A 121896-nucleotide genomic window follows, 5' to 3' on the forward strand; every position below is an offset into this window, starting at 1 on the left:
TGTGGCCAATGGCACATGCCATTGCATGGAAATGTCTGATATGCCAAAAGGTTAACAAGGCAAGGGCGAAGAAGACCGAGAGGGGTGGGCGGCCCCTGGCGGTGTGGCCTTTCCAGAGAGTCCAGGTAGACTTTACCGAGCTGCCCGAAAGGGGAGGGCAGAAGTATTTATTGGTGTTCAAAGATCACCTAACTGGATGGGTTGAAGCCTTCCCTAGCCGCAGAGCCACGGCTCAGGTGGTCAGCAAAGCTATTTTAGAGCATATCCTTCCCCGCTATGGAGTAGTGGAAGCAATGGATTCAGATAGGGGAACTCATTTCACCCAAATGGCAATGCAGGAGGTAATGAAGTCTGTAGGGATCACCTGGAATTTCCACACCCCCTGGCACCCAGAGAGCAGTGGGAAAGTGGAGCGAGCAAATGGAGAAATAAAAAAACACCTAACCAAATTGTATCTGGAGAATGGGTTGCCCTGGACAAAGAACCTTCCACTGGCATTGCTAAGAATGAGGGTGGCACCTCGGAAGGATACTGGTTTGTCCCTGTTTGAAATGATGATGGGTCACCCCTATTTGGCTGCCTTGGGGAACCCTCAAATTGAACTCAGGGATCAGTTTACCAGGAAATATTTGCAGTCACTGTCCCAGTCTCTGTTATCTTTCCACAGACAAGGCATACTAGCACAGCGGCCCCCACTCTTGGAGCAACAGCACAGTTTCCAACCTGGTGATCTGGTCCTGATAAAGGCTTGGCGAACGGAGAAGCTCAGCCCGAGCTGGGAAGGTCCGTACCAGGTCCTGCTCACAACCGAATCAGCAGTCCGGACCAGAGAACATGGATGGACCCATTACCACCGGGTAAAAAAAGTTCCGTCCGAGAATTGGACGGCGACGGCCAGCCCTGACAACCCGCTGAAGGTGACACTCACTAAATCAGGGACCAGGACCCAGAAGGATACCCCAGGACTGTAACCTAAATGTGCTTATTTTGTACCTGTGAATGCTTTTTCGAATGTTGTTGCTGTGCTCATTGTGAGGGGTGCGTGCAATGTGTGCATTGTTCAGAGGAATGTAATATTATTTTCATAGAAGACATAATCCTTCAACACTGTAGAATAGCGTTGGGAGGGGCGGTCCAATGCGAATTAGTTGAAAGTCCTACCGTCATAGAAGCACTAAAATACCTATCACCCCTCGGAGTTGTAACTCCCCCACAACAACCTGTTTAAGCCCAGGTTTAGTACCATCGCATTCCCCACGCTCACAATGGATAGGTGGGAGGAGCCATGGAACCATTGGTATTGGTGGGCAGGGGTCACGTGTGCAGGAGTGTGTCTGTGGATGATTATATATTTTTGTTGGCATGAAAGAGACCGGATATGTGGGAGGCGACGTGGTACCACAATACCATTGGTGGTGCTTGCCCTTTGCTTCACAGCAGAATGCGCTGGGAACATAGGGTCAGGGGGCAAGATTTCCCTCTATAACATCACGGAACGAATGCACGAGTGGGGGGCCAGGAACCCCCATAACAAATGGCTACAAATGGCTGAAATGATGGCACATGCGGTTAACAAAACTATGTGCCTGGTATGTACCCTTGGCCCAACAGACGCGCAAGAAGGAATGCCATTCCTCCCACTACCATTTAATCAGTCGTCCATCCACAACTTTTCCAGGCTCCCAGATTCCGAGCTTTGGCCAACGTGGCAGCACCCGTCCCCCTTGAGGGTTCTTGAGGTCCGAGGGCATCTGTGTGTCCGCCGGAGATGCAAGTCAACCACCACCCAGTCCACCTTTGTGGGCCAATCTCATTGTAATTGTTCCTGTAACCCAGACAATGTGACGGCCGTGAATAGTAGGGTCATTTATAGTGGGTGTGATGGAAAGTGCCAACCTTTGGTCGAACTTTTAAACCGACTAGTGCTGAGCTTCGCAGGTGGGGGTGTCACGCAAGCAAAGGTGGGCCTTTATTGGGTATGTGGGAGAACCGCGTATACGGTCCTACCCAGTCAGTGGTGTGGGTCCTGTTTCCCTGCGTTTCTGTTACCACCCATGTGGGTCCTGCCCGGTAGCCCTACCAGACGCAGCCGAAGAAGCACCAGCGTGGACACTAGTAAATTCAGTGTGGCAAGTGGTAGCACACAGAATTGGGGTTCAGCATGGCCCCCTGAAAGAATATTAGCCCATTACGACCCGGCCTCATGGGATCAGAATGAGCTAATAGCGGGAGCAAGGGAACCCATCTACAATTTGAATCGTATAATTCGACTACAGGCTGTGGTAGAAATAGTAGCGAATGCCACCGCCAAGGCACTTCGGCTGGTCGCTACCCAGCTTGACGAGACAAGAACAGCGGTAATGCAATTGAAATTAGGGATGGATTTTGTTCTGGCAAGGCAGGGAGGCTTCTGTAAAGCCCTTAATTTGACCGGAGAGGCGTGTTGTTTTAACATCTCCAACCACGGACAAGCCATAAGAGATCTAGCGGATGAAATCCAAAAAACGGCACATGTCCCAGTACAGACATGGGAAGGGTGGGACATGTCCTGGTGGGAGAAGTTTCTACCCGGTGGATGGTTGCGAGGAATCCTTCTTGCATTAGCGGGACCCCTTGTGATTTTAATCCTTTTCTGCTTTTGTATGCCCTGCTTGCTACAATGCTTACAGTCAATGATGGAAAGAATGATGGATAGGGCAGTCCCCCCCCCCCGCATAATGATGCTAATGCAGGCTTATAAGCCCCTCCCAATAGGTGTGCCAGAAGGAAGTCTAGAAAAAGAGGAGGAAGGAGATTACCAGGACCTATTATGTGAGTTCAAGTCAAGATACAAAAAGAGGGGGGATTGTGAGAGTGAGTGATGATACAGGATGTGCCTCGAACTCAGTGGAAAGTTCCAGGGTGCCACGTCAGCTAAGTTAGAGTAGAGATAAGGAAGTATAGCCCATGCTTCCTAATAAGGTTAACTTTAGAATAGAGAGTGTAGATTGGTTAATGTATTAGAAATGTGTCTTTCTCTGATAGATAGATTGTAAGCCAAGCCTCTAAGGAGGGGCGGCAGCAATAGGGTTATAAGCTTCAGCTTGTGTGTGGGTCGGGGCTCTTCGCACCACTCCGGTCGAGGAGCCCGCCTTTGCAAACGCGTTATAATAAAGGGAGTTTCAGAGCTTACTTCGGTGTCTCCTTGTCTGGTTAATAGCCACGCTCCGTGACTTCTCACAACTGCAAGGAGATCAAACCTATACATTAGGTTTGTGTCTGACTCTTCGTGACCCCATGGACCAGAGCACGCCAGGCACTCCTGTCTTGCACTGCTTCCCGCAGTTTGGTCAGACTCATGTTTGTAGCTTCGAGAACACTGTCCAACCATCTCGTCCTCTGCCGTCCCCTTCTCCTTGTGCCCTCCATCTTTCCCAACATCAGGGTCTTTTCCAGGGAGTCTTCTCTTCTCATGAGGTAGCCAAAGTATTGGAGCCTCAGCTTCAGGATCTGTCCTTCCAGTGAGCACTCAGGGCTGATTTCCTTCAGAATGGAGAGGTTTGATCTTCTTGCAGTCCATGGGACTCTCAAGAGTCTCTTCCAGCACCATAATTCAAAAGCATCAATTCTTTGGCGATCAGCCTTCTTTATGGTCCAGCTCTCACTCTCTTGAAGAGTTAGACATGACTAAACGACTAAACAAATATGCTACATGGTAATTTATGGACCTAATAGGTATCTAAGGTCATTTGCACATGACAAATAGGAGACTACACAACACAAAACAGTGTTGCTGTATGTAGGTTTTATTTTATTTGTTTTTTATCTTATATTTTGGAAATGTACATCCAGGGGATTTTTTCCTTCAATTTTTTGGGGGGGCCTCCAAGAGAGTGGGGCCCTAAATTTTGCTTGTTTAGCTTATACATAAATCTGGCACTGGCCACACACATACAGAACTTGGGTCCCCCCCCCCATGGGATAGAAATGATATTTTGTTTAATATTTTTATTTATTACTAGCTGACCTGGCCACGCGTTGCTGTGGGAGGTTTTTTCCGGGGGGAGTATTGATGTCATTTGTGTTTTGAATGGTAATGGTTGCATAACTTGTTTTTGGTTAGTGTTTTGATGTAATATGCTTTTCCAGATGTATGAACTTGTCCTTGGATTTGTTGTTTTAATTATTTTTGTTTTCTTATGATTGTTTGCTGTGCCTGACTCAGGGTCCTTGTTTCCCAGGAAATGGGGAGGATGTGTCCGTTCCCACCGGACTATGTGTATTTTCCTCCCCCTCCCCTCCCCCCGTTGTGTCTCATCCCTGTGATTACTCCCATCCTGTAGCGACCCATGAGGTATCCCGTCCCCCCCCCAGCCTGTGGCACCCCCCCACACCCTATGTAAGCCCATGACCTATTCGGGCCCCTCCTCCCCAACCCCCCACCCAGGGCTCCACTCGGGATAGTATTTAGAGTAGATGCCTAGTTTGTAGGTTGTAGAGCTGAGGCCTAGTCTGTAGGCTGTAAAGTAGAGCCGAGGCCTAGTCTGTCAGCCTTGGCTTGGGCTAGTATTTAAATGCAAGCCAAGGCCTCCGCCCTGTATCTCCATTCCTTGGCCCCGACCTGACTCTGTGGGTTGTCTGGTAATGGCGCCTTGGTGGTTTCAGTTGCTCGGTTGATGATGTCATTATTTGGAGCCGCCCTTCAGAGCACGCGATCTGCCTTTCTATTGGATGCTGCTGGAGTCTTCAGACCTTCTGCTGGTGATGTCTAATTTGGGCGCCACTTTTTGTGTTTAATCATTATTTTAGGTATGAAAGGTGTGCTTTTTTAGGAAAAAAATTATGCCAGATCCCTCCCTGATGGGCAAGGTACACTTTCCATAGCTGCCAAGTTATCCCTTTTTTTAAGGGATTTTCCCTTATGCTGAATAGGCTTCCTCGCGAGAAAAGGGAAAACTTGGCAGCTATGACACTTTGCCCTAATTTGATGCAATTCGGTTCAGCGGTTACGGTGCAAGGGTGTTACCTCCACGCACGCAGCGTCTACATTTTTTTATATATAGATGATGATATCTGGGTGTCATAACCTGGGACCCAGGAGAATGTCATGGCCTAGGGCAGATGTCAAACCCTCAGGTCAGCACAGTACCTATGCTCACTTATCATTATTATTATTATTATTATTATTTATACACCGCACATCTGGCTGGGTTTCCCCAGCCACTCTGGGCAGCTTGCAGCATATATAAAAACATAGTAAATCATCAATCATTAAAAACTTCTTGATACAGGGCTGCTTTCAGATGTCTTCTAAAAGTTGTGTATACAGGTAGGTAGCCGTGTTGGTCTGGGTCGAAGTAAAATAAAAAAATTCCTTCAGTAGCACCTTAAAGACCAACTAAGTTTTTATTTTGGTATAAGCTTTCGTGTGCATGCACACTTCTTCAGATACGCTGAAATAGGAGTCCCCAGGCGCTTATGTAGAGAAGGGGTGGGGAGGGGGTGGGGAGGGGAGGGGGTAAGTTCTTTATCTCCTTGATATCTGAAGGGAAGGTGTTCCACACGGAGGGCGCCACTAAGTAGGAAGGCCTCCGCCTGGTTCCCTGTAACTTCACTTATTGCAGTACATGTTTCTGATACATAAATGACCTCAGCCTGCTGAGTCTGCCTAAACACGTTCTCATTGCATTTTGGAAATGTATTAGATATATAGCCACCTCTCTCTTGCTTAAGAGCTTCCTTTGCATTACACTGTTACGCACTAGAGTTACAATTATTATTTTATTTATTTGATTTACATACTGCCCTTTATCCAAAGATCCCATCCATTGTGCAAAAGTCAGCTGTTGAAAATACATAATGTACCTTTTTGGGATGTTTTTTGAGGCAGGCCCCTCACCTACTCAACAAATCATAGTTAATGCTTTAGTAATCCCTGTACTTTACCAATGCAATAATAGTGTCGTAGAAGAAAACATGGCAGAATCTTTAAAACTTTCTCCTAATTAGTTGTTCTCTGCTGTTCTGCTGGGGCCTAAACACAATGATGTAGCATTTAGGGACAAAGATGCAGCCCAGTAACCCAGCACTGGAGGCCAAGATGGAGAAAATCTCCACAGCCACCATGTATTTCCCTCTTGTGCTCAGGTAGGTTGGAACAAAGGACAACCACACGCTGCAAAAGACCAACATGCTGAAGGTAATGAACTTGGCTTCATTAAAACTATCAGGTAACTTGCGGGCTAGGAATGCCACAGTGAAGCTGGAAAAGGCCAAGAAGCCCGTGTAACCCAAGACACAGTAAAACATGGCGACTGACCCTTCGTTACATTGCACAATGATTTCTCCTGTTACTGAATGCATGTCTAAATCAGGGAAAGGGGGAGAGGTTGCCAACCACAAGGTACAAATACTTGCTTGAATAAGTGAGGAGGAAAGGACAACAGAATGTCCCTGTCTTTTCCCCATCCACTTCCTCATGCTGGATCCTGGCTTTGTGGCCATGAAAGCTATCACTACAGTGATGGTTTTGGCCAATACACAAGAAACAGCCAGTGAGAAGATGATGCCAAACACTGTTTGTCGGAGAAGGCAGGTCACTTTTCCAGGTTTTCCAAGGAAAAACAACGAAGAGAGGAAGCAGAGCAGGAGGGAGATGAGGAGGGTATAGGTGAGGCCTCGGTTGTTGGCTTTGACAATGGGGGTATCCCTGTGCTTAATGAAAATTGTTAACACCAAGACTGCATGAATGGAAAGAAAAACAGCAGCGAAGGCTAAAGTGATTCCTAAAGGTTCTTTATAAGAAAGAAAGGTTATAGCTTTAGGCACACATTCATCTTTGTCCTTGCTTGGAAATTGCTCTTCTGGGCACTGGAAACAGTCAGCCATATCTAAAAAAGAGAAAATTTATCATTTCAGACTGTTCTCCACTCTACCTCTCATACATCAGTTAAGAATGTAGAGATCTGTCTCTACCATTGATGAATCTTTCCATATGATTGCCCCCGATAGACTGGAAGAAGATTGGAGCAAGATTATTCCCCAACTTTCAGAGTTCTCCTATTTTCAGGGCCGGTGCGTCCATTTAGGCGATCTAGGCAGTTGCCTAGAGCGCGTAAATGGACGGGCGCAAAAACCCCGCGCCGCCGCCGCCGCCCTCCCACAGCGTGCGCTCACGCTCCTCCCGCCTATGGAGGAGCAACGAGCGAGCGGTGGCGGTGGCGGCGGCAGCGCCCGTAGCTGAAGCCTTCAGCTATGAGCACTGTTGCTGCCCACGCCGACGCTCGCTCGCTGCCGCGGCCACTGAAGACCTCACAGCGTCCCCTCCATAGGCGGGAGGCGTGCGAGCCAAAATGAGAGCTCAGCGCCCTCCCGCCTATGGATGGGACGCAGGGGCGTCAGTGGCGTTGTGCACGCGTCATGTCGCATGTGCCGGGGGGGGGGCGCCAGAAGGTGATTTTTGCCTAGGGCGCAAAAAGCCGTAGCACCGGCGCTGCCTATTTTTTAAATACAGTTCTTGTCTCAAAAAGCGAATCGGCATATATGAAACACTCATGACTTAGGGATAAAAATTAAGATACATTTACATTTAAAGGCAAACTTATATAATTGCACTTTTCAAAACAATGTACAAGCTGTACTCCTTTTCCTCTTTGCCAGGAACTAAAAACAATCCAGTCATCTGTGCAAGAGTACAGGAAAAACTGGTCACCTGTTTAGGGACTGAGTAGGAATATTTGGGGTGTTTCGCTGAGGGATCACCTATTTTAGACTACTCCAGGCACCTCTTGTTTGCTAGGCTTTTGTTTCTTTGGCTTCATTTTGGCTGTGGGAGTGGGTGCAAGGTAGACTATGCCACCGTTATGAGCACCCGAAGTACCAGCTTGGTAAAAGGGTCCTTCCAGATTCACATTCCAGATTCATCATTGACTGGCATCAAGGTGGTTATGGGAGAGCTCCTTAGGCTTCACCCTTTAAAACACGGGGTAGCAGAGGAGGGGTGCTGTAATCGACTGAGCACACCTCCGAACGAGCCTGCAAGGTAAAGCCCGGATAGATTCATATTCTGCTGTGATGCCTGGAACCAGGATGGTGTCACCCTTAGAAGATATTTGGATATCTCTTCTGCAAATGCTATGCTCGCATTGATTTAGCTAATCACATAGGATGGTATGCACATTGGAGTAAGTTTACACTTGTAAATAGCCATCTGGCACAACTCTTTCAAATTACTCTGTGTGGATCAAAACATTGGGGTACTACATGACCTACCGTTCTTGTTGGAAATCTTCCCTTCTGGACATGGAGTACAATCATAGCAGCAGAATTTCTTCCCTTCTTTCCTTTTCTTCTCATTGCCAGGGTGGCAGTAGTCATTACACAAAGAAACAGGCATCGCCTATCCAGACATTAAAGGAGTTACAAAAGGGAAATGGAGATAGATAGAAAGATAGACAGACAGATATTTCTGATGTTGAACTTGGCATTGAAGAGAGTGAGTCACCATTAGTTAAGATTCCACATCTACAAACACAGAGAGAGAATCTTCAGAGAAGATGGCAAAGATGATGGGTCAGTGAAAAGTCTGGACTGGTAATCAGTAATGGGGATCTATCTCTTGTCAAGAGAGGGACTAGGGGAATGATCGTGCTGAATGGCCATTAAGACACCTGGCGTTATTGTCAGAAATAAAAGGAGACAGCTATCTAGCCAGATAATACTTTTCAGGTTCCTCAATTAAAATGAAGCAGTGAGACTGAGCTCAGGCTGAATAGGCAGTCAAAATATAGGAGTACAATCCAGTTTATCTTGGCTCATAATTAAGTTCCTTTGGTTTCAATGCAGCTTAATCCCAATTAAACGGTTAAAAGATTGCATCCAAAGCATCAACTCCTCAATGTTGCTACATTATTATGGTAGATAGGTTTATGGAATAATTTTAAGAATGTTTACACACTCAGAAATAAGTGTGTCTGTATGTATGTCAAGAACCAGAAAGTATGTTAACACTTCTCATAGTTGCTGCATTCGATTTGAATCTATATATACTACTACCAATCACAGCTATACTAAAATTCTAGCTTTCGTTCCCCGCTCTCCAACCTCTTGATACTAATCATTAAGGGAAACCAAAAGAAACATAAACAAAGAAGAATTCAAAATAAACCAAGGAATCCCTTATCTAAGTAATGGATGTGTTATCTCTAAAGTTATCTCTGGGAGATGAAGGGAACGCTGTGGATGTAGCATATCTTGAATTCAGCAAGGCCTTCTTTGACAAGGTGCCCCATGATATTCTTGTAAAGAAGCTGGTAAAATGTGGGCTAGACAATGCTACCATTCAGTGGATTTGTAACTAGCTGACTGACCGTACCCAAAGGGTGCTCATCAATGGCTCCTCTTCATCCTGGAGAGAAGTGACTAGTGGGGTGCTACAGGGAGATCTGTCTTGGGCCCAGTCTTATTCAACATCTTTATCAATTACTTGGATTTAGTAATACTAAAGGGAGGGAGTTCATGATGGTTGGGAGTTTGTTAAAAGGGAGATATTAAAAGCACAGCTTCAGGCAATACCAATGAGACGGAAACATGGAAGGTGCCTAAAGAAGCCAGGGTGGCTATCTAAAGAACTTTAGGCTTGAGGGCATCCTGATCAAGTTTGCAGATGACACCAAATTGGGACGGCTAATACCCCAGAGTACAGGATCACACTTCAAAATGACCTTAACACAGGCATCCCCAAACTGCGGCCCTCCAGATGTTTTGGCCTACAACTCCCATGATCCCGAGCTAAGAGGACCAGTGGTCAGGCATGATGGGAATTGTAGTCCAAAACATCTGGAGGGCCGAAGTTTGGGGATGCCTGCCTTAACAGATTAGACAACTGGGCCAAAGCAAACAAGATGAATTTTAACAGGGAGAAATGTAAAGTACTACACTTGGGCAAAAAAAAAATTAAAGGCACAAATACAGGATGGGGGGCACCTGGCTTGAGAGCAGTACATGCGAAAAGGATCTAGGAGTCTTGGTAGACCACAGACTTGACATGAGTCAGCAGTGTGATACAGCAGCTAAAAAAGCCAATGCAATTCTGGGCTGCATCAATAGGAGTATAGCATCTAGACCAAGGGAAGTAATAATACCACTGTATTCTGCTCTGGTCAGACCTCACCTGGAGTACTGTGTCCAGTTCTGGGCACCACAGTTCAAGAAGGATACTGACAAGCTGGAATGTGTCCAGAGAAGGGCAACCAAAATGGTCAAAGGCCTGGAAACGATGCCTTATGAGGAACGGCTTAGGGAACTGGGCATGTTTAGCCTGGAGAAGAGAAGGTTAAGGGGGGATATGATAGCCATGTTCAAATATATAAAAGGATGCCATATAGAGGAGGGAGAAAGGTTGTTTTCTGTGCTCCAGAGAAGCAGACAGGGAGCAATGGATGCAAACTACAAGAAAGAAGATTCCACCTAAACATTAGGAAGAACTTCCTGACAGTAAGAGCTGTTCGGCAGTGGAATGTGCTGCCAAGGAGTGTGGTGGAGTCTCCTTCTTTGAAGTTCTTTAAGCAGAGGCTTGACAGCCATATGTCAGGAATGCTTTGATGGTGTTTCCTGCTTGGCAGGGGGTTGGACTGGATGGCCCTTGTGGTCTCTTCCAACTCTATGATTCTATGACTGCATCTCCTTCAGCCCATGTCTTCATCCAGCCACGCCAGAATCCATACCTGGTTGAAACCACTGTGCCAAACAATGACATCTTCATGAATTATGAGCTCTTCTCCTTTGGGAACATCAAGGCCAATCCTACCAACTTTCAGTCTCTGGAAAGAGTTATTTGGAAATATGATCGTGTTCATTATGTCAAAACCGCCTCGCATTTCCCATTTGTCATTGAAGGAAATGGTTTCCCCAGCTGAGTTGTTAAAGGAAGTCCCATGAAGAAAGTGATGGAGCTAAGGTATAATAAAGAGGGATATCAATAAATCATTGAATTCATCTTTCCTGACTACTACCATTTACGTCAGGTAGTGATTTCCACTGTTGTTGGATTACAGTTACCAAGCACTCAACATGGCTAATGGGGATTATGGGGATTCTCCCTGCATCGGATATTCCGACTCTAGTTGGAGGACCCAGGAGAGACTCTCTGGGAAGCAGGAAATGGAAAGGCAACCAACAGGAAGACCTTCTGCCACCCCAGGCTGAAGAGTCTGCTGGCTTCTCTCTTTTATGGCTGGTTTTGTGTGTGGAGTTTTAGCACTGCTGGGTGATGAGCTTGAGAGGAGCCCAGAAAGCTGAAATGGGACCACTGTGCAGGAGCAGAAGGATGCCCCATCATAGCACAGTCCAACAAGGAGATGGTGCACTTCAACACCATGCAATCAGACTACTGGTGGATGTTCAAGAGTTTTATATATCTGTTCTACTTTGACAAATCCTAAGTACTAGTTACAGGTAGGTAGCCGTGTTGGTCTGACGTAGTCGAAACAAAATAAAAAAAAATCCTTCCAGCAGCACCTTAGAGTTTGTCATTGGTATGAGCTTTCGTGTGCATGCACACTTCTTCAGATACACATCTGAAGTATTTTATCCTAAGTAGTTTATAGTGCAATAGGAAAATCCAGGAAGATAGGGGAAAACTGCCAGCGGCAAATGATTATTTTAATTTAAAACGCGCAAAGATGGTAGCATTGAGAACAGTAGCGGGATGGGAAATGATGCAGGAGACAATTCCCTGGAGGAATGTGACACAATAAAGTGGGGCAGTCATGACCTTTCTGATAGAGCTGTTCAACAGTGAAACAGACTCACACAGAAGGTGGTGGACTCTCCTTCCTTGGAAGTTTTTTAGCAGAAGTTGGATGGCCTCTTTCATGGATGATTTAGTTGAGATTTCTGCATTTCGGGGGGTTGGACCAGATGACCCTCGGGGTTCCTTCCAACTCTATGAGCCTATGAAATAGATAAACCTATAAAATGCTCTTTACCAATAAGATGGCCAACTCCATTTCCTCAGTGATTCCCGCAGGAGAAAACTGAATATAGTCTCAACCAGTGCTATTTTTCTAGAAAATCACCAGGAATGCCTCCCTCATTCTCTTAGAATGGTGATGGTGTGGGAAGGTTTACTTTAGCTGAGTTAAACAATCCCCTTTTTAAGTTTATGCAGCGATCAGCTTGTTGCTGACTCATCTGAGTTCTACTACCGTAATAAAGATGCCTTCCTGGTTAAAAATCCCTTTGAATCCCTCTTAAAGAATACCCACACAAATCTGATTCATGTTAATATAGAACTATTTTACTCTCAGATTCATTCGGGTTTACAGAACTGTACCTGAAGGCAGTTCGAAAGCACGTCAAAGTGCAAGTAGATAAATAGGTACTTCTCTGGGAAGGTAAATGGTGTTTCCGTGTGCTGCTCTGGTTCGCCAGAAGCGGCTTAGTCATGCTGGACACATGACCTGGAAGCTGCACCGCAACCCCAGAGTCGGTCACGACTGGACCGAATAGTCAGGGGTCCCTTTACCTTTACCTGAAGGCAGGCTTAGGTTACATAACAAGCAAATAAACTATACCACAGGGAAGTTGGTCCTGAGCTGACTGCAACTGAGCAGTTATCTTTCAAAAATACCAGCAACCGCGAACTGGTTGTCACAGCAACCGGTTAGAACATAGCGACCGTTAGTCCTCTGTCGGAATGTTGCACTTAACTGCAGCTTTACATCCCACAAACGGTGCCCACCTGAGAGGTGCCAGAACTGAGTTCCAGTGAGTTGCGGCTGGAAAAAAAGCCCTGGTCTCAACATACTACTTTGTTTACTGAAATAAAAAAACAGGGACATTACCTGCCAAGGCTGGACATCTTGAAGTTCAGCACTGAAACCCTTCTCATTCGCTCTCGGCTTGGATCGAGAAGAGCCCATAACATGCAAAGCATGAGCCACAGCGTAAACACCGTTATAGACACTATAGCTGTGGCCAGTCATGAGCACTTCAAACTGCGGTGCAGGAAGACTCTCTAGTCTCTCCTCTCCAGTACATGTTTGCTCAACATCCATTGCTACGTTGGGGTTAGGAAGTATACAGTCAAAGGCTTGCTCCCAAAAGTCCTTCAGAAAACTGTCCTTCTGGGCCCCATGAAGCTTTATGGTCCCAATAAATTCCCTAAACCCCGAAATCTCTTTGGAGTGAACTGTAAAGGAAATTGCACCTTGGAACATCTCAAGACCCCAGCTCCTTTGCATGCCCGTTAAGATAAAATCTACCTGGGTTGTCGTAATCCACACCTTTCTCAGTGATGTAGTCTCGTTGTTTCCAGCGTCTCGTATAACTATAACAGTTCTCAGCCATGTAATAGTCAAAGGTTCTCCATATATAATGAATGTAATCACGGTATCATCTTTGTAATGCGCAAAAAAGTTTCCAGCAAAATCAAAGTTTTCCTCCATGTTATCCCAATGGGTTATGCGTGGGATTCTTTGGGTGAATGCTGAACAGATCCCATACTGAGAAAACAATGGCTCCAGCGTCTGCAAGAAATGTTCTCCACTGCTATCATCATCTGTAAGAATTCCAACCCATGTCCATTTGAAATACTGGAGTAACAGGACGATCCCCATATACTGCTGGGTTTCATTTGGGACCAGACAATAAAAAGATGGCCCTTGAGTGATATGATTCTCTTCTGGGGCAAATGAGCCATATGTGAGCTGGGAAAAATAATAATGTGCAGGGCAACGTTAGGCATGCCTTTATGTTCTGAATTATACAACAATTTTACATGTAAACAGTTGTTAGGAGCCTAGAGTTAAATTAAATGCATCTGATTGAATACCCCAAGTATATAAAGCATACAATTTCATTATCATAGAATTGTAGTGTTAGAAGAGACCCCCCCCCCAAAAAAGGGGAATCACAACTAAAGCATCCATAGGATTTATACCAAATGTTCATTAGCAGAATATCAGGTGGGGGGAAGCAGGAGAGAAGAGGATTGATTGATTGATTGCATCTCTATCTCCAATGATATATTATTTTATTCTGCAAGCAGCTCAAGGTGGCGTATCTGCTTCTCCCCACATTTAATCCCCACAACAACTCTGTGAGGTAGGTTAGGCTGAGAGGCAGTGAGTGGACAGTGAGCTTTGAACCTGGGATTCCTGTAAGTCTGACACTCCAAACACTAAACGACACAGTCTCTCACCATCCCGGGTAAAATTTGGATTGTTCCACTGGGGCGACACTCTGTTTGAAATTCTGATAGCCCCATTACCCTTGCCCTCACCACACTCTGAGCCCCCTCCTGTTCCAAGCTCCCCAACACTGCCCTCGTCTTATCATTATCATTATATCAGTCGCTTCGTTACCAACGTAACTCAGATGACTTGCATTATATGAACAAAAAACAGCACAAAAGTAAACAAAAAAATTCTAAAAGACAACCCTATTTTTAAAAGGGAGGCTTAAACACCCCACCCACTCAAAGAGGCCACAGTTAATTAAGAATCAAAAAAATAAATATTACGTAATATAGGAAGAATAAATAAAATATGATGGATGGGGGGTATCAATCCCTGCTTTTGTCAGTTTTCTCCTTTTGAACTACAAAATTAAGTTCCGCATAAGAAAGAAGAGCCTAAATCACTCTCTCACATATATTTAAATATACAGAGAGAATTCCTACCTGTGGAACCTTATAGGAACCTATAATATCTGCCATAAAGTTGGAGGTATCAGAGCCAAGTCCGCCAATGATAGCCATGAGGTTTTTGTGTCTGTCACACTGGTAATTGGGAACAAATTTATCTGATTTGAAGAGCACATCCAAAGTGGTACGGTAAGTCATCCTTGCATCGTAGTAGCTATCATAGATATGGAATCCAAGTGTGACATTGGGTAGGAACTTAGGGTTCTCGTTGATCTCGTTCACAGCAAAAGCCAAGGCAAGGATGTGCTGGTAGAATTTTGTCACCATTCTGCATATAGAGGTAGAATTTAGTCATCCCTTTGTATATTGTGGATTGATTACTGCTGTCATATCACAATATTGGTGCTTTCTAATAGATTCTATGGGGGGATTGGCCAAACCCACCCACCCACCCACCCACCCACACACACACACTTAACATTCTGCCATTTATAGAAAAAAATATTTGTGATATGCGCAGCTACAAAAGATGCAGAGCAAACGAAGCGATTTCTTACTCTGGAACATCTAACAGGTCCTGAGAAGGATGTTCACGGAAGGAAACGTCATGAGAATGGTAAACTAACTGAGAAGCAATTCCACCAATGAAGAGAGCTCCTGGCTGGAACCACTCATGTGGAACAGGCTGGGGATCATTTCTGGGACACTCCAGAGAATCTATTTTGTACCCCATAGGAAGCAGCAAAGGTACAGCTATCAGAAGCCACAGCATCTAATCAGCAAAGGGTCCCTCTAGAAGATTGAGAATCTCCTCTGTACAGAAACAGAATCTACCAGACGTAACAGGCTACATAGGTTGGTGGCTAATTCTGCTAACTCATCTCTTAGGAGAAATACACCAGCTATGTTTTTCACTGAGACACCAAGGCATGCCTTAAGTACTAGCAGGGCTTGTTTGTTTTTCAAATTTTAGGTCTGGCTGATGTAAGGTGAAATAAAGGGGGAAAGGTATGAAAGGAAAGTGACAGAGCCCGGCCCGCCTTTTCACCTACACAATGCTCAGGGGGGTATTTATATCAATTTTCAGATTTACTGACTATCCTCTGGGAAGTCTTTGGAGCTTTGGGCAGGTGGAACAAATTATAGAGGCTTCCATGATCCTAGGAGGCCAGAAATTAGCCCTTTACCATTTGAGTGGTGTTCCTCAACCCCACCCCAAAAGCAAATCTGTTAATTCCTTTTTCAAGATCTGATAATGATTCTCTGCTGTTCCTTGTAGCATAATAATAATAAATAGCAGGTGGCTAAAAGATCCCCATAGGAACTGAACCCCAGGAAGGAACAGAAATCAACATGTTCAATGGCGGCATTTTGCAACTACCCTTTTAATATTATACATGAATGGCATAAGCTTTCTATCATAAAAGGTAAAGGGACCCCTGACCATTAGGTCCAGTCGTGACCGACTCTGGGGTTGCGCGCTCATCTCGCATTATTGGCCGAGGGAGCCGGCGTATAGCTTCCAGGTCATGTGACCAGCATGACAAAGCCGCTTCTGGCAAACCAGAGCAGCACATGAAAACGCCGTTTATCTTCCCGCTTTAGCGGTTCCTATTTATCTACTTGCATTTTTTGACGTGCTTTCGAACTGCTAGGTTGGCAGGAGCTGGGACCAAGCAACGGGAGCTCACCCCTTCACAGGGATTCGAACCGCCGACCTTCTGATCAGCAAGCCCTAGGCTCAGTGGTTTAACCACAGCGCCACCTGGGTCCCATACTGTGGCAGAATAAGAACAATACAGGACATTCCTTTTTTATTGCAAAGTAAATACATCAATACCAAACCATACATAAAGAATAATATAAAGGGGGGGGGGGGGAGAAAGAAGAAAAAATTGCAAAGAAAAGTAGACAGTAAAAGAATAAAGTATAATATTTCAATACAATAAACACTATTTTACAAAAGAATAGTAATAATAGACTATTCCATCACTCTTACAACACTCCCTTTCACATTTCATATTTTATCTGTATTTCAGTATTATTTTCATCTCTCTCTGTGTGTGTGTGTGTGTGTGTGTGTGTGTGTGTGTTTCCCCTTTTCCATTCACGAGGTCATTCTAGAGACAGCCAAATTTTTACATTAGAACCTTGTCTTTCTAAATAATCATTCAAGCACATCCATTCCTTCTTGACTGTATTCACTGGCTTTAGTCTTATTATATCTGTCAATTTGGCCAGTTCCAAATATTCACATAATTTACATAACCATTCCTCTTTGGTCGGTTACCCTTCCAGTACTTAGCCACCAGGATTCTCGCCACTGATGTCACGTCCAGAAAGAATTTAGTATTTTCTCTAGAAATATCACTATTCAATATTCCCAAATATTTGTCCCATCAAATATCTCTGCCTGATGAAACTTTGGATCATTATTAGGCCTCCTACCACTCAAGTCTGGCCCCAACCCCAGAACTTGGTGGCCATTAACCACCTTGCTGCTGTCCTTCAATACTCGGGTGTTCACATGCTGGCCCTCAATGAGGGAACCAGACAGAGAGCATTCTCAGTAGTGGCGCCTGCCCTGTGGAATGCCCTCCCATCAGAGTCAAGGAAATAAAGAACTATCTGACTTTTAGAAGACATTTGAAGGCAGCCCTGTTTAGGGAGGTTTTTAATGTTCGATGTTTTATTGTGCTTTTAATTCTGTTGGGAGCCACCGGAATGGCTGGGGAAGCCCAGCCAGATGGGCAGGGTATTAATAATAAATTTTATTATTATTATTTTTATTATTATTTTATTATTTTTATTATTAATAATAATAATCCACTGAAGAGAAACTTCGCTTGTATTGAGCCCTATGACCAAGCTGGCGAGCATTGTCTGCACTTGCTGAAGGCTGGTTTCTTCGCAGTGCGATAGAAATTTGCATGGAGACCATTTGCCTTGTCTTTTTAAGTTTCCAGTGGGGGGTTAGTATGAGACAAAAGGAGAGGCAACAGTTATTAGATTTAGACATACCTGATGGAGAGGCAGCATTTAGGAAATGGTGGTCTTGTAGGAAGGACATGAAGGAGCATCTAGAAAGGGCTATGATGACATTCTCATGAACACAGGAATTCTTGACAGGGCTATTCTGAAGGGTTTGCCTACCTTCTCTATTTTTCGTACATGCTTCACAGCAGCAGCACATTGTCTTTTTGCACCCCTTAAGTGTGTTGTTTTAAAATATAAAGCAGCTTAGAAATGATTTTAAAATCAATGAATGAATAAATGCCTTGGATTAAAACCTTTGCTTTCCATCTCAATTCTTGCTTTTGTCTGCCATCCGTTCGTCCCCACACCCCTGTGATCTTCCTTCTCTCTGACCCTCTTTCCCATGCATATTTTCTTTTCATTGAATCATGGAATTGTTGAATTGGAAGGGTCCCAAGGGTCATCTAGTCCAACCCCGCAAAGCAGGCATCTCAGCTAGGCACATAGCTCCTTAATGTGTGGACTGAGCCACCAGGGCAAGGATATAAAAATCTGCTCCCAGTAGAACTGCTCCACCTATTATTCTAGGGTACCCGATACTGGGTAAACATTATCAACAGGCAGAAGACACTGGTCAGCAAAATGAATTGTTGGCACTTCACTCACCTTTCTTTTTATAGGAAATGCTCTGCTGGGGGGGGCAGGGGGGGGAGAGAGACACAAAAATGGAGGTCGAGGAGAGTCAAAACCCTGGTGAGGAAGGTTAAGCTAAGAGGCAGTGAATAGCCAAAAGCCCCCCATTGAACTTCATGGTTATGTGCTAAATGCACATTGCTTCTACAATCATCAAACTTCAACACTATTTTGCGGAGAGATTAATCCATTCCCCGCTTCTTTCCAGAAGCCACCCACTGCCACAACCAAGTGATCACATCATGAGAAATCTGTGAGTTTGCTCACTTTTATTCAGCCTTAGGCCAAACATGGATACATGGGAAATATTGAATCTGAGATAGGCTGAGGAGGGAAAACTGGGATAGGCTGAGAAAGGGGTGTGCATCACTTTTCAACCTGGGATTTCTCCTCAGGCCTCTGGGAGAGCTTCATGGTTCCTGCTGTAAAGGTGAACATACAGGAGTATGAAGTGCCATTGCTCCAGTCAGAGTAGGGGACTATCACCTGGCTGAAGGCCAAGAGGGAATCCTTGCTGCTGCTCTTCAAGACTTGGGTGTTCACATGTTGACCTTCAACGAGAGCATTCTTCATCCACTGGAGAGAAACTTCACTTGCATTGAGCCCTATGACCATGCCGGTGAGGATTGTCTGTGCTCGCTGAAGGCTACTTTCTTTATGGTTGGCGCGATAGAGGTTCTCATGGAGACCATTCCTTTTGTCTTTTTAAGTTTTGGGGTGGGGGAAGTGTGAGAGAAAAGGAGAGGCAACAACTATTAAGTTTAGACATAATAGATGGACAACTTTTATGACACCATTTAGTTCTGATTATTTTCTGCTTGATTCTCTGGCAAATATTATTAATCTGTAGACGGGGGGGGCGTAAATCCTTCATGAAAGCTTTAAGGAGTAAAGGGGATTAAACTGAAATCCTTGTGTGTGTGGACCTGAGTAGCAAGATCTGTGGCACATACATGGGGCTTCCTTGAGCTGGATGAGGACACAGAGGGATAGAGGAGATTCCAGGAATGTTTACACAGCTCTGTTTCCCAACATATGGAGGCGCCCAGAATACACAGAATCCCAGCCCTTCCAGAGAAAGTATTGGTGTGTTCAACTTGCTGCATAGGTTAGGTTTGAAAACCCAGAATAGCTAAAAAAAAAAACCTCCCATATCCATGAAACAATCTCTGCACAGTTGCTCCTGAAGCGGCTACCTAGGTATGCAGCTCTTTAAACGTGTGGACTTGGCCACCAGGGTGTAGGGGTGACTTTCTAGTGATCTATGGAAGGGAATCAGGTATTCATAATTATGTGCGCTTGTGGAGGATGTCTGAGCTTCGTGGCTCCCTTGATATACCTCTGCTGCCTGAATTATGAAATTCCTGGTCTTGGACATAGGTTTCTGGGATGGTTACTGACTCCATTGCTTTCTACCTGGCAAGCACGTTTCAGTCTGGGTTTCAAGAAACAGGCATTTGTTGCCATTTGTTCTTGCCTGGCTGTGAAACATTTGGTTCAATAGATCTGGGTAAAAGGACATCTGTTAATCTTCTTTCTTTCCCTGCTTGTCTTTGAAAAGCTGATAAACCTGTTTTCTGCCAGGGATTCCTGGGGCTCTTTCCTGTCTTTAGATGTAGTCTCTTTGATGTCCAGGAAGTCTTTTTAGCAGCTAGGTGTTAGTTCCAGATCTTCCCAACAGTATCAGATTTAAGGTGGGAGGAAACCTGGGAGGGGTTTTAGGAAATAGGTTGAATTCTATTGGGTGATTTGAATTTTCGTAACCTTTTGATATTGTAATAAAAAGATCTGGCGAAGGGAAAGAGACACGCACTTTCCCTCCCAGAGATTTGCTGGTTGAATCTCTGTGTCCTTTGTCTTTGTTTCAATGTGGTATTGCCACATTTTGGTGCCCTCTCTGAGGCCATTGGAATGCCAATGCAGCTTCTCTGAGGCATCCATGAAAAGAGGATCAGGTAAATGATCGCTCTTCTGATTTTGGGCTTAACAAAGCTCCCTAGGTGCCATTAGACTCTGTCTGCAAACAGAGGGCTTTTGGACTGAAGATTCTTATCGCCCGGAACCTTGGGCAGAAACTGTGCGCACAGAAAATAGGTAAGAATGGGGGGAGATCTAAGTATTTTGCAGAAAAAACATAAAAGAGATTTGCTCTTTTTGTTAAGTCCTCATGGTCACAATCAGGTGATGTCCCCACTGATTGACCAGTTATTGCATGAGATTTCTCATGTTGCGTCCTTCTTCCCTGAGGAAGGTACCTTAGATTTAGAAAAATGGGATAAAGTGGGTTTGGTTTTGAGTAAATCTGACCGACCTTCTGTTCAAATCCTACATACGTGGAAGCTTTGTAGATCCGCTGTAGCTAGGGTGGCAAATCCACTGCTTCAGCTTCAAGATGCTTCCTCAGCATCTCCAAGAATTTTGCCCCCTTCGCAGCCTCCAGGTGTGGGGGGAGATTTTGTTTTAAAGGCAGCTTCAGCTCCTACAGCGTCCCTGCCTTTTGCCGGCTCCTTGTTGCCTGGGTCTAATTTAGAAATAATGCCTCCTTCCTTTTCTGTGGGCTTTTGCCCAGAGGCAGTACCTCAGACCGCAGTGCAACCGATGGTGAGTCAGGCTTTAAAGGAAGGTGATAGTGAGGTAACTTTGGATGTTCTGCCTTTAATGGCTAACCTTCCAAATGAGCAAATAGTCATGGTAAAATCTCAAGAGTTGCCTGTTATTCCATTGATTTTGACTGAAAGAGAGCAGCAAGTTGCTGCTGATGATAGTTTTTTGAATGCAACTGAGAGCAGACCTCCACTAAGAAAGCTCTCTAGTCTTATTTTCACTGAGTTGCCAATCTCTGTTAATGTAAGCAAGGCCAATGATTTTTTTCCTGTCTTGAATGAGCAAACATGCATTGTTAAAGATGGTGAACACTTTTTCTCTGTGTTAAATGAGCAGCAAAACTTGTCATGCATTGCAAAAAAGTTTCTGCAGGAAATTTTTGATGTTAGTACTTTTCAAAGCAGTTTAGGGAAAATCTTTTTTCCAGAGCAGCTCTGCCTTGCCTCAGTGAGTAGGAAATCTGATGAAATTGCTGCATATGAACCAGATTGAAGGGAAGATTTAAATTTGCATTTCTTTTCTTGAGGCAATTTTTTTGTTTGGCTACCAGAAAAGTTTTGCTAGTAGATGGTTTTTGTTTCTCAGTTAACCAGAACTCTCTTTGTTAGAGAAGCTTGTTAAAGTTTTAATTCTTTAGTTTTCAGTTGGTTTTAAAATATCTGCTTACCAACAACCAGACTGGAAAAAAATTGAAATTTGATGCTTTTGCTGCATTGAAGTAAATTCTGCACAACATACATGCAGTGAATTGGTTTTGAGTTTTAATGCTTATCTCTTGATAGCAGTATTCTTTTTAGCTTCGTGTATTTCTATTTTTTCATTTGCGGATGTGAGCATGAGAGTAAATTTATAGGCTCAATTCTGCTCTATGTATTTAGTTTAAATCTTTTTTCTATCTATATGTGGGTAAGAGATAAATTGAGGGTTGTTTTTTACAGATTTTTCCTTTTCAGAATGCCTAAATGTTCTCTGACTTGAATTTAATTTCTGAAGGAATTCCAGCATCTCAAATTAATGGTTAATGTTTTTTTCTCAAAGACTTAATTTTTTCTCCTAGCACTGAGTGAGATGTTATCAGACTGGGACATGCATTTAAGTTCCTCTTCTTTGTGTGTGAGATGTTGATTCTTTGTTCCCCTTTCATAGATTTACTCTCTGCACATGCTCAAGCACCCTCTGGTTGTGCTTTCTTCTTTAAATGAATCTCCAGTGACAAAGTTATGGGTTAATGATGTTTTTTTACCCACAGTAACTATTTACTCTAGGGTGATCTTCAGAATTTTGTTCTTAATATTTTATTTCCTGATGAATGTTTGGTAATTTCTTCTATTGATATGATGTATGATATTTTAGGATGCTGTAACTGGTGTTTAAAAGCAGGTCCCGATGCCTCAGACTTCCAGGAAATTACATGAAGGGAATTTATTTTAATGCTAAATAACATGTTTTTCTTCTAGGTAACATTTCAGAAGTGCTGAATATGATTGTTGGCTGTAATTTTCCTATTTCGTCTTTGGTGGTATAAAATTTGGTTAACATGTCTAATATTTTTTTTAAATCTAGCTTCTTTCATGGTTTTCTTGCTGTAATTTTCTCCCATATTAGATTACTCTGAAGGTGGATACAGAGCAATTGCATGATTTCTTTGTTCCTTCTCTGTTGTTTTGGTTCAAGTCAAGTTGCCAGTCCTCAATGAGGAGAGCTAACAAAAGTTTTATTTTCTAGCCAGTGAACTTGCTTCAACGTATTTTTTTTTCTTATTGTATGTTTTTGGGTTATAACATGTTTTCTTTCCCTGAAACTATTCTCTAACTAGCTTTTGGGAATGGGTTACATAAATACTTTGTAAAGATTTCTTTCCTTGCAAGTTTTTTTTTTTCCAATTTATCTACATTCCTAGGTCCTTTGTTCTCAATTCCTCCTCCCTTTGGGGAGAGGGGGGGAAAGGGCTAATCAAGTTTTTTTTAGGTTTGCTTTTACCTCTGGCTGGAGAAAACCTTACTCAAGAGTAAATTTACCCACCAGGTTTTTTTTCCTTCACATTTTTTTGTTTTTATGAACTGTTTCTGCATACTAATGGAATTTTATCCTCAGTTCTTATAGGATACTACATTTTATCTTCCTGGTTTTTACTTTTATACTTATTAGTTGCGTTACTGTATTTTATATTCCTGATTTTGTGAATTTCTTCTTTCTACAACATCTACACAAAAAATAAAAATAAAAAAGAAAGGTGAAATATAGGATTGTACCTGTATGTTAGTCGATGATAGTATTATTTACTCTTTCACTTATCTCAGTTAAAACTTTTATTATTCAGCTTTAATTAAAACAAAACAAAATAAAATAAAAATAAAAAAATAAAAACTTTTTTCTATTTTAAGTTTTTATAATATGTGTTTTAATTGCCATTGTTTTATTTTAATATACTTTTTAGGATTATTTTAGGTTCTTCTCCAGTTGCTGGAACATCTGCTGATTCAGATGGAGAGGAACAGATTTTTGCTAATATTGCTCAAGCTCATAATTTTTGGGCAAGGGCAATTCTGCTTACTCCAACAGGTTTCTGTGGAAAATCTAAGCTGATGTGGTGATGTGGATCAAGCACCAGATTCGTCCACAGAGGTCACCCTATATTTCCAGATCCCTATTAAGCTTTAATCTTCATGCTGAACCAAATCAAGACAACTTAGCTGATGAAGCTGAAGGTTCTGAATTCCAGATATCAAATGTCAATTACAGAATGCAGAAGTTCCAGGAAGATTCAGAGACTTTCCAGAGACTTTTAGCTAAAGACTTTCTTGAAGTTATCAAATTATCAGAACATACCATCCATCTGTCAATTGATTGCTGTGATTTATATCATGCCTGTTCATTTATTGCTTATGATCTTCTGTAATCATTGTAGTTGTATTTTATGATTTTGTTTCATATTGATATTGTTGTATGCTTATGTCTATTCAATATTTTCCTGATATAATGTAATCTAGTTCAATCTTGCTATTATGGGGTAATTGCTTATTTTAGGATTGCTAGGGTTTATAAGTTTGCTTAGGTAGAATTTATGATCACATATGAGTTTTTAATCTCAGTTAGTATTTGATGTTTTCATATAATATTCCCTCTGTCTTCATGCTCCTTTTGTTTTTCTCAATCTACCTCAGGAATCTCTCGGATCTCTCTGTTATTCAGACGTCATCTGCAGGAATGTGATGAGGATGCAATGCCCTTACTATCCTAATTGCAAGAGAATTCTCTCTGGCACACAAAACAAAATTAAAAAAGGAAAGATGGCATGTAGGGGTGACTTTCTAGTGATCTATGGAAGGGAATCAGGTATTCATAATTATGTGCGCTTGTGGAGGATGTCTGAGCTTCGTGGCTCCCTTGATATACCTCTGCTGCCTGAATTATGAAATTCCTGGTCTTGGACATAGGTTTCTGGGATGGTTACTGACTCCATTGCTTTCTACCTGGCAAGCACGTTTCAGTCTGGGTTTCAAGAAACAGGCATTTGTTGCCATTTGTTCTTGCCTGGCTGTGAAACATTTGGTTCAATAGATCTGGGTAAAAGGACATCTGTTAATCTTCTTTCTTTCCCTGCTTGTCTTTGAAAAGCTGATAAACCTGTTTTCTGCCAGGGATTCCTGGGGCTCTTTCCTGTCTTTAGATGTAGTCTCTTTGATGTCCAGGAAGTCTTTTTAGCAGCTAGGTGTTAGTTCCAGATCTTCCCAACAGTATCAGATTTAAGGTGGGAGGAAACCTGGGAGGGGTTTTAGGAAATAGGTTGAATTCTATTGGATGATTTGAATTTTCGTAACCTTTTGATATTGTAATAAAAAGATCTGGCGAAGGGAAAGAGACACACACTTTCCCTCCCAGAGATTTGCTGGTTGAATCTCTGTGTCCTTTGTCTTTGTTTCAATGTGGTATTGCCACACCAGGGCAAGCATATAAAAATCTGCCTCCAGTAGAACTGCTCCACCTGTTATTCTAGGTCACCCTATGCTGGGTAAACAATATCAACAGGCGGCTGAAAGGTTAGAAGGATCATTGGATTGGCTGGAGGTGGGAATGGTTTTCATGGGGTGGAATATATTCTGGGAGACGCCTTGGCCCCTGCATGGGACACACTCTTTCCTTTCCTTCCTCCTGTTGTTACCTTCTAATAATTTGCATTTAATAATTTTCAAGCACTGTGAAAACCTGTGAGCAGAAATAAGAGGAGAATGACTGTTCAGACCTCCACTAAACTGATTGTAGTTTCTCTTAGAATTTTGAAGTGTCAGGCATAGCTCTAGTTGCTTTAGCCCAAACGTAGCAGAGTTTTCCTGCACAGTGCAGAAGCTAGTTGAGGTGGAAATGACTAAGTGGCTAGACGCAGAATAACTATTTACAGGATTTATTAAAAGAAAATAAAACCAGCAGAGTTTCTGCATACAAAGCAAAGCAAAATAAATCCTTACTCTCTCTCTCTCTCTCTCCAACCATACACAGCACTCCTACTGCTAACACCCACACGAAACAACTGTGCTAGTATTCCTAGATAACAGAGTTCAGTGCTGGTCATTAACCAATGAGAGAGTTGTTGCCAGGGCAGGCAGACCTTGGCTTTCTGCCAAGAGTAAATTGAGACTGCCTTGAGTTAATTATGTGAAGCAAGAATCTGTAAGTTTCCCATGAGAACCAATTATCAGAAACCGAACAGTTTCAACTTTTCTCTTTGGCCAATCCTAGCACCGATATGATGACAGATGTTGGGAAAGTCTGATCTCAACAGGCCATAATCAAAAGCGGAAATAAATTTTTGAATTAGGGAGGAAGCTGTCTTGAAATGGTCAGTCCCTGAGAGGATCTTAAACAATCTGGAAACAACCCTCCCCTTCCCAAACCATGCTTATCAAAGGAAAACGAAGTCCAAACTGCATCAAAAGGTTTTACCTTCAGAATCCTTGATTTTGATTCTCACATTTGTTTGGAGCGCTTTGTTGGACAATCGACAGAGGAAGATGTCCCCTTGGTCTTCTTGGGAAATGCTGCGTGCACTTATTACACCAGAGGTGCTTCCACTGTAATCCATCCTGGGCTGCTCATTAAATGGGGACAACACACGTGATTGGCCACCCTGCAGCCAGTCAACTATCACACTTGCAGGGTGAAAGTCATTGATAGTGCACACCAAAAAAAATGTATCTAAGGAGCAGAGAGAGAGAGAGAGAAACAGACGTAATTCCTGGTTTTGGAATGACTTTATATTACTGTCTTCATGGTTTTTCTGATATTGCTTTACCGTTTTTATGTTTTATTAGAATATATAAAGCAGCTTAGAAAGGATTTCTACTTCATGGATCACTGCCTTGTCGTGGCGAAGGGGCTTGAATAACTCAGAGAAGCTATGAGCTATGCCGTGCAGGGCCACCCAAGATGGACAGGTCATAGTGGAGAGTTTTGACTAAACGTGATCCACCTGGAGCAGGAACTGGCAAGCCACTCCAGTATCCCTGCCAAGAAAACTCCATGGACAAAGACAACGAGCATAAAAAAAGTTATGACGCTGGAAGATGAGCCCCTCAGGTCAGAAGGCGTCCAACATGCTACTGAGGAAGAGTGGAGGACAAGTAAAAGTAGATTCAGACCTGATGAAGCGGCTGGGCCAAAGCCGAAAGGCCGCTCAGTTGCAGATATGCCTGGAAGCGAAAGGAAAGTCCATGAACCTTGGTAAGTTGGGTGTGGTCAAAAATGAGATGGCAAGAATAAATATTGACATCCTGGGCATCAGTGACTAAAATGGATGAGAATGGGTGAATTCAGTTCGGATGACCATCATATCTACTACTGTGGGCAAGAATCCCGTAGAAGAAATGGAGTGGCCCTCATAGTCAATGAAAGAGTGGCGAAAGCTGTACTGGGATGCAATCTCAAAAATGATAGAATGATCTCGATACAAATCCAAGGCAGACCTTTTAACATCACAGTAATCCACGTTTGTGCACCAACTACCGGTGCTGAAGAAAGTGAAATTGACCAATTCTATGAAGACTTACAACACCTTCTAGAAATGACACCAAAGAAAGATGTTCTTCTCATTACAGGGGATTGGAATGCTAAAGTATGCAATCAAGAGATAGAAGGAATAACTGGCAAGTTTGGCCTTGGAGTTCAAAACGAAGCAGGGCAAAGGCTAATAGAGTTCTGTCAAGAGAACAAGCTGGTCATCACAAACACTCTTTTCCAACAACACAAGAGACGACTCTACACATGGACATCACCAGATGGGCAGCATCGAAATCAGATTGATTATATTCTCTGCAGCCAAAGATGGAGAAGATACTGAAGAGATACTGTCAGCAAAAACAAGACCTGGGGCTGACTGTGGCCCAGATCATCAGCTTCTTATAGCAAAATTCCAGCTTAAACTGAAGAAAGTAGGAAAAACCACTGGGCCAGTAAGACACGATCTAAATCAAATCCCTTATGAATACACAGTGGAAGTGAGGAACAGGTTTAAGGATTTAGATTTGGTGGACAGAGTGCCTGAAGAACTATGGATGGAGGCTCGTAACATTATACAGGAGGCAGCAACGAAAACCATCCCAATGAAAAGGAAATGCAAGAAAGCAAAGTGGCTGTCCAATGAGGCCTTACAAATAGTGGGGGAGAGAAAGCAGGCAAAATGTGAGGCAGATAGTGAAAGATACAGGAAATTGAATGCAGATTTCCAAAAAATAGCAAGGAGAGACAAGAGGGCCTTCTTAAATGAGCAATGCAAAGAAATAGAGGAAAACAACAGAATGGGAAAAACCAGAGATCTGTTCAAGAAAATTGGAGATATGAAAGGAACATTTCATACAAAGATTACCATAATAAAGGACAAAAGTGGAAAGGACCTAACAGAAGCAGAAGACATCAAGAAGAGGTGGCAGGAATACACAGAGGAATTATACCAGAAAGATATGGAGGTCTCGTACACCCCAGGTAGTGTGGTTGCTGACCTTGAGCCAGACATCTTGGAGAGTGAAGTCAAATGGGCCTTAGAAAGCACTGCTAATAACAAGGCCAGTGGAAGTGATGATATTCCAGCTGAAATGTTTAAAATTTTAAAAGATGATGTTGTTAAGGTGCTACACTCAATATGCCAACAAGTTTGGAAAACTCAGCAGTGGCCAGAGGATTGGAGAAGATATGGGGCATCGCAATAGGGGGCGGGGTGCCCCGGGCTCCACACTGTGGGGGGGCAGCGCAGCACCCCCTTGCCACCTCCACCGACAGCCGCCGCATGCGCCCTCCCCTCACCTCGTCGGAGTAGACATGGCGGATTGCTCGGCTCGCGCTTTGATTCTTTCTGCTTGGGCGAGGTGAGGGGCGGGCTGCTGACGCCTTCTCTGACCCTCGCCCAAGCAGAAAGAATCAAAGCGTGAGCCGAGCAAGCTGCAGCACAGAGGGAGTTTTACAGGGCGGCCCTGTAAAACTCACTCCGGCCCGTGGCTTGCTCGCAGTTTGACAGTGGTGGAGCTCCAAAACCGCTGCCGCCAGCACCAAACCCGCTCCGTAGCGCTCAGCGTCACTCCGTAGTGACATAGGGATGTGGCCCTGTAAAACTTGCTCTGCGCCGCAGCTTGCTCGCGGTTTGACGGCGGCAGAGCTCCAGCACCGCTACCGCTAGCACCAAACCTGCTCCGTAGCGTGCACACACACAGCGTCCCTCCATAGTGGCGTACCAGGGGGGCTTGCGACGCCACTGGAGAAGTTCAGTCTACATCCCAATCCCAAAGAAGGGCAGTGCCAAAGAATGCTCCAACTACCGCACAATTGCGCTCATTTCACACGCTAGCAAGGTTATGCTTAAAATTCTACAAGACAGGCTTAAGCAGTATGTGGACCGAGAACTCCCAGAAGTGCAAGCTGGATTTCGAAGGGGCAGAGGAACCACAGACCAAATTGCAAACATGTGCTGGATTGTGGAGAAAGCTAGAGAGTTCCAGAAAAACATCTACTTCTGCTTCATTGACTACGCAAAAGCATTTGTCTGTGTCGACCACAGTTCTTAAAGAATTGGTCTTTAAGAAAAGTTCTTAAAGAAAAGTTCTTAAAGAAAAGTTCTTAAAGAAATGGGAGTGCCTGATCTTCTCATCTGTCGGCCAGTGTGATGTAGTGGTTAAGAGCAGTAGACTCGTAATCTGGGGAACTGGGTTCGCGTCTCCGCTCCTCCACATGCAGCTGCTGGGTGACCTTGGGCTACTCACACTTCTTTGAAGTCTCTCAGCCCTATATCACCTCACAGAGTGTTTGTTGTGGGGGAGGAGGGGAAAGGAGATTGTTAGCCGCTTTGAGACTCCTTCGGGTAGTGATAAAGCGGGATATCAAATCCAAACTCTTCTTCTTCTTCTTCCTGAGAAATCTCTATGAGGGACAAGAAGCTACAGTTAGAACTGGATATGGAACAACTGATTGGTTCAAAATTGGGAAAGGAGTACGACAAGGCTGTATATTGTCTCCCTGCTTATTTAACTTATATGCAGAATTCATCATGCGAAAGGCTGGACTGGATGAATCCCAAGCCGGAATAAAGATTGCCAGAAGAAATATCAACAACCTCAGATATGCTGATGACACAACCTTGATGGCAGAAAGTGAGGAGGAATTAAAGAACCTTTTAATGAGGGTGAAAGAGGAGAGCGCAAAATATGGTCTGAAGCTCAACATCAAAAAAAACTAAGATCATGGCCACTGGTCCCATCACCTCCTGGCAAATAGAAGGGGAAGAAATGAAGGCAATGAGAGATTTTACTTTCCTGGGTTCCATGATCACTGTAGATGGTGGCAGGAGTCACAAAATTAAAAGACGCCTGCTTCTTGGGAGAAAAGCAATGACAAACCTAGACAGCATCTTAAAAAGCAGAGACATCACCTTGCTGACAAAGGTCCGTATAGTTAAAGCTATGGTTTTCCCAGTAGTGATGTATGGAAGTGAGAGCTGGACCATAAAGAAGGCTGATCGCCGAAGAATTGATGCTTTTGAATTATGGTGCTGGAGGAGACTCTTGAGAGTCCCATGGACTGCAAGAAGATCAAACCTATCCATTCTTAAGGAAATCAGCCCTGAGTGCTCACTGGAAGGACAAATTGTTAAGCTGAGGCTCCAATACTTTGGCCACCTCATGAGAAGAGAAAACTCCCTGGAAAAGACCCTGATGCTGGGAAAGAATGAGGGCACAAGGAGAAGGGGATGACAGAGGACGAGATGGTTGGACAGTGTTCTCGAAGCTACGAACATGAGTTTGACCAAACTGTGGGAGGCAGTGCAAGACAGGAGTGCCTGGCGTGCTCTGGTCCATGGGGTCACGAAGAGTCAGACACGACTAAACGACTAAACAACAACAACAGAAATGATTTTAAAATCAACAAATCAATAAATGCCATAGTTTAAAACCTCTGCTTTTCATCTCAGTCCTTCCAGTCTTGCTTTTGTCTGCCATCTGGTCTTCTCTACTCCCATGTGATTTTCCTTTTCTCTGACCCTCTTTCCCATGCATATTCTCTTTTCATAGAATCATAGAATTCTAGAATTGGAAGGGACCCCAACACTCATCTAGTCCAACCCCCTGTAATGCTTATTTACTTACTTCACCAAACCTTTATTAGACATTACAAGTATAGGGCATCATAAAACACCCTTAAACATCCATATATAACAATTTAAAAAATATACAAATAAAAAGCCATGTAAAATATATAATGATGAGGATCTTCATTGGGATTCAGCATTCCAAGAGGTCCTTAGAAATTTGCCCTTGACAAAAGCTGAGAGAAAAACGTTCAGTCGGGCTAACATAAAAGTCATCTGTTGGACTGAAATTCTTAATTTTGAGATATAAGTGACCCTGTGATCCGTTGTATTTAAACTATAGAACCTGGGGGAACTAATTTTCTTTACACCTGGCTTGTTTGTTTTTCCAATGTCCCTTAATCTGGTTTGAATATTGCAATAAATTTATTGCTCACTTGAATTCCAAGTCAATAATAGATCTGATTTTACTACGTGAGAGTTGGAACCATCTGGATTTATAAGAGTCCTTAAGTAAGTCAGAGAACATACTTGAAGGTTGGCAAAGAAAATGGCAAGGCAACCAGTGCTTTATAGTGCTAGTCCACACCCAATATTCCATCATGTGTATACCTAGTTCTTCACACATCATCTCATACTGGATTGAACTTGGGAACCCCAGGAGATGTCTCAAGACAGATGTGAGGGTGATCTAGCTGCAACATCTGTGACCCCATTGATCACACTCAGTGGAAGAGGACGGCCATCCCAGATAGGAGTGTACTGTTCTTCGGTCAAGGATATATGATAGCTGCCCTCCCTGTATAGAGAGAACCTCCATGCTAGAACTTCCCCTCTGTAATGCAGAAATCTGAGCTTAATAATTTCAGCTACATACTTTGTGAGAGCCCTGCCTTCTTTGCCCCAATCAGAAGAATGTCTCTGCCGTCACCTAAACCTCCACACAGTAACAATGAGAAGCCTGCAAAGAGGGAGGACAGAGAAGCAAACTCACTTGTAGCAGGCTGGGAAGAAGTCAGTGGCAGGCTGGCCCCCCAAAGGAGTCCCACAAAAAGTATGAAGATCTTGGCCCACATGTTAAGACTGAGTGTGAATCTCACATGGGCTGCCAGGCCTGCTTATATAATACCCCTGAAGACTTTGGTGAGATCCTTTTCCATTCAATCCCTGTAGCTCCACCCGGACAATCCAAGAAGAGGATTTTACAAGCTTCTTTATTGGAGAAGATGTGCAATTAGCATAATTATTATTTTTATTATTTTATTATTTATACCCCGCCCATCTGGCTGGGTTTCCCCCATCTGGCTGGGTGGCTTCCAACAAATATAAAAATACATTAAAATATCACAGATTAAAAACTTCCCTAAACAGGGCTGCCTTTAGGTGTTTTCTAAATGTCAGGTAGTTGTTCTTCTCCCCGATCTCTGATGGAAGGGTGTTCCACAGGGCGGGCGCCACTACCGAGAAGGCCCTCTGCCTGGTTCCCTGTAGCTTTGCTTCTCGCAGTGAGGGAACCGCCAGAAGGCCCTCGGCGCTGGATCTCAGTGTCCGGGCTGAACAGTGGGGGTGGAGACGCTCCTTCAGGTATATAGGACCGAGGCCATTTAGGGCTTTAAATGGAGAAGGGACACTCTGGCGTTCAGCCTCTGTTGTGTTGTGGCCGGCAGGGAGTTCATTCCTGTTGGGCTGCCTCTGCTCCTCCCTGGTCTGCCAGCCCCAATAGGGGAAGTTATCATCATCATCATCATTTAAATTTGTATACTGCCCTTCATCTGGAGATCACAGGCAGTTCAGATCATAAAAGCACAACATAAAAGCATTGTCATGGAAGCAATTAAATACAAAAAACAAGGCATGCACATATAAGCTAAAGCAAAATAACAAAACGTGCATGAAAAGGCTGATGTGCAGATTCAGTTCATGTGAATAGCAGTGTAATTGGTATCAAATGCTAATGAACAATATAAATTGTATCCAAAATACTCCAAAGTATAAATTATAGCCATAATTTAAACACATGAATAATTGTTGCTCACCAATCTTATGATCATTTGAGTCTCACTGAAAAAAAATTTTCCTGGTGCCTTGATCTTAATATGAAATTCTAGTTATACCAAGTTTGTTGTTTACACCTGAAACACACCTGAAAGGTATGCTGTCCCAGAAGATTTGTGGCAGTTGAGGTGGATGTTATTCCTTGCTCACAAATGAGTCTAGCCACAAGGCATCTGTAATAACAGAGTGTTCCTTCTCTGGTTTACTAATTCGGCATCATGCCTTCTAAAGAAGATTAGGGAAGATGATTACCTATGTATTTTGTGTTTTCATGTTGTGCTTTTATGATCTGAACTGCCTGTGATCTCCAGATGAAGGGCAGTATAAAAATTTAAATGATGATGATGATGATAACTTCCCCTATTTGGGAAGTTTCCCTATTGGGGCTAGCAGACCAGGGAGGAGCAGAGGCAGCCCAACCGGAATGAACTTCCCACCGACAACAACACAACAGAGGCTGGACACCAGAGTCTTCCTTCTCCATTATGCTAATTGCACATCTTCTCCAATAAAGAAGATTGTAATCAAGGATTTTGTACTTTGTTTACCCAAGCTGCACTTTTATGTTGGGAACAGCCTGTGATCTCCAGATTAAGGGTGGTATAGAAATTAAATAATACTAATCATAATATAACTTCCCCACAACTATTAGACTTAAAAAAAAATCCCAATTAAACTCACGTTTCTGGAAGAGAACCTCACAGATGAGCCTCTTCTTGGATTGTCCAGGTGGAGCTACATCTCACCAAAGTCTTCAGGGGTACTATATAAGCAGGCCTGGCAGCCCATCTGCCATTCACACTTGGTCTTAACATGTGGGCCAAGATCTTCGTACTCTTTGTGGGACTCCTTTGGGGGGCCAGCCTGCCACTGACTTCTTCCCAGCCTGCTACAAGTGAGTTTGCTTCTCTGTCCTCCCTCTTTGCAGGCTTCTCATTGTTACTGTGTGGAGGTTTAGGTGACGGCAGAGACATTCTTCTGATTGGGGCAAAGAAGGCAGGGCTCTCACAAAGTATGTAGCTGAAATTATTAAGCTCAGATTTCTGCATTACAGAGGGGAAGTTCTAGCAGGGAGGTTCTCTCTATACAGGGAGGGCAGCTATCATATATCCTTGACCGAAGAACAGTACACTCCTATCTGGGATGGTCGTCCTCTTCCACTGAGTGCGCAGCTTTGGGTGGGATGCACATGGAGCAGGGAGCGAGGGAGAGGACACCCGCCTAGCCAGCCAGATCGGCCAAATCAGCACTGGCGATCAATGGGGTGACAGATGTTTTAGCCAGATTGCCCTCACATTCCTCTTGACACATCTCCTGCGGCTCCCAAGTTCATTCAAGTATGAGACGGGGTGTGCAGAACTAGCTATACACATGATAGAATATTAGGTGTGGGCTCGCACTATAAAATATGGTTGCCTTGCCAACCTTCGGGTTTGACTCACTTAAGGAATCTTATGAAGCCAGATGGTTCCAACCCTGATGTAGCAAATTCAGATATATTTGTATTGACTTGGAACCCTTGTATAATTGAACAATATATTTTTCGCAATATTCAAACCAAAATAAGGGACTTCGGGAAACAAAAACATCCAGTCAGCTGTAAATAAAATTTGCTCCCCTAAATTCTATGGCTAAAATACAACAGATAACAGGGTCACTTCTAATCTCAAAATCAATAACTCCAGCCCAACCCAGGACCTTTTAGCTTAGCCCGACTGAATGTTTTTCCCTCAGCTTTTGTCAAAGCCATAGGTTTCAGCATCCCCAGAAATAATAGATATTGCAGATGTTTTTGGAAGGGGCCGGACACTGTGGAACATATACTTTTCTACTGTCCATTATCCAACCAGCTACGCAAATGTATGCTATCCCCTTGGGTAGTCTAACATTATGGCACCATGAAAATATCCGATTCTATCTATCTGATATTAACCTGGAAGGTTGGGTGAGTTTTTGTCAATAGTATCTCTTAAAGTGGTGAATAACACTATTTAGCAGGAAGAAATCCCAATGAAAATCCTCATCATTATATACATGTTTATTTGTACAGTCATACCTCGGTTTAAGTATGCTTCGGTTTGAGTACTTTCAGTTTAAGTACTCCGCGGACCCGTCTGGAACGGATTAATCCACTTTCCATTACTTTCAATTGGAAAGTTGGCTTCAGGCTAAGTACGCTTCAGGTTAAGTACAGACATCCAGAACCAATTACACTCATACTTCGGGTTAAGGACGCTTCAGGTTGAGCACTCCGCGGACCCGTCTGGAACGGATTAATCCACTTTCCATTACTTTCAATGGGAAAGTTCGCTTCAGGTTAAGTACGCTTCAGGTTAAGTACAGACTTCCGGAACCAATTGTGTACTTAAACCGAGGTACCACTGTATATATTTTTTAATGTTATACATGGATCTTTTATTATGTTCTATGATGGCCTACTTGTAATGCCTAATAAAGTTTTGGCGAAGTAAGTAAGCCTTCCAGGGGGTTGGACTAGATGAGCATTGGGGTCCCTTCCAACTCTTTTTTTAAAAAAAAAACTTAAACAGTGTACTAAGCAACATAAAAACTGTAAAGCAGTACAGTATCAGAAAAACCATAAAAAGAGTAACATAGTCATTTAAAAACTAATAATTACATTTATCTGTCTATTTACCTGTCTGTCTATTTGAATATTTATGTTCCCTTAGATGCAATAGTGGTGTGCACTCTTTCTGACTATTACCCTGAAGGTACGACATTTGAGTGGCTGGCAGGTGGCCAATCAGGTGTGCTGTCTGGGTTAAATGAGCAGCTCACGACCTATGAGAGTGGAAACAATTCTTGGATGATAAGTGCACGCAGCTTTCTCCGAAGGGAGGAGGTTTTCGTCTGTCGAACGTCCCGCACAGCATCCCAAACAAAATTGAGAATCAAAATCAAGGAATCTGAAGGTAAAAACTCTTGACGCAGTTGGGACTTTGATTTCCTTTGATAAGCATGGTTTGGGAATGGAAGGATTGTTTAAGATCCTCTCAAGACAGCTTCTTCCCTAATATCAGGAATGTATTTCCGCTTTCAATTGTGGCCTGTTGAGAGAAGACTTATCCCACCTGTTGCCATGATATCAGTGCTAGTATTGGCTAAAAGCACAAGTTGAAACTGCAACCAATCCAATGGAGGTCTGAACAGTCGTTCTCCTCTTATTTCTGCTCACAGGTTTTCACAGTGCTTGAAAATTATTAAATGCGAATTATTAGAAGGTAACACCGGGAGGAAGGAAAGGAAAGAGTGTGTCCCGTGCAGGGGCCAAGGCGTCTCCCAGAATATTTTCCACCCTATGAAAACCATTCCCACCTCCAGCCAAGGATCCTTCTAATGTTTCAGCTGCCTGTTGATATTGTTTACCCAGCATGGGGTGACCTAGAATAACAGGTGGAGCAGTTCTACTGGAGGCAGATTTTTATATCCTTGCCCTGGTGGCCAAGTCCACACATTTTGTTGTCGTTTAGTCGTTTAGTCGTGTCCGACTCTTTGTGACCCCATGGACCATAGCACGCACACATTTAAAGAGCTACATACCTAGGTAGCTGCTTCAGGAGCAACTGTGCAGAGATTGTTTTGTGGCATATGGGAGATTTTTACCTATCCTTGATTTTCAAACCTAACTTATGCAGCAAGTTGAACACACCAATACCTTCTCTGGAAAGGCTGGGATTCTGTGTGCTCTGAGTGCCTCCTGTATATACCGGTATGTTGGGAAACAGAGCTGTGTAAACATTCCTGGAATCTCCTCTATCCCACTGTGTCCTCATCCAGCTCAAGGAAGCCCCATGTATGTGCCACAGATCTTGCTACTCAGGTCCACACACACAAGGATTTCAGTTAAATCCCCTTTACTCCTTAAGGTTGTCCTTGACGATTTACCCCCCCCCCCCTTTGTGTACTGTACACATTCAAAAGCCAGTGTGGTGTAGTGGTTAAGAGCGGTAGACTTGTAATCTGGGGAACCGGGTTTGCGTCTCTGCTCCTCCACATGCAGCTGCTGGGTGACCTTGGGCTAGTCACAATTCTCCGAAGTCTCTCAGCCTCACTCACCTCACAGAGTGTTTGTTGTGGGGGAGGAAGGGAAAAGGAGATTGTTAGCCGCTTTGAGACTCTTTCGGGTAGTGATAAAGCGGGATATCAAATACAAACTCTTCTTCTTGTTGTCAGAGAATCCAGCGGACAATAATCAGCACGAAATGGTGTCCAAAATGTTGTCCATCTTTTATGCCTAAACTTAATAACTGTTCCCTCTCCTTTTCTCTCACACACCCCACCCCCCGAAACTTAAAAAGGCAAAGTGAATGGTCCCAATGAGAACCTCTATCGCGCCAACCATAAAGAAACCAACCTTCTGCAAAAACAGGCAATCCTTACCGGCATGGTCATAGGGCTGAATACAAGTGAAGTTTCTGTCCAGTGGATGAAGAATGCTCTCGTTGAAGGTCACCATGTGAACACCCGAGTCTTGAAGGGCAGCAGCAAGGATTCCCTCTTGGCCTTCAGCCAGGTGATAGTCCCCTACTCTGGCTGGAAGAACGGCACTTCATACTCCTGTATGTTTACCAGTAAAGCTCACCCAGAGGCCTGAGGAGAAATCCCAGGTTGAAAAGTGATGCACACCCCTTTCTCAGCCTATCCCAGTTTTCCCTCCTCAGCCTTTCCCAGATTCAATATTTTCCATGTATCCATGTTTGACCTAAGGCTGAATAAAAGTGAGAAAACTCACAGATATCTCATGATGTGATCACTTGGTTGAGGCGGTGGTTGGGTTCTGGAAAGAAACGGGGAATGGATTAATCTCCCTACAAAATCGTTTTGAAATTTGATGATTATAGAAGCAATGTGTATTTAGCACATAACCATGAAGTTCAATTGGGGGGTGGTGTTTTGGCTAGTCACTGTCTCTTAGCCTAACCTTCCTCACAAGGTTGTGTGTTTGTTTTTACACTCATTGACCACATATTTTTTTCCCTTGAGAATTTTTTCAAAAATCAAGAATCCTTATGCTCTATGCACATTTGTCTTATGCATAAGAGAAACCTGGTGGACAAGCAGCAGCAAGAACAGGTCCACCTGCCACGTCCAACCAAGGAGAATACAAGGATGCCTGTGCTGAAAGTCTCTAGTACAGGCATCCCCAAACTTCAGCCCTCCAGATGTTTTGGACTACATTTCCCATCTTCCCCAACCACTGGTCCTGTTAGCTAGGGATCATGGGAGTTGTAGGCTAAAACATCTGGAGGGCCACAGTTTGGGGGTGCCTGCTCTAGGCCATAAAGTAGAACGGGGGAGCAACTAAGGGACACAGCTCCCCATGGCAGGGGAAAGGAGGGGGAGTTCCTGTACCTCTTTTTCCTAGAAAAAAACCACTAAATATCAGCAAATATTAATCAGTTTACACTTATCAATTACAATAAAGAATTACTAAACTGTTATATATATAAAAAAAATAACGGCAGGTCACAAAGCATAAAATACCACAAAACATACAGAACAAGGCAAAAGGATCAAATTGAGAAACAGGGACAGACAAGTTACAAAACTATTTTTTAACAAATATCCCTGAACTCACAGCCAAACATTAGCCAATCAGTGCTCGTTATGAGTTCCCTGAGACCAATGGAAGTGAGCGGGAAAAGGGAGTGAGACTAGTAAGGCAGGGAGTCCGGCTCATGGCTGACTGAAGGGAGCCTTGGTGCGACAGGGAGTAGGAAAGTGGCAGCAGGGCGTATTAAGGGGGAATTAAGGGAGCCTCCTGAGAAATCTCTATGTGGGACAAGAAGCTACAGTTAGAACTGGATATGGAATAACTGATTGGTTCAAAATTGGGAAAGGAGTACAACAAGGCTGTATATTGTCTCCCTGCTTATTTAACTTATATGCAGAATTCATCATGCGAAAGGCTGGACAGGATGAATCCCAAGCCGGAATTAAGATTGCCAGAAGAAATATCAACAACCTCAGATATGCTGATGACACAACCTTGATGGCAGAAAGTGAGGAGGAATTAAAGAACCTATTAATGAGGGTGAAAGAGGAGAGCGCAAAATATGGTCTGAAGCTCAACATCAAAAAAAACTAAGATCATGGCCACTGGTCCCATCACCTCCTGGCAAATAGAAGGGGTAGAAATAGAGGCAGAGAGAGATTTTACTTTCTTGGGTTCAATGATCACCGCAGATGGTGACAGCAGTCACGAAATTAAAAAACGCCTGCTTCTTGGGAGAAAAGCAATGACAAACCTAGACAGCATCTTAAAAAGCAGGGACATCACCTTGCTGATAAAGGTCCGTACAGTAATACCTCAGTTTAAGTATGCTTCGGTTTGAGTACTTTCAGTTTAAGTACTCCACGGACCCGTCTGGAATGGATTAATCCACTTTCCATTACTTTCAACGGGAAAGTTCACTTCAGGTTAAGTACGCTTCAGTTTAAGTACACACTTCCGGAACCAATTGTGTACTTAAACCGAGGTACCACTGTACAACCATTTTGGATTAAGAACCACGTCAAACCCGGAAGTGTGTGTTCCTTTTTTTAATTACAACACTTTTTTGGATTATAACCACCCCCTTTTGGGGGGGGGAGGCCCCATTGGTGAAAGCATGCCTTGGGTTACAACCTGTTTTGGTTTACAACCAGACCTGCGGAACGGATTATGGTTGGAAACCAAGGTAAAGGTCAAGGGACCGCTGACCATTACATAGGTCCAGTCATGACGGATTCTGGGGTTGCGGTGCTCATCTCACGTTATTGGCCGAGGGAGCTGGCGTACAGCTTCCAGGTCATTTGGCCAGCATGTACCACTGTATTAATAAAGAAATATTTGTTTTGGAACCAAGGGATCTTTCGAATGACTTTTGCGTTTACTACAGACTCCCTGGAAAAGACCCTGATGTTGGGAAAGATTGAGGGCACTAGGAGAAGGGGACGACAGAGGACGAGATGCTTGGACAGTGTTCTCGAAGCTACGAATATGAGTTTGACCAAACTGCGGGAGGCAGTGGAAGACAGGAGTGTCTGGCGTGCTATGGTCCATGGGGTCACGAAGAGTCGGACATGACTAAATGACTAAACAACAACACAGGCAAATAAGGAGGAAAGTTGGAGTAAGAGAATCAAAGAGTTGTTATTTCTCTGTGTCTAAGGGTGATTTGAGATGCCCAGATTTCAGGGCCATGCATGAGAAGGCTGCAAAGAGGAAAGACAGAGAAGCAAACTCACTTGTAGCAGCCTGGGAAGCCGTCAGTTGCAGGCTGTCCCCAAAGGAGTCCCACAATTACAGGATGTAACATTCCAGAAAACTTTGGTGAGATACTTTTCCATTCAACCCCTATAGCCCTACCCAGACAATCCACGAAGAGGCTCATCTGTGAGGTTCTCATGAAATCCTTCCATAAACTTGAGTTTAATTGGGATTTGTGGGAAACCCGAATAGCTATGGGGAAGTTCTCCTATTATTATTAAAAAAATTATACCACCCTTCATCTAGAGATCACAGGCAATTCCCTACATAAATTTACTACATGGGAACACAAAATACATACTGTAATCTTCTTCTGCAATCTTCCTTAGAGGACAAGATGCAGAATTAGCAAAACAGAGAAGGAACACTCTGACCTTACACCTCCGCTGCCGTGTGGCTAGACCCATTTGTGAGAAAGGAATAACATACACGTCAACTGTCCTGAATTTTCTGAGACTGCCTTGAAAGCAATTAAATACAAAAAAACATGCTGTGTTTATATAAGCTAAAGCAAAAAGACAACATGTACAGGGAAAGGCTGATTTCAAAATTTTATTTGTCATAATTAGATCGCTTGAAATGATAAATCATTGTTGCTCACCAATCTTATTATCAAACGAGCCTCACTGAAAAAATATTTCCTGGTGCCTAGATCTTAATATGAAATTCTATTGTATCTTAGTTATACCAGAACAACAAGTTTGTTGGTTATATCTGAAACTCACCTGAAAGGTATGCTGTTACCATTCATACTGAAAATGTTGCCAAATACTGCTTAGCTGAAATGTTACTATGCAAATGCCCCTAAAAGGAGTTAATCTGATTAAACAACCTTTAAATAGAAGAACTCAGGTCAAGATGTGAATTTAGACCTGAAGGAATCATTGTCTTTAAACGGTATACAGTATATAAAAAGGTTCCCTTTGCAGTAATCTACGTTCAATATTTACAATACAACTTTTATTGTACTGTCATACAGTGGTTCTGCTCCTTCCTCCTGGGCCGTGTTCAGAAAGTGGTGGTGGGGGATGAGTGTTCATGTAGCAGTGATTTTAGATTGATGCTGGCAAACCGCATCAGATAAAACTAGCTATCAAAACCCTCAGCTATCAAACACAACGTACAGTGCTGGCAAACCTTCCTGTACGTCAGTATGCACAAACACGCATCCACAAGTTGGGTCAGGGGGACATTAGAGGGCAGCAGGTCACTACTGGACTGGCCAGAGTTGGGAGGATCCTGATGGAACCGGTTAGAGCAGGTTAGAACAGGGGAGGCTAGTCCAAGCCTGAAGGGTCAGACCCAGGTGAGGAGGAAGACAATGGGAAAATGGCAGAGTGGTGGAAAAACCCCAAGAGTCACAAGATTGAGAGGAGGGGGATGTTTAAGGAGTAGGCATGCGACAGGGCGAGGTCTGAGGAGTATGTGAGGACCAGGCACTTCCTCTATGGCGGAGTTTTGGGGTGTTGGCAGGATGTGACCTATGCAAGAACACCACCTCTTTGGGGCTTGACCAATTGTCATTGGATGAAGGATGCACCTCTGGTTAAACATTGACCGTTCTTAAAATTTTCAATAAATGGGGGCCTGCTTTCATTCTGGGCGACCTTCCGGATCCACATTCTGTCTCCCGCTGTGTTCTTTATCACGTGCTCCCCACATCTGGTGACCCAGGCGATGTGATAACGATCTGGCAATCATCCCTTCTCATACGAGACTGGAATAGTCTTTGAGCTCTCAGCATTCGTGCTTCTCGTGAGTATGGGATTTTCGATGTCAACTCCAATTAAGCATGCAGAAGAGTTGAATCAGGTTTTGAAAATTTTTAGTCAGACAGAAACTGCAACTTTGCAGGAATTGGAACAATTAGTTCAGGAAATTTGGTTACAATGTCCGTGGTATAGTGAAAAAGGGTCTCTGGATTTACATGTCTGGGACAAAATAGGGAAGCAACTGCTTTCCCCGCCACGTGCACCCATTGCGTTAATCGCAATTTGGAAGAAGTGTCGAGATGCTATTGAAATGTTGGGGGTTCAAGGGAAGTATGACAAGGCGCCACCTCAATCTGAATTTCAGCTCTCGGGGGAGTTTCCTGACCTCCCGTCAGCTTCAAATACGATGGCTCAGTCATCGTCTTTGCAAGCTCAAAACCAGTCTGTCACCTCTTCCTTGCCCCGTGAAAAGGCTGGGAGGAAGGTTTTCAGAATGGGTTTCTTAAAGGGACAGCTGAAGGGAATGCTAGCTGGGGAGGAATTAGAGGCAGGGCTGCTTTTGCTGCTGCTTTGTTTTTGCTTCTTCCTCTTCCTCTTTTTGCTCTACCATTCTCTCTCCTGCTGCCACCATTTGCCACCCTCTGGATGGCTTGGTCACGGAGGGCAGTGTAGCGGGGATGGTGGACCTGGAAGGTTTTTTGATGGCTTTCTTTTCATCCTCCTTGTGTCCCTGATGGGTTTGTTTTTTGCTATTGCCACTGCTGTGGGCCTCGCACGGCTCCTGCTGCTTCTCCTGCTGCTGCTCCTTGTGCCTTTCACCATCTTGGCGGGAGCAGCAGAATCCCCCGCCACCTCAACAACTTGCAACTTGCAACTTGCAGGGGCAAGTGCTGGCCTCCCTCCTCCTCCTCCTGCGGTCGCTGCTCAGGTGGCATGCAAAGACGTAGAGAGGTGGTAGATGTGGACACACTGTCATGAGTGGCTTACATTTTTATGGACATGGGTTTCTTGCATCCTGTTCAACCACTGAGAAAGCAGATTTAATAATGTGTTTATACACTGTAGGTCAGTTTTCTGAGCCAGAGTTCAGTATATTTTTGGGAACTGTTCCTCATGGCTATAGAGATTCATCTTCCATTTGCATGACCATATGCTTGCTCTGGGGTTAACATGTTTATCAGTTTCATTTGGCTATGCCCTCACAGTAATTTTCAGAGTCCATTTAATGTGCTGGTTCTTGTGATTGAATGGTTTATGGTAACAGCCCTTTGATAAGTACCGTAGTACAGGGAATGGAGGCGCACAGTAAATCCAAGTAGCCTCCTTTCCTTGTCGAAGCTGTTGTGTGTCATCTTCCTTGCAGCTGCTGTAATGCTTCTGCGGGCGCAAGCACAGGAAACAGCTTTTTGCAGTCAGACACCTCATTTAGTTGTCTGTTTGATTCTTTCAACTCTCTGATTTGAAAGTGATGCAGACTTCCACAGGTTTTAGTTGTTGTTTTCATTATAAATTATTTTCCCTCATTTTCAAATGCATGATTGCCCTATACCTACTTAGATATTAATAGGTTTAGATTTGGTTAAAGAATGGGAATGCTGGAAAACTCACTGCTTACATTTGTTTTCAAGAGCCACCCAATTCATTGCCAGTAGCCCAACTCCAGAGGATTTCACTGCTTGCATTAAAATGAGTCTCCAATTGTAGAATTGGTAGCTGATTTTTGTTGTGTACTTTATTTCCCATTTATAGGTGTGAGCATGGGAGTCTTACCTCTTCTCTATGTAGTCTAGTTAAATCTGATTTCTATCTTAGTGTAAGAAATTTACTTCTGATTGCTCTTCATAGAATTTTTCCTTTTCAGATTCTGGCTAAAATTCCTTTTCAGAAGGAGTTCCAGTAATATTGTACTTGTTAGATTAAGTAATCTTTCTTTTAGCACTGGGTGAGCTTTTATCCTATCTGGAGAGGTGTTTAAATCCTACTTCTCTGTGTGTGAGAGTTGGCTCATTGTTTTCCTTTCACAGATTTGTCCTCTGCACATGCTCAAGCAAGCACCAATTAACTGTGATTTTTTTCTCTGAAGGAAGTTCCAGGAACAAGCTTGTTTGATTAATAATATTCCTTACTTACAGGAGTCATTGTCTCTTGATTTAAGTATTTTTATCTCATGAAGGCAGGATATTTCTGTTTCAGTTTCTCCTTTGGATAATTTCTGGAGATTCCTTTCCCAATAGTACAGCATTAGAGTTTTATTATTCATTAGAGTTTTTATTTATAATGTTACATTCTTGGACCTTTTTGTGATTTTTTGAACCTCCTTGTAAGATTAAATCAAAAATCCCTTGATAACCTCAAACAGAATGCAAAATGGTTATATTTGGCTAGATTTGGTTTACACATATGCTCACTTCCTTTTAAAATCCAGGAGTGAACCATCAAAATTAATTAAATTACCTCTTAATTGGCAGCTGATTTTTTAGGTTTGTGTCTCATTTCAGGTTTGAAGAGGCAAGCCTTGCTTTAAGTCAATCCACATTTGGTTACATATTTTCTCTCCATGCTAACTTTTATTGTTCTTTTTAAAGGGTTCAGTGCAAATCATTACCCTTTGTTTATTTTCTTCTTCAGAGATCTCCAGTGATGTGTTAATAATGTTTAGCTACCCATAGAGATTGATATCTCTTGATGTAAAGTTTTGATAGATCTAGATTTACTTAATATTATTACAATTATTGCAGTTCCACACATGTCAGCTTTCAAACAAAAATAAAAAAGGAGGAATACCTATAGGATTGTCTGGTGATGGTTAAAATATTATTAAATTAAATTAACTTAAATTAAAATCATTTAATTATTTAATTATTCTTAAATATTATTTCAAAATTATTTCAAAGTTATTTACGCCTGTAGATGACCATTTTGACCAAAGGACAAGTTATCCTTGGCCAATGGTCAGCTATAAGCTTTTGCCTAATCTGTCTTGGGTAGGACCCACCCACCCCCTTTTGACATGGGGGCGTGGCTACGCAAGTGTGCTTTCTCCAGCAGGAAATTGAATTTGGCTTCCAGTGTACGTCTGTGAAAAAATGGCCAAGGGTTGGAGACACCGAATCCACTGACTTCGCAGTGCTCCGGATCCGGGACTCACCACTGAGAGACCGCAATCGAGTTCTGCTTCAACATCACCAAGTGACCTGGGGAATGGTTAAATCACTGTCCGCATAAGCTGTCATTTCACTGAAAGCGCATAACATGGACCTTACACCAGAAAACCATTTACTTGCAGTATTTTCCTGCCTCGCTGCAAATTCTGTGAGGCCAATTGACCACAGTTATGCTTGTTTCCAGTAAGTGGACAAAAGACTCTGACCTAAAAGTTTTGAAGCAAGTACCTTCCCTTCGTTAAGGGATGTAGTTTATCCAGTTCAACATTTGGAAAGGACATTACGCTTTGGAGCCCTCATCTTGAGAGATTGAGCATTCTTTTTGTACTATTACTATAGTTGGAATTGTTACAATGCCTTATTTATATTTTGCTACAAAGTTTATATAAAGTTTGTATGTACAGTGGTGCCTCGCTAGACGAAATTAATTCGTTCCAGGACTCAATTCGTCCTACGAAAATTTCGTCTAGCGAGGCACCGTTTCCCATAAGAATGCATTAAAAGTAAATTAATGCGTTCCTATGGGCTCAGGGGGAACTGGTGGCAGCGGCGGCGCTTGTTCTCTTGGCTCGGGGAAGGCAGGCAGGCGCTTCCCCGAGCCAAGAGAGCAAGCGCCGCTGCTGCCAAAGACAGAGCCGGATCGGACGAAGCTTCAGAAGCTTCGTCGGATCCGGCTCTGTCGGGCGGGGTGGGGGAAAGGTGAAGGAACGATCCTGCGCCTTTCCCCCACCTCTGCCAAGCCCCATGCCGGCGAGAAGTGGCGACTGGGGAAGACGTTCCCCCGCCGCCGCGTCTTGCCGCGCACTGCCGGCATGGAGCGCGATTTCGGAGGTGTACGAAGCCGTGCTCCATGTCGGGGGAGGTTTTCCCCCGTTGCCGGGTCTTGCCGCGCACAGCCGGCATGAAGCAGCAGCGCTATTGACGGGGGGAAATTAGGAACCAAACGGCAGGCGCAAAAAGCGCGCGAAAACAGGGTGGGGAGGGATCCGCACTCCAAACACAAGCTTCGGAGGGGGTAAAGGAAGAAAAAGGGGAGGAAATTAGGGATAAATTAAGGATCAAAGGGAGGGGGGAGGAACAATCAAGTAGACAAGGAATACAAGCCCCCCACGCGCCGCTGCCACTGAAAAAGGCCAAATGTTCTAGCGCCCGTTTATTAAACGGGCTGAATGGCACTAGGAGGTTTAAAAGGTAAAGGTAAAGGGACCCCTGACCATTAGGTCCAGTCGTGACCGACTCTGGGGTTGCGCGCTCATCCTGCATTATTGGCCGAGGGAGCCAGCATATAGCTTCCAGGTCATGTGGCCAGCATGACAAAGCCGCTTCTGGCAAACCAGAGCAGCACATGGAAACGCCGTTTACCTTCCCGCTGTAGCGGTTCCTATTTATCTACTTGCATTTTGACGTGCTTTCGAACTGCTAGGTTGGCAGGAGCTGGGACCAAGCAACGGGAGCTCACCCCGTCACAGGGATTCGAACCGCCGACCTTCTGATCAGCAAGCCCTAGGCTCAGTGGTTTAACACACAGTGCCACCTGGGTCCCACTAGTAGGTTTATATTCCATTTATTTACAATAACACACAGAGAGCGGCATCGAGCCAACTTCTCTCAAGACATCAGCTGCTCATTCTGAATCTCCTCCCCTTCCACCAGTTCCCCCATCATTCTGCCCCTGTGTTTCCGTTGCTCCTGAACCCTTTCCTGCCTCCTTTGCTGCCTGCTAACTCTGCTAGGTTAGTATGGAAGTCTGTGCTGTATGTATGCTGTGAGTTGATGCTTTGTACTTGCCTTGTATTTTGCAAGGAAATCAATCCATTCCCCACTTCTTTACAGAACCCACCCACTGCCTCAACCAAGGGATCACATCATGAGATGTCTGTGAGTTTGCTCACTTTTATTTAGCCTTAGGCCAAACATGGATACATGGAAATGATTTAATCTGGTAGGCTGGGGAGGTTGCGATGCTGAGGAAGGGGCTTGCATCCTTTGTCGCCCTGGGATTTCTCCTCAGGCCTCTGGGTGAGTGAGCTTCATGGTTCCTGCTGTAAAGGTGAACCTACAGGAGTATGAAGTGCCATTCTTCCAGTCAGAGGAGGGGACTAGCAGCTGGCTGAAGGACAAATCTTTGCTGCTGCCCTTCAAGACTTGGGTTTTCACATGGTGACCTTCAACGAAGGAATTCTTCATCCACCGGACAGAAACTTCACTTGTATTCAGCCCTATGACCAGGCCGGTGAGGATTGTCTCTTCTTGCTGAAGTCTGGTTTCTTTATGGTTGGTGCAATAGAGGTTCCCATTTGGGAGAGGTTGAGAAAAAAGGAGAGGCAACAGTTATTATGTTTAGACATAATTGAAGGACACTATTTAGGAAACCATTTAGTGCTGATTATATTATGCTGGATTCTATGGCAAACATTTTCAATCTGTACAGCATAGCTGTCAACTTCCAGATTGGTAAATAAGGGATCAGCAGCCTCACCCAGTGGCGTGGAACCGGAAATCATTTCTGCGCATGTCCAGACATGCACAGAAGCAACTTCCAGTGCTGGGCTGCTTGTGTCCGCATGTCTGGGCACTGGAAATTGCTTCCGGCAGCACTCAGCAAGTGAGCGCGAGCGTCCAGCCGCCGAGCGAGGCATTTTACCGGGCGGCGGCTGGAAGCTCGCTCGGGGGGGGGGGGCGCCGAGTGGAACCTCGCTGGCCAGCAGGGAAGAAGAGGAGCTGCTTCCTTTCAAATCCGGGACATTTACAGGTATTTTACAATCCGGGGTTGCAGTGGGAAACGGATTTAAAGGGTTGACTGCTATGCTGTACAGTAGAGGGGGGGTGTAAATTCTCCTGGACAACCTTAAGGAGTCCTTGTGTGTGTGGACCTGAGTAGGAAGATCTGTGGCACATACATGGGGCTTCCTTGAGCTGGATGAGGACACAGTGGGATAGAGGAGATTCCAGGAATATTTACACATCTCCCTTTCCCAACATATGTACAGAAAGTGCCCAGCACACACAGAATCCCAGCCTTTCCTTAGAAGGTATTGCTATGTTCAATTTGCTGCATAGGTTGGGTTTGAAAACCAAGGATAGCTTTAAAAAACCTCCCATATCCCATGAAAGAATCTCTGCACACTTGCTCCTGAAGCAGCTACCTAGGTACGTAGCTCCTTAAATGTGTGGACTTGGCCACCAGGGCAGAGATATAAAAATCTGCCCCCAACAGAACTGCACCACCTTTTCATCTATACACCACCCTATGCTGGGTAAACATGATCAACAGGCAGATGAAGGTTAGAAGGCTCTTTGGCTGGAGGTGGGAATGGTTTTTAATGGGGGTGGAAATTATTGTTGGAGACACCTTGGCCCCTGCAGGGGGCACATTCTTTCCTTTCCTTCTCCCATTGTTACCGTCTGATAAAACCATGCATTTAATATTGTTCAAGCACTGTGAAAACCTTTATGCAGAGATAAGAGGAGAATGACTGTTCAGACCTCCACCAAACTGATTGTCGTTTCAACTTGTGCCTTTAGCCAATACCAGCACCGATATCATGGCAACTGGTGGGAAAAGTCTCATCTCAACAGGTCATAATGGAAAGCAGAAATAAATTTCTGAGTTAAGGAGGAAAGCAGTCTTGAAATGGTCAATCCCTGAGAGGATCTTCAACAATCTGGAAACATTCATCCCACTCTCCAACCATGCTTATCAAAGGAAAACAAAGTGTCGAGAGCTTTTACCTTCGGATTCCTTGACTTTTGTTTGAGACCCAGGGAGGGATACTTGACAGGTGAACGATGTATGCTGCGCAATGTCTGATGCCGAAAGGCTGAGGAATGATCCGGTACCAATGCGTGCACTTAAGATGCCAGAGGTGTTACCTGATTGGCCATCCGCCAGCCACACAATCATCATGCCTTCGGGGACAGAGCCAGTGATTGTGCACACCAATGTTGCATCTAAGGGAACAAAATAGACAGACAGACAGACAAACAGATGTAATTCCTGGGTTTTTAATGACTTTAATTATATGGCTTTACAGTCTTTTTGTTGTTGTTTTTTGGGGAAAATATAAAGCAGCTAAGAAATGATTTAAAAATCAGCGAATGAATGAATGAATGAATGCCATGAGGTTAAAACCTCTGCTTTTCATCACAGTCCTTCATGAGTTTCTTTTGTCTGCCATCCGTTCTTGTCTACACCCCAGTGATATTCCTTCTCTCTGACCCTCTTTCACATGCATATTCTCTTTTCATAGTGTGAGGGGCAAGGGATATCGCGAAGCCCCTCCCCTCCTGAGTTCCAGCCCAGCCCCGAGCGAGGCTGAAAAGAGGGAGAGCTCCAGCTCAAGTGGGGAAACAGGAAGTGGTGTACAAGGCTCTGGCAGGGTAGGAGAGCCATCGTCCCAGGTGGGACAGGAAGGGGGAAGGAAGGGGGGGAGACCAGTCCCCCCAACTCCGGAACTGCGCAGAAAGCGTCGAGGGAAGAGGATGGGTCTCCCCAAGTTGTTATGCTGGCGCAAGACGCGCCAAAAGCCACTTGGAGGTTCTGATTCAAGCTGAACAGATGTGTCTTTGTAAATAGCACTGCCATCAGCACTGTAAATACTCAGCACCAATAAAAGATAAAATGCAGAGCTGTGTAGAGTCGTTACTCTGAAGTAGCCCAATCCGGCCACCGTGACACATAGAATCATAGAATTCTAGAGTTGGAAGGGACCCCAATGCTCATCTAGTCCAACCCCTGTAATGCGTACTTATTTCACCAAACCTGGCAACACAACCAGTATTTTATACTGCCAGCCAACACCCCATATTCCATCGTGTGTGTTCCTAGTTCTGCACAGATCGTCTCATATTTGATTGAACTTGGGAGCTTCAGGAGACGCCTCAAGATGGATGTGAGGCTGATCCAGCTGAGACATCTGTCACCCCAATGATTGCCAGGGCTGATCTGACTGTCTAGGTGGGTGTCCCCTCCTTCCCTCCCTGCTCCATATGTGTCCCTCCCAAAGCTGCACACTCAGTGGAAGAGGACGACCATCCCAGACAGATAGAATATACCATTCTTCGGTCAAGGGTATATGATAGCTGCCCTCTCTGTATGAGAGAATTTCCCTGATAGAACCTTCCTCAGCAATGCAGGAATCTCATGAGTTTCAGCTACATAGTTTGTGAGAGCCCTGCCTTCCCTACCCCAATCAAAAGAATATCTCTGCTGTCACCTAAACCTACTAAGATCTCAGCACACAGGAACAGGTGCTTACAAATATTAATAAAGAGGTATTCGTTTTGGAAACAAGGGATCTGACCTTCTGGAATGACTATCAAATTTACTGCTGGCAAATAAGCAGGAAAGGGTTGTTATTTCTCTGTGTCCAAGGGTGATTCGAGATGCCCAGATTTCAAGCACAATGCACGAGAAGGCTGCAAAGAGGAAGGAAAGAGAATCAAACTCACCTGTAGCAGCCTGGGAAGAAGTCAGTGGCAGGCTGGCCCCCCAAAGGAGTCCCACAAAGAGAAAGGTGGCCCACATGTTAAGACCGAGTGTGAATCTCACATGGGCTGCAGGGCTGCTTATATAGTACCCCTGAAGACTTTGGCAAGAACTTTCCCAAGCAATCTTCTAGCTCCACCCTATCGAAAAGTTGACTCACCTGTAAGATTCCCAGACTGTCCTTCCAAGAACCTGAGTGTAATAGGAATTTGTTGCAATCCTGAGTGTCGTGATCACCCTGTCCTGCAGCATCCCTGGACGTTTAACTGTCTATTGATGACTGTGCCAATGACAAGTGGAATACCTGCTGCCACCAACCAGTATTCTAACTGGCACTTGTTAATCACTTCAGACCGGATTCTGAAACGGAATGAGAAGCCATGAACCGACAGCTCACTACACTGTAAATAACGTGCACCAATAAAGACTTTTGAAAGACAAATATGTGGAAGCTCGTTACTCAGGAGTAGTCTGAACAACCCTGACAGCAATCCGGCACTCTTTGAGGCTACTCTTGAGCAAGCGGCATCATGAGTTCAGTGGAACTGGCAGAGGCTAAGGCAGCGGCCGAGGCGGCCAGATTGGAGCTGCAACAAGTCACGGCCGCAGCCAAAAGACAGCTGGATGAGGCAACAAGAGAAGCAAACGCAGCGCGCACGGAGATTGACAGGCTTCTGCAAGAGGTAAGACAAAAGACCCAGAGGGAGCAAGAACTGCTGGCTCGCGGCCACGCTAAAAGCACAGCTGGAGAAAAGGCGGCTAGCAGACCAGAGGGGACCCCAAGGGGGTTTTGGCAGAAGAGTCCCGTCCTTAGTGAGCAAGTTTAATGGGGACCCTCGGAACTACCTAGGCTTTGAGAAAGAAATGAGATACGCCTTAAAACTGCAGGATGCGGAGTTTGCTGACGATAACCAGAGAGAAGCGTTTGTGATTGAGCACCTGGAGGGACCGGCGAGAGAGTGGGTCCGTCCACTCATCGCAGCGGAAAATCCAGTGCTGCAAGATATAAAACAATTTCTTCAAGCGATGAATATAATGTTTTTGAGCGACGCGCAAATTGACATGGTCAAAGAGGAGTTACATGATTTAAAACGGGAGCATGATGGTGAGAGATTACTGGTCTAGAATCACAATGCTGATTCACAAGCTAGGATGGGATTTGAATTCAGAACCAGTCCAGTCCGCATTTTACTTAGGACTGCACCCTGAAGTTAAGGATGAGCTTTCGAGAGGTCCAAGGGCAAAATCTATGGATGAACTGAGTAAAGCGGCTTTAGCGGTGGGGGTGAGACAAGAATCCAGATGGAACGACAGGCAAGCAGTGCGGTCGATGCGTCCTTGGTTCCCATGCTCTCAGGAAAAGTCCGCTGCAGCTGCAGCTCCTCCCCCCCTCCCAGCAGCTCACTACACTGTAAATAACATGCACCAATAAAGACTTTTGAAAGACAAGTATGTGGAAGCTCGTTACTCAGGAGTAGTCTGAACAACCCTGACAATGTGTTTATAGAAAAAAGGTAACGAATATTTTAATGTATATTCAAATGTTTTAATTTTAAATTGTGTTGTTTGATCAGGAGGTAACTTGGAAAAGTACCCCTCCTGATCAAAACCGAAAATGGGGGAAGGTATGTAGCGATCAGCATCGAGTTAGGCCGGGTTAGTAAGGGTTAACAAAATAGAACAGTTAGAACCCAAGGGGGTGGGCTCTGGCTGGGTATAAAAACCCCACCCCTGGAGGCAGTTGGAGTAGTCGGTTGGTCAGATAGTCAGTTGGTCATTAGTTGAGAGTTAGAGATAGAGCTGGTTTAAATACTGAGGCGAGGCATAGGTGGTGAGTTATTGAGAAGTCAGGATAGAGAGTTTGAGTGCTTTTATTTACAGAAACATTTAGTTGACTTCAGTGGTATTAGGCCGGTAATATTTATAATTAGCGGTAATAGACCGGTATAGGAAACATCTGTTATTTGGAACGTTAATAAGAATATTACTGAAATCATTACACATATGTACCTACAATAAAGCAACATATTTTTATTTCAAACAACATCCTGGTCTGAAGTGATTAACAAGTGCCAGTTAGAATACTGGTTTGTGAGCTTATTTACAAATATATAAATTTAGTTGTCTTTAGCGGTAATAGGCCGGTAATAGTATTAATTAGAGGTAATAGGCCGGTATAGGAAACATCTGTAATTTGGAACATTATAAGACTTATACTGAAATCATTACCCTCATGTGACCGCGACACATGGGAACACAAAATACATACTGTAATCTTCTTCTGCAATCTTCCTTAGAGGACAAGATGCAGGATGAGCAAAACAGAGAAGGAACACTCTGACCTTACACCTCCGCTGCCGTGTGGCTAGACCCATTTGTGAGAAAGGAATAACATACACGTCAACTGCCCTGAATTTTCTGAGGCTGCCTTGAAAGCAATTAAATACAAAAAAGCATGCTGTGTTTATATAAGCTAAAGCAAAAAGACAACATGTACAGGGAAAGGCTGATTTCAAAATTTTATTTGTCATAATTAGATCACTTGAAATGATAAATCATTGTTGCTCACCAATCTTATTATCAAAAGAGCCTCACTGAAAAAATATTTCCTGGTGCCTAGATCTTAATATGAAATTCTATTGTATCTTAGTTCTGCCAGAACACCAAGTTTGTTGGTTATACCTGAAACACACCTGAAAGGTATGCAGTTACCATTCATACTGAAAATGTTGCCAAATACTGCTTAGCTGAAATGTTACTATGCAAATGCCCATACAAGGAGTTAATCTGATTAAACAACCTTTAAGTAGAAGAACTCAGGTCAAGATATGAATTTAGACCTGACGGAATCATTGTCTTTAAACGGTATACAAAAAAGGTTCCCTTTGCAGTAATCTACGTCCAGTATTTCCAATACAACTTTTATTGTACTGTCATACAGTGGTTCTGCTCCTTTCTCTGGGGCTGTGTTCAGAAAGTGGTGTTGGGGGAGGAGTGTTCAAACCCCTGGGCACTCACTTGTGGGGTGCCTCAGGGTTCCGTTCTCTCTCCCATGCTTTTTAATATCTATATGAAACCGCTTGGAGAGATCATCAGGGGGTTTGGGCTGGGTGTTCATCAGTATGCAGATGACACCCAGCTCTACCTCTCTTTCAAATCAGAACCAGTGAAGGCAGTGAAGGTCCTGTGTGAGTGCCTGGAGGCAGTTGGAGGATGGATGGCGGCTAACAGATTGAGGTTGAATCCTGAAGAACTGTTTTGGGGGGACAGTAGGCTGGCAGGTGGGGGGGGGGACTCCCTGGTCCTGAATGGGGTAACTGTGCCCCTGAAGGACCAGGTGCGCAGCCTGGGAATCATTTTGGACTCATAGCTGTCCATGGAGGCACAGGTTAATTCTGTGTCCAGGGCGGCTGTCTACCAGCTCCATCTGGTACGCAGGCTAAGACCCTACCTGCCCGCAGACTGTCTCACCAGAGTGGTGCATGCTCTGGTTATCTCCCGCTTGGACTACAGCAATGCGCTCTACGTGGGGCTACCTTTGAAGGTGATTAATCCAGAATGCGGCAGCTCAACTAGTGACTGGGAGTGGCCGCCGGGACCACATAACACCGGTCCTGAGAGATCTACACTGGCTCCCAGGACGTTTCTGAGCACAATTCAAAGTGTTAGTACTGACCTTTAAAGCCCTAAATGGCCTCGGTCCTTTTAGAAGTTTTTAGGGAAGTTTTCAATATTTGATGCTGTACTGTTTTTAATATTCATTTAATAACATGGATACATGGAAATGATTTAATCTGGTAGGTTGGGGAGGTTGCGATGATGAGGAAGGGGTTTGCATCCTTTGGCGCCCTGGGATTTCTCCTCAGGCCTCTGGGTGAGTGAGCTTCATGGTTCCTGCTGTAAAGGTAGGTTCCTGCTGTACAGGAGTATGAAGTGCCATTCTTCCAGTCAGAGGAGGGGACTAGCAGCTGGCTGGAGGGAAAATCTTTGCTGCTGCCCTTCAAGACTTGGGTGTCCACATAGTGACCTTCAGGAGGGAATTCTTCATCCACTGGATAGAAACTTCACTTGTACTGACCCCTATGACCAGGCCGGTGAGGATTGTCTCTTCTTGCTGAAGTCTGGTTTCTTTATGGTTGGTGCGATAGAGTTTCCCATTTGGGAGAGGTTGAGAGAAAAGGAGAGGCAACATTTATTATGTTTAGACAGAATTGAAGGACACCATTTAGGAAACCATTTAGTGCTGATTATATTCTGCTGTGTTCTCTGACAAATATTTTCAATCCACACAGTCAAGAGAGGGGGGTAAATTCTCCAGGACAACCTTAAGCAGTAAAAGGGATTTAACTGGAGTCCTTGTGTGTGTGGACCCGAGTAGGAAGATCTGTGGCACATACATGGGGCTTCCTTGAGCTGGATGAGGACATAGTGGGATAGAGGAGATTCCAGGAATATTTACACAGCTTTCCTTCCCCACAGAATCCCAGTCTTTCCAGAGAAGGTATTTTTGCAGAGGTTGGGTTTGAAAATCAAGGATAGGTAAAAAATCTCCCATATGCCAGTTGCTCCTGAAGCAGCTAGCTAGGTACGCAGCTCCTTAAATGTGTGGACTTGGCCACCAGGGCAAGGATATAAAAATCTGCCCCCAACAGAACTGCACCACCTTTTCATCTAGTCACCCTATGCTGGGTAAACCTGATCAACAGGCAGATGAAGGTTAGAAGGATCCTTGGCTGGGAAAATATTGTGGGAGACTCCTTAGCCCCTGCCATGGCCACACTAGTCCTTTCCTTGCTCCCAGTGTTACCCTGTGACAAGTTTCAACTTGTGCATTTAGCCAATACTAGTACTTGTATAGTACAATACTTATGGTGCTGGAGGAGACTCTTGAGAGTCCCATGGACTGCTAGAAGATCAAACCTATCCATTCTTAAGGAAATCAGCCCTGAGTGCTCCCTGGAAGGACAGATCGTGAAGCTGAGGCTCCAATACTTTGGCCACCTCATGAGAAGAGAAGAATCCTTGGAAAAGACCCTGATGTTGGGAAAGATTGAGGGCACTAGGAGAAGGGGACGACAGAGGACAAGATGGTTGGACAGTGTTCTCGAAGCTACGAACATGAGTTTGACCAAACTACGGGAGGCAGTGGAAGACAGGAGTGCCTGGCGTGCTATGGTCCATGGGGTCACGAAGAGTCGGACACGACTAAACGACTAAACAACAACAACAACAAAGTACCAATATCATGGCAACTGGTGGGAAGAGTCTAATCTCAACAGGCCATAATCGAAAGTGGAAATAAATGTCTGAATTAGGGAGGAAGCTGTCTTGACATGGTCAGTCCCTGAGAGGATCATAAGCAATCCAGAAACAACCCTCCCTTTCCAAACCATACTGATCAAAGGAAAACGAAGTCCCAACTGCGTCAAGAGTATTTACCTTCAGATTTCTTGACTCTTGTTTGGAGTGGAGCGAGGGATACTTGGCAGGTGACGTTTAGACCATCCTCAAAGCTTACTACAATAGCGTTGAAGGCCGGTCTGTTATTAATGTTGCCGGAGGTGCCACCACTCTCATCCTTCCTGGGCTGCTTATTGAGCGGAGACGGTACACCTGATCAGCCATCTTCCAGCCAGTCAATCAGTAGGTTTCCGGGCGAAAAGCCAGAGGTAGCACACATCACTATTGCATCTAAGGGAACAAAATATAGATAGACAGAGAGGCAGTTAGATGTAATTCCTGGTTTTTGAATGACTTGACCCTTCCAACTCTAGAATTCTATGATTCTATGAAAAGAGAATATGCATGGGAAAGAGGGTCAGAGAGAAGGAGAATCACTGGGGTGTCGACAAGAACGGATGGCAGACAAAGTTTAACCTATGGTGTTTATTTGTTTGTTTGTTTGTTTGTTTGTTTATTCATTCGCTGATTTTGAAATCATTTCTTAGCTGCTTTATATTTCCCCCCCCAAAAAAAAAAATCTTAAACAGTGCAATGCACTAAGCAACATAAAGACATCTGAGCATCTCGAATCACCCTTGGACACAGAGAAATAACAACCCTTTCCTGCTTATTTGCCAGCAGTAAATTTGATAGTCATTCCAAAGGGTCAGATCCCTTGTATCCAAAACGAATACCTCTTTATTAATATTTGTAAGCACCCGTTTCTGTGTGCTGAGAGCTTGGTAGGTTTAGGTGACAGCAGAGATATTCTTTTGATTGGGGTAGGGAAGGCAGGGCTCTCAGCTGAAATTATTAAGCTGAGATTCCTGCATTGCTGAGGAAGGTTCTATCAGGGAGGTTCTCTCTATACAGGGAGGGCAGCTATCATATACCCTTGACCGAAGAATGGTATATTCCATCTGTCTGGGATGGTCGTCCTCTTCCACTGAGTGTGCAGCTTTGGGGGGGGACACGTGGAGCAAGGAGGGAGGGAGAGTGGGAGGGAGGGAGGGAGAGAGGGAGGGGACACCCACCTAGACAGCCAGATCAGCCCTGTCAATCAATGGGGTGACAGATGTCTCAGCTGGATCAGCCTCACATCCATCTTGAGGCGTCTCCTGAAGCTCCCAAGTTCAATCAAATATGAGACGATCTGTGCAAAACTAGGAACACACACGGTGGAATAGGGGGTGTTGGCTAGGAGTATAAAATACTGGTTGTGTTGCCAGGTTTGGTGAAATAAGTAAGTAAGCATTACAGGGGGTTGGACTAGATGAGCATTGGGGTCCCTTCCAACTCTAGAATTCTATGATCCTATGAAAAGAAAATATGCATGGGAAAGAGGGTCAGAGAGAAGGAAAATCACTGGGGTGCAGACAGGAACGGATGGCAGACAAAGTTTAACCTATGACATTTATTTATTTATTTATTTATTTATTTATTTATTCATTTGCTGATTTTGAAATCATTTCTTAGCTGCTTTATATTCCCCCCCCCAAAAAAAATCTTAAACAGTGCAGTGCACTAAGCAACATAAAGACTGTAAAGCCATATAATAAAAACCATTAAAACAGTAACATCAAGTCAGTGTCCGGGTTCTGCCGCGCGCGCATGCGCAGAAGCGTTCTGCATGCTTCACACGTGCGCAGAAGCACTCTATTGGCGTTCCACACGTGCATTCCCCGTTTCTTTCCAGAACCCACCCACTGCCTCAACCAAGTGATCGCATCATGAGCGATCTGTGAGTTTGCTCACTTTTGTTCAACCTTAGGCCAAACATGGACACATGGAAATTATTTAATCTGGGATAGGCTGAAGAGGAAGGGGTTTGCATCATTTTTTGCCATGGGATTTCTCCTCAGGCCTTTGGGTGAGCTTCATGGTTCCTGCTGTAAAGGTGAACCTACAGGAGTATGAAGAAGTGTGCATGCACACGAAAGCTCATACCAAAATAAAAACTTAGTTGGTCTTTAAGGTGCTGCTGGAAGGAATTTTTTTATTTTGTTTCGACTACAGGAGTATGAATGCCATTGTTCCAATCATAGTAGGGGACTATCACCTGGCTGAAGGCCATGAGGGAATCCTTGCTGCTGCCCTTCAAGACTGGGGTTTTCACATGGTGACCTTCAACGAGGGAAATCTTCATGCACTGGATAGAAACTTCACTTGTACTGACCCCTATGACCAGGCCGGTGAGGATTGTCTCTTCTTGCTGAAGGCTGGTTTCTTTATTGTTGGTTCGATACAGTTTCCCATCTGGGAGTGGCTGAGAGAAAAGGAGAGGCAACAGTTATTATGTTTAGACATAATTGAAGGACAACATTTAGGACACCATTTAGTGCTGATTATATTATGCTGGATTCTATGGCAAACATTTTCAATCTGTACAGCATAGCTGACAACGTGCAGATTGGAAAATAAGGGCTCAGCAGCCTCACCCAGCGGCGCGGCACCGGAAATTGGTTCTGTGCATGTCCAGACCCATCTGGAATGGATTAATCCACTTTTCATTACTTTCAGTGGGAAAGTTCACTTCAAGTTAAGTACACTTCAGTTTAAGTACAGACTTCCGGAACCAATTGTGTACTTAAACCGAGGTACCACTGTACAACCGTTTTGGATTACAGCCACGTCAAACCCGGAAGTGTGTGTCCCTTTTTTGAATTACAACCCTTTTTTTGGATTACAACCGCTCCCTTTTGGGGGGGGAGGCCCCATTGGTGAAAGCATGCCTTGGGTTACAACCTGTTTTGGTTTACAACCAGACCTGCGGAACGGATTATGGTTGGAAACCAAGGTAAAGGTCAAGGGACCGCTGACCATTACATAGGTCCAGTCATGACGGATTCTGGGGTTGCGGTGCTCATCTCACGTTATTGGCCGAGGGAGCTGGCGTACAGCTTCCAGGTCATTTGGCCAGCATGTACCACTGTATTAATAAAGAAATATTTGTTTTGGAACCAAGGGATCTTTCGAATGACTTTTGCGTTTACTACAGACTCCCTGGAAAAGACCCTGATGTTGGGAAAGATTGAGGGCACTAGGAGAAGGGGACGACAGAGGACGAGATGCTTGGACAGTGTTCTCGAAGCTACGAATATGAGTTTGACCAAACTGCGGGAGGCAGTGGAAGACAAGAGTGCCTGGTGTGCTATGGTCCGTGGGGTCACGAAGAGTCGGACACGACTAAATGACTAAACAACAACACAGGCAAATAAGGAGGAAAGTTGGAGTAAGAGAATCAAAGAGTTGTTATTTCTCTGTGTCTAAGGGTGATTTGAGATGCCCAGATTTCAGGACCATGCATGAGAAGGCTGCAAAGAGGAAGGACAGAGAAGCAAACTCACTTGTAGCAGGCTGGGAAGCCATCAGTTGCAGGCTGTCCCCAAAGGAGTCCCACAATTATGTAACATCCCAGAAAACTTTGGTGAGATACTTTTCCATTCAACCCCTCTAGCCCTACCCAGACAATCCACGAAGAGGCTCATCTGTGAGGTTCTCATGAAATCCTTCCATAAACTTGAGTTTAATTGGGATGTGTGGAAAACCCGAATAGCTATGGGGAAGTTCTCCTATTATTATTTAAAAAATTATACCACCCTTCATCTAGAGATCACAGGCAGTTCCCTACAAAAAATTTACTATATGGGAACACAAAATACATACTGTAATCTTCTTCTGCAATCTTCCTTAGAGGACAAGATGCAGGATGAGCAAAACAGAGAAGGAACACTCTGACCTTACACCTCCGCTGCCGTGTGGCTAGACCCATTTGTGAGAAAGGAATAACATACACGTCAACTGTCCTGAATTTTCTGAGGCTGCCTTGAAAGCAATTAAATACAAAAAAGCATGTTGTGTTTATATAAGCTAAAGCAAAAAGACAACATGTACAGGGAAAGGCTGATTTCAAAATTTTATTTGTCATAATTAGATCGCTTGAAATGATAAATCATTGTTGCTCACCAATCTTATTATCAAACGAGCCTCACTGAAAAAATATTTCCTGGTGCCTAGATCTTAATATGAAATTCTATTGTATCTTAGTTCTGCCAGAACACCAAGTTTGTTGGTTATACCTGAAACACACCTGAAAGGTATGCAGTTACCATTCATACTGAAAATGTTGCCAAATACTGCTTAGCTGAAATGTTACTATGCAAATGCCCATACAAGGAGTTAATCTGATTAAACAACCTTTAAGTAGAAGAACTCAGGTCAAGATATGAATTTAGACCTGACAGAATCATTGTCTTTAAACGGTATACAAAAAAGGTTCCCTTTGCAGTAATCTACGTCCAGTATTTCCAATACAACTTTTATTGTACTGTCATACAGTGGTTCTGCTCCTTTCTCTGGGGCTGTGTTCAGAAAGTGGTGTTGGGGGATGAGTGTTCAAACCCCTGGGCACTCACTTGTGGGGTGCCTCAGGGTTCCGTTCTCTCTCCCCTGCTTTTTAATATCTATATGAAACCGCTTGGAGAGATCATCAGGGGGTTTGGGCTGGGTGTTCATCAGTATGCAGATGACACCCAGCTCTACCTCTCTTTCAAATCAGAACCAGTGAAGGCAGTGAAGGTCCTGTGTGAGTGCCTGGAGGCAGTTGGAGGGTGGATGGCGGCTAACAGATTGAGGTTGAATCCTGACAAGACAGAAGTACTGTTTTGGGGGGACAGTAGGCTGGCAGGTGTGGGGGACTCCCTGGTCCTGAATGGGGTAACTGTGCCCCTGAAGGACCAGGAGCACAGCCTGGGAGTCATTTTGGACTCATAGCTGTCCATGGAGGCACAGGTTAATTCTGTGTCCAAGGCGGCTGTCTACCAGCTCCATCTGGTACGCAGGCTGAGACCCTACCTGCCCGCAGACTGTCTCACCAGAGTGGTGCATGCTCTGGTTATCTCCCACTTGGACTACTGCAATGCGCTCTACGTGGGGCTACCTTTGAAGGTGACCCGGAAACTGCAATTAATCCAGAATACGGCAGCTTGACTAGTGACTGGGAGTGGCCGCCGGGACCACATAACACCGGTCCTGAGAGATCTACACTGGCTCCCAGTACGTTTCTGAGCACAATTCAAAGTGTTAGTACTGACCTTTAAAGCCCTAAATGGCCTCGGTCCTGTAGACCTGAAGGAGCATCTCCACCCCCATCATTCAGCCCGGACACTGAGATCCAGCACCAAGGGCCTTCTGGTGGTTCCCTCATTGCGAGAAGTGAGGTTACACGGAACCAGACAGAGGGCCTTCTTAGTAGTGGCACCCGCCCTGTGGAACGCCCTCCCAGCAGATGTCAAGGCAATAAGCAACTATTTTACTTTTAGAAGACAACTGAAGGTGGTCCTGTTTAGGGAAGTTTTTAATATTTGATGCTGTACTGTACAGACAGCAATAATTTTTTTGTGTTTGGCTCTTGTCAGGTCTGCAGGGATGCACTGGAGTTTCTGATAAAAAATTAATGAGCCTCCAATAGCTTTATATTCCATTTATTTACAATAACACACAGAGAGCGGCATCGAGCCAACTTCTCTCAAGACATCAGCTGCTCATTCTGAATCTCCTCCCCTTCCACCAGTTCCCCCATTGTCCTGCCCCTGTGTTTCCATTGCTCCTGAACCCTTTCCTGCCTCCTTTGCTGCGTGCTAACTCTGCTAGGTTAGTATGGAAGTCTGTGCTGTATGTATGCTGTGAGTTGATGCTTTGTACTTGCCTTGTATTTTGCAAGGAAATCAATCCATTCCCCACTTCTTTCCAGAACCCACCCACTGCCTCAACCAAGTGATCACATCATGAGATGTCTGTGAGTTTGCTCACTTTTATTTAGCCTTAGGCCAAACATGGATACATGGAAATGATTTAATCTGGTAGGCTGGGGAGGTTGCGATGCTGAGGAAGGGGCTTGCATCCTTTGTCGCCCTGGGATTTCTCCTCAGGCCTCTGGGTGAGTGAGCTTCATGGTTCCTGCTGTAAAGGTGAACGTACAGGAGTATGAAGTGCCATTCTTCCAGTCAGAGGCATAGCTGCCAAGTTATCCCTTTTTTTAAGGGATTTTCCATTATGCTGAATAGGCTTCCTCGCGAGAAAAGGGAAAACTTGGCAGCTATGGTCAGAGGAGGGGACTAGCAGCTGGCTGAAGGACAAATCTTTGCTGCTGCCCTTCAAGACTGGGGTTTTCACATGGTGACCTTCAATGAGAGCATTCTTCATCCACTGGATAGAAACTTCACTTGTACTGACCCCTATGACCATGCCGGTGAGGATTATCTCTTCTTGCTGAAGTCTAGTTTCTTTATGGTTGGTGCAATAGAGGTTCCCATTTGGGAGAGGTTGAGAAAAAAGGAGAGGCAACATTTATTATGTTTAGACATAATTGAAGGACACCATTTAGGAAACCATTTAGTGCTGATTATATTCTGCTGTTGGACAGTGTTCTCGAAGCTACGAACATGAGTTTGACCAAACTGCGGGAGGCAGTGCAAGACAGGAGTGCCTGGCGTGCTATGGTCCATGGGGTCACGAAGAGTCGGACACGACTAAACGACTAAACAACAACATATTCTGCTGTATTCTCTGACAAATATTTTCAATCCACACAGTCAAGACAGGGGGGTAAATTCGTCTTCCGGTCTGCTGCGCTGGCAAGAGGACGCATAGACCTCAAGCTCCGAGGTCTCTGGCATCGCGGAGGGGGGGGATCCGCAGGGCGCACGGATTCCCCATAAAAACCCCGGGAAGAGCGTCCCGGGGGCTTAGCTGCCCAGCGGAGCTCCAATTCGCGATTCCTCCGCTGCCCAGGAGACTCAGTAGAGTCAGCCAAGAGCCAGCAGAGTGGAGTCGCCGGAGCCATTTTGGGCACCACCGTCACCTCCAAGAAGCGAAGCCCCGAGTCTTCTACCAGCAAGCGGCAGGTTCTTCCCAAGATTTCGATAAAGTAAGTGAAATCTCTATTTGGAACTTTGGAAAGTCAATTGGAATTATAGGAAGAGATTCCAAAAAAACGGAAGTCGATCTCTTCCTACTGTGGACTTTAGAGGCGCGAAAATATCCCAAAGCCGAAAGGGAAATTGATTGCCTTAAAACTCAAAAGAAAGAAAGCTTTTTCTAACCCCTTCTTGACCCTGGAGCTGGCACCCCACGAGGCTCAGCAAGGTTATCAAGAAATAAATTTGACAGCTGTCAAAAAGGGAAAGAAGGAGAACATTTCGTTAAGGACGTTATTTAAGATTAGAAGATGTTAAAGACTTTGAAACTGGTTAGCCAAGATGGAGGTCACCGTCTCTGAGGAAGGAAATTTCCAGTGTCTACTGTCTTCTAATCTTCACTCTGTCTGTGGTTAAGAAAGAATGTTAACATCCTATTCAGCAGCCTTCCGGCAGACTGTGCTAGACTATTTGGAAATTCTGGAAACTCTGAGAGATCTCTTAAAGGTACAGGAACAATTTAGTTCACCGCTGGTGAGTACAGTGGACTATGGATAGGACCACGATGCTACTTCTGAAAATGAAAGGGATCTCTAAAATCAAGAAGAGGATGATGCTCAACAAAAGGTGGAAAAAGAAGAAGATGAAGAGAAGACTACAATCAGCATTAGCTCTTGGAATTCAATTGAGAAAGCAATCTTCGTGGAGAAGCATCACCTCCAATGGAAAATGATTTTTGAAAATCGGGAGACTGAGGAAAATAGAAAAGGGAGAAGTGAGACCGAGGGGTAGGAAAAGCAGAGGGAGGGGAGGACAGAGACCGGAATTTTGAACTGCAGTAGATTTGGTGTGGGATGAAAAATTGGTAAACTGGTATATAGGCTGGCTGAAAAACGGTTCTGAAATCTTGGCTTGATGAAGGAAATGCTGGACCAAATGGGGGAAAGACTCCGGGGGGGAGGAGAGGGCGTTTAAGAGAATAATGTTAAGATGTTTGGTTAGAGATATTAATAATATGTAATAATTGACATTTCTTGTGGGGGGTGGAGGAAGGGCTGGGGAAAGAAACTTTAGACTTGTTGAGTAGAATGCTATGTTTAGCTAGGTAGTTGGGTGGATAGCCACCTATCTTCCTCCCTATCGACCTGAAGCCTCTGGTGGCAGGGGGGGCTCTGGGGGGGAGGGAAGGGTGGAAGGAAACCCAATTACAAAATAGACCTCCCTTGGATGGTCGCACCTCATAGGTCCTCTTGTGGCAGGAGGGGGCTTGTGGGGAGGCGGCACGAAGAAGGAGGGAAATAATGTTGATCTTTAAGAATAAGAATTAGAATTAAGAAAAGAAACCCGCCATAATTATATTAAGGAGCTATGAAAATCAGGAAGAAGGGATCTGTGGAAGTCACAAATACAATGTTTAACAAAGTAAGAAACTGATATTCTTAATTGTTTGTCTGTCTATTATGCTGGAGGATTATATATAAATAGTTGGGGGGTTCCTTATCCCAATCTCTCCTTTTGTCTCGGGGCCTCCTGGTGGCAGGGGGGGGGTCCAGGAGCTAAGGAGAGGGGGGTGAGGACAAACCCAGCTTCAAAATGGACTACCTTCGACTCTCAACACCTGCAGGATCCACTTGTGGCAGAAGGGGACTTGTGGGGGGAGGGAGGGAAGGTGGATGGAAATGTTCTTTTATGTTTTGCCTTTTTGTGTTATTATATAAAACTAATAAAAATTATTTTTTTTAAAAAAAGAGGGGGGGGTAAATTCTCCAGGACAACCTTAAGGAGTAAAAGGTATTTAACTGATCTCTTATCACTGCCGTCTGATTCTGGTTTGGAGGGTTTCTGGTTTATAATTTTATAACTGCTTCTTTTTCTATCTACACACATACATCCTATATAATAAAGTGCAAGTGTCTCTGCGTCCAGATTCCGTGTGTCCCATTTTCCGCGCTAATGCGCATGTGCCCCGGGGACACAGGGATTGGACGCAGAGACTGCACGCACTCCCCCCCCCCCCGCTTCTCTCTCTCTCAACAGCTTCCACTCCAAACCGCCGTTCCGCGCCTCGCCTTCCAACTAACGGCGCGAGGGGAAGAGGGAAAGGGACTGCGAGGGATTGTGACGCGAGCGCGCAATGGAGCGTGTCTGTTTGCGTCCCTGTCGCCGTTCCCCACCCCCACCCCATCGCATACCCATGCAGAAGGAGACCGCCAAGCGCCCCAGCCAGCCAGCGGGACCAAGCACGATGGCCGCGGCAGGAGGCGGTGGCCTGCCGAGTCGGTGCCCAACAGTGCCGCACAGAGTGTCCCAAGCCTCCTGCCCTGTTGCTGCTGCTGGCTCCCGGAGGCTTGGGGAGCTCTGCGTGGCACTGCTGGGTGCCGATCCGGCAGGCTGCCTCCGGGAGCCAGCAGCAGCAATGAGGCCGAGGATCTCGCTGGCTTCCTCCGTCCCCTTGATTTCTGCATTGATGAGTTGGTTTGGAGAGGCGGACGGCAGAGTGAGTGAGTGAGTGAGTGTGTGTGAGAGAGAGAGAGAGAGACAGAGACACAGAGAGAGGAGAAAACAAGCCCTCCCTTGCTGGTCAGGGGGTGGGAGAAAGGTCCCAGATTCTCAAGGTTCCCCCTCCTCCCTCTCCGAGTTTAATGGGTGTTTGGCAGCGGCGGCATCCCCAGTCTGCCGATGTGAACAAGAGGGGAAGAGTGAGAGCTGTGGAATGCCATCCTGCAATGTTGAAATTGCCATTGTAATTTCCACTCCCCCATTGCCTTGCTCGCTTTCTCACCTCCGTGAACCTCCCCCGCCCCGTCCTTCTTTCTTCCTCCCCCTCCCCTTTTCAGCGATCCTCTTTTCCTCTCTGCCCCCCCCCCACCTGCACTCCGGTGTCTGATTAAACGAGAAGGAAGTTTGGGAGTGGAGGCTTTAAGAGGCAGCCTGCAACCACGAATTGTTGAAATTGCCATTGCAGGCTGCCTCTTAAAGGGAGAGCTTCACTCCCACACTTCCTTCTCATTTAATCAGAGCACGGGTGAGCGAGGCAATGGAGCAGGGAGGGGGCGTTTGAGGAAACCCACCCGATCACTTCTTGGAGTGGTTTAAAGCCACAGCGTCCCCTGGTAAAAGGCTGAGATTTCTTCACCAGCCCTGTTTACTTGCTACAGCCTTTGGCCTTCTTCCCCCAGTGTCCTGCCAGGTTGGCCCCTGATCCTGTTATGGCACTTAGGTCTTTTACTGGGCAGATGATGAGATAACTTTATAGGGACAGGATCTTCCTGAAACTTTTTCTTTCTTTCTTCTGCTGCCGTCTGTACAGCAGGAGGAGGCAGGCGCCCGGAACCATGTGGTACTTAAGGTGTTGTTGTTGTTGTTTAGTCGTTTAGTCGTGTCCGACTCTTCATGACCCCATGGACCATAGCACGCCAGGCACTCCTGTCTTGCACTGCCTCCCGCAGTTTGGTCAAACTCATGTTCGTAGCTTCGAGAACACTGTCCAACCATCTTGTCCTCTGTCGTCCCCTTTTCCTAGTGCCCTCAATCTTTCCCAACATCAGGGTCTTTTCCAAGGATTCTTCTCTTCTCATGAGGTGGCCAAAGTATTGGAGCCTCAGCTTCACGATCTGTCCTTCCAGGGAGCACTCAGGGCTAATTCCTTAAGAATGGATAGGTTTGATCTTCTTGCAGTCCATGGGACTCTCAAGAGTCTCCTCCAGCACCATAAAAAATAATAAGACACCCCTTGAAAACAAGCCATATGCTTATTTTCTTGAGTAAAATAAATATGAGACGGTATCTTAAAATAGGAGAAACACGGTAGTGGGCGAGAGTGAGTGGGGACAGGCAGCAGCGCTCGCCCGACAGGGAGCACGACACGTGTGCCTCACACCCTGTGTGTATCCAGATATATTTGCGTGTGCGCACGTGTGTGTGTGAGAGAGAGAGAGAGAGCGCAGTTCTTGGCTTTCACAGGGTGGGTGGGGAGGATGAAAGGGTGTTGTTTCCTCCCTGTAACACAGCCTTTCACGCGATCGCAGAGAGCGACGCTGCCCCGTCAAGAAGGGGGATGCAGCTGGCCCCCCTCTTTCCCTCATCCCCCCGGCCAATATTTCATATTGTGTCTTCCGGGGGAGGGTCCCACACGAGATATCTGCGCTTTGGGGCTTAGTCACAGGTGCATCAGTGATAGCAGCACTCCCGGACACTGAGATCCAGCACCGAGGGCCTTCTGGCGGTTCCCTCATTGCGAGAAGTGAGGTTACAGGGAACCAGGCAGAGGGCCTTCTCGGTAGTGGCACCCGCCCTGTGGAACGCCCTCCCAGCAGATGTCAAGGCAATAAGCAACTATTTTACTTTTAGAAGACAACTGAAGGCAGCCCTGTTTAGGGAAGTTTTTAATGTTTGATGCTGTACTGTTTTTAATATTCGGTTGGAAGCCGCCCAGAGTGGCTGAGTATATTATTATTATTATATTTGCACATTGACTTACCGGGCAGAGCAAGTGGAGGGAAAAACCCATCCCAGGATCCCCTCCTCCCTGCAGGAAAAGGATCACACACATGCCTGGTGGTCGTGGATGGCGGCAGGAGAGGGCGAGGGGGTGCAGGGAACTTACCCTTAGCTGCCAAATTCAGGTGGTTTTTGATGCGCTGCTCCCTCTCTTCCATCTGCTGAGCCACCTGTGCATTTTTCCAGCCTGGAAGGGGGTGGAGACGCAAGTAAGTTAACCCCCTAGGAGCTGGAGACCTTTGAGAAGCCCTTATAACCTCCCTTGCGCCACAGCCACCTTTGGCCACCCTCCTCCTCCCAAGTCAGCTTTCTTTTTTGTTGTCTGTTTTTAAGTAAAAATAAAAAGTGGGGGAAAAGGTATACTATATCATTATAAGAGCTAACAATTACAGCTCTGCATATACTTATCTAGTATATTATCTAGTACCTTGGAAGTCGAATGGAATCCGTTCCGGAAGTCCGCTCAACTTCCAAAACGTTCAGAAACCAAAGCGCGGCTTCTGATTGGCTGCAGGAAGCTGAAGTTGGATGTTCGGCTTCCAAAAACAATTTGCAAGCCAAAACAGTCACTTCTGGATTTGCGGTGTTTGGGAGCCAAAATGTTTGAGAACTAAGCTGTTCAAAAAGCAAGGTATGACTATATGGGTATTAAAGGTAAAGGTAAAAGGACCCCTGACAATTAAGTCTAGTAATGAACGACTCTGGGGTTGCGGTGCTCATCTCGCTTTAAAGGCCGAGGGAGCAGGCGTTTGTCTGCTTCCGCAGTCAGTTTTTCCGGGTCATGTGGCCAGCATGACTAAGCTGCCTTTGGCGAAACCAAAGCAGCACATGGAAACGCCATTTACCTTCCCGCCGGAGCGGTACCTATTTATCTACTTATTATTACCATCCCAATAGAGTGGTACCTCGGCTTACGAAGACGATCCGTTCCGCGGCGCTCTTTGTAAGTCGAGGTTTTCAGATGTCGAAGCGCCTGTTCTGCGCATGCGTGATTTTGCGCTTCTGCGCAGGCACAGAACGCGCGCGTGGAAGCAGCGCGGCGAAAAGACTTCTGGGGTTGTCGGCTTCGTAAGTCGAAACCTTCGTAAGTCGAAGCATTCATATGTCGAGGTACCACTGTACAAATATGTTTATTTTTAACCTACTACGGGCAACGACCATTTATGTTTCCCAGTTATCAAACTCCGTATGTAGTTCAAAAAAACATTTTCCTCTGAAAAGTTTAACTTTCCCAGCACAGTCATATTGATATAATCTGCTCCTTCCTCCCCAAACCTAATAACTGTAGGACATTGTAAAAATGTGCATTTTAAAAAACACCACTATCCTTCCTGCATCTCAGACAACATGCTGCCTTAATCACCTTTCTTGAAGCTCTTTATGAAGCCTCCCTGAGCAGGCAGGACGCTGGGGTCGTGCTGCACCCGGTCGGGGATGCCAAGTCGGGTGCGAACTGCAGGCAACCGCAGAAAGGCCACTTGCACCAGCGAGAAGAGGTTGGATGTCAGCCAGTAGGTGAAAATGACCTGCAGGGAGGGAAAGAGAGAGACTCAAAGACCCCCTTCATTCATTGCACGTGGGGAAGTTCGTATAGAACGTGGCCCACCCTGTTGCAACAGGATAGCTGCCCCGTGGCATGAGAGGTGCTGGAGAATTGAGGGTCAGCGGGGAGGAAGTGGGAACAGCAGCCCCACAGGAAAAGGCGTTCCCCCCCCCCCGTGTGATGAAAGTTCAGGAAAGTCCCCTTTGTACTTGCCCACAGCTCCCATCTGCCCAAGCAAGCATAGCCAATGGCAAAGAATGATGGGAGTTGTAGTTCGGCAACATCTGGAGGGCACAGTACCCCCTGCACCGGCCGCAGAGGAACAGATCCAGCTGAAGCTTTATTTACACTCTTTTTGTTTCTCTTGGACTGTGCAGGCTAAATTGCAGGTTTCTGAACCGAACGGGGGGGCCAAGGCTGAGACGAAGGAACATGGGTTTGCGCAGGGCAAGTCAGAACTGGCCACGAGATGTTTCATAGGGAATACATAAAAGCAATTGCAATCTGTCTGCGGCAGCGTCTCACCGTCGGGAAGGAGATTGTGAGAGGCAGGATAGCAAGTGGCATCACCCGGAAAATTGTTTTCATAATGTGGAGGTTCGGGTTCGCCACTCCGGATTCTGCTCCTAGCTGCAGAGAAGGTGGACACTGTTAAGCCTCCTGCCATTTCCCCCATTTTTCACTGCATTGTCCTTTCCTACATGAGGTTTTCTGCCAAGGAGGAATTCTGAAATTGTGGGGGGAATTTCTAGTGATGGACAGGATCCAGAGGTAGCCACAGCCTCTCTCGCCCTTGGCAGTGCACCCCATCCCTCCAACAACTGGCTTTAGGAGGTTCACTGCAGCCTTATTATCTAGGCCCCAAACCCCCCCCCCACTTTATTTTGGGATAAAGCAAATTCCGAACGTTCCTTATGATCTCCTTTGGGTCTACCCCTGTCTAATACAGACCCATAATATTAGGGGCACCAAACCAATTCACACATCTGGTCCTGTCTAAGCTCTGTTTCAGAGCCCATGAGGCCTCTGGTCTCTTTATTTCCTATTTGTTCTGTGATACGCAGACACCTCAAATTTCTTCATCGGTCCACTAATTCAGTTGCCTTCCCCACACCTTCTGCCCCCACAGCATAGGGGTTAGTACCCACAGAGAGGTTTGTTCTCCACAAACCTCTCTTAATCCCCCCATCATTGCCTCTTGCAGAATCCAATGCCTAACTATGCACTGTGTCGAAAAAAACCACTTTCCTTTGCCTGTCAATAAACAAACAAATAAATAATAATAATATTTCATTTATACCCCACCCATCTGGCTGGCTTGCCCAAGCCACTGTGGGCGGCTTCCAAGACATTAAAACATAATAAAACATCAAACAGTAACAACCTGATCCAATATAAAACTCACAGTAACTTTAAAATCAACCACTTATATCAAACAAAGCAACATTCAACAATCCCATCAGAATCTAATACTAAACAGCAAAATTAAACACCAGCAAATAATAATTAAACAGTTCAACCACAATGAAGGATTACCAATCTGTAATCAATAAAAATAACAGCAAATCACAACTCATAAAATGCCCCAAAACATACAAAAGCATGCAAAAGGATCCGATTGAGAAACAAAGAAGCACAACTTTTAAAGCTATTTTTTAAAATAAAAAATATCCCTGAACTCCTTCCTCTCTTCCCAGCTGCTGCTGCTGTTCTCACAGTCATAGTCTGGGAAAGGCTGGGAGTGGCAAAGCAGGTGGAAAAGCCATTGCCTGATGAGGAACAGAAAGTCTCTCTCCCCTCCCAGTTTTTCCTCTGGAGCAGCTCTCTTATGAAGGCTTCCAGAATTGTAAGTTCAAACGTTCAGCCATGAATTCAAGCGTTATGGAGAGGGAGAATAAGGATCCCCCTAACGTATTTCCCCTACACCAGCGGTGGAGAACCTTATCGGCTACATAGGCCAGATTCTTAACCGGATTGGCCACATGAGCCAAATTTGACATCGATGTGACGTCACACGTGGGCAGGCAGTTGGCTCCACCTCCCCAGTCAAAATCCATTGTATCCATGGATGCAGTATAAGAAGGACCCCTGGAGGGACCCAAAGACTCACCTCCAAGATGGCCCACATGGTGACAGTCACCGTCAGGGGCAAGACATAGTAGGGATCGGCAGCCGTGAGATCCGAGAACCACCACAGACCCCCAGTTTGAAGGCTGGGCACAGGGAGCTCCGCCATTTTGCGCAGGGCAATGAAGAACGAGATGAAAATGGGTGCCTGAGAGAGAGAGAGAGGAAGGGATAGAGGATGAGTGCGAGAAGGGGAGGAGGCAGAACTGGGAGTAATATTTAAATACCACACACACAATTCAAATATTTATATTTATTAATGCTTTCATGGTCCGCCCGTCCCCGGTAATTTCTATTTGTGTCGCACAAATCACTTCAGGGCACCCCAGTGTAAAAAGCGGCAAATAAATACAGTACAGCGAGCGATAAATAAACGAACAACACAGACGTGAAATTTGGGGTGGGAAGCTTCTTTCAACTGACTTTCATATCTGGTAAGCTTGCATTCATTGCTGTGAAGTCTACAGACAAAGGGCAGGATGTAAATTCATAAAAACAGAACAAAAACAAGCCAGCCTAGCAGTGGGGCAGAGACTCACTTGGACCAAGGGCACGAGAAACCCTCGTAGCGGGTTGACATCGTGGGTTTTCTGGTAGAGGTTCAGGTCTGTATAAGCTTTGGCAACTGCGGGAGAAAAGCGGAATGATTTGCGGGGAAGGCAAAGTAGATTATCACCCACAATCTCCTTCTACAAGCCCCTTGCCCTCCCCTATAGATCAGGTCCCGACAGGTGACATCATGTGGGGCAACCCTATTCCTTGAGAGCTCCACTGTCTGCCTCCCCAGCCTTGTCTCATCCTAGCAACCCAAGCACCCCCTCCCCGATTCATTCAACGTGGTCCCTTTCCAATGTGGTTTGCTTGCAACCCCAGCTGTGCCCTTTCCCCCCAGAGCCCTTTGCCCCATACACCGGCCAACTCACACTCAAATTTGTTCCCCGAGTTCTTGGCCTCGTTCATGCGGGCGGTCAGCTCTGAAATCTGCGGCATGTGGTTGTTGAGCTTCACTGCCTCCCGCTGGCCCTTCACGATGAGCGGGAAAACCAAGCAACGGGCCACAAGCGTCCCTGAGGAGTTTGGCATGGGAGAGAGGAGGATACCCGTTACTCCCAAGTGCAATGGCCGCGATGTTACCCACAATGCAATTCCAGAAATCGCTACCTTACCCAGAACTTCTGTTGGGAGGCTTGTGCAAAAGGGGTAGGTGGGTGAACTTCTCCTGCAGAGGCTGAAGGCATCATTTACCCAGAAGGCAGTAGTGGTGATCATTAGGGGGCCACAAATTTTGGTTCCTAGCCTGTCTTATTAAACCCAGAGGTTTTCTACATCACACCTCTCCAAGCGAGCTAGAGGACACATTCCAGTCAAGCCAAAGAACGAGGGAAAATGTGGAGCAGGGCAGGTACGTTTCCTGCTGTGCTCCAGAGCTGCCTTAGCACTGCATCACGCTACTTGTCTATCCAGCCCAATACTGCCTGCTCTGGCTGGCAGCAGCTCCCCAGAATCTTCGGCAGAGAGGCTTCTCTCTCATCGGCACCAGTTAGCTTGTCGTTTAACAAGAGATGCTCTAGGGAACTGAGCTTAAGGTACAAAGTTTGTGTTTCGGGTGTGTGTGTGTGTGTGTGTATCGCCTTGTCTCTCTGCGAGCTGTGCACAATTTTTGGCAAGAGCATGTAACCCGCCAAGTGCTAAGCACTCTGTTTCCAAGCTCTGGCCCCTGCTGGCAGCAGTGTCCCCCAAGCCACGGGGCCAAAGTGCCCACTCTGATGATGCTCTCTGCCAGCCCAAAGGTATATCTAAATCTCCACCTGCTTCCCAAATACAGCAGGCCCCTTCACCTGTCACGATGGCTCCCCACCATGGCAGCCCTATATCCACATGGAGGGACTCCAAAAAGTTCTGGATCAGACCCACCGGAGTGTGGGACCCCAGGCCCAGCTCTGCAAAACTCTGCTCTTGGACAGCCTGGGCAAGGTCCCCTGCAGAGAGCGCACCCTCTAGTGGCGGGGAGGATACAGGCTGAAGAACCTGAAGAAGGAAGAGGCAGGAAAGTAAGTTAGCATTGACTAATGCGAATGCTCTCAGCCCCCAACTGCTAGGTTCTCTTCGCTACCTTCATTTGCAACCCTCCACCGTCACCTTCCAAATTTCACAACCATGCTGCTCTTACCTGTGTGCCAGCAGCAGCAGCAGCTGCCGTGCTCTGACACCTGTTTATCGGTCTCAGCAGGAGAACATGGCAGCCGTTTTGAGGACGCGGGTGAGGGGCAAAAGGAGATTTAACTCTGAGCCACGTGAACGGGACGGACGTTCTGTGGATCTGGAAGGCAAGTTCTGAGAATCAGCATCCTGACAATGGCACCTGCTAGGAAGATGACTACTTCTGTGATATATAGGAAATGTGTGTGGAACAAATTCCTCAGATCTCTTATCACGGCCGTCTGATTCTGGTTCGGAGGGGGAGCGGAAACCACTTTAAATTGACAGGGAATCAAAATCCAGTTGTAAAACCATTTTCTCGCTTGTGCAAGTTTTAGGGATCAGGGTGTATTCATAGTTTGACGTGTAAAAATTATTTTGGGTTGGGTGGAGCAACTTTCTCTCATTCTAACAGTCTCTCATTCTAACAGTCTCTCATTCTAACCTACTTCACAGGGTTGTTGAGAATAAACTGGGGAACATTTTAGAAGCAAGTTGCCACTGTGCGCATATAATATGTATATTTATATAATTTTATAACTGCTTCTTTTTCTATCTACACACATACACATATATTAATAATCTATTAATTCTAGACATAGTTTAGAAAGCAATAAAACACAATAGGGCAGAAAGGGTGAATCATATTTTGATGGACAGCAGATGTAACTAATATACATAATATAGATAAATCTACCCAGGTGCTTACGAGGTTGAAGCCATTTTAATTTCTCCCCCCAGCATTTTAACTTTTGTATGTTTTATAGCACAGTTGTGCATTTGTAAACTGCTTTGAGGTTTTCTTTTTACAATCGAGCGGTTGTATAGGTTTTATGAAACAAATAAAAGACAAGCGTGTCTTGCGCTTCATAGAAGGAATACAAACATATGAAATGAGCTAAAAAGGAGGAAAGAAGAAGGGGCTGCACAAAACCCCTCCATCAATATAGCGTCACATAATCCATGCCATTTTCACATCTTTCACAAATATCTGCCAAGGCAGCTCTGGCCTGTTTGAATACCCTCCCTAATATCATACGGCAAATGTTTATTAAATACATCAATTGTTCAGACCAGCGTTTCTCAACCGGTGTTCCGCGGCACACTACTGTGCCGCGAGACACTGGCTGGTGTGCCACGACGAGAAGGGCGATTTGCATTGTCACGTCGCTGACCCGCTGGAAAGGACAATGCAAATCGCCCTTATCGTCTGCCCGCCTGGGGTCTGTGCGTGCCGTAATTTAAAAGAAACAACAGCAAGAACTCAAGAATTTGAAAATTCCCACGACGGCTGTGATTTGTTCTCGCGAGAGGTCAGCCTTCCCCCTCCCTCCTCCCACCCACCCACCCCCCCCCCGCTCGCTTCCAGCCGGCCGGTGAGTGATTGCGGGTGGGGGGGAGGAAGAGGACGACGGCGGAGAGGCTGCTGCTGCTGCGCAAACAGAGACCGAGCGAGAGCGCGCGCGGCGACCAGCGACTGAGCAGGCCCAGCGCAGAGAGCCCGCCCGAGGAGGTGCGCACGTTCACCGGCCTTCCCCAACCGCTGCAGCGGGTGCGACAGAGGGAGAGAGATGTCGCCTTTCTGACGGGAGGCCGAGCGGCGCGGAGGCGGAGGCGGCGACACCCGCCTGAGCAGCAGGTACCGCTTGCGAAGAAGGAGGCCGGTGGGTGGCTAGGCAGGAGGAGCGAGCGAGCGAGCGAGGGCGGGTAGGCAGGCGGGCGGCGGGCCAGGCTTATAGGCCCGAGATGGTTGGACAGTTTTCTCGAAGCTACCAACATGAGTTTGACCAAACTGCGGGAGGCAGTGCAAGACAGGAGTGCCTGGCGTGCTATGGTCCATGGGGTCACGAAGAGTCGGACACGACTAAACAACTAAAAACAACAACAGAGCAATGTGGGCTGTGGCCATGTTTAAAAAGAGTGATGCTGTTCTTCAGTTTAGCAGTGGGAGCGAGGTGGTGTGGCTGATGCGGCCATGTTGGTTCCGGGCAATATAGAAAAAGCGCAAGCTTGGCCATGTTGGTTATGGGCGATGTGAGAGGAGGTGCGGTCATGTTTACTGTTGGCAGTAGCGCCGCGTATTGCCATAGTATATGTGGGCAAATGCAACAACAACCAAGTCTTCAAGATGCTATATGGACAAATCCCGCCCTTTCTTGGAAAAGCCACAAGGAGGCAGCAGAGAAACGTTTCCGCTGATTGGGACAGAGCTTGGTCAGGTTTAGCACGTGTTTAATTTTACTTTAGGGACCCAGGTGGCGCTGTGGTTAAACCACTGAGCCTAGGGCTTGCTGATCAGAAGGTCGGCGGTTCGAATCCCTGTGATGGGGTGAGCTCCCGTTGCTTGGTCCCAGCTCCTGCCAACCTAGCAGTTCGAAAGCATGTCAAAATGCAAGTAGATAAATAGGAACCGCTACAGCGGGAAGGTAAACGGCGTTTCCATGTGCTGCTCTGGTTTGCCAGAAATGGCTTTGTCATGCTGGCCACATGACCTGGAAGCTATACGCCGGCTCCCTCGGCCAGTAATGCGAGATGAGCGCGCAACCCCAGAGTCGGTCACGACTGGACCTAATGATCAGGGGTCCCTTTACCTTTACCTTAATTTCACTTTATTGTTGTTTTATTGTATTGTTATTTCTATTTTTGTATTTTCTTTATTTCTATTCTTTTTTAATGTTCGTTGTTTATGTTTGTGTAGAGGTGTGAGATGTCGTTATATATATAAAATCAATAAAAATTATTTATAAAAAAACTAAAAAAAACTGTTAAAACAAGTTGACGTCAAACTGATCAAAATAGAAATAAAACCTGCAGTCTCAAAACAAATACATTTAATAAAACCTCATGTTAAACTTAAGTTTTACAAAATCACAAAATCACACTGTTGTTATTATTATTACTGTTATTATCTCAATTTATTGCCCACTGTAATCCCAGGGACGATGATGATTTTACATGGATACACTTGGAAAAGACCTCATATTTGCTAATACCGGTACGAAGTCGTATTTGTTAACAGCAGTGCTGAGCTGGAAGCCACGTTTTGGAACCAACTCTATTGAGGAACCGGGTGCATTCTTAGGAAAGGGCACAGGAGGGCAGCAGAGAGCAAAGTCTGGAGGAGCCCCTTTGATCTTGACACTTTCATCCAGAGTTTTCTAAAACCTTGTTGTCCTATTCACATTCTGCAGAGATGGGAAAAGATGGACATAGAAAAACACCCTCTCTTTTAGACTTAGGGACCGAACACCCAAGCCCCGGGGGCCTCACAGCAGAATTAAAGCTGCCCCTTTTAATTGTTCCCTTAAAAAAAATCACCCCCTTCTTCTTTTTTAGTTACTGTATCAATAAGAAGCTCCCCAGGAGCTTCGGCAGAGATGCCTCCTACTGCCCTCATGTGGACTTACCTACTTACTACAAGTGTCTTAAAATCAAACCATGTTAATTTGCAGCCCAGGCTGTTGCACACAGAGGGTGCTTGTGGGGCATTTGGTTGGCCACGTAGAGAACAGGTTGTTATACCAGATCCAGCCTGATCCAGCAGCCACCATTTTCTTAGAATCGTAGAATCGTAGAGTTGGAAGAGACCACAAGGGACATCCAGTCCAACCCCCTGCCGAGCAGGAAACACCATCAAAGCATTCTTGACATATGCCTGTCAAGCCTCTGCTTAAAGACCTCCAAAGAAGGAGACTCCACCACACTCCTTGGTAGCAAATTCCACTGCCGAATAGCTCTTACTGTCAGGAAGTTCTTTCTAATGTTTAGGTGGAATCTTCTTTCTTGTAGTTTGAATCCATTGCTCCGTGTCTGCTTCTCTGAAGCAGCAGAAAACAACCTTTCTCCCTCCTCTATATGACATCCTTTTATATATTTGAACATGGCTATCATATCACCCCTTAACCTTCTCTTCTCCAGGCTAAACATACCCAGCTCCCTAAGCCGTTCCTCATAAGGCATCGTTTCCAGGCCTTTGACCATTTCTCTTTCTAAGTTCTCATTTCTAAGTTCTCATTTCTAAATTCTCTTTCTCTATATTGAAGACTCATCTATATATGTTGTTGCTTAGTCGTTTAGTCGTGTCTGACTCTTCGTGACCCCATGGACCATAGCACGCCAGGCACTCCTGTCTTGCACTGCCTCCCGCAGTTTGGTCAAACTCATGTTGGTAGCTTCGAGAACACTGTCCAACCATCTCGTCCTCTGTCTTCCCCTTCTCCTAGTGCCCTCAATCTTTCCCAACATCAGGGTCTTTTCCATCTATATATATATAAATGTAAACTGGGCATGTGGGTTACTATCCACTTTTCTCCAAAACCGCTTCACAGCTTGCATTCAAATTTGAACACTATGTCCAAAGTGAATGTCCGAAGGCTCTTATAAGGTTTTCAAAGACAGATGCCACACCTCCGCCAGGTCAACCCCCCCCCCCAAAAAAAACCCTGTTCCAGAACCATAGCGGCCAAGTCCCGGTTAGAAAACTACGGGATCAGCCGCGCTGGTACTGGAGGTCGCTTCTACGCATGTCCAGACATGCGTAGAAGCGACTTCCGGTGCCGGCACTGCCCGATTCCCGGTGCCCAGACATGGGCAGAGCGGCACTGGAAGAAATTTGGGGGAATTACGGGATATTTCGCCATTTGGGGTGACAGCGAAAAATGGCTTTAAAAACGGGGATTTCCCAGGGAAAACGGGAGACTTAGCAGCTATGTCCAGAATGCACCACTCAGCCAAAAGTGCATGCTGGGAAAAGAACAAGGTTGCAAACCAGCGCCCTCTAGTGGCAGATACACTGGTACTGCACCTATAAAACCTTCCCACTCAACAGCACCTTGGCTCCCGTTTACATACTAGGCTGAAGACTTGACAGACTAGGCCGAATGGCGGTACTGACTCGCCTGGGTGGGGGTTGGGGGGAGGAGGGGGTGGGATTGGTCAGGACACGGTGGGACCAGTCACAGGGATGAGCCAAGGGGGTGGGGGGAAGAGGGGACATGATACGTCATGGGTCGGGACAGGGTGGGGGGAATCACAGGGAAAAGCTGGTGGTGGGGGGAGGAGGGGTGGGATACGTCATGGATCGCTGCTGCTGCTCTGCCAGGGAGTGTTTGGGAGGACTGCTCTCCGTGAAGCCCACTTTCCACCTTGGGCTGGGGTGGGCCCCACACTCCACCACAGCTTTTAAGGCTCCTAGGAGGCCTGAAACAGTGCCGCTGCTGCTCTGCTTGTAATTTTGATGTGTTTGTAACTTTCATTGGTTTTGTTTTTTTATTTTTATTGTTTTGTTTGTTTTCTGTATTGGTTTTAATTTGATTTTAAGGGGAGGGGTCAGGGCTGCCTGGGAGTGGGTCCCAGCCAACAAAATGGCTGGGGCAGATTCCATAGGGGGGATGCACTGGGACAACCGATCTCAGTGATCATGGGTAGGAGGAGGAGTTACGCTAAGACCAGACAATGTCATTACCGAGGAGGCAGGTTTAGTCGTTGTCTGAGGACTATCCCTGCCTCCGGGTCTGGTCCTGACCGGATGGATACTTGAATCAGCAAGGGATACCCACACAACCTGAAGGTGTTGCTGTGCAATGCCAGGTCAATGATCCCTAAGACCACTGCTATCCATGACGATCGTGGATGGAGGACTTGACCTGGCATGTGTAACAGAGACTTGGTTGGATGAAGCAGATGGGCCTGTTCTTGCTGCTGCTTGCCCACCAGGTTTCTCTTACGCACAGCAACCCAGGCTTTGTGGGCGGGGAGGGGGGGTTTGCAGTGATTTTTAGGAAGTCATTAGTTTATACCAGGCATCCTATTGGGAAGACCCAGTTCTCTGAGTGCATGTTCTCTGAGTTGGGCAATAGGGACAGTACAGGATTCCTTTTGGTGTACCGACCTCTCCGCTGCACCAAGGATTCCCTGTCTGAGCTGCTTCAGGTTGTGGCGGATGTTCTCCTGGAGACACCTAGTTTGGTTGTCCTAGGGGATTTTAACATCCATGCCGACACAGCCTTACAAGGGGCCGCTCAGGACTTTGTGGAAAGCATGGCCTCCATGGGGCTGTCCCTGAATAAGTCTGGCCCAACTCATAGCCGCGGACATGCCTTGGACCTGGTGTTCACCTCTATGGAGGTTGGTGATCTGACACTAAGCAAAAGCGAAACTAAAGAAGTGCCATGGTCAGATCACTACCTGGTGCAACTGGACTTCTCCGCGACCCTTCCCCTCTGCAGGGAGGTGGGACCGATTCGGATGGTCCACCCCCGCCACCTAATGGATCCAAATGGTTTCCAGAGAGTGGTAGGGGATGCTTTATCCCATGTTGATGGCATTTCAGCCGATTCCCGAGCGGCCCGCTGGAATGTGGAGTTAACCAGGGCTATTGACTGCATGGAGCCCGGACAGCCCCATGGTTCTCCACGGATCTGAGGGCAATGAAACAATCGCTGAGACAGCTAGAGTTCCGGTGGCGGATAACTCATTCTGAAGCTGACCGGACACGCGTTAGAGCTCAATGTCGAGCCTACCAAGTGGCGGTAGCGACGGTGAAGAAGACTTTCTTCGCTGCCTCTATTGCATCTGCGGAAAACAGCAACAGGAGACTCTTTCAGGTGGTTCGCAATCTAGCGGAACCACCTGCTCCATCGGGGTCCAGTACGGGCCACATGATCTCCTGCAATGATTTTGCAAAGTTTTTTGCAGATAAAGTCGCTCAGATTCGGGAAGAGGTAGACTCCACCGTGGGAGCAGGGCCGGGGCGGGGGAGTTCTAGAGTCCTGTCTAGTCAAGTTGTGTGGGATCAATTCCAATCTGTTACCTCCGAGGATGTGGACAGGCTGCTTGGACAAGCGAAACCAACCACCTGTCTCCTTGATCATTGCCCATCCTGGCTTATAAAAGCTAGCCGAGAAGGGCTGGGTGATGGGCTTCGCGGGTTGGTGAATGCTTCTCTCTGTGAGGGAGCCTTCCCAGACCTGCTGAAAGAGGCGGTTATTAAACCCCTTCTTAAAAAAAACCTTCTTTAGATGCAGCCAATATGGCCAACTATTGCCCAGTCTCAAATCTTCCATTCCTGGGCAAGGTGATTGAGCGAGTGGTTGCTGAACAACTCCAGGCACGCCTGGAAGAAGCGGACCATTTGGATCCTTTCCAGTCAGGATTCAGGCCTCATCATGGGACTGAAACTGCCTTGGTCGCGCTGGTCTATGATCTCCGTCGGGCTAAGGACAAAGGTGAGAGCTGTTTCCTAGTCCTGCTGGATCTCTCATTCTGGATCTTTCCATTCAACCCCTATAGCCTTACCCAGACAATCCACAAAGAGGCTCATCTGTGAGGTTCTCAGGGCCGGCTCTAGGGCAAGGCTCGGTGGCACAATGCGCCAGGGTGCCGGGCTGCCAGGGGCGCTGTGTCAGTACGGCCGCGGCAGTCGCACGGCGCCCGTGGCACCCCCCAGCCGCCCTCCTGCCAGCTGCACCCTCGCGGCGCCCGGCACAGTCCACAGGTGTGCTGTGCCCGTATGCCCGCCAGCCAGACAGCAGTGCGGCGCCCTCTGATGTTCTGTGCACTGTGATCCTCCAGAGAAAATTAACCCAACCGCCTGATGGAGGGAAGGGAGGGGATGTGACCCCACCCTCCCCTCTTCCCCTGAGAACTCCTGCCCATCTTAATGAATCAAAATTAATTCCTCAGATGATTTGCCCGAGGAAGAGGAGAGGGTGAAGGAAGGCACCCGGAGGACTGGAAATGCAGGCGACTCCAAAGCTAAGCTGGAATCAGATGGTTTTCTCTTCATAGTGCATTTAGTGATTCTGTTCTGCTGTTTTGTGTGTTGAATCCCTAGGCAAAAACTGAAGCCTCCCAGCCTGCCATTTTGGGGCAGGCTGGGAAAACTGGTGCCCTTCCAGTTGTTGCTGACTACGCATCCCATCAGCCAGCGTGGCAGCTGCAGTCCATCAACAGATGGCAATGCCTCTACTTTGGAACTCCCTGCCTCTTGACAGCAGCTGGTCACCTTCTCTGTACTCTCTTCGCTGGTCACCAAAAACATTTCATCCTGTCCAGATGTTTAGAGAGCTGGTGCAAGTTCTGCTCTGCTTTCACCCGCTTGCTATTTGAGCTGCTGGAGGTCTTACATTATTCTTGTTAATTCTTCTTTTGGGTAATGTTCTTGTTTCTAAATCCTTTTCATAAGCCTCTCCTGTTTTACGGTTTGTTGGTTTTTTAATGAGCAAGCAGAGTATACATTTTACGGAATGAAGGAATGAATGCGACTGGGCTCTGACTCCCAGCCATTGCCCCTGACCCCGGAGGGTGCTGGCTGCAGGGGCTGATGGGAGCTGGAGCCCAGCGACACCTGCAAGGGTGGCCCTGGGTGCTCGCCATCCCTCGCTCAGGTGGGCCTCCTAGGTTTCTGACCCAGCAAGGCAGCAGCCTACAGCAATGGGGGTGCAGGTCTTTTGGGGGACGGAGAGCCTTGGCTGTTGTGCTATGCAAAGAAATGGAAATGGGCTTGGTTCGAACTTAAGAAGAGCTTGCTGGATCAGGCCGATGACCCTTCTTGTCCAGCGTCCTTCTCTCACAGAGGCCAACCAGATGTCAGTGAGATGCCCACAAACAGGATCCAAACACAAGAGCCCTCTCCCGTCCTGCGGTTTTCCGCAACTGGTCTTCGGAAGCATTGCCCCTTCCGACTGTGGAGGCAGAGCAGAGCCAGGGTTACCAGTAGCCACTGAGAAGCCTTACCCTCCACAAATCTGCCCAATGCTCTTCTAAAGCTGTCCGAATTGGTGGTCGCTTCTGCCTCCAGTGGGAGGGAGTTCCACAGTTTACCTATGTCCTGGCACCTCCCTTGGGGAGCAGCAGTTGTGGTGTGTCCTGCCCGGGGCCCGAGTGACGTTCAAAGGTTCAGCGATTTGTTGCTTTCTCAGTAAACAGTTTATTGCCTTTGTAATTACGGTGATTAAGCGCCTGCCCGGCGGTGGCAGGCTGCTTTTTCTGGTGGGGCAAGCGAGTTCCCTGCCACAACAAAGGGTGGGTTGCTTTCTGCCCCCCCCCCCATTCCATTGCCCTCCTACTTTCTCCCAAATCCTGGCATGCCCTCCTGGTGGTTGTGTTATTGTGGGTGAGGAGTTGTTTAAGATTGGGTGGCTGTCTGTAGGCAATGAAAGGTCTTCCTCCCAGAGCTTGAGAAAGGGAGCTGTCATTGTCCAGGAGAGGCTGTAGATCTCTGATGATGCGTTGTACTGTTTTAACTTGGGAGCTGTATGTGATTACTAGTGGTGTTCTGTTATTTTCTTTTTTGGGTCTGTCTTGCAGCAAGTTCTCTCTGGGTATCAGTCTGGCTCTGTTGATCTGTTGTTTAACTTCATCAGGTGGATATTTTAGTTCTAAAAAGGTTTGCTGTTGATCTCTTAGGTGAGAGTCTCTGCCTATAGAGTTGATGACAGTTAATGACTGTTAAATAGTCCTGATAGTTTTAATGGGGCCATCAAACATACCATCTCAGGACTATTTAATTGCTCATCGTCTAACATTGTGCATGCCATCAAATGCCAACGGTGCCCTTCAGCTCTCTATATTGGACAAACAGGCCAAACCCTACGCCAGGCATCCCCAAACTTCGGCCCTCCAGATGTTTTGGACTACAATTCCCATCTTCCCCGACCACTGGTCCTGTTAGCTTGGGATCATGGGAGTTGTAGGCCAAAACATCAGGAGGGCCGCAGTTTGGGGATGCCTGCCCTACGCCAAAGGATAAATGGACATAAATCTGACATCAGGAATCACAAGACAGAGAAACCAGGACATTCTATACAAGATCTCAAAGTACCCTAGCTGTTTTATTACAGAAAAACTTCAGAAACAGACTGGAAAGAGAAGTTGCTGAATTGCAACTCATCACCAAGCTTAAAAACATGGAGAGACCTGGTCTGAATAAGGACACTGGATTCATATCTCATTATACACGATAAAGCTTTCTTTAGCACCTCAGCCCTTGCTTTTTCCTGCAAGACCAATTGCAGTTGTTAACAGTCATCAACAGGTTTACCACTCCTATCAGCCAATCACCCATTCCCACCACGCTTCTGAGTAATACCCCTCCACACCCTCTGACTATACATAAGGGTCTGGTGACTTCTGCTTCAGTGTATCTGAAGAAGTGTGCATGCACACAAAAGCTCATACCCATGACAAACTTAGTTGGTCTCTAAGGTGCTACTGAATGGATTTTTTATTTTGTATTGTCATAATTAGATCACTGGAAAGGATAAATAATTGTCGCTCTCCAATCTTATTATCAAACGAGTGTCGCGGTCACTCTGACCTGCACATCACCCCCAGACGTTTGGCGGTCTATTGGTGATGTGCCAACGACAAAATAAATACCTCCTCAATACACCACAGACCAGGATAAGGTAAAATAAAACAAAGTTGCTTTATTGTGTGTTCATAAGCTTAATGGTTGCAGTACAAATCTTAGGTTGTTTCAAATTTCAGATGGTTCCTATACCGGCCTATTACCTCTCATTATAAATTACCAGCCTATTACCGCTAAAATCAACTAAAGAAATATTTGTAAATAATCTCTCAACTCTGTATCCTGTCTGACTAAAATCACCACCTATTCTCCACCTCAATATATTAAACCAGCTCTCTCTGCAACTAACCCATCAACTCCAACTCCCTTCAACTCCTCTTATCTTTATCTCCCCCCCCCCTCCTGTCTGCCTGCTTCCCCTTATATATCCCTGCTTCTGCCTGGAGAGCTCCCATTGGCCGTTTACCTCACTGGCAACTTAACTCTTTCTAAGCCCCTAGAGGTGAAACGCCACAACGAGCCTCACTGAAAAAATATTTCCTGGTGCCTTGATCTGTGTCAGAGAACACAGCAGAATATAATCAGCACTAAATGGTGTCCTTCAATTATGTCTAAACATAATAAATGTTGCCTCTCCTTTTCTCTCAACCTCTCCCAAATGGGAACCTCTATTGCACCAACCATAAAGAAACCAGCCTTCAGCAAGAAGAGACAATCCTCACCGGCCTGGTCATAGGCCGGGTTAGTAAGGGTTAACAAAATAGAACAGTTAGAACCCAAGGGCTCTGACTGGGTATAAAAACCCCACCCCTGGAGGCAGTTGGGAGTCGGTTGGTCAGGTCAGGTAGTCAGTTGGTCATTAGTTGAGAGTTAGAGATAGAGCTGGTTTAAATACTGAGGGGAGGCATAGGTGGTGAGTTATTGAGAAGTCAGGATAGAGAGTTTGAGTGCTTTTATTTACAGAAACATTTAGTTGACTTTAGCGGTATTAGGCCGGTAATATTTATAATTAGTGGTAATGGGCCGTGTGAGGATGGGTCCCACTCTCTCTTACTATCAATGCGACACAGGAATTCCGAGGGGAAAACACCACCCTCTTCTCCTGTCGCCTCAAAAATAAACCCCTTTTACTTATGGGGTTCCTTAGTAAGGAGAACCTTCCAGCTTACGTGGCCTGGTACCTTAAGAAACTCTAGGCTGTCCGATGGAATAACCTCTTGCCTACAGTAAAGGGTCTCCCTCAGTTTGATTCCCCACTGTAAAAGTTTGCCCTTTTCACTCTGGCAACTTCTTGGCGCCTCAGGTTACCCTACTAAGCCTACTCCATTTAACTCCAGGACACAAACTGCCACCTCCCTGCCTGAGGTGAGTTTTGCCCTCTCTTGAGCCACCACGGCTGTGAGTCCTGATACCTCGCTGGAATAATAAAGACGAACCTTTTTGGCAAAACAGAGATGAAGTTTTATTGTCTTAAAAGCATAAGTGTTTCTTTAACGTGTCATGTATTTATCTGCCTTGTTTCAGTTGTACAAAAAAAAACTCAGTCAAACATTTAACTTCAAGTTTTCCTAAATCTTATCTAAATTCCCAGTCTCCTGACCTCTCCACTTTCTTCATATATCACCTCACACCCTCCTCCCTCTCCCTAACTGACCAAACCGACACTCCCTCCTTTTGAACCGGGCACAGTCCCGCCCCCATCAGAATTCTATGTCAGTCAGGCTGGAGGTGGATTAACTCTTTGCCAGCCAGGTAGGAATAAACATTTCAAAACTGCGTCAATTTGTCACAGGCCGGTATAGGAAACATCTGTTATTTGGAACATTAAAGAATATTACTGAAACCATTACGCTTATGTGCTTATAATAAAGCAACATATTTTTATTTCAAACAACATCCTGGTCTGAAGTGATTAACAAGTGCCAGTTAGAATACTGGTTGGTGGCAGCAGGTATTCCACTTGTCGTTGGCACAGTCATCAATAGACCGTTAAACGTCCGGAGATGCTGCAGGACAGGGTGACTGCGACACTCAGGATTGCAACAAATTCCTATTACACTCAGGTTCTTGGAGGGACAGTCTGGGAATCTTACAGGTGAGTCAACTTTTTGATAGGGTGGAGCTAGGAGATTGCTTGGGAATGTTCTTGCCAAAGTCTTCAGGGGTACTATATAAGCAGCCCTGCAGCTCATGTGAGATTCACACTCGGTCTTAACATGTGGGCCACCTTTCTCTTTGTGGGACTCCTTTGGGGGGCCAGCCTGCCACTTACTTCTTCCCGGGCTGCTACAGGTGAGTTTGCTTCTCTTTCCTTCCTCTTTGCAGCCTTCTTGTGCATTGTGCCTGAAATCTGGGCATCTCGAATCACCCTTGGACACAGAGAAATAACAACCCTTTCCTGCTTATTTGACAGCAGTAAATATAATACTGCTGGGTCAGATCCCTTGTATCCAAAATGAATACCTCTTTATTAATATTTGTAAGCACCTGTTTCTGTGTGCTGAGATCTTGGTAGGTTTAAGTGATAGCAGAGATATTCTTTTTATTGGGGTAGGGAAGGCAGGGCTCTCAGCTGAAATTATTAAGCTGAGATTCCTGCATTGCTGAGGAAGGTTCTATCAGGGAGGTTCTCTCTATACAGAGAGGGCAGCTATCATATACCCTTGACCAAAGAATGGTATATTCCATCTGTCTGGGATGGTGTAAAGAAATGTAACTTGAGGGTGAGGCATGCTCCTTCGAAGAGGGCCGGCCTTAGAATTGCACACAAGTGTCCTTAACATGTTCCAAAGCTGAGGCGCGTGATGATTTAAAATGTTGGCTGAGGCATGTTCATTGTGCTTGCCTGCCTTTAAAATGTCCTGAAGTGACCTGCATCAGGTGCCCCCCAAAAATGATAAATAATAATAATAATAATAATAATTTATTATTTATACCCCGCCCATCTGGCCGGGTTCCCCCAGCCACTCTGGGCGGCTTCCAAAAAACAGAAATTCTAAAATACAGAAATCCATCAAACATTAAAAGCTTCCCTAAACAGGGCTGCCTTGAGATGCCTTCTAAAGGTCTGGTAATTGTTCTCTTTGAATTACTGTTGTAAATGTTTATTGTTGAAAAGTAATGTTGCTGTGCAGTTTGCATGCCTTTAAAGTGCACTTGACAAAGAGTTTTGCACACACAAAACTGGGTGTCTGGATCTTTTTCCTAGGCTCCGGAGCGAATTAATCTGTTTCCACTGCATTCCTATGCGAAACCGCTTTCCGACTTACAAACTTTTCGACCTACGAATGTGCATTCGGAACGGATTAAGTTCGTAAGTCGAGGGACCACTGTATAGCATTGGAATTGACATTCATATCTATGTACAGTTGGAGGTATCCTTGGCCTTTTGTTCTCATGAAGATACAGATTGTATCACCTTCTAAATCTGGCCTGTGGACGGTCCGGGAATCAGCGTGTTTTTACATGAGTAGAATGTGTCCTTTTATTTTAAATGCATCTCTGGGTTATTTGTGGGGCTTGGGAATTTGTTCATTTCCCCTCCCCCAAAATAATCTAGCCCCCCCCCCACAAGGTCTGAGGGACAGTGGACCGGCCCACTGCTGAAAAAGATTGCTGACCCCTGTGTAAGACAACCCAAAAAACAGGATCGCATGTGTTTGCATGGCTGGTTGTAAAATAGACAGTAGAAAAGGATATGTTCTACAGTGTCCGGCACATTCAAAGAACATCCGCAATGCCTATCATTTCAGGGGATTTTAAATATCCACCCTTGACAAAAGCTGAGGGGAAATATTCAGTCAGGCTAATATACAGTCATACCTCGGTTTGCGTTCGCTGCTGTTTGAGAACTTTCGGTTTAAGAACCTGAAAGTGTTTACTTCCGGGTTCTCCCGCACGCGCATGCGCAGAAGCGTTCTGCACGCTTCACGCGTGGGCAGAAGCACCGCTTGGATTAAGTACTTTTTGGCGTGTGAATGGCATCCCAGAACCAATTAAGTACTTAATCCAAGGTACCACTGTAAAGGTCCTGCATTGGACTGGAATTATTAAATTTGAGATTAATTATTAAATTATTGAATTATTGAATTTGAGATTAATCCACTCCCTGCTTTTTTCCAGAACCCACCCACTGCCTCAACCAAGTGATCACATCATGAGGTATCTGTGAGTTTGCTCACTTTTATTCAACCTTAGGCCAAACATGGATACATGGAAATTATTTAATCTGGGATAGGCTGAAGAGGAAGGGGTTTGCATCATTTTTTGCCATGGGATTTCTCCTCAGGCCTCCGGGTGAGCTTCATGGTTCCTGCTGTAAAGGTGAACCTACAGGAGTATGAAGAAGTGTGCATGCACACGAAAGCTCATCCTATATAATAATGTCCAAGTTGTCCCTGCGTCCAGTTGTCCCGTGTGTCCCTGAGGTACTGCGCATGTGCCCCAGGGATACAGGGATTGGACAGCAGAGACTGCCCGCGCGCACTCTCCCCCCCCCTCTGCCTCCTCCAACCGCCGCTCCCGCCGGACACCGCCTCACTGCAGGGCACGTCAGGGAAGCGAGGGTGGAGGCCGGCGAAGGCCTCCTCACAACCCTCCCTGGCCCGTGAGAGGAGCGGCGGTTGGAGGAGGCAGGGGGGGGAGAGTGCACGTGTCCTTCCTGTCGGCGGCTGGGGGAGAGGAAGGAAGGAGAAAGCGCTCCTCCGTTCCTGTCCCCCTGCCGCCGACAGCAAGGACGGGTCCCAGGGTTCGGAGAAGCGCTGCGCAAGCGCTTCTCCGAACCCTGGGATGTCTGCTTCCTGTCGGCGGCTGCCTGCAGGAGAGGAACGGAGGAGGAGAAAGCAGCGCTTTCTCCTCCTCCGTTCCTGTCCCCCTGCCGCCGACAGCAAGGACAGGTCCCAGGGTTCAGAGAAGCGCTGTGCAAGCGCTTCTCCGAACTCTGGGATGTCTGCTTCCTGTCGGCGGCTGCGGGAGAGGAACGGAGGAGGAGAAAGCAGCGCTTTCTCCTCCTCCGTTCCTGTCCCCCTGCCGCCGACAGCAAGGACAGGTCCCAGGGTTCAGAGAAGCGCTGTGCAAGCGCTTCTCCGAACTCTGGGATGTCTGCTTCCTGTCGGCGGCTGCGGGAGAGGAACGGAGGAGGAGAAAGCAGCGCTTTCTCCTCCTCCGTTCCTGTCCCCCTGCCGCCGACAGCAAGGACAGGTCCCAGGGTTCAGAGAAGCGCTGTGCAAGCGCTTCTCCGAACTCTGGGGTGTCTGCTTCCTGTCGGCGGCTGCGGGAGAGGAACGGAGGAGGAGAAAGCAGCGCTTTCTCCTCCTCCGTTCCTGTCCCCCTGCCGCCGACAGCAAGGACAGGTCCCAGGGTTCGGAGAAGCGCTGCGCAAGCGCTTCTCCGAACCCCAGGATTCTAGCGCCCGTTATTAAACGGGCTGAAAACCACTAGTCCTATATAATAAAGTCCCTGTGTCCAGTCCCTGTGTTCCTGGGTTTGCGCTACTGCGCATGTGCCCCACGGACACAGGGACTGGACGCAGAGACTGGACGCCCACAGAGCCCCATCCCCGCGCACTCCCCGTCCCCGCGCACTCACTCGCGCCCTCGAGCCGGAGGGGGCAGAATGCGGTTCTCTCTCCCTCCACGGCTTCCCCTCCAATCCACCGTTCTGCACCTCTCCTCCCGACTAGCGGCGCGAGGGGAAGAGGGAAAGGGACCGCGAGGGATTGTGACGCGAGCGCGCGATGGAGCCACCATTCCCCACCCCCACCCCATCTCCGTTCCCCACCCCCACCCCATCGCCGCAATCCAACCCCTCCCCCCACCCGTAAAAAGAATTAGGCAAGGCGGGCTCGGCTCTGGGTGGGTTGGGAAAGGCAGGCAGGCGGGAGGGCCTGTCACCTGGCTGAAGGCCATGAGGGAATCCTTGCTGCTGCCCTTCAAGACTCAGGTTTTCACATGGAGATCTTCAACAAGAGCATTCTTCATCCACTGGATAGAAACTTCACTTGTACTGACCCCTATGACCAGGCCGGTGAGGATTGTCTGTTCTTGTTGAAGGCTGGTTTCTTCATAGTTGGTGCAATAGAGCTTCCCATTTGGGAGAGGTTGAGAGAAAAGGAGAGGCAACAGTTATTATGTTTAGACATAATTAAAGGACACCATTTAGGACACCATTTAGTGCTGATTATATTATGCTGGATTCTATGGCAAACATTTTCAATCTGTACAGCATAGCTGTCAATTTCCGGATTGGAAAATAAGGGATCAGCAGCCTCACCCAGCGGCGCGGCACCGGAAATCAGTTCTGCACATGTCCAGACATGCACAGAAGCAACTTCCAGTGCTGGGCTGCTTGTGTCCGCATGTCTGGGCACTGGAAATCGCTTCCGGCAGCACTCAGCAATTGAGCGCGAGCGGCAGCCGCCGAGCGAGGCGTTTTACCGGGCGGTGGCTGGATGCTCGCTCATGGGTGGGGGGGAGGCGCCGAGTGGAACCTCCCTGTCCAGCAGGGAGGGAGAGGAGCTGCTTCCTTTCAAATCCAGGACATTTACGGGTATTTTAGAATCCGGGGTTGCAGCGGGAAACGGATTTAAATTCAGGGGTTTCCCGCCAAAAACGGGAGGGTTGACAGCTATGCTGTACAGTAGACCGGGGGGGGGGGGTAAATCCTCCAGGACAACCTTAAAGAGTAAAAGGGATTTAGCTGAAGTCCTTGTGTGTGTGGACCTGAGTAGGACGATCTGTGGCACATACATGGGGCTTCCTTGAGCTGGATGAGGACACAGTGGGATAGAGGAGATTCCAGGAATGTTTACACAGCTCCCTTTCCCAACATATGTACAGAAAGTGCCCAGCACACACAGAATCCCAGCCTTTCCTTAGAAGGTATTGCTATGTTCAATTTGCTGCATAGGTTGGGTTTGAAAACCAAGGATAGCTTTAAAAAACCTCCCATATCCCATGAAAGAATCTCTGCACACTTGCTCCTGAAGCAGCTACCTAGGTACGTAGCTCCTTAAATGTGTGGACTTGGCCACCAGGGCAGGGATATAAAAATCTGCCCCCAACAGAACTGCACCACCTTTTCATCTATGCACCACCCTATGCTGGGTAAACATGATCAACAGGCAGATGAAGGTTAGAAGGCTCTTTGGCTGGAGGTGGGAATGCTTTTTAATGGAGGTGGAAATTATTGTGGGAGACACCTTGGCCCCTGCAGGGGGGCACATTCTTTCCTTTCCTTCTCCCATTGTTACCTTCTGATAAAACCATGCATTTAATATTGTTCAAGCACTGTGAAAACCTTTATGCAGAGATAAGAGGAGAATGACTGTTCAGACCTCCACCAGACTGATTGTAGTTTCAACTTGTGCCTTTAGCCAATACCAGCACCGATATCATGGCAACTGGTGGGAAAAGTCTCATCTCAACAGGTCATAATGGAAAGCAGAAATAAATTTCTGAGTTAAGGAGGAAAGCAGTTTTGAAATGGTCCGTCCCTGAGAGGATTTATGATTTTCTTCTGGAGTGGAAATTAAAGGACGAACAAACCAAATCTGTCATGATCAAATGGGCTATAGACTTGGGACACAATATTGATTATGCAGAATGGCTTAAATTGTGGAATGTAAGAACTAAATTTACAGCCTGTACATCACTGAAAGAAAACATCTATAAGATGATGTACAGGTGGTACATTACTCCAATGAAACTATCAAAAATGTTTAAGACTGGAGATAAAAAAATGTTGGAAATGTGGAACGAAAGAGGGAGACTTCATTCATATGTGGTGGTACTACGAAAAGGTGAAGGGTTATTGGGAGACCATATATAACGAAATAAAAAAGATTCTAAGATATACAATAAAGAAAAAGCCAGAGGCCTTCCTGTTAGGAATGGTGGGTGATGATTTGGGGAAAAAATGACGTAAAGTTATTTTTATATGCAACAACAGGTGCAAGAATAATCTTAGCCCAGGTTTGGAAACAAGATCAAATTCCAATAATAACGGACTGGCGTAATAAGATGGTGGATATACATGGGTATAGCTAGATTAACATCCAAAATCAGACAACAAGATAACGAATCGTATGAGAGAGAATGGGGAAAATTTGTGAAATACATGGACAGGATGGTAAAAATCTAAATCAGCATAATGAAAACAATCTCATAATTAATCATAAATTTCTTTATTGGTTTTAAGGAAGAACAACAAATTCAATGTATGACAAAATAAGACAAGTAGACAAATTTATGGGATATATGAGTTGAAATGGCAGAAGCTTGAATATAGAAATTTGAAATGATGGTGAAGATATTGATAACAGTGGACCTATGACTCTAAGCGTAAAGAAAGGTGAACTGCATAAGCTTAAATTAAGACTATAAAAAAAGGCGAGTGAAGGTAGGGTGGAAGTCAATTTTTAATGTTTATATCAATAAGTGTTATGTAAAAATTTGTGTGTGTTGTAGTGGTTGTTGTTGTTGTTTTCTTTTTCTTCTTTCTTTATTTCTTTTGTTTCTCCTTTTTCATCTGGAACCATAAACAAAATGAAAGAAAATGTTGTATATTAAAAAGGTAACGTAAATATTGTTTATTGGATATTTAAATTAAATAAATACCATTTCAATCCCTGAGAGGATCTTAAACAATCTGGAAACATTCATCCCACTCCCAAACCATGCTTATCAAAGGAAAACAAAGTGTCGAGAGCTTTTACCTTTGGATTCCTTTACTTCTGTTTGGGACCCAGGAAGGGATACTTGACAGGTGAACGATGTATGCGGCGCAATGTCTGATGCCGAAAGGCTGAGGAATGATCCGGTACCATTGCGTGCACTTAAGATGCCAGAGGTGTTACCTGATTGGCCACCTGCCAGACTCACATTTTTCATGCCTTCAGGGACAGAGCCAGAGATTGTGCACACCAATGTTGCACCTAAGGGAACAAAATAGACAGACAGACAGATGTAATTCCTGGTTTTTTAATGACTTTTATTATATGGCTTTACAGTCTTTATGTTGCTTAGTGCACTGCACTGTTTAAGATTTTTTTGGGGGGGAAATATAAAGCAGCTAAGAAATGATTTAAAAATCAGCAAATGAATGAATGAATAAATAAATGCCATAGGTTAAGACCTCTGCTTTTCATCACAGTCCTTCATGAGTTTCTTTTGTCTGCCATCCGTTCTTGTCTACACCCCAGTGATTCTCCTTCTCTCTGACCCTCTTTCACATGCATATTTTCTTTTCATAGAATCATAGAATTCTAGAGTTGGAAGGGACCCCAATGCTCATCTAGTCCAACCCCCTGTAATGCTTACTTATTTCACGAAACCTGGCAACACAACCAGTATTTTATACTGCCAGCCAACACCCCATATTCCATCGTGTGTGTTCCTTGTTCTGCACAGATCGTCTCATATTTGATTGAACTTGGGAGCTTCAGGAGACGCCTCAAGATGGATGTGAGGCTGATCCAGCTGAGACACCTGTCACCCCATTGATTGCCATGGCTGATCTGGCTGTCTAGGCGGGTGTCGCTTCCCTCCCTCCCTCCCTCCCTGCTCCATGTGTGTCCCTCCCAAAGCTGCACACTCAGTGGAAGAGGACGACCATCCCAGACAGATGGAATATACAATTCTTCGGTCAAGGGTATATGATAGCTGCCCTCTCTGTATAGAGAGAACCTCCCTGATAGAACCTTCCTCAGCAATGCAGGAATCTCAGCTTAATAATTTCAGCTGAGAGCCCTGCCTTCCCTACCCCAATAAAAAGAATATCTCTGCTATCACTTAAACCTACCAAGATCTCAGCACACAGAAACAGGTGCTTACAAATATTAATAAAGAGGTATTCGTTTTGGATACAAGGGATCTGACCCAGCAGTATCATATTTACTGCTGTCAAATAAGCAGGAAAGGGTTGTTATTTCTCTGTGTCCAAGGGTGATTCGAGATGCCCAGATTTCAGGCACAATGCACGAGAAGGCTGCAAAGAGGAAGGAAAGAGAAGCAAACTCACCTTTAGCAGCCTGGGAAGAAGTCAGTGGCAGGCTGGCCCCCCAAAGGAGTCCCACAAAGAGAAAGGTGGACCACATGTTAAGACCGAGTGTGAATCTCACATGGGCTGCAGGGCTGCTTATATAGTACCCCTGAAGACTTTGGCAAGAAACATTCCCAAGCAATCTCCTAGCTCCACCCTATCGAAAAGTTGACTCACTGTAAGATTCCCAGGCAGTCCTTTCAGGAACCTGGAATTTGTTGCTATCCTGAGTAAGTGGAAGAATGATGCCATCAAAGTCCAGAATGGAGTCCCTAAGGCGGTTGGATGGCGTTCTGTACACCTCATTTCGGCAACTCCTGCAGTTAAGCTGGAGCCAAATGTACTGTTTTGCTTTACTTTTGACTTTAAGAGCAAGGCCGTTCTGGGTAAACATAGGAATGTCTTTGTTGATGCTGCAAACAAACTAACAGGGTGACTTCTCCGGAAATAAACGGCGAAGTACCTTATTACTCACTTAAGTGCAAATTTAAGATACTAGAAAATGCAAAGGAAGACAATGGGCCTTGATTTTTATTAGTCCCCTCATTGCTTTCCTTTTGATGAAGGGCTTGGAGAACACATGGAGGTTTTTAAATGCTGGTAAACAGGTGGCTCGGTGGGTTAAACCACTGAGCCTAGGGCTTGCTGATCAGAAATTCAGCGGTTCAAATCCCTGTGAGCTCCCGTTGCTCGGTCCCGGCTCCTGCCAACCTAGCAGTTCGAAAGCACATCAAAATGCAAGTAGATAAATAGGAACCGCTACAGCGGGAAGGTAAACGGCGTTTCCGTGTCCTGCTCTGGTTCGCCAGAAGTGGCTTTGTCATGCTGCCCACATGACCTGGAAGCTATACGCCGGCTCCGTTGGCCAATAATGCGAGATGAGCGTGCAACCCCAGAGTCGGTCACGACTGGACCTAGTGGTCATGGGTCCCTTTACCTTTACCTAAAACTGGTGTACGTGCGAGGTGTGCTGCCCTTTCCTTCCACATGCAGGTCTTGTGGCCAATGTTTGAAGATCATTGTCAATTGGCAACTGGCAAAGAATCAGATGATCCTTGGAGTGTACATTGCCTTTTGCTTCGCTGTGTGCTAACTCTGCTAGTTTGGTATCAAAGACAGTGGTACCGTTTTGGATTACAACTGTTTTGGATTACAACCACATCAAACCCGGAACTGCGTGTCCCTTTTTTGAATTACAACCCTTTTTTCTTTTTCTTTTTTGGATTACAACCCCCCTTTTTATTTTCAGAGGCTCCACTTGCGAAAGCACACCTGTTTTGGTTTACAACCAGACCTCCGGAAGGGATTATGGTTGCAAACCAAGGTAAAGGTAAAGGGACCCCTGACCATTACGTAGGTCCAGTCGTGACTGACTCTGGGGTTGCGGCGCTCATCTCACGTTATTGGCCAAGGGAGCCAGCATACAGCTTCCAGGTCATTTGGCCAGCATTTACCACTGTATTAATAAAGAAATATTTGTTTTCGAACCAAGGGATCTTAGGAATGAATTTTCCGTTTATTACAGGCAAATAAGGAGAAAAGTTGTAGTAAGAAAATCAAAGAGTTGTTCTTTCTCTGTGTCTAAGGGTGATTTGAGATGCCCAGATTTCAGGGCCATGCATGAGAAGGCTGCAAAGAGGAAGGACAGAGAAGCAAACTCACTTGTAGCAGCCTGGGAAGTCGTCAGTTGCAGGCTGCCCCCAAAGGAGTCCCACAAAGAGTAAGAAGATCTTGGCTCACATTTTAGGATACAGAGTGTATGGCATGTGGGCCGCCAGGTCTGCTTATGTAACATCCCAGAAAACTTTGGTGAGATACTTTTCCATTCAACCCCTATAGCCCTACCCAGACAATCCACCAAGAGGCTCATCTGTGAGGTTCTCATGAAATCCTTCCATAAACTTGAGTTTAATTGGGATGTGTGGAAAACCCGAATAGCTATGGGGAAGTTCTCCTATTATTCAAAAATTTATACCACCCTTCATCTAGAGATCACAGGCAGTTACCAACATAAATGTACTACATGGGAACACAAAATACATACTGTAATCCTCTTCTGCAATCTTCTTTAGAGGACAAGATGCAGAATTAACAAAACAGAGAAGGAACACTCTGACTTTACACTTCCGCTGCCTTGTGGCTAGACCCATTTGTGAGAAAGGAATAACATACACGTCAACTGTCCTGAATTTTCTGAGGCTGCCTTGAAAGCAATTAAATACAAAAAATATGGTGTGTATGTATAAGCTAAAGCAAAATGACAACATGTACAGGGGAAAGGCTGATTTGAAAATTTAATTTATGGGAATGGCAGTGTTTTCCGCATCAAATGTTATTGAGCAAAAGATAGATGGAGTAGCTAGCCTATAGCACATCTTTCCAACATAAGTTGTATCAAAAATATGCCAAAAACTACTATTTTCATAATTAGATCACTTGAAATGATAAATAATTGTTGCTCACCAATCTTATTATCAAACGAGTCTCATTGAAAAAAATGGTTCCTGGTGCCTTGATCTTAATATGAAATTCTATTGTATCTTTGTTATACCAGAACACAAAGTTTGTTGGTTACACCTGAAACACACCTGAAAGGTATGCTGTTACCATTCTTACTGAAAATGTTGCCAAATACTGCTTAGCTGAAATGTTACTATACAAATGCCCATAAAAGGAGTTAATCTGATTAAACAACCTTTCAATATAAGAACTCAGGTCAAGATGTGAATTTAGACCTGAAGGAATCATTGTCTTTAAACGGTATATATAAAAAGGTTCCCTTTGCAGTAATCTATGTTCAATATTTACAATACAACTTTTATTGTATTGATGGAATTGATTATTAATATGAGCAGGGTCTCATGGTTTTAAAAATGTTTATAGATCGTATATTGAACAGACAGCAATAAAAAAAAATGTGTTTGGCTTTTGTCAGGTCTGCAGGCAAGCACTGGAGTTTCCGGTAAGAATTTATGAGCCTTGCAAAGGTTTATAGTCTATTTATTTACAATACACAGAAACACCTGAAGGAATCATTATCTTTAAATGGTATATATAAAAAGGTTCCCCTTGCTTTAATCTACATTCAATGTTTACAATACAACTTTTATTGTATTGATGGAATTAATTATTTGTATGAGCAGGGTCTCATGGTTTTAAAAATGTTTATAGATCGTATATTGAACACAGCAATAATTTTTATTGTGTTTGGCTTTTGTCAGGTCTGCAGGGATGCACTGGAGTTTCCGATTAGAATTAATGAGCCTCCAACAGGTTTATAGTCCATTTATTTACAATAACACACAGAGAGCGGCATCGAGCCAACTTCTCTCAAGACATCAACTGCTCATTCTCAATCTCCTCCTCTTCCACCAGTTCCCCCATCTTCCTGCCCCTGTGCTTCCGTTGCTCTTTAACCCTTTCCTGCCTCCTAATCCAAGGGGAAGGAGGAGCATCGCTGCTCCTCCCAAAAGAGCCTTCCAAACGTTCCCTCCCTCCTGGTCGCCTAGCAAAGTTATCAGGGCTGCCTATGTCTGGGACTGTCTTTCTTCCTGGTCAGTCCAGCCTCTGGCATCCCATGCTGGCCAGCCCCTGACACCTTTACAGCAATACACTGATGAAGGAAGTATTTGGAAAGGGGTGTTTCATGCTAACTACTCCATGTTTTTTGCTCATTGGCATTCACAGAGCCTAGGGCTTGCCGATCAGAAGGTTGGCGGTTCGAATCCCCGCGACAGGGTGAGCTCCCATTGCTCGGTCCCAGCTCCTGCCAACCTAGCAGTTTGAAAGCACGTCAAAGTGCAAGTAGATAAATAATAGGTACCGCTCTGGCGGGAAGGAGGGACCCAGGTGGCGCTGTGGGTTAAACCACAGAGTCTAGGGCTTGCTGATCAGAAGGTCGACAGTTCGAATCCCTGCAATGCGGTGAGCTCCCGTTGCTCGGTCCCAGCTCCTGCCCACCTAGCAGTTCGAAAGCATGTCAAAGTGCAAGTAGATAAATAGGTACCGCTCCGGCGGGAAGGTAAACGGCATTTCCATGCGTTGCTGTGGTTCGCCAGAAGCAGCTTTGTCATGCTGGCCACATGACCCGGAAGCTGTCTGCGGACAAACGCCGGCTCCCTCGGCCTATAGAGCGAGATGAGCGCCGCAACCCCAGAGTCGGACACGACTGGACCTGATGGTCAGGGGCCCCTTTACCTTTACCTGGCGGGAAGGTAAACGGCATTTCCGTACACTGCTCTTGTTCGCCAGAAGCGGCTTAGTCATGCTGGCCACATGTCCTGGAAGCTGTACGCCGGTTCCCTCGGCCAATAACGCGAGATGAGCGTGCAACCCCAAAGTCAGTAACGACTGGACCTAATGGTCAGGGGTCCCTTTACTACTATTCACATAAACTGAATTTTCAAGTCAGATTTCTGTGCACTTTGTTTGTTTGTTGCTTTATGGAATTGAATTGAATTTATTCTTACGGTCACAGACCAACTTACAAAATCAGAAGAATCATAAAACACAAAGATAATACAGTAATACCTCGGGTTACGAACGCGATCCGTTCCGGATCGCAGTTCGTAACCCGAATAGTTCGCAAACCGAGCGCTAATGGGTTATGCGCGCGCGCGCGCGGCGAAAACACTTCCGGGTTTGCGCAGTTCGTAACCCGAACTGTTCGCAAACCGAGGTGGTCGTAACCCGAGGTACGACTGTACACTAAAATTTATACAGCCGGAACAATACACACATATATATTTATACAGCACAGCAGCATTTAAAATGTATAAATTGGAACTGGTACACTAAAAGATAGCCTAAAGATTACCATTTGGGGTCTTATTAATTGCGGTAGCACCGCTTGTTCTCTGAGCTTTATGGCTGCTGCACAGAATTTGGCCACTTTTAGCGTAATCTCAGGGCCCGTATCGTCTACAAGGAGTTTAAGACATTGGAGTTCGTTTAAAGAATTTTGTATGACCAGGGAAATGAAAGCTCGGCATATGTCATTATAAAAACGGCAGCGTAATAAAACGTGAGAGGCAGATTCTAAATCCAGCCGGCCGCAGGGGCTGCATATGGTTTACCTGCGAATCTTCCCTGCAATAAGGCAGATGGCAAGACATTAAATCTGGCAAGGGTAAATGCCCGTCTATATTTAGGTATTTCTAATTTTATCAAATACTTTGCTGGGGAGAATCCTCTCACATTGTCCTTTATAGCTGGATGCTTATTCATCTCGCTCACATGGCGTTGGAGTTCCACATCCCAAACTCGTTGGCGAATGATTGCTCTTGCTTTCTCGCATCCTGCAGCTAACAAAGCCTGAAGCGAGAATCCCAAATCTCTTAGATTTTCATATAGTGTGGCTATCCATTTGGATTGGAAGGAGTCCAGAAGGGTTACGGGTGCCACCCCAACAGGGGGGAAATGAGTTTTAGCCAGTAGTGAATCGTCAAAATCCATATCCGGGAGCTGACAGGGATTTGCCCAACCTCCAGGATTGCTTTGTGGAAGCAATTACCGTATATTCCGGCGTATAAGACGGCTTCTGAACCCAGGAAAATCTTGGGGGGCCGTCTTATACACCGGGTACAAGAATCTGCAGTCGCCGCATATGGTGGGGGGAGCTCAAAAATGGCTGCGGCTGCATCCCCGCCGTATGCAGCGACCGTATGAACGCGAAGAAGTGCTCAGAAGAGGGCTGCTCCCCGCCAGGGAGAACAGCTCCCTCATGGCTTCGCGACACAGATCAGCATAGAGATACAGTTTTGTGTATTTCAATGGTGTCAAGCTGCCGCCTCTTCTCTCTTTGTCAGCGCATAGCAAAGGGATCTCTCCGTCTCTCTCTCTCTCTCCGCTCTCTCTTTCACTGCTCTGCTCAGTGTCTTTCGCTGGCTGTGCGAGCCCTGATGTCTCTGCCTCTCTATCTCTCTCCTCTCTATGGCTTCTATTCCCCTTTCTTTCGCTCACGCAGCCAGCCTCGATGTCTCTGCCTCTCTATCTCTCTCCTCTCTATGGCTTCTTTTCCCCTCTCAATAACTAAACAAACAAACAACCCACCATTTCCCCAGCTGCAGACTTGAGTGCTGGAGAAGACAGCCTCCCCTCCCCTCCCTGCCAAAAAAGGGCTAGAGTATATCCCAAATTCTATATTTTAACTTGAAAATTAGGGGGTTATCTTATACGCCCAGTCGCCTTATACGCCGGCATATACGGTAACCCATCACGGATTCTTCCTTAAGCTGGTCTTAAAGGGGAAATGGGCTTGCAGCTACCTTTCACTTTTAGCGTAGCTGCAATTTAGCCCACGTCCCTTTGAAGAGTCACTTGGCTCCCCATCTTCCCTGGGTGCTAACTTGTTATTCAGATTGGGGAGGTGGCTTGACATCATGACCCACACAAGGTGGTGGGAGCCAGGGGGTGTGAAAGGTCTATGATTCCCTGCTGGATCTTCCTGCGGATCTGCAGGTGGCCCGCACCCTAGTGGTGGTCTCTATCGTCATCTCTGCCCTGGCCCTCCATCTCCATTCTTGTCCTCGGAGAGCTCCGTGAACAAGCACCACAGAGCAAGTTGTTTGCATTCTTCTCTCTCTGAGCCCATGCTCAGGTTTTCTCCTGCCTTCTAATCTCTTATTGCCATTTGTCAGCCCTATTTCTATCCATATGTTTATGAATAAAATAATTAATTAACTTTAACCAGTCCAATTTGCATGAATTCTCAGCTTGCAAAGGTTGGCTCATAATAGCTTGCTATCATAGATTCCTTGTTTCAGGAGCTGATAGAATTGCCCTAATGTATTTATATCAACCCACACTTTTGGATTTTCTTACTGTGCTTAGGTTTAAGAGAAGACTTGGAGTAAAAAAATACTTTGGCTATAATAACAAGCTATATCCAACTAAATCCTACCTAGTGCAGAGCCTTAGAAAGGTCTTCCTACATTTGAAAGGTTAATAAAATTGTGGACAAATTGTAAATCCATAACACATTGTCACGAGTCATCATTCCTTTCTGTTTGTCCCTGGGGGCTGGAAAGGTTGCCACCTGCTCACGCAATGTTTACCCAGCCTAGGGCAAGTCACGCAGCCATCTTGTCTCAGTTAACATTTTTATTTGATTTTCCAATTTAAATATCTAATCCATTTTCAAATTATACAAATTATGCAAATATCAATTAAACAATTAATCCAAATCTTCTGCCAAATTATACAAATTTAAATTTGACTTCCCATGCTTCAGACTCAGAAAGCCTAGTCCTCTTATAGTCACTGCATTTCTAATCAATATAGCCCCGATCTTATCCAATAATCTATTAAAATCCTTCTATCTTCTTTCAAGCCACTGAGTTATTCGTTGTCTCAGTTAACTCTCAGTTCATTCTCACAACCATTTTGTTGTCTGCTGGCTCTCAGCCAGCAGCACTTGGGCCCATCCTCGCAAAGGATGTAAACCACGTTCTATGTTTGTAACCTGAAGCTTAAAGCCTGCCTTCTAGGATGTCTACTGTGAACAACTTGTGAGTAAACTTATTGTTATACTTCAGGGGTTGCAAACTTCCAAGAGACTGCAATCTTCTCACAGAATTAAAAACTGGAAGTGATCTACCCCCGTTTTATGTCCCCCATGTCATTACTGAGGAGGCAGGTTTAGTCGTTGTCTGAGGACTATCCCTGCCTCCGGGTCTGGTCCTGACCGGATGGATACTGGAATCAGCAAGGGATACCCACACGACCTGAAGGTGTTGCTGTGCAATGCCAGGTCAATGATCCATAAGACCACTGCTATCCATGACTTGATCGTGGATGGAGGACTTGACCTGGCATGTGTAACGGAGACTTGGTTGGATGAAGCAGATGGGCCTGTTCTTGCTGCTGCTTGTCTACCCGGTTTCTCTTACGCACAGCAACCCAGGCCTTGTGGGCGGGGAGGGGGGGTTGCAGTGATTTTTAGGAAGTCATTAGTTTATACCAGGCATCCTATTGGGAAGACCCAGTTCTCTGAGTGCATGTTCTCTGAGTTGGGCAATAGGGACAGTACAGGATTCCTTTTGGTGTACCGACCTCCCCACTGCACCAAGGATTCCCTGCCCGAGCTGCTTCAGGTTGTGGCGGATGTTCTCCTGGAGACACCTAGTTGGGTTGTCCTAGGGGGATTTTAACATCCATGCTGACACAGCCTTACAAGGGGCCGCTCGGGACTTCGTGGAAAGCATGGCCTCCATGGGGCTGTCCCTGAATAAGTCTGGCCCAACTCATAGCCGCGGACATGCCTTGGACCTGGTGCACACCTCTATGGATGTTGGTGATCTGGCATTAATCAAAAGCGAAAGTAAAGAAGTGCCATGGTCAGATCACTACCTGGTGCAACTGGACTTCTCCGCAACCCTTCCCCTCTGCAGGGAGGTGGGACCGATTCGGATGGTCCACCCCCGCCACCTAATGGATCCAAATGGTTTCCAGAGAGTGGTAGGGGATGCTTTATCCCATGTTGATGGCCTTTCAGTCGATTCCCTAGTGGCCCACTGGAATGTGGAGTTAACCAGGGCTATTGACTGTTTGGCTCCAAAACACGCTCTCCGATTGCATGGAGCCCGGACAGCCCCGTGGTTCTCCACAGATCTGAGGGCAATGAAACAATCGCTGAGACGGCTAGAGCACCGATGGCGGATAACTCATTCTGAATCTGACCGGACACGGGTTAGAGCTCAATGTCGAGCCTACCAAGTGGCGGTAGCGACGGCGAAGACTTTCTTCGCCGCCTCTATTGCATCTGCGGAGAACAGCAGCAGGAGACTCTTTCAGGTGGTTCGCAATCTAGCGGAACCACCTGCTCCATCAGGGTCCAGTACAGGCCACATGATCTCCTGCAGTGATTTTGCAAAGTTTTTTGCAGATAAAGTCACTCAGATTCGGGAAGAGGTAGACTCCACCGTGGGAGCAGGGCCGGGGCGGGGGAGTGCTAGAGTCCTGTCTAGTCAAGTTGTGTGGGATCAATTCCAATCTGTTACCTCCGAGGATGTGGACAGGCTGCTTGGACGAGCGAAACCAACCACCTGTCTCCTTGATCCTTGCCCATCCTGGCTTATAAAAGCTAGCCGGGAAGGGCTGGGCGATGGGCTTCACGGGTTGGTGAATGATTCTCTCTGTGAGGGAGCCTTCCCAGACCTGCTGAAAGAGGCAGTTATTAAACCGCTTCTTAAACAACCATATTTAGATGCGGCCAATATGGCCAACTATCGCCCAGTCTCAAATCTTCCATTCCTGGGGAAGGTGATCGAGCGAGTGGTTGCTGAACAACTCCAGGCACGCCTGGAAGAAGCGGACCATTTGGATCCCTTCCAGTCGGGATTCAGGCCTCATCATGGGACTGAAACTGCCTTGGTCGCAGTGGTCGATAATCTCCGGCGAGCTAGGGACAAAGGTGAGAGCTGTTTCCTAGTCCTGCTGGATATCTCAGCGGCTTTTGATACCATCGACCATAACATCCTTCTGGACCGTCTAGAGGGTTTGGGAGCTGGGAGCACTGTCATACAGTGGTTCCGCTCCTTCCTCCTAGGCCGTGTTCAGAGAGTGGGGGGAGGGGGATGAGTGTTCAGACCCCTGGGCTCTCACTTGTGGGGTGCCTCAGGGTTCTGTCCTCTCCCCCATGCTTTTTAACATCTACATGCAGCCACTGGGAGATATCATCAGGAGGTTTGGGCTGGGTGTTCATCAGTATGCGGATGATACCCAGCTCTACCTCTCTTTTAAATCAGAACCAGTGAAGGCAGTGAAGGTCCTGTGTGAGTGCTTGGAGGCGGTTGGAGGATGGATGGCGGCTAACAGATTGAGACTGAATCCTGACAAGACAGAAGTACTGTTTGTGGGGGACAGGAGGCGAGCAGGTGTGGAGGTCTCCCTGGTCCTGAATGGGGTAACTGTGCCCCTGAAGGACCAGGTGCGCAGCCTGGGAGTCATTCTGGACTCACAGCTGTTCATGGAGACGCAGCTCAATTCTGTGTCCAGGGTAGCTGTTTATCAGCTCCATCTGGTATGCAGGCTGAGACCCTACTGGCCCGCTGACTGTCTCGCCAGAGTGGTGCATGCTCTAGTTATCTCTCGCTTGGACTACTGCAATGCGCTCTACGTGGGGCTACCTTTGAAGATGACCCGGAAACTACAGCTAACCCAGAATGCGGCAGCTAGACTGGTGACTCTGGGAGCGGCCGCCGAGACCACATAACACCGGTCTTGAAAGATCTACATTGGCTCCCAGTACGTTTCCAAGCACAATTCAGTGTTGGTGCTGACCTTTAAAGACCTAAACGGCCTCAGTCCAGTGAGCGTCTCCTCCCCCATCGTTCTACCCGGACACTGAGGTCCAGTGCCAAGGGCCTTCTGGCGGTTCCCTCACTACGAGAAGCCAAGTTACAGGGAACCAGGCAGAGGGCCTTCTTGGTAGTGGCACCCTCCCTGTGGAACGCCCTCCCACCAGAGGTCAAAGAGAACAACAATTACCAGACCTTTAGAAGGCATCTTAAGGCAGCCCTGTTTAGGGAAGCTTTTAATGTTTGATGGATTTCTGTATTTTAATGTTTTGTTAGAAGCCACCCAGAGTGGCTGGGGGAACCCAGCCAGATGGGCGGGGTATAAATAATAAATTATTATATTATTTATTGAGGTTAGCGTTAAAGTTGTTGAGTTTTTTTAGAGAGGGGATATGCCCAGTTTTATTGGGGTTCAGGCGTGAAAGGTTCCATATGGTGGTAAGAGCAGCAGCAGCAGCTCTAGTGAACTGCATTCAATCAAGGGTGTTGCAGGTTCTTACAATTCTCATTTCTCTCAAGTCTGAAAATAGCTCCTGAATAAAGGTTTTTTTATTAATGTAATGCTGTGCGCAGAGACAGGTAGAGTGACGGTGAAAATCAGTCACAGCACCAGCTTGATGTCTAAGCAGGGAAGGCTACCTGTGCCTTTTTTAAACCCAAAGAATTTTTTTTTTTGCTTGTGGACTCTAGAATAATATCCTGAAAGACAATTCTGTGAGCAGAAATTAGAATTTTTTTTGTGGCTTGTAGTTAATTATGCAACAATACCGCAATTTATTTCAGTTTGTTTGAGCATTCTTTGTGCCAGTGAAGGTAATTTTTTGTTTAGTGAAGGAGCTTATTTGAATTTATTATAGTCTATTTGCGAGTCACCTAATTAACAGCAGCAACAACAACAAAAACATTCTCTGGGCAACACAGTAAAATAGAAAAAATGGAAACAAATCATATAACAATTCAATGAAAACATAAATTGATTAAATCAACCCAACAAGAACATAACATTCAACCATAATATCCAACATAGACACACATCATAATCCCAGCAACTCAGTCCAGCTACAAAAGATTAAAACTAGCCAAACTGCCATTATTTTACAGAGGCTAAAATAAATGTGTTTAAAGTATATTAATAGAAGTTGAAAGACCTGGGAGAACAAGAACTCTTTGCCTGGTGCCAAACATATATTAAAGTAGATGAGTGAGTTGGGACATAAAGGGCAATGGCTGTATACAGTAAGGTCTGGGACGTACCTAAACAGGCTGGGCTTCTCTGTGAGATTTGGGGATGTGGAAAAGGCTGCCTTCCGTGTTCTGATGATGATAAACTATCTGGGATTCTGAGGACACCCGTTGTATTAAGGGGTGATATGATAGCCATTTTCAAAAAAAAAATGAAAGGCACAAATACAGGATGGGAGACACCTGGCTTGAGAGCAGTACATGTGAAAAGGATCTAGGAGTCCTGGTAGACCACAAACTTGACATGAGTCAACAGTGTGATGCAGCAGCTAAAAAAGCCAATGCAATTATGGGCTGCATCAATAGGAGTATAGCATCTAGATCAAGGGAAGTAATAGTACCACTGTATTCTGCTCTGGTCAGACCTCACCTGGAGTACTGTGTCCAGTTCTGGGCACCACAGTTCATACTTACAAGCTGGAACGTGTCCAGAAGAGGGCAACCAAAATGGTCAAAGGCCTGGAAACGATGCCTTATGAGGAACGGCTTAGGGTTCTGGGTATGTTTAGCCTGGAGAAGAGAAGGTTAAGCGGTGATATGATAGCCATGTTCAAATATATAAAAGGATGTCATATAGAGGAGGGAGAAAGATTGTTTTCTGCTGCTCCAGAGAAGCGGACACGGAGCAATGGATTCAAACTTCAAGAAAGAAGATTCCACCTAAACATTAGGAAGAACTTCCTGACAGTAAGAGGTGTTCGGCAGTGGAATTTGCTACCAAGGAGTGTGGTGGAGTCTCCTTCTTTGGAGGTCTTTAAGCAGGGGCTTGACAGGCATATGTCAAGAATGCTTTGATGGTGTTTCCTGCTTGGCAGGGGGTTGGACTGGATGGCCCTTGTGGTCTCTTCCAACTCTATGATTCTATGAACTACGGTCCAGTGGCTCAAGGTGCCTCCTTGTTCAGGATGTGCATTTATTGCCATTAGAGCTGTCGCTGACCATTAGGAGCTCTAAGACTGATCAGAGGGTGCCGGTGCTATCATGCGTTTGCCAGCTACTGGAAAAAAAGGGCCCTTGTCCTGTCAAGGACGTCGCTAGATACTTGCCATGAGGCCTCCTGGCAACGGCCCCCTCTTCAAACATGCTAACGGAGCTCCTTTGGCCAGGCAGCAGTTCATCAGGGTAATGAAGAAAGTGATAGCGGCCTGCGCTTGTTCAGCCGCTGATTATGCTCCTCATTCCTTTCACATTCGGGCGGCAACCACAGCCACACATTGGGGCCTATCTGTCGATAGGATTAAGGATTTGGGCCGGTGGAAGTCAGGCGCTTATAAACTTTACGTGCAAAAGCGTCGCTAATGTTGGAATTTTGTCCCCGCTGTTTCTCCCCAGGTCTAGCGGACGTGCGAATCTGGATAGCAGGTCACAGCATTGTTCACTGGGCAGACGGGGGATGCGTTGGGAGGAGCTCCACCCATTGCTTCGGCAGAAGGTGCTCTTCGAAGGTTGCCTACTGCGTTAGTGCTCCAGTTGGGCAAGAACAATCTGCCCGCTTTGGACTGCCTATCATTACATCACGCTATCCAGAATGATTTATTGGAAATAATGACCTTAATGCCTGGGATGAAGTTGTTTTGCTTTGATCTTACATCCCGATATTACTTTTAAGGCTACTACCTTTTTTCAGGATAATGGGGTTCATTTGTCCCCAAGTGGGAACGACATTTGGTTAAGGGAAGTTGCAGGGGGCTTAAAAAGGTGGCTAGGGCTGTGAGTGTTTGGCGGCAAGCCTAGGGGCTCGTGTGGCGGTTAGGCGTTGGTTAATAATTCTGGTTGGTGGAGGGGTTTGGCATGGAGGTGCCTACCCCTCATTAAAATGCTGCTCCACGTAGAAGTATTCCATTAAAGGAATCCTGGGGCTCCGGGGCTGTAGTCCTTACACCCCCGCAACAGGCAGGGCTGGGGCCATTATAGAGAACGAGCCTTGGGGAGCATTTCTGGTTGAGGGGAGAGTGCCTGGACACTACCTCCTCTCCCATGGGGTGATTACTTGACTTCCTTATACGGCTAGGGAAGTCAGACTTGATCTGTCCCAGGCAGGGGACAGATGGATTAACGGATGCCTAAGCCAACACTCACATTTAATTGTATTTAAATAAAGTTGTGGCCAAATTAATGCCAAAACACAAACTAAAATTCTGTGTGTGGTGTGAGTTATTTAGTGGGGATGTCTGGCAACCTCGGCATGCAAATTCCTATTATACTCAGGTTCCTGGAAGGACTGTTTGGAATCTTACAGTGAGTCAACTTTTCGATAGGGTGGAGCTAGGAGATTGCTTGGGAATGTTTCTTGCCAAAGTCTTCAGGGGTACTATATAAGCAGCCCTGCAGCCCATGTGAGATTCACACTTGGTCTTAACATGTGGGCCACCTTTCTCTTTGTGGGACTCCTTTGGGGGGCCAGCATGCCACTGACTTCTTCCAAGGCTGCTACAGGTGAGTTTGCTTCTCCTTCCTTCCTCTTTGCAGCCTTCTCGTGCATTGTGCCTGAAATCTGGGCATCTCGAATCACCCTTGGACACAGAGAAATAACAACCCTTTCCTGCTTATTTGACAGCAGTAAATATGATACTGCTGGGTCAGATCCCTTGTATCCAAAACGAATACCTCTTTATTAATATTTGTAAGCACCTGTTTCTGTGTGCTGAGATCTTGGTAGGTTTAAGTGATAGCAGAGATATTCTTTTTATTGGGGTAGGGAAGGCAGGGCTCTCAGCTGAAATTATTAAGCTGAGATTCCTGCATTGCTGAGGAAGGTTCTATCAGGGAGGTTCTCTCTATACAGAGAGGGCAGCTATCATATACCCTTGACCGAAGAATGGTATATTCCATCTGTCTGGGATGGTCGTCCTCTTCCACTGAGTGTGCAGCTTTGGGAGGGACACACATGGAGCAGGGAGGGAGGGGACACCCACCAAGACAGCCAGATCAGCCATGGCAATCAATGGGGTGACAGGTGTCTCAGCTGGATCAGCCTCACATCCATCTTGAGGCATCTCCTGAAGCTCCCAAGTTCAATCAAGTATGAGACGATGTGTGCAGAACTAGGTATACACACGATGGAATATGGGGTGTTGGCTAGGAGTATAAAATACTGGTTGTGTTGCCAGGTTTGGTGAAATAAGTAAGCATTACAGGGGGTTGGACTAGATGAGCATTGGGGTCCCTTCCAACTCTAGAATTCTATGATTCTACGAAAAGAGAATATGCATGGGAAAGAGGGTCAGAGAGAAGGAGAATCACTGGGGTGTAGACAAGAACGGATGGCAGACAAAAGAAACTCATGAAGGACTGTGATGAAAAGCAGAGGGCTTAACCTATGGCATTCATTCATTCATTCATTCATTCATTCGCTGATTTTTAAATCATTTCTTAGCTGCTTTATATTTCCCACCAAAAAAATCTTAAACAGTGCAGTGCACTAAGCAACATAAAGACTGTAAATCCATATAATAAAAGTCATTTAAAAAACCAGGAATTACATCTGTCTGTTTAATAAAAAAATTCCTTCAGTAGCACCTTAAAGACCAACTAAGTTTATATTTTGGTATGAGCTTTCGTGTGCATGCACACTTCTTCAGATACACTAGAAGTTCTGTTTCTAGTGTATCTGAAGAAGTGTGCATGCACACGAAAGCTCATACCAAAATATAAACTTAGTTGGTCTTTAAGGTGCTACTGAAGGAATTTTTTTATTTTGCTTCGACTCAGACCAACACGGCTACCTACCTGTAATCTGTCTGTCTGTCTGTTTGTCTGTCTGTCTGTCTGTCTGTCTGTCTGTCTGTCTATTTTGTTCCCTTAGGTGGAATAATGGTGTGCACAGTCTCTGGCTTTGTCCCTGAAGGCATGAAAAATGTGAGGCTGGCGGATGGCCAATCAGGTAACACCTCTGGCATCTTAAGTGCACACAATGGTACCGGACCATACTTCAGCCTTTCGCCCCCAGACTTTGGGTCGTATACAAAGTTCACCTGTCAAAAAGTATCCCTCCCTGAGACCCAAACAGAAGTCAAGGAATCCAAAGGTAAAAGCTCTCGACACTTTGTTTTCCTTTGATAAGCATGGTTTGGGAGTGGGATGAATGTTTCCAGATTGTTTAAGATCCTCTCAGGGATTGACCATTTCAAGACTGCTTTCCTCCTTAACTCAGAAATTAATTTCTGCTTTCCATTATGACCTGTTGAGATGAGACTTTTCCCACTAGTTGCCATGATATCGGTGCTGGTATTGGCAAAAGGCACAAGTTGAAACTACAATCAGTCTGGTGGAGGTCTGAACAGTCATTCTCCTCTTATCTCTGCATAAAGGTTTTCACAGTGCTTGAACAATATTAAATGCATGGTTTTATCAGAAGGTAACAATGGGAGAAGGAAAGGAAAGAATGTGCCCCCTGCAGGGGCCAAGGTGTCTCCAACAATAATTTCCACCTCCATTAAAAACCATTCCCACCTCCAGCCAAAGAGCCTTCTAACCTTCATCTGCCTGTTGATCATGTTTGCCCAGCATAGGGTGGTGCATAGATGAAAAGGTGGTGCAGTTCTGTTGGGGGCAGATTTTTATATCCCTGCCCTGGTGGCCAAGTCCACACATTTAAGGAGCTACGTACCTAGGTAGCTGCTTCAGGAGCAAGCAGGGGCGTAGCCAGGATCAAAACTAGGGGGGGGGCAAGCCATGGTCGTTCAGGGGCGGGGCCAAGGCACAGAAGGGGAGGGGCCACAAAGTGGGCAGGGCTAAAGGGCCAACGGGCCTGATGACATCGTGGCGGTGGCAGCAGCGGCCACCTTGTGCTTCTGGGGCTGGTGGCGTTGGCGGCTACCCTGCTTGGCTGGAGAGGACGGGAGGGTCGGGCAGGCGAGAGGGGGTGGCAGGGTGGGCGAGGGCGAGGCAAGACACGGCCGCAGCCACGACGGCTCCGAGGCGTTGCTGCATATCAGCATAATATTTCAACCATGGTTCAAGCCCCACCTTAGGAAAAAAATCCTGCATTGCAGGGGGTTGGACTAGATGACCCTTGTGGTCCCTTCCGACTACAATTCTATGATTCTATTGATATATTACCATACATATGCATCATTCTGCTTTCTTGAATTGTCCTACTCCTAGGCATAGCATCCAACTCCTAGAGGCCTAGGTGCCCCCCCCCCAATTACTGGTAAATACCGTATTTGAAAGAGTCATCTATGTGGGGCTTATCTGCCCCCCCCCGTATTTTATTAAGGATGGAAGAGGGAGGGAAGGAAGGAAGAAATAGAGAGATAACTCATATTTGTGGGTGTCTCTGGATGACGCTGTGATGCTGGAACTCTGCAGCAAGAGGACAGGAGGGTCGGGCAGGCGAGAGGGGGTGGAAGGGCGGGCGAGGGCGGGGCAAGGCATGGCCGCAGCTACGACAGCTCCGAGGCGTTGCTGCATATCAGCATAATATTTCAACCATGGTTCAAGCCCCACCTTAGGAAAAAAATCCTGCATTGCAGCGGGTTGGACTAGATGACCCTTGTGGTCCCTTCCGACTACAATTCTACGATTCTATTGATATATTACCATACCATATGCATCGTTCTGCTTTCTTGAATTGTCCTACTCCTAGGCATAGCAGCCAACTCCTAGAGGCCTAGGTGCCTCCCCCCCCCCAATTACTGGTAAATACCGTATTTGAAAGAGTCATCCCCCCATGTTGATGGGCTTTCTATGTGGGGCTTATCTGCCCCCCCCCGTATTTTATTAAGGATGGAAGAGGGAGGGAAGGAAGGAAGAAATAGAGAGAGGGATAACTCATATTTGTGGGTGCCTCTGGGTGACGCTGTGATGCTGGAACTCTGCATGTACAGGAGCCTTGTAAGCAGCTTTCTCTCTGCTTGATTTACAGCAGGCACGTCCAACAGGTAGATTGTGATCTACCAGTAGATCACTGGATGTCTGTGGTAGATCACTGGTAGGTCACTGGCACCCCTAAAAAAAGCTCACCCAAAATTTTCCTCCTCCCTCAAAAAAATTGAACTATGACCTGAAGCCCTAAACAAAAATGGGCCTCCCTCCCTCCTAAAAGAAGCTCAACAAGTTTGACCTAAACCCCAAAAAACAGGGCTTCCCTTCCTTTAAAAAAAACTCAACAGCTTTGACCTGAACCCCCCAAAAGGGGGTAGATCACCCCCAGTTTTAAACTCTGAGTAGATCAGAGTCTCTTGGGAGGTGGCCACCCCTGATTTACAGTATACAGATGCAGGAGGAGGGGCAGACTGGAACACCAATGCTTTTTATAAACATCACTGTGTCTGTCAAAGCTACAGCCCCCCCTTTCTTATTCACTTCCTTTTAGCCTTGCAGAGCCAACTTAGTCAAATTGAATCCTCTGAGTCTGCACCCTCATTAAATCGCCAATAGAACTCTTAATGCTCCTGAATGCTCATTAACAAGTCCCACTTAAGAACAATAGGGTGAAATGGTCAGCTATCAAATCTTGCCTGGGGATATATGCTCCATTGTCTTAACTGCTTAACTACTGGTAGCCACTTTGCTTTATTTATTTGATGTGTTTTTGTTACTGCTGTGCCCCCCCCCCCAGCAAGCGGAGACTTAGCTGCTCTTGCTAAAGCAAAGCCTTTTCCACTTCAGTTTTTGGAGGGGAAAAGTGCTGGTTATGGTCTGTAAAATACATTATTTTTTTTGCTTCTGGGGGGGCAGCTGCCCCCTCCTGCCCCCCCTGCCTACGCCCATGGGAGCAAGTGTGCAGAGATTCTTTCATGGGATATGGGAGGTTTTTTAGCTATCCTTGGTTTTCAAACCCAACCTATGCAGCAAATTGAACATAGCAATACCTTCTAAGGAAAGGCTGGGATTCTGTGTGTGCTGGGCACTTTCTGTACATATGTTGGGAAAGGGAGCTGTGTAAACATTCCTGGAATCTCCTCTATCCCACTGTGTCCTCATCCAGCTCAAGGAAGCCCCATGTATGTGCCACAGATCTTCCTACTCAGGTCCACACACACAAGGACTTCAGTTAAATCCCTTTTACTCCTTAAGGTTGTCCTGGAGAATTTACCCCCCCCCTCCTGTCTACTGTACAGGATAGCTGTCAACCCTCCCGTTTTTGGCGGGAAACCCCCAAATTTAAATCCATTTCCCGCTGCAACCCCAGATTGTAAAATACCCGTAAATGTCCCGGATTTGAAAGGAAGCAGCTCCTCTCCCTCCACTCGGCGCCTTCCCCCCCCCCACGCGCTCACTCTGCCGGAAGCGATTTCCAGTGCCCAGACATGCGGACACAAGCAGCCCAGCACCGGAAATTGCTCCTGTGCATGTCTGGACATGCGCAGAACCGATTTCCGGTGCCGCTCTGCTGGGTGAGGCTGCTGATCCCTTATTTTCCAATCCGGAAGTTGACAGCTATGCTGTACAGATTGAAAATGTTTGCCATAGAACCCAGCATAATATAATGAGCACTAAATGGTATCCTAAATGGTGTCCTTCAATTCTGTCTAAACATAATAAATGTTGCCTCTCCTTTTCTCTCAGCCACTCCCAAATGGGAAACTCTATCGCAACAACCATAAAGAAACCAGACTTCAGCAAGAAGAGACAATCCTCACTGGCATGGTCATAGGGGTCAGTACATGTGAAGTTTCTGTCCGGTGGATGAAGAATTCCTTCGTTGAAGGTCACCATGTGAAAACCCCAGTCTTGAAGGGCAGCAGCCAAGATTTTTCCGTCAGCCAGCTGCTAGTCCCCTCCTCTGACTGGAAGAATGGCACTTCATACTCCTGTACGTTCACCTTTACAGCAGGAACCATGAAGCTCACTCACCCAGAGGCCTGAGGAGAAATCCCAGGGCGACAAAGGATGCAAGCCCCTTCCTCAGCATCGCAACCTCCCCAGCCTACCAGATTAAATCATTTCCATGTATCCATGTTTGGCCTAAGGCTAAATAAAAGTGAGCAAACTCACAGACATCTCATGATGTGATCACTTGGTTGAGGCAGTGGGTGGGTTCTGGAAAGAAGTGGGGAATGGATTGATTTCCTTGCAAAATACAAGGCAAGTACAAAGCATCGACTCACAGCATACATGCAGCACAGAGTTCCATACTAATCTGGCAGAGTTAGCAGGCAGCAAAGGAGGCAGGAAAGGGTTCAGGAGCAACGGAAACACAGGGGCAGGATGATGGGGGAACTGGTGGAAGGGGGGAGATTCAGAATGAGCAGCTGATGTCTTGAGAGAAGTTGGCTCGATGCTGCTCTCTGTGTGTTATTGTAAATAAGTGGAATATAAAGCTATTGGAGGCTCATTAATTTTTTATCGGAAACATCCCTGCAGACCTGACAAGAGCCAAACGCAAAAAAATTATTGCTGTCTGTTCAATATACGATCTATAAACATTTTTGAAACCATGAGACCCTGCTCATATAAATAATCAATAATAATAATACGCATTGCTGTGGCTAATCCCTGTGTCTGCCCCCACCCTGTGTCAATAATAATAATAATAATAATAATAATAATAATAATAATAATGTATTATTTATACCTCAGCCACTCTGGGCGGCTTCCAACCGAATATTAAAAACAGTACAGCATCAAATATTGAAAACTTCCCTAAACAGGGCCGCCTTCAGTTGTCTTCTAAAAGTAAAATAGTTGCTTATTGCCTTGACATCTGCTGGGAGGGCGTTCCACAGGGCGGGTGCCACTACCAAGAAGGCCCTCTGTCTGGTTCCCTGTAACCTCACTTCTCGCAATGAGGGAAGCGCCAGAAGGCCCTCGGTGCTGGATCTCAGTGTCCGGGCTGAATGATGGGGGTGGAGACGTTCCTTCAGGTATACAGGACCGAGGCCATTTAGGGCTTTAAAGGTCAGTACTAACACTTTGAATTGTGCTCAGAAACGTCCTGGGAGCCAGTGTAGATCTCTCAGGACCAGTGTTATGTGGTCCCGGCGGCCACTCCCAGTCACTAGTCGAGCTGCCGCATTCTGGATTAATCACCTTCAAAAGTAGCCCCAAGTAGAGTGCATTGCAGTAGTCCAAGCGGGAGATAACCAGAGCATGCACCACTCTGGCGAGACAGTCTGCGGGCAGGTAGGGTCTCAGCCTGCGTACCAGATGGCCAGCGCAAAAACAAAATATATCCCTGAAACGAGATATTGGTAAGGTGAAAAAAATCAACTGATAATTACTCAAGGAAACATAATAGATTTAAATGTTCCAGAAGAAACTTAGATATAGAAAAGAAATAAATATCTCAAAATAACCTCCAAAGAAAGTACCCGATGGAGCTGGTAGACAGCCGCCCTGGACACAGAATTAACCTGTGCCTCCATGGACAGCTGTGAGTCCAAAATGATTGCGTGACAAAGCTCCCAGAAATCCCCCCTAAATAACTCACAACTCACAACTCACACATTATTTTAGGTTTGGGTTTTTGGCATTGTTTTGGTCTGTTGATGACTGTTAATGACTGTTAACAACTGCAATTGTTCTTGCAGGAAAAAGCAAGGTCTGAGGTGCTAAAGAAAGGTGCTAAAGAAAGCTTTATCATGTATAATGAGATAAGAATCCAGTGTCCTTATTCAGACCAGGTCTCTCCATGGTTTTAAGCTTGGTGATCAGTTGCAATTCAGCAACTTCTCTTTCCAGTCTATTTCTGAAATTTTTCTGTAATAAAACAGCTACGGTACTTTGAGATCTTGTATAGAATGTCCTGGGAGATTGAAGTGTTCTCCTACTGGTTTCTCTGTCTTGTGATTCCTGATGTCAGATTTATGTCCATTTATCCTTTGGCGTAGGGTTTGGCCTATTTGTCCAATATAGAGAGCTGAAGGGCACCGTTGGCATTTGATGGCATACATACACAATGTTAGACTATGAGCAATTAAATAGTCCTGAGATGGTATGTTTGATGGCCCCATCAAACTATCAGGACTATTTAACAGTCGTTAACAGTCATCAACAGGTTTACCACTCCTATCAGCCAATCACCCGTTCCCACCACCTTTCTGAGTAATACCCCTTCCCACCATTTGACTATACATAAGGGTCTGGTGACTTCTGTTTCAGTATATCTGAAGAAGTGTGCATGCACACGAAAGCTCATACCTATTACAAACTTAGTTGGTCTCTAAGGTGCTACTGGAAGGATTTTTTTTATTTTGTTTTGACTGCGTCAGACCAACACGGCTACCTACCTGTAACTAATTATGACAATAGTAGTTTTTGGCATATTTTTGATACAACTTATGTTGGAAAGACGTGCTATAGGCTAGCTACTCCATCTATCTTTTGCTCAATAACATTTGATGCGGAAAACACTGCCATTCCCATAAATTAAATTTTCAAATCAGCCTTTCCCTGTACATGTTGTCATTTTGCTTTAGCTTATACATACATGTCATGTTTTTTTGTATTTAATTGCTTTCAAGGCAGCCTCAGAAAATTCAGGGCAGTTGACGTGTATGTTATTCCTTTCTCACAAATGGGTCTAGCCACACGGCAGCGGAGGTGTAAGGTCAGAGTGTTCCTTCTCTGTTTTGCTAATCCTGCATCTTGTCCTCTAAGGAAGATTGCAGAAGAAGATTACAGTATGTATTTTGCTTATCCGACACCGTGGTGCGAAGATCCCTCCGGCGCCCCCCCCCCCATTTCCCAAAGTTGTTGACCTTTTTAGGGAGCTGACACCACACTTACATATTATCTCTGCTTGGGGAAAGAAAACAGGAAACATAAACAAACTATTTTTGTTGCCCGTTTATTGTGTGCCGAGGTCCCCAAACCACCCCTCAAAGTAAAACACACCCCACACATACAAACCTGCGATTTACACATGGTTTACAAGCAGGGGCGTACCCAGGATCAAAACTAGGGGGGGGCAATCCCTGGTCGTTCAGGGGAGGGGCCAAAGCACGGGAGGGGAGGGGCCACAAAGTGGGAATGTGGGCGGGGCTACAGGGCCAGCAGGCCCGACGACTCTGCGGCGGCGGCTGCAGCCTCTAAATGAACCCCCTAAACTCTCTCACACGAAATTCCCCTGCTCTGAAGCAGGGCCGTCTCTAGGCCTGGGTCCGGTGGCGTGGAGCGCCAGGCCACCAGGGGCGCCACTGCGCCCGCTGAGAGGTGCGGCGGAGGCCGCCCCAGGTGCACCTCTCAGCTGTTCAGCGGCTTCAGGCTGCTCTCCGGAGAGGCGCGGGCCTGGGGCCGCCTCTGCCGCGCGCAGGGGCGTCACAACAGGGGGCGGGCAGCACCCCCTGGCCCAGGGCCGGCCCTACGCCCAGGCTGGGTTGCACAGGGCTCCGGCCCTCCAGGCAGCAGCCGCGCAGTGAGCTGTGCCCGCCGCGCCAGGAAACGGGGCGGGTGGGCGCACCAGAGGGGTCCGTACCACCACGGCGCCAGGTATGCTTAAGACGGCCCTGCTCTGAAAACACCGCTCCCATCCATTTACGGCTAGCCACCCCCCTGAAAAAACCCTTTGGGCCCCGCTTTCCCTCCTCCAGGTCCCCCCGAAGCCTTGCTAGTTCCCACCCTATATATCTGGGATGGGGAAGGAGCTCAGAGGTCTGCTAGTCCTGGGGGGCCATCCCCCCGTGGCCTGGGAGGATACTGGGGACCCCCCCTGCCAAGCTGAGACCCTCAAAGAAGAAGAAGCTGCCACCGCCGCCTCCCCATCGTGAGGGCGCAAAAGATGGAAAAGGTGGGGTGGCGCAGCGCAGGTGAGCCCCCCCCAGCTGTGACCCTACTGCGGCGGCAGCGGCTCCCCCGCCCTCAACGCCCCTCTCTCGGCAGGGGCAGCAAGGGAGAGCGGCTGGGGGGGGCGCATTGCAAAGAAGGAAACAGCAGCCAATGCCCGGAGAGGGCAATGCCCGCAGGGGGAGTGGAGAGCTGTGCCGTCCCCCCAAGGCAGCTCCTTTCCTATTGCCGGCGGTGGGGGGCGGCGAGGAAGGGTCACTGCCGCTGGGCTACTCCTGCCGCCGGCAATCCGGTGCAAACGCCCCCACGCAGCTTCCTTGCAGCAGCCACGACCACCGCCTTCAGGCGCCGCCCCCCACTCCTCCTTTGCAGGCTTCTGCCCACCGAGGCTGAACTGGCTCCTGTCGGTGCACTTCCTCTCCCGGCCCAGGAGGAGTCTCAGTAGCAACTCCTAACTCAGGGGGGGTAGGGGGTGCGGAGGGGGGAAGGGGGCAATTCCCAGCCCGCGGCGCCGATGATCGCAGTGCAGCCTACCGGGAGGCAGAGCGCAGCAGCAGCTGCAACCAATGCAGGGGGCCGCGTCTCCTTCGCTTGCCAGCCCAGCAGAACTCTTAGGCAGGAGAGGTTGCCGCCTGGCAGGGCTTTCCATTGGGAGACGCGAAGGCTTTAGTGGGCGGGGATTGGTGCAAATGTAGGCAGGGCAGGCTGAGAGGAGGAGGAGCCGCCGCCGAGGAGCCGCGGCACCAGCAGCGTTTCCTCCCCCCCCCCTCACCTCCCATGTCAACAAGCGGGGCGCCTGCACAGGGTATTTGCTTCCCTAGTCAGGCCCACGGTTTGGCCTTCTAGGGGGGACAGCTGCACCCCCCTGCCCCATGCTGGGTACACCCATGTTTACAAGCCATAAGGAACACCATTTCAGATAAAATCACAGCGGACTTTACTACCAAACTCTGCCATTTTGTCCTTACCCACAACCACTTCAAATTTGGTGAGGACCTGTTCCTCCAGATCAGCGGCACATCCATGGGCACCCGCATGGCCCCACAGTATGCCAACATCTTCATGGCGGATTTAGAACAACATTTCCTAAACTCCTACCCACTCAGACCTCTCTTGTACCTGTGATACATTGATGATATTTTTATTATCTGGACACATGGTCAACAGACCCTGGAAACCTTCCACCAGACATTCAATGACTTTCACCCCACCATCAACCTAACAAATGAACCAATCTATGCAAGAAATACGTTTTTTGGACACTACTATAAAAATACAGGATGGACGTATAGACACCACCTTATACAGAAAACCAACTGACCGACAAACATATCTACATGCTTCTAGCTACCATCCCAAACATACCAAACAATCCATCGTATACAGCCAGGCCCTACGTTACAACCGCATCTGTTCCAACTCTACAGACAGAGAATCTCACCTAAGAGATCTACAGCAAACCTTTTTAGAACTAAAATATCCACCTGATGAAGTTAAACAACAGATCAACAGAGCCAGACTGATACCCAGAGAGAACCTGCTGCAAGACAGACCCAAAAAAGAAAATAACAGAACACCACTAGTCATCACATACAGCTCCCAAGTTAAAACAGTACAACGCATCATCAGAGATCTACAACCTCTCCTAGACAATGACAGCTCTCTTTCTCAAGCTCTGGGAGGAAGACCTTTCATTGCCTACAGACAGCCACCCAATCTTAAACAACTCCTCACCCACAATAACACAACCACCAGGAGGGCATGCCAGGATCTGGGAGAAAGTAGGAGGGCAATGGAATGGGGGGGGGCAGATAGCAACTCACCCTTTGTTGTGGCAGGGAACTCGCTTGCCCCACCAGAAAAAGCAGTCTGCCACCGCCGGGCAGGCGCTTAATCACAGTAATTACAAAGGCAATAAACTGTTTACTGAGAAAGCAACAAATCGCTGAACCTTTGAACGTCACTCGGGCCCCGGGCAGGACACACCACAACTGCTGCTCCCCAAGGGAGGTGCCAGGACATAGGTAAACTGTGGAACTCCCTCCCACTGGAGGCAGAAGCGACCACCAATTCGGACAGCTTTAGAAGAGCATTGGGCAGATTTGTGGAGGGTAAGGCTTCTCAGTGGCTACTGGTAACCCTGGCTCTGCTCTGCCTCCACAGTCGGAAGGGGCAATGCTTCCGAAGACCAGTTGCGGAAAACCGCAGGAAGGGAGAGGGCTCTTGTGTTTGGATCCTGCTTGTGGGCATCTCACTGACATCTGGTTGGCCTCTGTGAGAGAAGGACGCTGGACAAGAAGGGTCATCGGCCTGATCCAGCAAGCTCTTCTTAAGTTCGAACCAAGCCCATTTCTTTGCATAGCACAACAGCCAAGGCTCTCCGTCCCCCAAAAGACCTGCACCCTCATTGCTGTAGGCTGCTGCCTTGCTGGGTCAGAAACCTAGGAGGCCCACCTGAGCGAGGGATGGCGAGCACCCAGGGCCACCCTTGCAGGTGTCGCTGGGCTCCAGCTCCCATCAGCCCCTGCAGCCAGCACCCTCCGGGGTCAGGGGCAATGGCTGGGAGTCAGAGCCCAGTCGCATTCATTCCTTCATTCCGTAAAATGTATACTCTGCTTGCTCATTAAAAAACCAACAAACCATAAAACAGGAGAGGCTTATGAAAAGGATTTAGAAACAAGAACATTACCCAAAAGAAGAATGAACAAGAAGAATGTAAGACCTCCAGCAGCTAAAATAGCAACCGTCTGAAAGCAGAGCAAAACTTGCCCAGGTCTCTAAACATCTGAACAGGATAAAATGTTTTTGGTGACCAGCGAAGAGAGTACAGAGAAGGTGACCAGCTGCTGTCAAGAGGCAGGGAGTTCCAAAGTAGAGGCATTGCCATCTGTTGATGGACTGCAGCTGCCACGCTGGCTGATGGGATGCGTAGTCAGCAACAACTGGAAGGGCACCAGTTTTCCCAGCCTGCCCCAAAATGGCAGGCTGGGAGGCTTCAGTTTTTGCCTAGGGATTCAACACACAAAACAGCAGAACAGAATCACTAAATGCACTATGAAGAGAAAACCATCTGATTCCAGCTTAGCTTTGGAGTCGCCTGCATTTCCGGTCCTGCGGGTGCCTTCCTTCACCCTCTCCTCTTCCTCGGGCAAATCATCTGAGGAATTAATTTTGATTCATTAAGACGGGCAGGAGTTCTCAGGGGAAGAGGGGAGGGTGGGGTCACATCCCCTCCCTTCCCTCCATCAGGCGGTTGGGTTAATTTTCTCTGCAGGATCACAGTGCACAGCACATCAGAGGGCGCCGCACGGCTGGCTGGCTGGCGGGCATACGGGCACAGCGCGCCTGTGGACTGTGCCGGGCGCCGCGAGGCTGCAGCTGGCAGGAGGACGGCTGGCGGGTGCCACGGGCGCCGTGCGACTGCCGCGGCCGTACCGGCACAGCGCCCCTGGCAGCCCGGCACCCTGGCGCATTGTGCCACCGAGCCTTGCCCTAGAGCCGGCCCTGAGAACCTCACAGATGAGCCTCTTTGTGGATTGTCTGGGTAAGGCTATAGGGGTTGAATGGAAAAGTATCTCACCAAAGTTTTCTGGGATGTTACATAAGCAGGCCTGGCGGCCCACATGCCATACACTCTGTATCCTAAAATGTGAGCCAAGATCTTCTTACTCTTTGTGGGACTCCTTTGGGGGCAGCCTGCAACTGACAACTTCCCAGGCTGCTACAAGTGAGTTTGCTTCTCTTTCCTTCCTGTAAGGGGGAGAAAGTACAGAGAACCTCCCCCTTGCATCAGAAGTAGCTCCTCCCCAAGCAGTGATGGAAGCGAGGGCTCTGAGGAGGCTAGTCAGGAAGTGGAGAGAGAGGGCCAGGGCTCCAGCAGCATGGGAGAGCTCCGGCTACACAGGAAGGAGGAAAGAGAGGGGGAGAAGGGAGAAAAGGAAAGCATGGAGTGTAGACCCTTTCCTCCGGTTCCGGAATTACGCAGGAGAAAGAAAGGGAGGAGATTCACTGTCCCAAGACTCCTATGTTGGAGAAGATCACATGTGGGGGGGGGGCAGTGCCGGATTCTGCATCGGAATGAGCAGACATGTTTTACACACCTGTCTCACTGTAAATAGACTGCACTAATAAAAACTGTTTAAAGACAAGCATGCAGAGCGTCGTTACTCTGGAGTAGTTGCAAGAACCCCTGACACTTCCTCTTTGCAGCCTTCTCATGCATGGCCCTGAAATCTGGGCATCTCAAATCACCCTTAGACACAGAGAAATAACAACTCTTTGAGTCTCTTACTCCAACTTTTCTCCTTATTTGCCTGTAGTAAACGGAAAAGTCATTCCAAAGATCCCTTGGTTCGAAAACAAATATTTCTTTATTAATACAGTGGTAAATGCTGGCCAAATGACCTGGAAGCTGTATGCTGGCTCCCTTGGCCAATAACGTGAGATGAGCGCCGCAACCCCAGAGTCAGTCATGACTGGACCTACGTAATGGTCAGGGGTCCCTTTACCTTTACCTTGGTTTACAACCATAATCCCTTCCGGAGGTCTGGTTGTAAACCAAATCAGGTAGTAACCCAAGGCGTGCTTTCGCCAATGGGGCCTCCAGAAAAAAAGGGGGGAGGGTTGTAATCCCAAAAAGAAAAAGAAAAAAGGGTTATATTTCAAAAAAGGGACACGCACTTCCGGGTTTGACATGGTTGTAATCCAAAACAGTTGTAATCCAAAACGGTTGTAAACCAAGGCACCACTGTCTTTGATACCAATCTAGCAGAGTTAGCACACAGCGAAGCAAAAGGCAATGTACACTCCAAGGACCATCTGATTCTTTGCCAGTTGCCAATTGACAATGACCTTCAAACATTGGCCACAAGACCTGCATGTGGAAGGAAAGGGCAGCACACCTCGCATGTACACCAGGTTTAGGTAAAGGTAAAGGGACCCCTGACCACTAGCTCCAGTCGTGACTGACTCTGGGGTTTCGCGCTCATCTCGCATTATTGGCCGAGGGAGCCGGCATATAGCTTCCAGGTCATGTGGGCAGCATGACAAAGCCGCTTCTGACGAACCAGAGCAGGACACGGAAACGCCGTTTACCTTCCCGCTGTAGCGGTTCCTATTTATCTACTTGCATTTTGATGTGCTTTCGAACTGCTAGGTTGGCAGGAGCCGGGACCGAGCAACGGGAGCTCACAGGGATTTGAACCGCTGAATTTCTGATCAGCAAGCCCTAGGCTCAGTGGTTTAACCCACAGAGCCACCTGTTTACCAGCATTTAAAAACCTCCATGTGTTCTCCAAGCCCTTCATCAAAAGGAAAGCAATGAGGGGACTAATAAAAATCAAGGCCCATTGTCTTCCTTTGCATTTTCTAGTATCTTAAATTTGCACTTAAGTGAGTAATAAGGTACTACGCCGTTTATTTCCGGAGAAGTCACCCTGTTAGTTTGTTT

At 46.2% G+C, this 121896-nt stretch overlaps 3 protein-coding genes and 2 long non-coding RNA genes across 6 annotated transcripts; 2 read left to right on the top strand and 3 right to left on the bottom strand.

Moving 5' to 3' along the window:
- Nucleotides 1–1265: 1265 nt before the first annotated feature.
- On the top strand, nt 1266–2861 carry LOC148684134 (endogenous retrovirus group 3 member 1 Env polyprotein-like). The gene has a single exon (XM_088655230.1). It carries the CDS (start codon nt 1266–1268, stop codon nt 2859–2861), a length of 1596 nt encoding a protein of 531 aa, XP_088511356.1.
- Nucleotides 2862–5967: 3106 nt separating this feature from the next.
- On the bottom strand, nt 5968–14953 carry LOC148684135 (vomeronasal type-2 receptor 26-like). The gene is made up of 4 exons (XM_088654873.1): nt 14663–14953; nt 10704–10931; nt 8251–8377; nt 5968–6869 (listed from the first exon to the last, which is right to left on the bottom strand). Exons 1-4 carry the CDS (start codon nt 14951–14953, stop codon nt 5968–5970), a joined length of 1548 nt encoding a protein of 515 aa, XP_088510999.1.
- Nucleotides 14954–57575: 42622 nt separating this feature from the next.
- LOC118078642 (mitochondrial inner membrane protein OXA1L) lies at nt 57576–73945 on the bottom strand. Its single transcript, XM_088654874.1, has 10 exons — nt 73924–73945; nt 72856–73019; nt 72524–72713; nt 71609–71752; nt 71225–71310; nt 70669–70833; nt 69084–69188; nt 68379–68541; nt 67122–67202; nt 57576–57864 (listed from the first exon to the last, which is right to left on the bottom strand). The coding sequence occupies exons 1-10, from the start codon at nt 73943–73945 to the stop codon at nt 57827–57829; spliced, it is 1158 nt and encodes a 385-aa protein (XP_088511000.1). The 3' UTR covers nt 57576–57826.
- A 292-nt stretch (nt 73946–74237) lies between these two features.
- On the top strand, nt 74238–112717 carry LOC148684136 (uncharacterized). Of its 2 annotated transcripts, none has more exons than XR_015946696.1 (3): nt 74238–74523; nt 87319–87357; nt 112290–112717. It is a non-coding gene; the product is annotated as an uncharacterized LOC148684136 (long non-coding RNA). The 2 variants fall into 2 exon arrangements; XR_015946695.1 differs by lacking the exon at nt 87319–87357 and adding an exon at nt 108580–108801.
- A 546-nt stretch (nt 112718–113263) lies between these two features.
- Nucleotides 113264–120309, bottom strand: LOC148684137 (uncharacterized). Its single transcript, XR_015946555.1, has 2 exons — nt 120028–120309; nt 113264–113898 (listed from the first exon to the last, which is right to left on the bottom strand). It is a non-coding gene; the product is annotated as an uncharacterized LOC148684137 (long non-coding RNA).
- Nucleotides 120310–121896: the final 1587 nt, after the last annotated feature.

The sequence above is a fragment of the Zootoca vivipara genome, chromosome 12 (assembly GCF_965207765.1).
Source record: "Zootoca vivipara chromosome 12, rZooViv2.hap1.1, whole genome shotgun sequence".
In the NCBI taxonomy this organism is placed as follows: Eukaryota; Metazoa; Chordata; class Lepidosauria; order Squamata; family Lacertidae; genus Zootoca; species Zootoca vivipara.

Coding starts and splice junctions, on each gene's coding strand:
- LOC118078642 (XM_088654874.1), bottom strand. CDS start 73,945: ATGTATTTAATAAACATTTGCC. Junction 73,020..73,923: donor GTATTTAATAAACATTTGCC/GTATGATATTAG, acceptor GCTGATTCTCAG/AACTTGCCTTCCAGATCCAC. Junction 69,189..70,668: donor CCATGTGGGCCATCTTGGAG/GTGAGTCTTTGG, acceptor CCTTCTCTGCAG/CTAGGAGCAGAATCCGGAGT.
- LOC148684134 (XM_088655230.1), top strand. CDS start 1,266: ATGGATAGGTGGGAGGAGCCATGGAACCATTGGTATTGGTGGGCAGGG.
- LOC148684135 (XM_088654873.1), bottom strand. CDS start 14,953: ATGGTGACAAAATTCTACCAGCACATCCTTGCCTTGGCTTTTGCTGTG. Junction 10,932..14,662: donor GTTCCTATAAGGTTCCACAG/GTAGGAATTCTC, acceptor ATTATACCTTAG/CTCCATCACTTTCTTCATGG. Junction 6,870..8,250: donor GAAGATTTCCAACAAGAACG/GTAGGTCATGTA, acceptor TCTCTTTTTTAG/ATATGGCTGACTGTTTCCAG.